This window comes from Arachis stenosperma, chromosome 2 (assembly GCF_014773155.1).
Source record: "Arachis stenosperma cultivar V10309 chromosome 2, arast.V10309.gnm1.PFL2, whole genome shotgun sequence".
Taxonomy (NCBI): Eukaryota; Viridiplantae; Streptophyta; class Magnoliopsida; order Fabales; family Fabaceae; genus Arachis; species Arachis stenosperma.
This window is the reverse complement of record NC_080378.1, coordinates 3,954,279-4,077,149: the sequence shown is the minus strand read 5'-3', so window position 1 is coordinate 4,077,149 and position 122,871 is coordinate 3,954,279. Positions and strand designations below refer to the sequence as shown.

Sequence of the window (122,871 nt, the reverse complement as noted above, 5' to 3'; positions counted from 1 at the left end):
TGTTTAGAACTTCATGGTCATTTGGTGTTCAAAGAGAATTGAAACAACATGAAGATATATATACACTACCTGCTGAAGCATTTGTATTCCATGCCAGCTTCCAGCAACCACCAACATCATTGCTTCTCTAAGTCATTTGGCTGTCATCTCTTCTAAATGAACACAACAATAAACTAATAATGCACTTCCGATGTACTCATAAACTTGCATTACACCTTAGGATGGATGGTACATTGGATATGTTTGAAATTGAATTACAAGCAAGATATCTTTCCGCTAACTAACTAACTAACTGACACGCATACATACATGCTAAACTTATGAGAATGGGATTAATATTATATCACAGATTCATGGCAGAAGCAGCCTGTCTTACTCTTGAACCGGCAGCAAAGAATTCAGTGATGTCTTTATTAGTGAAGAGAATGAAAATGGTAGTTAGCAATAGGTTAGTTGCTGTTATGCTATTATATTTGATAACTAGCCGTTAGGCTGTTAGGAGACCTTTGCTATATATAGTGTCTCTCATTCTCTGCATTGTAGCGAAGCGCAGCCAGATTCAAGCCTTCCGAATGTAGCAGATGTCAGCAAGGAAGTTCAACCAAAAGAGGAAACCATTCAGGTGACTGACAATAAGACTGATGGAGACAAGGGTGCAGATGAGAATTGTTCAGTTGGAGATACTGAAGAAAAGAAGGCAACAAAATGGAGCAGAGAAGATGATGGAAGAGGCTAAGCTGAATGAAGCAAAGGACTCGAGCAAACCAACTGACGAAGGCGGATAGGAGAGAAAGGCTTTATCAGATGTTGATGCTGCCATTTTAATTCAAGCTGTGTATCACAGCTACCAAGTGAGGAGATCAGAGCCATTGGAGAAATTGAAGCAGATAGCCGAAGTCAGTAAGGAGTTGACTAATGTCAAAACTTCTATTCAAGCGTTTGAGCACTCTTCTGATCTACAAAATGATGAGAAGCAGAGGATCGCACTTGGAGAGAATATAATGAGGCTCTTGCTGAAGTTGGAAACTGTTCAGATATGTGTTACGGATGCTGTTTACTTAATATCAAATCAGCAATTTCTTTTCAATATACCTTGATTTGGTAATAAAATGTTGCATGAAGTATGTATTTGTTTCGTTATTTTTTTGTTTCAGTCACCACTTGGTCCGGCATTGAACGTGGCAGCAGAACCTAATGTGACACCAAACGAAGCACCACCATGAAGAGGATATTGCAGCATCTGAATTCATCATGGATGGTGGAACAGAAATTTTAAAGCGTGAACCACGGGTCATTTGGACCAAAAAAGAAGTACCACTATAATTAAGTAAGGATACAAGAAAATCTCAAATAAGTAAACAAATCAAATGCTTACATTAAGTCAAAACAATCAAGCACCACAGCATATAAATGTAACCAAAAACATGAAAAATTTACAAAACCAGAGTTACTTTGCGCACACAAGCCATATCTCACCCTCCAAATCTTATCTTAATCCTCCAACCATTTGGAACAAAAAAGTACATCCAGAACTTACTGTCATAATCTCAGCCCAAACCACCATTGAAACACTCCCCAACTGTAGATTTATAGAGACTGCATAGTCAACCCAAAAAGAAGAAAAAGAATTATCATTCTAGTAACAATATGGTAATGAAAATTGAGGTCCATTACATCAAATTAATCCATACCGAAGTGCATATTATTCGAGTATGATCACAAAATTGTAAAACTTACATTATCAATTTAGTAAAAGTATGATCATCTTCATAAAATGTTTGAACAAAAAAAATCAATTATTAGACTAGACGTGTAGTTAAAGAATTCACAATTTTCAAAAGAGGAGGTACTAAGCTTGACACTCCCAGCAGAATCCACAAGCCATCAAACACTCAAATCCCCGACCTAATATTTTCTTCAACGAGGAGAAAGTATATCAAGATTGTCTTTGATAACAGATTTTATTAACGAATAATGACATTACAGATGTCTTTATAAATTCATGTAATAAACTTGAATGCATTAGAAATGCTACATCTTTTTGTTTAAATTTACAAGCTCCACCACTGATTTGCGGTTTTGGCATTGTAACCACTTTGGCAGCAGTTAAAGAACTAAAAGTAAGTTGATATTTAGTACATTTAGTTTATCATATACATTAAAAATAAGAAAGGTAGAAATACCACTTTTCCCTGAACTACATGTAATTCCTTCTCAAACCAAGCTATTATCATCTTTTTTCCTTACTCCAACAAAAATAGGAAAAGTAAATTGTACAGAGGAAAGGAGTAACTATACCAACCTGAAGTTAAAATTACAGAGCACCTCTTCTGATGAACTTTGAATTGAATGATGATGAGTTAGATAGGGTTACCAAACCTCAATATGTACTTCCTGAAACACAAATTAAAAAATATTTCAAGACTTAAAGTCTTTGTCATCACAAAAACCAGACACACAATTATGTGAAAATCTCATGAACACAATATTGGATCACTAGTTTGATTTTAGAGTCAGCAGTGAAAGGAAATGAGACCCATTGGGTACAAACTGCACACACCATTGAGTGAAGTTGATAGGAACGAAATTGTTGCTGATGGCATCACTACAACTTCTTCGACTACTTCAGGTACATGATTATCATCTTCAAATATGGAAAGCATATTCTTTGCATCTTGACTGCATTAGCTACATACCTTCGTCGCGTTGGGAAATCTGTTTGATAACGTGTCCAAATCCAAAAAGGAAGAAATAGTTATTATTACAGAACCTTTTCTTAGTATTAGAAATAGCTTATTATGTAAGATTCACTCTATGAGCAAAAAACTTATACACCTTATGCATGCTGATTCCTTTCACTATCCTACATGAATCTTGCAACAACAGCTAACTCAATGATCATAAAGAATTGAGAAAGATAGAAACACAATTTTGTAACTATTTTCTTTCCACAAATCAAGTTATGATTTATTTTTTCTCTGTGCAAAAAGCAAAAAAGAAAGAAAATTATAGAGGGGAATAGAAAAATATACCAACAACAACGAAAGCTTTTCAATAATGAGTGCCACCAACTTTCTCCATCATGTCTTTGCTTTTCAATAACTTGAAGCCAAAATCATAAAACACACAGTTTCTATTTCCCAATATATGAATCCAGCTTAATTACCACCTCAAATGAACTTAGAATTAGATGAAATAGGCAATGTATAGGATTACATTTCGATATGTGCACTACCTGCAGAAGATTGTAAAAATATTAAATTTGATACATCCATTTGTTTAAAAATAAACACCCAAAATATGAGAGTTAACAAGTATTACAGATAACAATGACGGTTTCCCAGAGTAAGAAAGGATATTTGTTTAACTACAACTGCAAACTGAGAGCTTTCCGATAAATGAAAGAAAACGATGCAAATTTTCCAGTTGGCATATGAGTTCAAGTGGTTAATGTTGTTTAAGGAAAGAGAAAAAAATTGACTTGGAAGGAAAAGGAAGTTTATGCATGTGTGAATTTCATTGTGATACCATGACAAACATGAAGGTTAGAGAATTACCTGTTCAGAAAGATCTACTCAGAGAATTTGTATGCCATTGACTTGGATGGTGGGGATGTGGGAAATTTTGGACCAAATTTGTTGATGCTTGTTCTTGCAGTGTTTGCCCAGCAAACCACAGAAATCAAGTTGAAGTAGTAAGAGAGAGGGAGGCAGCTTTTCTCCTGCAATATTCTCCAGCTTCTCACACCATGAAATGTGTAATTGTTGGAGGGAGGAAGGCAGCTTTTCTCCTTCCATATTCTTCAGCTTTGGACAGTATGAAATGTGTAGTTGTTGGAGGGAGGTGAGGCGAAGAAGCTGGTTGCACTCCAATGTCTCCAGATTATGAAAGTCTTGAATATGTAGAGTGGTAACGGAGGGAAGGCGAGGCAGCCAACCCACCTCTGGGTATGACTCTATTATGTTGTCACTGCCATGACCTGAGATGGTGAGATGAGTGAGGTTGTCCAAGTTGCCCATCCATGATAGACCTTTCAGTTGTTCCTTGCATTCTCCTATCCTAAGCTCTTTCAGTTTAGCCGGCAAACCACCCTCTGGCCACCTGCAAATGTTTGGGCAACCTGCTATGTCGAGAGACTCTAAATTTGGGAGAAGAGTATTCATGCCACGTGGCAATGCCTCCAACTTCCAGCACCTGCTAACATTGAGATGAGTCAAGTTGGGTGTAGCCAGTCCTTCTTCCGGAAATGACACAAACTGGGGGCAGTTAGAGATGGTGAGATGTTGAAGAGCAGCCTGTGGTGGCTCTGACATTGAAACTGATTCCAGATTTGAACACCATTCTATCTCCAGATTCTCGAGATTGGGGAAGGCATCCAACGACAATGAAGTCAGTGAAGCACAGCTTTGATATATTTGTAGATGTACCAAATCATACTTGTGTTGTTGCTGGAGTAATTCAATTTGGCGGAATTGAAGTGTTTGAATGTATTGTATTATAAAAAATACAGGGAATCAGCCTCTTTATAGAGGAATTACAGAAATAGAAATAACTAGAAAATAGGAAAGAAAGGAAAAATACTAGCCTAAAATAAAGAAAAGATTTCTAATCATAAAATCCCTAAAATTAAGCTAAACCTAAAAAAGGAAAAGATTTATAATTAATTCTATTTACATAAAAGATTCAAGAAAGAAATTAGGAATCTGATTTTGATTTGATCTAGTCAACACTCCCCCTCAAGCTGGCTTGAAGATATCATTCATTGACAGCTTGCTTATTATGCTATCAAAAGTCTTCTTGGGTAATCCTTTAGTTAGAACATCTGCTAATTGTTCCGTAGTTGGAACATAGGAGATGCAAATCTGTCCTCTCTCAATCTTTTCCCTGATAAAATGCTTGTCAACTTCAACATGTTTAGTTCTATCATGCAACACTGGATTATGAGAAATGGAAATTGCAGATTTGTTGTCACAATACAACCTCATTGGTGGAGAAATGGAAACTTTTAGTTCTTGTAGGATTTTCTCTACCCATAGTGCTTCACATATTCCATGAGCCACTGCTCTAAACTCAGCTTCTGCACTACTTCGTGCCACAACACTCTGTTTTTTACTCCTCCAACTAACCAGGTTTCCGCCAACAAAAGTACAATACCCAGATGTTGACCTTCTATCCATGACATTCCCAGCCCAATCTGCATCTGTATAAGCTTCTACTTGAAGATGTCCATGCTTTTTATAGAGTAACCCTTTCCCAGGCGACCCTTTCAAGTACCTTAGGATTCTAAAGACAGCATCCATGTGTTCTTGACCAGGTGAATGCATAAACTGGCTTACCATGCTCACAGCAAAGGCTATATCCGGGCGTGTATGGGATAAATAGATTAGCCTTCCTACCAACCGCTGATATCTCCCTTTGTCCATTACATTTTCTGGTTCAGCTGGCTTCAATTTTAAGTTGGGCTCTATAGGTGTTTCAGCAGCTTTACAACCAAGTAATCCCGTCTCTTTTAAAAGATCTAGGATGTACTTTCGTTGGTTCATAAAAATGCCTTCCTTAGACCTTGCAAATTCAATTCCAAGGAAGTATTTTAATGAGCCAAGTTCTTTGATTTCAAATGCTTTGGCAAGCTTCTCCTTCAAGTCTTTTAGCTCCCAAAAATCATCACCTGTCAGAATAATGTCATCCACATATACAATTAAGATGGCAGTTTTATTAGCTGCTGAATGCTTATAGAAAAATGTATGGTCAGCTTGGCTTTGAGTATAACCAAGTCCCTTCACCACCATTCCAAGTCGTTCAAACCAAGCTCTTGGGGATTGTTTCAATCCATAGAGAGATTTCTTTAGTTTGCACACTTTGTTCCTCCCTAGTTCAGCTTCAAATCCAGGTGGAAGTTTCATGAACACCTCTTCCTCTAGTTCCCCATTCAGGAAAGCATTCTTTATATCCAATTGATGTAAAGGCCAATTGTAATTCGCAGCAAGAGATAAGAGAATCCGCACAGAACTGAGTTTGGCAACTGGAGCAAAAGTCTCTCGATAGTCTACTCCATAGGTTTGTGTATATCCCCTAGCTACTAACCTAGCCTTATACCTCTCTATGCTTCCATCAGCATTGCACTTGATGGTAAAAACCCACCTGCAGCCAACCAATTTTGTATTCTGTGGCAGATCTACAATCTCCCAAGTTTCATTTTTCTTGAGTGCATGCCACTCTTCCATCACTGCTAATTTCCAGTTGGGATCATCTAGTGCTTCCTCTATATTCCTAGGCTCAAACAGATTTGTAATTTTAGAAGTAAAAGCTCGATGTTTTTGAGAGAGATTTTGGTAAGAGACATAATTGGAAATAGGATGGTTGGTGCTGTTTTTGAGTACTTTTTTGGTGCAGGTTCTAGTTTCTTTCCTAAGGGCTATTGGCAAATTATTATTAGAAGTGACAATTTCAGATTTACCTGGAAGTTCCTGAAGTACTATAGTTGGGCCGTCTTCCGGGTTTTCAGATTGGGTTGGTACAGAGATGATGGGCTGTTCTCTAGTCTTCTTGGGATATTTCCGAACATAACACCGAAGCTCCTTTTCTTGTGGTATTTCTTTTCCTGTTTGGATTCCAACTAATTCTGGCACAATTTCAGAATTGGTTTTCACATCTTGTTTTGCAATTGTTTCAGAATTTACTTGATTAGTGGAAGTTGTATCCTCAATATGTAAAATAGGAGTGGGTAAAGGTTCATGCAAAAAATTTTCTTCCCTTAGACTCTCCCCCTGAAGAGAATTCTTTTGAAAAAATGTTTCATGTTCCAAAAAAGTAACATCCATACTTACATGAAATTTCTTGGTGTGTGGATTGAAACATTTATATAGGATACAACTTTCACATTTAAGTAAGGAAGAATCAATATTTTTAAACAAACTTGGAAACAAATGTTTGAGATATGGAAAACTAGGGTGTCCTAATCTATTGTGCCAGAGAATTATTTGGTCCTTTATAGGCATAGAACTTATACCACTAAATCCTTGAGCTATTTTATCCTCCAAAATATCCTCAAAGTGATAAAGCCCATCCATCATCTTAGCACTGCCAATCATCTTCCCCGAAGTCCGGTCCTGAAAAATACCATGAGTGTCAAAGAATGTCACAGCACAATTGGAATCCTTGCAGATCTTACTAATAGAGAGAAGATTACAAGAAAGCTTTGGTACATGTAGGACATTTCTTAGGTCAATGTTTTTGGACAGTTTAATTGTACCTTTTCCAGCAATAGATGAAAAACTTCCATCAGCAACTCTAATTTTTTCATTTTCAAAGCAAGGAGAATAAGTTTTAAATAAAGGAGAGAGGCTGGTCATATGGTCAGATGCACCTGAATCGACAATCCATGGTGCATTCAAGTTTGAGGTGCAGTTAAGGGACATAGGAATACTAAAATTACCTGTTTGAGCCAAAGAACCACTAGGAGTACTAGACACAGAACTGGAATTTAACAGCCTTATGAGCTGCTCAACCTGTTCCTTACTCAATGATGATTTTTCAGCCTCATGAGCAGTTGGGGTAGAGCGTATTTGGGACCAGGTTTGCTGCCTTTAAGATGTGCTGGTTTTCCATGAATCTTCCAGCAGGTTTCTCGGGTGTGACGAGGTTTATTGCAGTGGTCACACCAAAGATTGGAGGGGTGCTTCTGATTTGATGAACTTTTAAGTGCAGCAGGTGCCACTAAAAGTGCATTAGACTCCAAAGAGGTCTGTTCAGTCTTGCATTTTCCCATCATCACAGCTCTACGAGTTTCCTCTCTTCTAACTTCAGCAAATACTTCTCCAATTGAGGGTAGGATTGCTCTTCCAATAATTCTGCCACGAACTTCATCTAGCTCCACGTTGAGGCCTGCAAGAAACTGGAATATCCTCCCTTCTTCCACTGTTTGTTGGTGGTGTTTGGCATCAGCGGCTGAATTCCACTTGTAGTTATTGAAGTGGTCAAGATCCTGCCACACCCGCTTCAATGTGTGGAAATATTTGGTGACATTGTCACTCCTTTGTTGAATTTCTCTAGCTTTTAGAGTAAATTCATAAATCTGGGATTTATTCCCAAGATCAGAGTACATCTCCTTGACACTATCCCACAATTCTTTGGCTGTGGTATAGTACATGTAGTTACTGCTGATATCCTCCTCCATTGAGTTCACCAGCCATGTCATCACTATGGAATTTTCGGTATCCCACACATGATATTGTGGGTCAGTGATGTTAGGCTGGCTTCGCTCACCAGTGAGATATCCAATCTTCTCTCTTCCACGGATATACATCTGAACTGATTGAGACCACCTAAGGTAATTTGACCCATTGAGTCGAAATGTGGTGATCTGAACTGAATGGGAGTCACCACTAACTAGTACCCGTTGCTCAGATTTTAAATCTGATGGAGTAGGAGTGGTGTTCTCCTTCTGTTCAGGATTAATGACTGAGGAACTGTCAGCCATAGCTATAAATCAGAGGCACAGTGCAGAGATCCTGCTCTGATACCAAATTGAAGTGTTTGAATGTATTGTATTATAAAAAATACAGGGAATCAGCCTCTTTATAGAGGAATTACAGAAATAGAAATAACTAGAAAATAGGAAAGAAAGGAAAAATACTAGCCTAAAATAAAGAAAAGATTTCTAATCATAAAATCCCTAAAATTAAGCTAAACCTAAAAAAGGAAAAGATTTATAATTAATTCTATTTACATAAAAGATTCAAGAAAGAAATTAGGAATCTGATTTTGATTTGATCTAGTCAACAGGCGGCAATTAAAGATTTTGAGCTTTTGCAAAGATTTGGGTAAACAATTGCCCCCCAAGGATACAACAGATGAACAGTATGAGATTTGTATTTCTTGGAGGGAAGTTAGATGGTGGATGATCCTTGCCTTAAATGCACACTCCACCACACATTCAAATCCACTAATTGATAACCTATCCCCATCAAGTCTCATCTTTTTATCCCATCTTTCAGCATCTTCTTTTATTTTCAGTTCGTGCACTCTGGAAACATCCAATGAGGAAGAAACGATTCTCACTAATACCTGACTAAGCATATCTCCCTTTAACATTGGGCAATCTCTTATTTGAAGACTCTTAAGCTGAGGAAAGGCTTCTGAGTCAGGTAATTGCCACTCCTCCCAACATGACATGTCATCAAATTCCAATGTCTCCAATGAGGGAAACGGTGCAATAGGCGAAGAATGTTGATGGCCTTCATTCTTGTAAAACTCCTTGCCAATGCTCTTCAGCTCATCAAAACTTCTGATGCTCAGGGACTTGAGAGATGGCAGCTGTCCAAGTGAAGGCAGCACGCAGCAATTCCAGCAACATTCTAGAGATACACTTGTCATGTTTTGGTACAAGGAATGCCCAATCCAGTCTGGAAATATTTCACCTTTGAATCCTTCAACAGTTAACTCTTTCAAGCCAGTGTGTGGTTGCAAGCCTCCAAGTATATCTTGTTCATCAGTATGAGTGTTTGAAACCATATCATCACCTGAAGACAGAGACCATTTCAACAATAACTCGTCAATGTGCTTCTTATCTATTATCCTTGCACTCCTTGCTTCATTGGCATCAACCACATTCTCCAATCTCTCAATCTCAAGTGATCCATGAAGATTTAAAAGCCCTCCTAGCTCTTGGATTCCATTGTCTTCTTTCTTTCCCACTACAAACTTGCTTAAAATGTGCAATTGTTTTAATTTGCTCATTCCTTTGGGCATTTCTTTCAGGGGAGTACCCCTGATATCAAGATGCCGCAAATTCACAAGCTTACACATGCCATTAGGCAGCATAGTTAGGGAAAAACAATTATTTAGCTTTAACGTTTGTAAATTACACAACTTGCACAATGACTCGGGCAATACCTCAATATCACTCCAAGAAAGATCCAAATAGCGCAGTTGGATCAATTTATCTATTGAATCAGGAAATATATCAATTCTACCAAAGGATAAAACTCTCAAGTATTTATTCTTTGACAATATGTCACATGGTAATGTTGCGGGTGCTTTCCCGATATGAGATCCATCATTGATATAGAATAATGTCCTCAAATATTTTATTTTACTAGAGGAGCATGTTACCTCAGGGATTGAATGATTGTATGACAAATGCCGAGTTAGAATACTCATCTCTTCTTTTTCACCAAATCTACAACAAAGATCTCCAGCAAGAAAAGTTGCCAAGTCATGCTTGAGATCATGCATCACAAAATACTTCTCGTCATCATTCTCGACCTGCTTGAAGAATAGTCTTGAAACCAAGCCATCAAAACACTCGCAACCAACTTCTTCTAGAGTCTGTCCCCTCCTTGGTGGTTGTAAAAGATCTTCAGCCATCCACAGTAAGATTAATTCATCTTTATCAAGTTTATAATCTTTGGGATACAACGAACAATAAACAAAGCAATGTTTTAAATGAGCAGGCAGATGATAGTAACTTATTAACAACGCAGGAACGATCTTACTGTCTGTCATAGGAAATTCCCAAATGTCACTCAACAGTATTTTATTCCATTCTTCAACACGACGCTCTGAGCGCAACAAGCGTCCAAGTGCTTCTGCAGCAAACGGCAAGCCATCACACCTTTCAACAATCTTTCTACCTATTCCTTCCAGTTCTGAGCTCCCATTTGATTCAGGAAAGGATGCATTGTCCGCAAAAATAGACCAACAATCATCATCTGACAGTTGATTGAGGGTGTAAGAGTTATAGTGTTGGACTATTCGACCAACATTTACCATGCGGGTAGTTAGGAGAATAGTGCTTCCTTTTCTCCCATGTTGAAAAGGGGCGATAAAACTATGCCACTTGTCAGCATCTTCACTCCAAACATCGTCCAAAACAATGAAGAACTTCTTTTTTGACAGTTTGTCCTTCAAATGTTGTTGAAGTAAATCAAAGCTGTCAAGACTACAAACACCAGAAGAGATCCCCTTTATAACATTCTTTGTAGTCTCAACAACATCAAAATTTTCAGAAACACAAATCCATGCTTTCAGATCAACCCCGTCCATCAAATCCTTGTTGTTGTAGAGGCATTGTGCTAAAGTAGTTTTACCAACACCGCCCATACCAACAATAGAGATGACGGACAAGTTGTGATCATTGTTGTCATTGAGCATCTTGATTAGTGCCTGTTGGTCAGCATCCCTGCCGAACACATTCCCCTTCACAAGAGAAGTGGATGGAGGTCTCCATGAGGAGCTTCCCGTTGGAATCTCTTTGAGACCAAGGGTATCTTTGCGTTTCTCAAGATCTTCTATTCTTTTTACCACATCCTCTATCTTAGTCTCCATCTTCCAATCATACAAATTACGGAAGAAGCGAGGAAGGCGAATGCGTGCCTTGTTGCGAATTTCCGCTCTGATTAAGACACGTTCCAGCAAGTCATCAGCAGTGTAGAGAGCATCCCTGAGACTATCAAGCCATTTCCTCACAAGTTCGTTTCCGAACTGTTTCTGCTCCGCGTCGGCGACCAGAGCTTCAGCAGCCAAGAGAGCAGTCTTCAGCTTCTCAACCAACTGTCGGTGCAGGTTCTTACCCACCACCAGGTTGACAAACTCACGTTTAATGAGCCTATCAAAAACAACGTTGATGAAGCCAGAGAGAAAAGCTCCACCAACAAGTGCTCCAGCCATGATGTGATGATCACAACAGCAGCAAATTAATCAATGTGTAATTGGAATTTCAGAATGTAAGGAAGAGAGAGGAATATTGTAATAATGCTTGCAAGGTATTCAGCAATAATGGGCATATAGCGAGATATCACAAACATAAAGGTTCCTCAGCAAAAAGACTTTGGCATCGCGTGGAGTGCAATACTGGGTTTTCTCTTTACTTCTTTTTCATATTCTTCTTTGAAGGATGAAACAAAGTATCAAAAAGCAAAAGTGAGACCAAAGCAAACTCGGAAACTAGTCTTTATGGAAATTAATTAACCATATAATCTAAAGTAGGATCATCGTATAATATCATATTCTTCTTTATTAGTGACTCCACAGGGAAGAGGAAAACAAAAAAAAGTTAACACAGCAAGAGGAACAAGCTGAGAATGAAGAGAAGCTTGCTGCACAAGTAACCGGTGTTAACAATGAAGACACTGCACTGTCAAAAGAGGTAGATCCATTAGGCGACAAATTAATAACAAAATAAAAATGAGTGAAATTCTTATCTAATTTTCATGAAGAAATCCCTGATCTTTATAAATTATATCTTATGATTTCACCAATTTTATAATGGAAGTGTTTAGAACAAACAAAATCAAACAGGAAAAAAAAAGAAAGAAATGAAACAATAATGCATCACAGCGAATCTAATGTTTAATTGCAGAGGAATATAGAAGTTCCGTAAAGATATTCACTCTAAGGACTAAAAGATTTAGAGATGATATTATTAGTGGTTTAAAAAAAAAAAGAAAAAAACTTAGATGATATGTTAGAAAAATATAATGCTTGAGATTCAAGAATGCTAAAATTCAAGTTGATATATTTTCTAGGATTAATCTCTACATACAAGTGTTTTGCATTTACAAGCTTTACAAGTCTGAACGAAATTTAAATCAATTAACGCACAAATATATAACTTCCATTTTTCAAAAGATTTCGTTTCTTTTTTCGAGTTTCTTGCCAAATTTGTTGGATCTCCTTCATGCGTTGTCTTTGTGCTTCGTTTTTTCGATTTTCATGGTTTCAGAAATCAAGCTTTGAAATCATTTTGAAGATAATGGAACTTTAGAAATACACCCAAACGATTACATAAATACACCCAAACGGTTATAGAAATACATCTAAACAGTTACAAAAAAATATTACAGAAATACACCCAAAGGATTACAGAAATACACCCAAAGGATTTAAGAGATACACCCAAAACAGGGGGAGACAGTATATTTCTTCTTGAAATCTTTTAATGTTTTGCTGATTAAGGATGAGGCACATGGTAGAGACAATCTAGAAGAAAAACCTAGAAGAACAGTAAAACAGTACCTTGAATAATGTTTCTTCCTTTTTTCTAGTGATTTTTGATGGAAATTTGTATCTTTTCTTCTTGATTTCTTCTACTCTTCGCGAGGAGTTGGAACGTTCCTGCAGCATTGTAGTAGTTTGTTTTGAATGTCCCTTGAATCTTGATGGTTTGCGTTTTGATTGAGCAAGAAGAGGAAGAGTGAACGTGTTGTGGAAGGGGCGCTTTTTTTTTTTTCTTGATGGTTTGCATTTTGATTGAAGAAGAAGACGAAGAGTGAACGTATTGTTGAAGGAGCGTGTGTTTTTTTCTTGGACTTTGAGCAACTTGTATAACTTGTAAGCCAAAAAGGCTTGTATGTGTAGCAGGCCTCATATTTCTAACCTAAAGCATGGTATCTTTGCTATTTCCTATTTTCCAAATCATTTTTCAAGTCATGTGTTAAAAATTGATAAAATAGTAAAATACAATTTATAATATATTTTGGCAAATATATTTCATTTTTACTTCAGAAATTTCTTATTCTCTCAACTATAGTTCCATGTGTTTGTTTCTAGCCTCTGGATTAATCTTTTCTACAAGATACTTTTTAAGAAATATGTTGACTTAAATCAAATCAAAATCAGAGTTCTAATTTCTTTCATGAATCTTTTCTGTAAATAGAATTAATTATAATATTCTTTCCATTTTTACTTTAGCTTAATTTTAGAAATTTTATGATTAAAAATCTTTTCTTATTTTAGGCTAGTATTTTTTCCATTTTCTAGTTATTTTTATTTCTGTAATTCCTCTATAAAGAGGATGATTTCCTATACATTTGAATATACATAATATTCAAATACTTCAAGTTGGTATCAGAGCAGGATCTCTGCACTGTGCCTTTGATTTATAGCTATGGTTGACAGTTCCTCAGTCATTAATCATGAACAAAAGGAGAACAGCACTCCTACTCCATCAGATTTAAAATTTGAACAACGGGTACTAGTTAGTGGTGACTTTCATTCAGTTCAAATCACCACATTTCGACTCAATGGGTCAAACTACCTTAGGTGGTCTCAATTAGTTCAGATGTACATTCGTGGAAGAGGGAAGATTGGATATCTCACCGGTAAGCAAAGACAGCCTAACGCCACTTACCCACAATATAATGTGTAGGATACCAAAAATTCTATGGTGATGACATGGCTGGTGAACTCAATAGTAACTATATGTACTATATCACTGCCAAAGAGTTGTGGGATAGTGTCAAGAAAATGTATTCTGATCATGGGAATAAATTTCAAATTTATAAACTTACTCTAAAAGCTAGAGAAATTCAACAAGGGAGTGACAATGTCACCAAATATTTTCACACATTGAAGCAGGTGTGGCAGGACCTTGACCACTTCAATAACTACAAGTGGAATTCAACCGTTGATGCCAAACACCACCAACAAATAGTAGAGGAAGGGAGTATATTTCAATTTCTTGCAGGCCTCAATGTGGGGCTAGATGAAGTTCGTGGCAAAATTATTGGGAGAACAATCCTACCCTCAATTGGAGAAGTATTTGCTGAGGTTAGAAGAGAGAAAACTCGTAGAGCTGTGATGATGGGGAAAGGCAAGACTGAACAGACTTCTTTGGAGTCTAACGCACTCTTAGTGGCACTTACTGCACTTAAAAGTTCATCAAATCAGAAGCATCCCTCCAATCTTTGGTGTGACCACTGCAATAAACCTCGTCACATCCGAGAAACCTGCTCGAAGATTCATGGAAAACCAGCACATCTTAAAGGCAGCAAATCTTGTCCCAAAATACGTTCTACCCCAACTGCTCATGAGGCTGAAAAATCATCCTCGAGTAAGGAACAAGTTGAGCAGCTCATAAGGCTGTTAAATTCTAGTTCTATATCTAGTACTCCTAGTGGTTCTTTGGCTCAAATAGGTAATTTTAATATTCCTATGTGACTATGTCCCTTAACTGCAACTCAAACTTGAATGCACCATGGATTGTCGATTCAGGTGCTTCTGACCATATGACCAGCTTCTCCCCTTTACTTAAAACTTATTCTCCTTGTTTTGAAAATGAGAAAATTAGAGTTCCTGATGGTAGTTTTTTATTTATTACTGGAAAATGGTTACTCTATAAAAATTATGGACATCTTCAAGTAGAAACCTATACAGATGCAGATTGGACTGGGAATGTCATGAATAGAATGTCAACATCTGGGTATTGTACCTTTGTTGGAGGAAACCTGGTTAGTTATGGAGGAGTAAAAAACAGAGTGTTGTGGCATGAAATAGTGCATAAACTGAGTTTAGAGTAGTGGCTCATGGGATATGTGAAGCACTATGGGTAGAGAAAATCTTACAAGAACTAAAGATTCCCATTTTTTCACTAATAAGGTTGTATTGTGACAACAAATCTGCAATTTATATTGCCCATAATCCAGTTCTGCATGATAGAACTAAACATGTTGAAGTTGACAAGCATTTTATAAAGGAAAAGATTGAGAAAGGCCAGATTTGTATCCCATATGTTCCGATAATGAAGGATATCTTCAAGCCAACTTGAGGGGGAGTGTTGACTTAGATCAAATCAAAATCAGATTTCTAATTTCTTTCATGAATCTTTTCTGTAAATAGAATTAACTATAATATCCTTTCCGTTTTTGATTTAGCTTAATTTTAGGGATTTTATGATTAGAAATCTTTTCTTATTTTAGGTTAGTATTTTTTCCATTTTCTAGTTATTTCTATTTCTATAATTTCTCTATAAAGATGATGATTTCCTGTACATTTGAATATACATAATATTCAAACACTTCAAATAAATACTTCCTAGCAAATAGAAATCCTCTGAAGAAATAATTACTATATTTATTCATATGAAATCTCATGAATAACATAGATAGTGTCTCATATAAAATTCTATAAATACTTTCTTTCCTTCTTTCTTTCTTTTTTCTTTTTAGGAAAAGAATTACTTTTTCTATTACAAAAGCACACAAATTCCAAATATTACAAGTTAGAAAGCAAACTTTCCAATTTTAAAAATAGAAAACATCGATTTGCCAAATACCTCATGAATAGGAGTAGCTACTTGAGAGAATAATTGGCATAACAATACATGAAACAGTGACAACGATTGAATAACAAAGACAAGAAAAATAAAACAGGGACAAGATACCAAATATTTAACGTGAAAAATTCTCTCAATGTCAGAAGTAAAAACTGGAGGTTATTCAGACCAAAAAAGAAGTACCACTATAATCAATTAAGGATACAAGAGAATCCCAAATAAGTGCACAAATTATGCTTACATAAAGTTAAAACAACCAAGCACCAATGCATATAAATATGAACCAAAATGATGAAAATTTTACAAAATCAGAGCTACTTTGTGCGCACAAGCCATATCTCACTCTCCAAATCTCATATTAATCCTCCAACCATTCAGAATGAAGAAGTACATCGAGAACTTGCTATCGAAATTTTTGACCAATTCAATACCACTCCCCAACTGCAGATTTAAGGTGACTGCATAATCAAACCCAAAAAGAGAAAAAAAATATCATTCTGGTAACAATATGGTAATGAAAATTGAGGTCCATAGGTCAAAATTAATCCATACCAAATAGCATATTATTTGAGTATGATTACAAAATTGTAAAATGTAAATTATCAATTTAGTAAAAGTATGATCTTCATGAAGCAGTTAATTATTAGACTAGATGTGCAGTTTAGGAACTCACATAATTTTCAGAAGCGGAGCTAGTAAGCTCCACCTTCCCAGCAGAATCGACAAGCCATCAAACACTCAAAGCCCAGACCTAATTTTTTTTTTCAACAACGAGAAAGTTTATCAAGATTGTCTTTGATAACAGATTTTATATGAATAATGACATTACAGATGCACCTATAAATTCATGTAATAAACTTGAATGCACTAGAAATGTTACATCTTTTTGTTTAAATTTACAAGTTCCACCACTTAATTGCAGTTTTGGCATTGTAACAGCTTTGGCAGCAGTTAAAGAACCAAAATCAAGTTGATATTTATAGTACATTTAGTTTAGCATATACAATATAACTAATTCCTACTCAAATCAAGCTATCATCATCTCTTTTTCTTTCTCCCAACAAAAATAGGAAAAGTAAATTGTAAGGAGGAATAGAGTAACTATAGGGAATGGATCCTCTTAATTGTTAAAAAAAATTGAGAGTGTAAAGTATGATCTCTAACCTTTTCATTGCTCTCTCTCTCATATTTATTCTTGGTCTCACTTATAAAATTAATGGTGGGAGATCACACTTTACTCCCTCAATTGTCAAAAAAAATTGAGAGGATCCATTCCCGTAACCTATACCAACCCGAAGCTAAAGTTACAGGCACCTCTTCTGATGAACTTTGGATTGAATGAAGACAATTTAGATATGGTTAGCTAACCTAAAATGTACTTTCTGAAACACAAATTAAAATACATTTCAAGACTTAAAGAGTCTGTCATCACAAAAAACACACACAATTATGTGAAAACCTCATTAACACAATGTTGGATCATTGGTTTGATTTTAGAGTTAACAGTGAAACGAAATGACACCCATTGGTTTGATATATGTATAAACTGCACACACCATTGAGTGAACTTGATAGGATTAATTTTTGTTTGATGGCATCATTACAACTTCTGATGACTATTTCAGGTACATGATTGTTATCTTCAAATATAGAAAGCACATTCTTTGAATCTTGACCTTATTAGCTGCATACATTCACCACCTTGGGAAATCTGTTTGAAATAGCTCATTGTTGGCATCTAATGCTATTAATTTTAAGAAAAGATTCAATCTATGGTTTAAACAGATTACACAGCAATAACTTGATCCTTCTATTTTTGAAGGTTATACACCTCATGCATGCTGATTCCTTTTACTATCCTACATGAATCTTGCACAACAGCTAACTCTATGATCATAAAGAATTGGTAAAGACAAACAACATTTTATAACTTTTTCGGTCCATATCATTTATTTTTTCACTGCACCAAACAGCAAAAATGAAACTATAGAGAGGAATAGAGAAAAATCCAACAACAACAAAAGCTTTTCAATAATAAGTGTCACTCCCTCTTTCTCCATCATGTCTTTACTTTTCAATAATATGAAGCCAATCAGAAAACACACTTTTTCGGTTCCCAAAACCTCAATCCAGCTTAATTACCCCCTCAATGAACTTAGAATTAAACTCATGATGGAGCTGAACTCTAAGGTGTTCCTCAATGAACTTAGAATTAAACTCATGATGTAGCTGAAATCTAAGGTGTTTCCAACAACCAAAAGCATAAGCGAGATGATCAACACAGGAATCGTGGTGAGTAGCATTTGCCTGCACATCAAGAAATCTGTTTGTGACAAGTAGAGAACAAATAAAAGCAAATAGAACATGCTTAACAAGTGTACCTTTTTCCAAATAAAAAAAAGAATCCTAAAACATAACTAAACCTTCCATTTCATGCTGCAAGTATTTAGCCAGTCTAGTGGCCAATTTGAAGGGTTAAAATTTGTCAACTCCAGTGCTTCGTTGTAATGATAACAGAAATACACAAATTCTGTTAACTGCTTTGTCTATGTCCAATCACATATTGGACACATGGGAAGGTTACCATTTGCTTCAATAAATACAAAATGTTAAAGTGTTACTTTGTTTTCATGGGAAAGATTAATATAAGCAAACCAAAAAAGAAAAAAAGGAAGAGAAAGCGTACCTTCTTCCAAAGATATCTATGAGCTAGAGCTATACTAAGAAGCATCAACAAGGTTTTGACATCACTGATAAGGAATGATGTAAATTTGGAGCTAATGCCAATATCTTTAAGAAGAATTTCAACACCTGCCTCTTCAAGAATTTGAGCAGTGTAATATAGAACACCATTTATCCCTGCAAACTGCAGAGATGTTAAATGTTTAGAATTTGATGGCCATTTGGTGCCGAAAGAGAATTGAAAAACATGAAAAAATATATATATATAGTACCTGCTGAAGAATTTGTATCCTAATCCCAACAATCAACACATGCTTAACCCCAGGTTCAGTGAGATCTTTCCAAATTGGACCCTTTGAAGCAGCCTGAGATGGATGAACCATCACAGGTCCAATGGTTTGCTTGGAATAAAGAGCAGGTTAGCTAACCAAGCCGGCAGCGTGAAGAGGAGGAAGTGGAAGCCGTTTTGGACATACCAGTGGGGTTGCTTGATGAGTACACCACAGCATCTGAATCTAAGGAGAACAATTTCCAAGGGTTAACAACAACATGAAGATTCGAAACTTATTATGGAGCTTCCAATGGGATTGCTTGATGAACAAGTAACAACAGAGTCTGAATCTGTGAAGTGTGATAAAGATATGGTCAAAATAATACCAAGGTATAAAGAAAAGTTTTTCAATACACATAATACACTGAATTTACATGACAATAACCTTATATCTTTGTAACTGTCCTCTTTATTTCAGTCTCAAAAGATGAAAGATTCTATCAAAATATTTTTTTCTTGAATAATTAGAATGCAGCTTAATATTTGTACAGAACCTTTTAGAAATAGCTCATTATAGGCATCTAATACTATTAATTTTATCCAATGATTCAATCTTCGGTAAAAAAAAGAAACATTACACAACAATAACTTAGATCCTTCTATCTTGAAAGCTTATACACCTCGTGTTTGCTGATTCCATTTACTATCCTACATGAATCTTGCAACATAACAATTGACTCTGTGATCATAAAGAATTGGGTTGGCAAAGACAGGAACACCATTTTATAACTCCTTCTTTCCACAAATCAAGCTATTTTTTTTCTGTGCAAAACAGCAAAAATAAAATTACATAGAGAGGCATAAAGAAATATATCAACAACAACAAAAGCTTTTCAATAATAAGTATCACTCCAATTTTCTCCATCATGTCTTTGCTTTTCAATAACATGAAGCCAAAATCAGAAAATGCAATTCTTGGTTCCAAACACATCAATCCAGCTTAATTACCACGTCAAATGAATTTAGAATTAAATGAAGAGATATAGCCAAGTTATAGGATTACATCTCAATATTTACATAAGCTAAATATAGTAAAAACAGTAAATTTGATTCATCCTTTTGTTAATCATCTAAAAAAAATAAATGTTGGATACACAAAAAGATATTCCGTGTCTTTCAATTTTCGTTTCATGGCAATTCTGATCTTCCTCTTTAAATGCGTTTGTTTTTGAAAAATATGAGACTTAACAAGTATTACACATAGCAATGACTGTTTCTCAGAGTAACAAAGGATATTTCTTTAACTACAACTGCAAACTGGGAGAAGAAAATAATGCAAATTTTCTTGTTTGCAATCAGTTTAACTATTTAATGTCACCAAAAGAAAAAGAAATTTTTTATAGTTCAAGGAAAAGGAAACTTATGATTGTGTGAATTTAATTGTGGTAGCATGAGAAACATGAAGGTTAGAGAATTACCTGCTCAGAAATCTCTACTCAGAAAATTTGGTAGAAATCGACTGTAATGGTGGGGATATGGGAAATTTTGGACCAAATTTGTTGATGCTTGTTCTTGCAGTGCTCGCCCAGCAAACCACAGTCGAAAATTTTCAGTAGCAAGAGAGAGGGAGGCAGCTTTTCTCCTTCCATATTCTTCAGCTTCTTACAGAATGAAATGTCTAGTTGTTGGAGGGAGGTGAGGCGGAGAAGCTGGTTGCACTCCAATGTCTCCATATTATCAAAGTCTTGGATATGTAGAGTGGTAAGGGAGGGAAGGCGAGGCAGCCAACCCACCTCTGGGTATGACTTTATTATAATCTCACAGTTAGAACCATCAATGAAAAGATGAGTGAGGTTGTCCAAGTTGCCCAACCATGATAGACCCCTCAGTTGTTGCTCGCATTCTCCTACAACAAGCTCTTTCAGGTTAGGCGGCAAACCACCATCTGGCAACCTACAAATGTTTGGGCAACCTCGTATGTCAAGATACTGTAAATTTGGGAGAAGACTATTCATGTCACGTGGCAATGCCTCCAACTTCGAGCACCGGTTAACATCGAGATCAGTCAGGTTGGGTGTAGCCAGTCCTTCTTGGGGAAATGACACAAATTTGTCGCAATTGATGGAGAGACGTTGAAGAGCAGCGTGTGATGGCTCTGTCATTGAAACTGATTCTAGATTTGAACACCTGTATATCTTGAGATTCTGGAGATTGGGAAAGGCATCCAACGACAATGAGGTCAGTGAATCACAACTGAATTCTATTTGTAGATGTACCAAATCATACTTGTGTTGTTGCTGGAGTAATTCAATTTCGCTGCAACTACAGATTTCGAGCTTTTGCAAAGATTTGGGTAAACAATTGCCCCCCAAGGATACAACAGACTCACACCGTGAGATATGTATTTCTTGGAGGGAAGTTAGATGGTGGATGATCCTTGCCTTAAATGCACACTCCACCACACATTCAAATCCCTTAATTGATAACCTATCCCCATCAAGTTTCATCTCTTTAACCCAGCTGTTACCATCATGTATTTTCAGTTGGCACACTTTGGAAACATCTGACGAGAACAAAATGATTCTCATTAATACCTGATTAACCATATCTCCCTTTAACATTTGACAATTTGCTATTTGAAGCCTCTTAAGATGAGGAAAGGCTTCTGAGTCAAGTAAGTGCCACTCCTCCCAACATCGCATCTTATGAAACTCCAAATTCTCCAGTGAGGGAAACGGTGCAATAGGCGAAGAATGTTGATGGCCTTCATTTTTGTAAAACTCCATACCAACACTCTTCAGCTGACTAAAACTATGAATGCGGATGGACTGAAGAGAAGGCAGCTGTCCAAGTGAAGGCAGCATGCAGCAATTCTTGCAAGACCCCAGAGTTACACTTGTCATGTTTTGGTAGGAAATATGCCCCAACCAATCTGGAAATATTGTACCCTTGTATCCCCATATTCTCAACTCTTTCAAGCCGTTGTGAGGTTGCAAGCTGTGGAGTATATCTCTTTCAGTTTGTGCATCTGAAGCCAAAGCATAACCTGAAGGCAGAGACCATTCCAATGATAACTCGTCAATGTGCTTCTTATCTATTATCCTTGCACTCCTTGCCTGACTGGCATCAATCACATTCTCCAAATTCTCAATCTCAAGTGATCCATAAAGATTTAAAAGCCCTCCTAACTCTTTGATTCCATTGTCTTCTTGCTTTCCCACCACAAACTTGCTTAAAGTGTGCAACTGTTTTAGTCTGCCCATTCCTTTTGGCATTTCTTTCAGACAAGTACCCCTTATATCAAGATGCCGCAAATTCACAAGCTTATACATGTCATTGGGCAGCATAGTCAGCCTTGAACAATCTTCTAGCTTTAATGTTTGTAAATTACACAACTTGCACAATGACTCGGGCAATGTCTCAACAGCAGTTCTAGAAAGATCCAAATAGCGCACGTTGATCAAGTCACCTAGGCTACTAGGCAACATAGTTAGGAAACAACAACGTTCCAATTTTAAAGTTTGTAGATTGCACAAATTGCATAATAACTGCGGCAATACCTCAATATTACTCCTAGAAAGATCCAAATAGCGCAATTGGATCAATTTATCTATTGGATCAGGAAATATATCGAGTTTACCAAAGGACAAAACTCTCAAATATTTATTCTTCGACAACATATCACATGGTAACATTGTATCTGCTTTCAAGAAACCAGCTCGATGATTGATATACAACAATGTCCTCAAAGATTCTATTTTACTAGAGGAGCATGTTTCCTCAGGGATTGAATGATTGTATGACAAATGACGAGTCAAAATACTCATGTCATCCTTTTCACCAAGTTCTGAGATTCTACAATAAAGATCTCCAGCAAGAAAAGTTGCCAAGTCGTGCATGAGATCATGCATCACAAAATACTTTTCACTATATTGGACCCGCTTGAAAAATAGTCTTGAAGCCAACTGATCAAAACACTCGTAACCAACTTCTTCTAAAGTCTCTCCCTTCTTTGGTGGTCGTAAAAGACCTTCAGCCATCCACAGCAAGATTAATTCATCTTTATCAAGTTTATGATCTTTGGGATACAATGAACAATAAACAAAGCAATGTTTTAAATGAGCAGGCAGATGATAGTAACTTATTAACAATGCAGGAACAATCTTACAATTTGCCGCAGGAAATTCCCAAATGTCATTGAATAGTATCTTATTCCATTCTTCAACACGATGCTCTGAGCGCAACAAGCGTCCAAGTGTTTCTGCAGCTAACGGCAAGCCATCACACCTCTTGACAATCTTTCTACCTATTCCTTCCAGTTCTGAGCTCCCATTTGATTCAGGAAAGGATGCATTGTCCGCAAAAATAGACCAACAATAATCATCTGACAGTTGCTTGAGAGTGTAAGAGTTATAGTGTTGGACTATTGGACCAACATTTATCTTGCAGGTAGTTAGAAGAACAGTGCTTCCCTTTCTCCCATGTTGAAAAGGGGTAATAAAACTATTCCACTTGTCAGCATCTTCACTCCAAACATCGTCTAAAACAATGAAGAACTTCTTTTCTGACAGTTTTTTCTTCAAATCTTGTTGAAGTAAATCAAAGCTGTCAAGACTACAAACACCTGAAGAGATCCCCTTTATAACATTCTTAGTAGTCTCAACAACATCAAAATTTTCAGAAACACAAATCCATGCTTTCAGATCAACCCCGTCCATCAAATCCTTATTGTTGTACAGCCATTGTGCTAAAGTAGTTTTGCCAACCCCGCCCATACCAACAATAGAGATGACGGACAACATATGATGATTGTTGTCATTGAGCATCTTGATTAGTGCCTGTTTCTCACCATCCCTGCCAATCATATTCCCCTTGACAAGAGAAGTGGATGGAGGTCTCCATGAGGAGCTTCCCGTTGGAATCTCTTTGAGACCAAGGCTATCTTTGCGTTTCTCAAGATCTTCTATTCTTTTTACCACGTCTTCTATCTTAGTCGCCATCTTCCTACTATACAAATTAAGGAAGCGAGGAAGATGAATGCGTACCTTCTTGCGAATTTCAGCTCTGATTAAGACACGGTCCAACAAGTCATCAGCAGTGTAGACAGCATCCTTGAGACTATCAAGCCATTTCCTCACAAGTTCATTTCCAAACTGCTTCTGCTCGGCATCTGCGACCAGAGCTTTGGCAGCCAAGAGAGCAGTCTGCAGCCTCTCAACCAACTGTCGGTTCAGCTTCTTCCCCACCACCAAGTTGACAAACTCAGACGAAATGAGCCTGTCAAAAACAACGTTGATTATGCCAGAGAGAAAAGCTCCAGCAACAAGTGCTTCAGCCATTGATATGATACAGATCAGAAGAACAGGAAATGAATGAGTGAGTGATTGGATTTTGAGAATGTAAGGAAGAGAGAGCAATATTGCAATAATGCTGCAAGGTAAAGCTGACTTTGCAGTTGACTTCATTTTTATCTTCTTCTTTGAAGGATGAAAATAGGTGGGGTATTCTAAAATCTAAAGTGTGACCAACGGAAACTAATCTTTGTGGAAATTAGTAGTGTTTAGACATCGACTTCACGCGGTACCTGTCTTTAAGGACTTTTCTTAATGTCTTATGCTTAGTTTGTTTTTAACTGATCATTTTTGTGTTTTTATTTCCGACAAATGCAACAAATTAAAATTACAACTTGAGGCCTTGAGCAAGGTTTCAAACTTTTGCACAACCAAGGTAATACCCAGTACGGTTTTCTATAATTTTTTTATTAGATAACAATAAGTAGCTACTCATCTAAATTTATTTTCATGAAGATAGATAGGTAAGAATAGTTATATGGTAATTTAATTAAACTAGATTAACTGATTAAGGCTTGGTTTGGTAAAGCTTTTTGGAGAGGTGCTCAAGCGGAAATGGATCCTCTCAATTTTTTTTAACAATTGAGGGAGTAAAGTGGGATCTCTCACCATTAATTTTTTGAGTGGGACCAATAATAAATATGAGAGAGAGAACAATGAAAGGTTAGAGATCACACTTTACACTCTCAATTTTTTTTAACAATTGAGAGGATCCATTCCCGTGCTCAAGCACCTCATTTTGCGTTTGGTAAATTAAAAAGACCAAGTGCTTGTGCTTGCAGCTTTTAAAAGTTAGAGGTGCTTTTGAAAGCACCTAACAAGGAGCTTTTTAAAGTTGGCTTGTGCTTTTTAAAATTTAAAAGTCTAATATAACCTCATATGTTAACTAATTTTCAAATTTAATGTTTGCATTTATGTCTATTATAGTATTTTTAAATTTTAAAAGCTATTTTACCAAACGCAATTGTTGTTGCTTGTGTTTATTGAAAGCTATTTTTAATTTGATTTACCAAACATAAATGCTACAACTTTTATAAAGCCATCTTTTAAAAGTTAGCTTTTATAAGCTATTTTTGAAAAGTAAAAGATTTACCAAACTAAGCCCAAGAGAGTTGGTGCGTTGGGGAGGGAGGGGATTAGGGTCCAGAGAGAGGGGGGGTTGGTGTTTTGATTTTTCAGGGTGGGATTGGGTTAATTAATTAAAAATTTCACCTAGATATTATACATTAACAAGGCTGCCATCTCAGCATCATTCTCTTTGGAGATGTGCTCCGGCAAATTATTCAAGGATTATTTTGTCAATCACAAAAGTCAGGTGCTATTTTGTGAGTGTCAGAATTTTTCGAATACCGATTTAGTATTTATCTCTTCCAAAAAATAGACAAGTAGAATCATTCATTGCATAGTTGATACAATGCTTAATTGCAGGTAACTAACTATCATTTAGTTTGGTAACATTTTTTTTAAATATATTTTATGAAGTCTAATTTTTAAGTAAATCAAACTAAAAATAATTTTCAGTAAATACAAACAACTATTTTTGATAAAAAAAAATCTAAATTTTAAATTACTATAATAAACATAAATGTAAGAACTATATTTAGGAATTAATTTATGTATGAAATTATATTAGACTTTTTAATTTTGATAAACACAAAGTCATAAACTATATAACTTTGAAAAGTTCCACCTTAAGTGCTTTCAAAAGCATCTTTATCTTTCAAAAATTGCAAACAGACTATTTATGATTACCAAACACAAAACAAAGAGTTTGTGCTTTTAAAAAATACAATTACCTCTTTAAAAAGTTTTACCAAACTAAGCCTACATCATCTTAAGCTTTATTTTACTTCTTCAATTTTAAGAAACTAATTACACTATTTTCTCCAAAAATACGAGTGCAGATAAACTTTATCTATTTAAGAAACTTGGTAAATGCAGCCATGCAATCTAGTGAAGCTTCAAATCTGAAACAACTTTAGCAGCTTCTGTTGTTTTAGTTCTGAACTTCTGATCTCTTCTTCTTCAAATATCATTGCTTCTCTAAATGCATTTGGCTGTCATCTCTACTAAATGAACACAGCAATTAACTAATAATGCACCATAATAATATCATGCAGGTTTAGGATATGCCCTTATAATAATATCATAAGCAGTTTGGGCTTGTAATAACCGAGAGTGTGAGAAAAAAAAAAAAAAGAAAGAAAAGAGAGAGAGGTTGAGAACACGTGGGGGCACATGCCCCCACTTAAAAATTTTCTTTCTCTCTTCTCATCTTCTTCGACACTTCCCCTCCCCCTCTGTTCTCCTTCCCTTTCATTTTCTTTCAAAAAAATCAAAATGTAAAATCCTCATTCTTCTTCTCTTACCAACTAGATTTCTTCATCTCTTCTCCTTGCAACCAACCACTCAATATCATCAAATTTACCTTCATCATCTTGCTTCCTTTTCTTCTCTATTCTATCTCAATTTATTCAAATCTCATTTTCTCAAAATCTCTAAATCAGAAAATTTCAACTTAATGAGTGAAGGAAGCATTCAACTGAGTCCCGGTTATTATTGAGACTTCAAGGTAACTCTTTGACTCAATAATTAGCCATATCTCCAATTTTTGTCATCTCTATATTTATGGGTATATATAAATCCGAATTAGGGTTATTAGGGGTTAGAAAATTTGGGGCTTTTGTCAAGGTGAGTAAGATTATGTTAATTGACAATAGTAGTAGCTCACAAATATCATTATTGTCATATTTCTAGAGTTGTAGAATTATTGGACATCATTTGGTAGCTCGTTGACGCGCTCAGAGTTGCTTCCGGTTCTTTGGAATCAAGTTGTGAGTGGATATTATATCTATAATTGTTTTTAAATATATTATTATCAATATCTATGTTGAATCATTAATTTTGGAGTTTGAAAATATTTTATTATTGTGATTTCTGAATTTTTGAAAATAAATATTGATTTGTGAAACTTACAATTTTATAAAAATACACACGAGATGATATTTATATATTTTGTAAAGTATAAATGTTTTCTTATTTGACCTTATGTAAATTTTAATTAAATTTTAGTATGCAATCCTATATATATTGATTTGCTATGGAATTTAGTAGTATGTTATAAGCACTAGAGATTTTTATAAGTGATTTGGTTTGGATTGGTTTGGGAGACTCTGACTAGAAAACCGTAGTTAACGGCGGTTATGACGTTAACCTAGATGCATCTGGCTCAGACCTTAGCTAGCAGGGGCGTTGCTAGCCTAACGTGTAGGCCACACGTTGGATCTGTTATACCGTACGGGCACACTAGAGGAAAGGGCTACCCTTAGAGGTGGAGCCGCCCTAGATGTGTAATATTTGATTTGATTTGACTTCAAGAATGAGAACTCCCATTTTAGTTCATCCGCTTAACTATTTATCTAATGTTTGTATAATTAATTAATATGAATTTCTCATCTCTGAAAAGAAATATAATTTTCAAGGTAAACTCTGTATTGTCTCGTGTGGGTTATAGATGTAATGTTTGCTCACTGAGTTGCAAAACTCACCCTATTATATTCCCATGTTTTTCAGATACAGGAGTTATTCCAGGTTCCATTCCACCTGCCCCTCAGTAGATCTTAGTCGTTTTGGTGAGCCCTTCTTCTTTCCAAGGGCTAAGTAATTATGTAATGGAACCTTTGCTCAAAATCTAGATTATGTCAATGCCCCATATGTCACAGGCAAGATCCTCGTGTGGGTTATGTTATTTTGAATCTTGAACTGTTTAGGTAGTGATTATGATTTGGTTATGTAAGACTTATGGTTTTAACTATATACTCTAGTTATCAACTTGATATATATATGATGCGTATTTTGGATATATTTGGTTGTGGATATAATTTGGAGTATGTTGTTGTTGTTGTCTTGGAAATGGAGGTTTATTATTAATACAGGGAGTTAATATTTATGTTGGTAAGGTCCTAGAAATAGAGGAGATTCTGTCCGTTTTTCTAAAAATTTAGTCGTTTGGCATGCTGAGGGACTTGTCCCTTGAGCGCCAGTCATGGCTTGGTTCGGGTCATGACAAAGTGGTATCAGAGCTTTAGGTTTTCCTGTGTAATATGGAGCAATTTTCCTTTAGTAAGATCACAATTGTGCAAATGGAAGCCGGCCCATTTTCACAAAGTGTGATGTTACTAGAGGCCTATAGGAAGTTGTCCTTAATCTTTTGGTCTCATAATTCTTTCTGTCTGTCCTATTGTCTTCGAACTCCATATACATATGTCGTTGGTGATTCAATCGCTCTACTTACTCGATAGGTGGAAGATGCCACCTAAGAAAAGACGTGGTGGAACTGTTGGTGCTCCTGATACTACTGAATCCAATAGGGCAGTTTCTCTGCCTCTTGGAGCGCTTCAACAAAGGCCAAGGAGCCAAAGGATAGCTGATAGGCGCGAAGGAGAGATACCCCGCGAGAGAGTTCAAGAGAACCCTGCAATAAGAGAGGCTCAACCGGGCTTAGTAGCTGAATTGAGGGGAATGAATCAAACTCTTAATGCGGTGTTACAGGTTCTAACAAATCAAAATAGGGGTGAAGCGAGACTTCCTAATGCGCCAAATCCTCAGCCTCATAGGGTTCATCAATTGTTTGAGGATCAAGAGCTGCCAATTGAAAAGTATTTGAAGTTGAATTCGTCCACTTTCAATGGAGATTCATTGGATGAAGATCCACAACAATATCTAGAGGATGCAAAGAAAGCTATTCGAGCTCTCAAGTGCACCAAAGAATGGGCTGTTGAGTTAGTATCCTACAACTTGCGTGGTTCAGCAAGATATTGGTATGAGTCTCTTCTTGAGAGCAAAGAAGCAGCTGGACTTCCTCCTCCTTCTTGGGAAGAGTTTACTGAAGAGTTTTTTGCTCGATTTTATCCAGCTAACAAGCAAGCAGAAGATGCAATTGCCTTTGAAAGATTAAGGCAAGAGAATATGACAGTGACTGAGTATGCTAAGGAGTTTACTAGACTTTCTAAGAGTGCTCCGTACTTGGTGAATTCAGAAGAGATGAAAGTTCGTCGTTTCGTTCATGGATTGGCAGAACCTATGTTCACTACTCTTATGCCTGAAGACGGACGCATGTCTTTTAAGGATGTCCTAAACTCTGCCTATGGAATTGAAGCTGGAATAGCGGAGAGAAATGCTTTTAAGGATGTTGGTAAGAAGCCCAAGATGAAGGGACAATTTTCTGGTAGATTTAGTTTAGGAGGATTTCAGTCTCATCATGGTCAAACTAATCAGCAAGGTTATTCGGGGTATCGAGCTCGTCCTCAAGCATCTTTTGGTGGGGTTGCTTCTTCTGGATCTGCTCCCATGAGTGTTTCGAATCCCAGACATTTTGTTAAGAGTACCTCTCAATCTAGTGCACAGGGTTCAAATCAGACAGGGCCAGCTCAGCCCTATTGTCTTCAGTGTGGGAGTTACCATTCCGGTATATGTTTCAAGGCTACTGGTGCATGTTTTGGTTATGGTCAATCTGGTCATCTTAGGAGGGATTGTCCAAATTCTAGAGGAGGCTTTGCTCTAGGTATTGCACGTCCTACAACACCAATGCCATCATCTTCAGCTATGTCTATTGGGAATTCTTCTGGTCCTAGTGGCAGAGGAGCAGGTGGCAGGGGTCAGACTTATAATAGAGGAGGGAGCCAAAGAGGAAGAGGTCAGGCACGTGTGTATGCCTTAACACGTCAAGATGCTCAAGCTTCTCATGCTGTGGTGGCAGGTACTTTACAAGTTTGTTCTTTAGATGCTCGAGTGTTATTTGATACGAGTTCTCATTATTCATATGTATCTCCACATCTTGCATCTCGTTTCGATAAACAACCTGAACTGTTATCCTACCCATTTCATGTTGGCACTCCGCTTGGAGTCTCCACGATGGTTCGAGTCGTATTTCGGTCTTGTGTTGTTAGAATTAATACCGTTGAAACCTTAGCTGATTTGATCCTTTTAGAACTAATGGAAGATATTGATGTCATCTTAGGCATGGATTGGTTAGCAGCTTGTCATGCTGATGTGGGCTGTTACTCCAAAATTGTGAAGTTTGACATACCGGGTATCTCACCTTTTGTTTTTAAGGGTGATGACTGTCCCACTTTAGCTAGCATTATCTCATCTATGAGTGCTATGCAATTGATGGATAAGAAAAACCAAGGATTTCTGGCAGTTGTTAGAGATGTTGATGCCGAAGTGCCTAGTCTTGATCAGGTTCTTATCGTTAGAGAATTCCCTGACGTGTTCCCTGATGAGCTACCGGGGATGCCGCCTGACCGTGAAGTTGAGTTTTCCATAGAATTGGCTCCAGGAGTCCAACCTGTGTCCATTCCTCCCTATCGTATGGCTCCAACTGAGTTACGAGAATTAAAAGTTCAATTGGAAGATATGCTAGAGAAAGGATTCATTCGTCCTAGCACTTCTCCGTGGGGAGCTCTTGTTCTATTCGTAAAGAAGAAGGATGGAACGATGCGACTATGTGTGGATTATCGTCAGCTCAATAAGATAACTGTTCGCAACAAGTATCCATTGCCCAGGATTGATGATTTGTTTGATCAACTTCAAGGAGCTACCTGTTTCTCAAAAATCGACCTGCGTTCAGGGTACCATCAATTGAAGATAAAAGAGGAAGACATTCCAAAAACTGCTTTTCGTACTCGCTATGGGCACTATGAGTTCTTAGTAATGTCCTTTGGTCTGACGAATGCGCCTGCAGCTTTCATGGACTTAATGAATCGAGTCTTCAAACCTTTCTTAGATCGCTTTGTTATCGTCTTCATCGATGATATCTTGGTGTATTCGAAAAGTGCTACGGAGCATGAGTATCATTTGAGGATTGTGTTACAAACCTTAAGGGATCACAAGCTCTATGCTAAGTTTTCTAAATGTGAGTTTTGGCTTGATCAAGTGACATTCTTGGGGCATGTGGTATCAAAAGATGGAATCATGGTGGATCCAAAGAAGGTTGAAGCCGTTCAGAAGTGGCCAAGGCCTACTACAGTGACAGAAATTCGTAGCTTTTTAGGGTTGGCCGGCTACTATTGGCAATTCATCAAGGACTTCTCGAGAATTTCAGCACCATTAACCAAGTTAACTCAGAAGAATGTGAAGTTTCAATGGTCAGAAGCTTGTGAGGGAAGTTTTCAGACACTTAAGTCTTGTCTAACCTCAGCACCAGTTCTTGTTTTACCTTCTGGGTCTGGGGAATTCTCAGTCTTTTGCGATGCATCTCGGATAGGACTTGGTTGTGTATTAATGCAGCATGGCTGCGTCATTACCTATGCCTCGCGACAACTCAAGAAGCATGAGCAGAATTATCCAACTCATGACCTGGAAATGGCAGCGGTCGTCTTTGCTTTAAAGATTTGGAGACACTACCTTTATGGTGAGACCTGTGAAATCTATATGGATCACAAGAGTTTGAAGTATATATTTCAACAGAAGGATTTAAATTTGAGGCAATGGAGATGGATGGAGTTGCTAAAAGATTACGATTGTACCATTTTGTATCATCCTGGAAAGGGCAAATGTTGTAGCAGATGCCCTCAGTAGAAAATCTATGGGTAGCTTGGCCCATATCACTCTTGGAAGGAGACCAATTGTTGAAGAAGTCCATCAATTGGAGGCCGGTGGAATTCAATTTGACCTTGGAGAATCAGGAGTTTTTTTAGCACATGTTCGAGCTCAATCTTCCCTAATAGAACAGATCAAGGTTGCACAAGGTGATGATCCGAAACTAAGAAAGCTTATGGAAGATGTTCGCAATGGGAGGAACTCAGACTTTTCTCTTGATCAAGATGTTTTGCGTTGTGGTCAACGCTTATGTGTGCCAGATAACCCCGACTTGAAGAAAGCTATTTTGGAGGAGGCTCACAATTCTAAGTATACCGTTCATCCAGGCTCCAATAAGATGTATCAAGATTTGAAACAATTGTTTTGGTGGGAAGGCATGAAGAAAGACATAGGAGTTTTTGTTTCTCATTGCTTAACTTGCCAACAAGTTAAAGCTGAACATCAAAGACCTGCTGGGTTATTACAACAGATTGAGATACCTGAATGGAAGTGGGAAAGGATTACAATGGATTTTGTAACAGGTTTACCTCGTAGTTTTAAAGGTTTTGATTCAATTTGGGTAATTGTGGATAGAATGACGAAGTCAGCTCACTTTCTTCCGGTGAAAACAACTTTCAGTGCAGCTCGGTATGCTCAACTTTATGTTGATGAGATAATTAAGCTACATGGAATTCCAGTGTCCATTATTTTAGATCGCGGGCCCCAGTTCACCTCTCATTTTTGGAAATCTTTTCAAAAAGCGTTAGGAACTCGTCTAGATCTTAGCACAGCTTTTCACCCTCAAACCGATGGGCAATCAGAGAGGACGATCCAGATATTGGAAGACATGTTAAGGTGTTGTGTTCTAGATTTTGGTGGGAATTGGGACAGCTATCTACCTTTGATCGAGTTCTCTTATAATAATAGTTATCAAGCCAGCATTCAAATGGCACCATTTGAGGCTCTTTATGGGAGAAGATGCAGGTCACCTATTGGGTGGTTTGAGGTTGGTGAGGTTAAGCTTTTGGGGCCAAATTTGGTACAAGATGCGGTTGAGAAGGTTCGCATAATAAGAGAACGTTTATTAGCAGCTCAGAGTAGGCAGAAGGCTTATGTTGATAACAGAAGGTGTAACTTAGAGTTTTCAGTGGGTGATCAGGTATTTCTGAGAGTGTCGCCTATGAAGGGAGTGATGAGGTTTGGGAAAAGAGGCAAGCTTAGTCCTCGATACATTGGTCCATTTGAGATACTATACAGAATAGGTGCAGTTGCTTACCGCTTGGCATTGCCGCCTGAGTTGTCTATGATTCACCCAGTTTTTCATGTATCAATGTTGCGCAAATACCTTCCCGACCCATCTCATGTGCTTGCACCACAAGCCATAGAGCTAAACGAAGATTTATCATTTGAAGAGGAACCGGTGGCTATAATAGATCGCCAAGTAAAGAAACTACGTTCTAAAGAGATAGCATCTGTGAAAGTTGTTTGGAAGAATCATTCGATAGAAGAAGCAACTTGGGAAGTGGAGGACGCTATGCGCGACAAATATCCATATTTGTTTGAGTCTAAAGGTAACTATCACACCTATCATAGTTTATGGGCTTGAAATTCGGGGACCGAATTTCTTAAGGGGGAGAGAATATAATAACCGAGAGTGTGAGAAAAAAAAAAGAAAGAAAAGAGAGGTTGAGAACACGTTGGGGGCACATGCCCCCACTTAAAAATTTTCTTTCTCTCTTCTCATCTTCTTCGACACTCCCCCTCCCCCTCTGTTCTCCTTCCCTTTCATTTTCTTTCAAAAAAATCAAAATGTAAAACCCTCATTCCTCTTCTCTTACCAACTAGATTTCTTCATCTCTTCTCCTTGCAACCAACCACTCAATATCATCAAATTCACCTTCATCATCTTGCTTCCTTTTCTTCTCTATTCTATCTCCATTTATTCAAATCTCATTTTCTCAAAATCTCTAAATCAGAAAATTTCAACTTAATGAGTGAAGGAAGCATTCAACTTTGAGTCCCGGTTATCATTGAGGCTTCAAGGTAACTCTTTGACTCAATAATTAGCCATATCTCTAATTTTTGTCATCTCTATATTTATGGGTATATATAAATCCGAATTAGGGTTATTAGGGGTTAGAAAATTTGGGGCTTTTGTCTAGGTGAGTAAGATTATGTTAATTGACAATAGTAGTAGCTCACAAATATCATTATTGTCATATTTCTAGAGTTGTAGAATTATTGGACATCATTTGGTAGCTCGTTGACGCGTTCAGAGTTGCTTTCGGTTCTTTGGAATCAAGTTGTGAGTGGATATTATATCTATAATTATTTTTAAATATATTATTATCAATATCTATGTTGAATCATTAATTTTGGAGTTTGAAAATATTTTATTATTGTGATTTCTGAATTTTTGAAAATAAATATTGATTTGTGAAACTTACAATTTTATAAAAATACACACGAGATGATATTTATATATTTTGTAAAGTATAAATGTTTTCTTATTTGACCTTATATAAATTTTAATTAAATTTTAGTATGCAATCCTATATATATTGATTTGCTATGGAATTTAGTAGTATGTTATAAGCACTAGAGATTTTTATAAGTGATTTGATTTGGATTGGTTTGGGAGACTCTTACTAGAAAACCGTAGTTAACGGCGGTTATGACGTTAACTTAGATGCATCTGGCTCAGACCTCAGCTAGCAGGGGCGTTGCTAGCCTAACATGTAGGCCACACGTTGGATCTGTTATACCGTACGGGCACACTAGAGGAAAGGGCTACCCTTAGAGGTGGAGCCGCCCTAGATGTGTAATATTTGATTTGATTTGACTTCTGGAATGAGAACTCCCATTTTAGTTCATCCGCTTAACTATTTATCTAATGTTTGTATAATTAATTAATATGAATTTCTCATCTCTGAAAAGAAATATAATTTTCAAGGTAAACTCTGTATTGTCTCGTGTGGGTTATAGATGTAATGTTTGCTCACTGAGTTGCAAAACTCACCCTATTATATTCTCATGTTTTTCAGATACAGGAGTCATTCCAGGTTCCATTCCACCTGCCCCTCAGTAGATCTTAGTCGTTTTGGTGAGCCCTTCTTCTTTCCAAGGGCTAAGTAATTATGTAATGGAACCTTTGCTCAAAATCTAGATTATGTCAATGCTCCATATGTCACAGGCAGGATCCTCGTGTGGGTTATGTTATTTTGAATCTTGAACTGTTTAGGTAGTGATTATGATTTGGTTATGTAAGACTTATGGTTTTAACTATATACTCTAGTTATCAACTTGATATATATATATGATGCGTATTTTGGATATATTTGGTTGTGGATATAATTTGGAGTATGTTGTTGTTGTCTTGGAAATGGAGGTTTATTATTAATACAGGGAGTTAATATTTATGTTGGTAAGGTCCTAGAAACAGAAGAGATTCTGTCCGTTTTTCTGAAAATTTAGTCGTTTGGCTTGCTGAGGGACTTGTCCCTTGAGCGCCAGTCATGACTTGGTTCGGGTCATGACAAGGCTAGAATAAACAGTGCACAAAATTGCATTTGCAGTTTCATATCCAGTGTGCTACATCTGTGCATGTGTGAAACTTTGTAGTAATTTTAGCTATGAAACAAATAATAACCTCAAAATTCATTGAAGTTATAGGACTAGAATTATATACACAGACACTATAACCATGTGAAAGCCCGCTGAGCTCGGAACGGCGATGAAATTAGGCTAAAACAATTATCTTCCTGTGAATAAATGCTATTATGGATTTTCATTCTTAGCATAATGGTACCAACGTACTACTATAGAGAACTTGAATTCATGTCATTTTTGCTTCAGAAATTCCTTGTTCTCTCTGATTCTTTCTAGAATTTCTCTCAAGTATAGTTCCATGTGTTTGTTCCTAGCCTTAGGATTAATCTATTGTACAAGATGCTTCTCAAGAAATACATCCTAGCAAATAAGAATCCTCTGAGGAAATAATTATTATATTTATTCATATGAAATTTCATGAATACATAGATAACGTTTTATTAATGGTAAAACTTCCCAATTTTAGAAACAGAAAACATTGATTTGGCAAATACATCATCAATTGGAATAGCTGCTTGAGAGAATAATTGGCGTAACAATACACAAAACAGTGGCAGCCAACAAATAACAGAAAACAGAAAAATAAAAATTGGGACAAGACATGTGAGAGGTAAAAACTACGGATCATTCAGACCAAAAAACAAGTACCATTGTAATCAAGTAAGGATACAAGAGAATCTCAAATGAGTGCACAAATCATGCTTATAGTAAATCAAAACAACCAAGCACCAATGCGTATAAATGGGAACCAAAAACAAGAAAATTTTACAAAACCACAGCTACTTTGCGTGGCAGGCCATATCTCACCCTCCAAATCTTATCTTAATCGTCCAACCATTCAGAATGAACAAGTACATCCAGAACTTGCTATCAAAATTTTAGCCACAACCAAGATTGGACCACTCTCCAACTGCAGATTTATAGTGACTGCATAATCAACCGAAAAAGAAAAAAAATTATCATTCTAGTAACAATATGGTAATGAAAGTTGAGGTCCATTACATCAAAATTAGTCCATACCAGTGCATATTATCAAGTAGTTAGCAGGACTAAATGTCAAAAGAGACACGAAAACTTTAGGCAAGTATTTACATGATATGAAATTCTTCTAAAAGAATATTTCAACAATAGTATGATCACAAAATTGTAGAATTTAAATTATCAATTTAGTAAAAGTATGATCCTCTTCATGACATGTTTGAACAAAAAGCAACCAACTATTAGACTAGATGTGTAGTTTAAGAAATCACAAAATTATCAAAAGTGGATGTATTTATAAATTCATGTAATAAACTTGAATGCATTAGAAACGTTGCATTCTTTTGTTTAAATTTACAAGCCCACCACTGAATTGCAGTTTTGGAATTGTAACAGCTTTGGCAGCAGTTAAGGAACCAAAATTAATTTGACATTTATAGTACATTTAGTTTAGCATATACATTAAAAAATGGGAAGGGTAGAAACATCATCTTTCCCTGAACTACATATAACTAATTCCTTCTGAAATCAAGCTATCATCAACTCTTTTTCTTTCTCCCAACAAAAATAGGAAAAGTAAATTGTAAGGAGGAATAGAGTAACTATACCAACTTGAAGCTAAAACAAATCACATCTTCTGTTGAACTTTGGATTGAATGAAGATAATTTAGATATGGTTGGTTACTAAACCTCAAATGTACTTCCCTTTCCCAGTGGATCTTCTGAAACACATTAAAAAACATTTCAAGACTTAAAGTGTTTGTCATCACAAACCAGACACACAATTATGTGAAAACCTCATGAACACAATGTTGGATCATTGGTTTGGTTTTAGAGTCAACAGTGAAAAGAAATGACACCCATTGGGATGAAATTGAGTGAAGCTGATAGGAATGAAATTCTTGCTGATGGCATCACTATACAACTTCACCTTCTCATAATGATCATTTCAGGTACATGATTGTCATCTTCAAATGTGGAGAGCATAATGTTTGAATCTTGACTGTATTAGCTACATACCTGCATCACCTCGGAAATCTGTTTGATAACGAGTAAAAATCCAGAAAGGAAGAAATAGTTATTATTACAGAACCTTTATATTAGAAATAGCTTATTATAGGCATCTAATACTATTAACAAATGATTTATCTATGGTAAAAAAAGATTATACATCAATACCTTGATCCTTCTGATTCCTTTCACTGTCCCATATGAATCTTGCAACACAACAGCCGACTCTGTTATCATAAAGAATTGGCAAAGATAGAAACAACATTTTATATTCCACAAATCGAGCTATCATTTATTTTCTCACTGCTCCAAACAGAAAAAATAAAATTATAGAGAGGAATAGAGAAAAATACCAACAACAATAATAAGTGCCACTCCAACTTTCTCCATCATGTGCTTGCTTTTCAATAACATGAAGCCAAAATCAGAAAACACACTTTTTCGGTTCCCAAAACCTCAATCCAGCTTAATTACCCCTTCAAATGAACTTAGAATTAAATTGATGATGAGGCTGAACTCTAAGGTGTTTCCAACAACCAAAAGCATAAGCGAGACGATCAACACAAGAATCGTGGTGAGTAGTAGTTGCCTGCACATCAAGGAATCTGTTTGTGACAAGTAGAGAACAAATAAAAGCAAATAGAAGATGCTTAAAAAGTGTACTTTTTTCAAAAAAAAAAAATTCCTAAAACATAATTAAACCTTCCATTTCATGCTGCAAGTATGTAGCTTAGTATAGTGGCCAATTTGAAGGGTTAAATTTTGGCAACTCCAGCGTGTTGTTGTAATGATAACAGAAATACACAAATTCTGTTAGTTTGCCTCTGCTTTGTCTATGTCCAATCACATATTGGAAACATGGGAAGATTACCATTTGCTTCAATAAATACAACATGTTAAAGTGTTACTTTATTTTCACGGGAAAGACTACTATAACCAAACCCAAAAAAACAAGGAAGAAAAAGCATACCTTCTTCCAAAGATATCTATGAGCTAAAGTTATACTAGGAAGCATCAACAAGGTTGTGACATCATTGATTAGGAATGATGTAGATTTGGTGCTAATGCCAATATCTTTAAGAAGAATTTCAACTCCTGCCTCTTCAAGAATTTGAGGAGTGTAATACAGAACCCTTTATCCCTGCAAACTGCATAGATGTTAAATGTTTAGAATTTGATGGCCATTTGTTGCTGAAAGAAACTTGAAACAACATGAATATATATATACACTACCTGCTGAAGAATTTGTATCCCAATCTCAACAATCAACGCATGCTTAACCCCAGGTTCAGTGAGATCTTTCCAAATTGGACCCTTTGAAGCAGCCTGAGATGGATGAACCATTGCGGATCCAACTGTTTGCTTGGAATAAAGAGCAGTTTGGCTAAAATGGCCAGCAAATAAAACTCTTTTAAATCATCCTCCTTTTTCCGACCATTTCCATGCTATCTGCCGGGCACCACCAATCCCTCCCTCGCCATCACCGGACCTTCACACAGAGAATGTTGAACATACTACTGCCACAAGTGGACATTAAAGGACTACGCAAATCAACATCTGGATACCCATCAACAGTATCTGAAGGGTAGTACTCCTCACCTTCTCTGTCAAGATTCTCTTCATCCCATTGTTCATTCTTAACATGATGATGAGGCTCAAAAGTGCTGCTTAACAGACTTCCAGAATTTGGAAAAAGCGCACTCCTCAATGCTTCCCTCTGCTTTTGACAACTCCAGCGTATTCGAATCCAGAATCCTCTTATTCAATGATATGGTGGGGATGTGGGAAATTTTGGGCCAAATTCGTCGATGCTTGTTCTCGATGTGTTTGCCCAGCAAACCACAGCAGTCAATTTCGAGTATTAAGAGAGAGGGAGGGAGCTTTTCTCCTTCCATATTCTCCAGCCTCCAACAGTTCTCAATGTGCAATTGTTGAAGGGAGGTGAGGCGGAGAAGCTCATTGCAGTCCAATGTCTCCAGAGTGAAAACGTCTTGGATATGTAGAGTGGTAAGGGAGGGAAGGCGAGGCAGCCAACCCACCTCTGGGTATGACTTTATTATAATCTCACAGTTAGAACCATCAATGAAAAGATGAGTGAGGTTGTCCAAGTTGCCCAACCATGATAGACCCCTCTCTTGTTCCTCGCAATCTCCTACAACAAGCTCTTTCAGGTTAGGCGGCAAACCACCATCTGGCAACCTACAAATGTTTGGGCAACCTCGTATGTCAAGATACTGTAAATTTGGGAGAAGACTATTCATGTCACGTGGCAATGCCTCCAACTTCGAGCACCGGTTAACATCGAGATCAGTCAGGTTGGGTGTAGCCAGTCCTTCTTGGGGAAATGACACAAATTGGGGGCAGTTAGAGATGGTGAGACGTTGAAGAGCAGCGTGTGGTGGCTCTGACATTGAAACTGATTCCAGATTTGAACACTCTATTATCTCCAGATTCTCGAGATTGGGAAAAGCATCCAACGACAATGAGGTCAGTGAATCACAGCTTTCATATATTTGTAGATCTACCAAATCATACTTCTGTTGTTGCTGGGGTAATTCAATTTGTCTGCCCCGGATTTTGAGCGTTTGCAAAGATTTGGGTAAACAATTTCCCCCTAAGGATACCACAGATTTAAATATACTAATTGATAAACTATCCCGATCAAGTGTCATCTTTTGATGCAGTCCTTCTCGTATTTCGAGTTCTTCTCGTATTTCCAGTTGGCGCACTTTGGAAACATTCGACGAGGAAGAAACAATTCTCATTAATACCTGATTAACCATATCTCCCTTTAACATTGGACACTCTCTTATTTGTAGGCTATTAAGCTGTGGAAAGGCTTCTGACTCAGGTAAGTGCCACTCCTCCCAACATGGCATGTTGTGAAACTGCAAACGCTTCAGTGAGGGAAACGGTGCAATAGGCGAAGAATGTTGATCGCCTTCATTCTTGTAAAACTCCTTGCCAATGCTCTTCAGCTCATTAAAACTTTCGATGCACAGGGACTTAAGAGAAGGCAGCTGTCCAAGTGAAGGCAGCATGCAGCAATTCTTGCAAGACTTGAGAGATACACTTGTCATGTTTTGGTACAAGGAATGCCCCATCCAATCTGGAAATATTTTACCTTTGTATCCATCAATTTCTAACACTTTCAAGACACGGTGCGGTTGCAAGCCCTGGAGTATGTCTTGTTCATCACTATGTGTGTTTGAAACCATATCATCACCTGAAGACCATTTCAACAATAACTCGTCAATGTGCTTCTTATCTATTATCCTTGCATTCCTTGCCTCATTGGCATCAACCACATTCTCCAATTTCCGAATCTCAAGTGATGCATGAAGATTTAAAAGCCCTCCTAACTCTTGGATTCCGTTGTCTTTAGACTTGCCTACGAAGTAGTAACTTAAAATGTGCAACTGTTTTAATTTGCCCATTCCTTTTGGCATTTCTTTCAGACGAGTACCTCTTATATCAAGATGCCGCAAATTCACAAGCTTATACATGCCATTGGGCAGCATAGTCAACATTGCACAATCTTCTAACTTTAAAGTTTGTAGATTGCACAAGTTGCATAATGACTGCGGCAATACCTTAATACAACTCTTAGAAAGATCCAAATAGCGCAATTGGATCAATTTATCTATTGAATCAGGAAATATATCGAGTCTACCAAAGGACAAAACTCTTAAGTATATATTCTTTGACAATATATCACATGGTAACACTGCCTGTACTTTCCAACCATTGATATACAATAATGTCCTCAAAGATTCTATTTTACGAGAGGAGCATATTTTCTCCGGGATTGAATGATCGTATGACAAATGACGAGTTAGAATTCTCATCTCTTCATTTTCACCGAGTTCTGAGTATCTACAATAAAGATCTCCAGCAAGAAATGTTGCCAAGTCATGCATGAGATCATGCATCACAAAATATTTCCCATTAATCGTGTCCTGCTTGAAAAATAGTCTTGAAGCCAAGTCCTCAAAACACTCGCAACCAACTTCTTCTAAAGTCTCTCCCTTCCTTGGTGGTCGTAAAAGATCTTCAGCCATCCACAACAAGATTAATTCATCTTTATCAAATTTATGATCTTTGGGATACAATGAACAATAAACAAAGCAGTGTTTTAAATGAGCAGGCAGATGATAGTAACTTATTAACAATGCAGGAACAATCTTACAATTTGCCACAGGAAATTCCCAAATGTCATTGAATAGTATCTTATTCCATTCTTCAACACGATGCTCTGAGCGCAACAAGTGTCCAAGTGTTTCTGCAGCTAATGGCAAGCCATCACACCTCTCGACAATCTTTCTACCAATTCCTTCAAGTTCTGAACTCCCATTTGATTCAGGAAAGGATGCATTGTACGCAAAAATAGACCAACAATAATCATCTGACAGTCCCTTGAGAGAGTAAGAGTTATAATTTTGGGCTGTTGGACCAACATTTTCCTTGCGGGTAGTTAGAAGAATAGTGCTTCCCTTACTCCCATGTTGAAAAGGGGTGATAAAACTATTCCACTTATCAGCATCTTCGCTCCATACATCGTCCAAGACAACGAAGAACTTCTTTTGTGACAGTTTATCCTTCAAATCTTGTTGAAGTAAATCAAAGCTGTCAAGACTACAAACACCCGAAGAGATCCCCTTTATAACATTTTTTGTAGTCTCAACAACATCAAAATTTTCAGAAACACAAATCCATGCTTTCAGATCAACCCCGTCCATCAAATCCTGATTGTTGTAGAGCCATTGTGCTAAAGTAGTTTTACCAACCCCGCCCATACCAAGAATAGAGATGACGGACAAGCTATGATGATTGTTGTCATTGAGCATCTTGATTAGTGCCTGTTGGTCACCATCCCTGCCTATCACATTCCCCTTCACAAGAGAAGTGGATGGAGGTCTCCATGAGGAGCTATCCGTTGGAATGTCTTTGAGACCAAGGGTATCTTTGCGTTTCTCAAGATCTTCTATTCTTTCAACCACCTCTTCTATCTTAGTCACCATCTCCCTACTAGACAGATCAAGGAAGTACCTTGCTGCGAATTTGAGCTTTGGTGCAGACACGGTCCAGCAAGTCATCAGCAGTGTAGAGAGCATCCCTGAGACTATCAAGCCATTCCCTGACGAGTTCGTTTCCAAACTGCTTCTGCTCAGCGTCAGCAGCCAGAGCTTTAGCAGCCAAGATAGCAATCTTCAGCCTGTCAACCAACTTCCCATCCAGCTTCTTGCCCACCACCAAGTTGACAAACTCAGAAGAAATGAGCCGGTCAAGAACGACGTTGGCGAAGCCAGAAACTAAAGCTCCAACCACAAGTGCTTCAGCCATGATATGATACAGATAACAACAACAGCAAATTAATCAGTGAGTGATTGGAGTTTCAGAATGTAACGAAGAGAGAGAAATAGTATTGCAATAATGCTTGCAAAGCATTAATCAATAATAGGCATATAGTGAGATACCACGAAAGTTCCTCTTCCTCAGCAAAAAGAAGTTGGTATGACCCTCAGTGTCAGTGCAATCATTTTAAGTGCTTGATTGGTGTTATCATCTTGATAAAAAATATTTTAATTTTTTTTTATATTTTAATGTATTTAATAAATTTTTAGAAATAAAAATAAAAGTATTACAAAATAAAAAAATAATAATTTTTTTAAGAAATTATCATTTATATCTTTTTAAAAAAATATTTTTTAGATAATAAATAAACAAAAAAATATTTTTATATTTTTATACTCAAATATAATTAATAAATAAAATTTTTTTATATAAAATATTTAAATATAAATTATTTTTATTTTTTTATAAAATTAAAAAAAATAATTTAAAAAAATATATCTTTTTACAAACTCAACCAAACAAATTGCTAAGGGGGAGAGGAGGGGGAGTGTATAGTTGGCTTTGCACTTCATTTTTATTTGAAGAATGGAACGAAGTATTTAAAAAGCAAAAGTGGGACCAACGAAAACTAATCGTTGTGGAACTTAATTAACTATATAATAGACTATAGTAGGACATAATCATATCTTGATATCAATGCATATCATTATTAAGAACAATAATGCTGGTGTGGGGTTGAAGTGTGGTGGCAATTAATAGTATTCACTGTTTGGACTTTAGACATTGACTTAACTTACTAGCTGTCCTCAAGGTTAGTTTTCTTGATATCTTATAGGCTTATTTTGTTTGGAACTGATACTAACTAAAGTGACAAGATGGTAAATCGATGAAAGTATATAATATATTTTAGAGTATAGTATATTTTTTGTCTTTAAAATTTGATAAAAATTTCAAAAATACCTTTAAGTTTTATTTTGTTTTAATTTTGTTCAAAAGTTTTTTATTTGCATCAAATATACTTCTAACGACTAATTTTTTAAAAATTTTAAGACTAATTCAACAACAATTTCATAAGAACAACTCTCAACACAAGTAAATCAAGTATGATTTTCATACATTATTATTAGATTGGTCTTAAATTTTTTTAAAAATTTAGTCGTTGAGTGCATATTTAATGCAAATAAAAAACTTTTGGGACAAAATTGAAACAAAATAAAATTTAGAAGTATTTTTAAAATTTTTATCAAACTTCAAGGACAAAAAATATATTTTATCCTATATTTTAATAAATATTATATTATTTAAAAATTTGTTGAAATATATATAAATTAATATTAAATTTGATGTGTTTCTTATTTAAAATATTTTGTAATATAAAAACTTTTGATATTACAGTTGTATAAAATTATATCTTTATTTATTTTTATTTTTATATTTATTTTAGTTGACAAATTTAGTCTTTTTATATAATATTTGTAACAAATATTTGAATTTATTTATCATATTTTTTCTCATAATTAAATAAAAAAGTATTCCTACGATATTAGTAAATCATAATTAAAAATTAAAAATTAAAAATTAATAAACAACATTATTAACATTTAATTCTTTTAGTTATTACAAAAGCAACAACCAATAGCATATTGAAATAAGTAGTTATTGGTGAATTCCCATACGACAGTGAAATATGCAACCAATAATAAATGCAATTCTTTGAGAATCAGATTAGAACTTACTTGTTAATATATGCCTGATAATTGCAGGTCCGTTGCAGATCATTTAGGTAGTGTTTGTTTTGAGGTATTGGGATAGAGACTCGAACTAAGTATTATATTTGTTAGCTCAGAGATTGGTACTAAAGTTTCAGTCTTTATTCCTAAAATTTCAGTATTTCAGTACCTCCAAAAAGTGAGGATACAAGGGACTAAAATTTTTTAGAACAGAGACTAAAATTTTAATAACACTTTATACCTAAAATACCTCTATTTCAATTAATTAATTCCAACTTTATTCTTTGTGCAAATTAAATTAGACCTTCATTTTTTTTAATCTCTGTCTCCCACTTTACACCAAATACAATACTAAAACTTATTTCGATCTTTATCTCTCAGTCTCAGTCTCCCTTCCAAACGCTACCTAATGGGATTGATTTTGCTATAGTTGTAGGCTCAAACTTGTACTGGAATGATGAGCTTGTGGCAATGTAGAAGCAGATTGTGATAAACAAAGGTCACATTCTCAATCTCTATTCTCTATAGCAACACTACTTTACTAGCCACTTAAAAACATTTAAAATACAAGTCCAGTCCAATCATAATTGATGCTCCAAATCTCTATTCTCTATTCAGTGTTTAATTGATGCTCTAAAACTCTAATACATGAAAGAAATCTTAGGTTTATAAAACATAATCCATTATGCTTTTCATATCAATATTCTCACCACAGATTTGCTCAAATCTACATTACATCACATTACATGGCAAATTCAGTATATTATTGAGTACACTGTATTTCTCTTTTGGATGATAAGATAAAAGGACATCTAACTTTGATAACCACATCTGTTATCTTTCAATCTTATTTTTCCTTTGGAAAAACAAAAGTAAGGGTGAAAAATGACTCTGCATTTCTGTTGCTTGTTTTGACTGAAACTGGCATTCAAGATCCATTCCAAAACTGCAACGTTCTCAGGACAATTGCTGCTTAATCTTCAATGTATCTCCTGAAACACAAATTAAAAATCATTTCGAGACTTAATGTTTGTCATCACAGGAACTGCACACACTTATTTAAACCTCACAACACAATGTTAGATCATTGGTTTGATTTATTTCAAAACCGCACACACTCCCTATTTGTCCCTAATTATGCTTTTCTTTTCTTTTTTATTTCAAAACTTTTTCGGGTACTATGAAAACAACATTCTTTGTTAAAAATATGGAACTGCTAAACAAAACTTGGTAGTGTATGTTATATAACAGAAAGAATAAAACAAAAAAGGAATGCATCACGTTTTCATGAGGGATTGAGGGAGTACCATTACTGAATTTGAGTCATGTTTTCATGGTGCATGAGGCCCTTGCCTTGTGCCTGCTGCAGCAAACAAATGTGCCGCCCTGTTTGATGAAGAAAACAAAGTAAGAATTACCTTGTGCCCCTCTGCACATAATATAATATCAACTATGCTACGTGTACACCAAAATCAGCTACCAGTATAAAATACATATTGGTGACTATAATTTTAGTATGCAAATAACATTTTTGATATATAATATAGAACCAAAAACCAAACAACATGAGAATTACCTTATGAACTGTGCACGAGCACGAATTTCCCTAAGTGATATAGAATTATAAACGGTGGGGTTGTTATAAATCTTGGTCCAAGGTCGCTGGTCCTTCTGGAGGAGTTGTTCCAGCAAAGGGCATCGATAAATATAAAGTAGTCGCAGAGAGGGAGGCAGCTTTTCTCCTTCCATATTCTCTAGATTTGGACAGTATTCAATGTTTAGTTCTTGGAGGGAGGTGAACCGGAGAAGCTCACTGCACTCCAACGTCTTCATATGATGAAACTCAGTGAGGCACAGATTGGTAAGGGAGGGAAGGTGAGGCAGTGAACCCACTTCAGGGAATGACCTTATGTTGTCAGAGCCATGACCTTGAATGGTAAGATGAGTGAGGGCGTCCAAGTTACTCATCCAAGATAGATCCCTCCATTGTCTCCCGATACTAAGCTCTTTCAGGTTAGGCGGCAAACCTCCCTCTGGCAACCTACAAATTTCCTCGCAACCTCTTATGTCGAGAGACTGTAAATTCGGGAGAAGACTATTCAGGTCTCGAGGCAATGCTTCCAACTTGTCGCAATATATCATGCTGAGATGAGTCAAGTTGGGTGCAGCCTGTCCTTCTCCTGGAAATGACATTAACTTGTCGCACCCAAAGATTGTGAGACGTTGAAGAGCAGTGTGTGGTGGCTCTGACATTGAAACTGATTCCAGATTCAAACACCATGATATCTTGAGATTCTTGAGGATCGGAAAGGCATCCAACCACAATGAGGTCAGTGAATCACAGCTGCCTTCTATTAGTAGCTCTACCAAATCATACTTCTGCTGCTGTTGCTGGGGGAATAATTCCAGTTTGCTGCAACTATAGATTTTGAGTTTTTGCAAAGATTTGGGTAAACAATTGCATGGAAAGGATACAGCAGACGAACACCCTGAGATTTCTATTTCTTGGAGGGAAGTTAGATGGTTGATGCTGATAATTGCCTTAATTGCATACTCCACCACAGATTCACATCCCTTGATTGATAAAGTATCCTCATCAAGTGACATATCTATACGCCATCCTTCATGATCTTCTACTATTTTCACTTTGTGCACTTTCGAAACATCCAACAAGGAAGAAACGATTCTCATTAATACATGATTAAGCATATCTCCCTTTAACATTGGACAATCTCTTATTTGAAGCCTCTTAAGCCCAGGAAAAGCTTCTGAGTCAGGTAATTGCCACTCCTCCCAACATGCCATGTTATCAACCTCCAAACTCTCCAATGAAGGAAATGGTGCAATAGGCAAAGAATGATGATCTCCTTCAGTCTTGTAAAACTCATCACCAATGCGCTTGAGCTTATCAAAACCTCGAATGCACAGGGATTTAAGAGATGGTAGCTGTCCAAGTGAAGGCAGCATGCAGCAATTCTTGCAATCCAACAGAGATACATGAATCATGTTTTGGTAGCCGGAATGCCCAATCCAAGATGGAAACATTTTACCTTTGTATCCATCAACTGTCAACTTTTTCAAGCCACTGTGCGGTTGCAAGCTGTGGAGTATATCTCTTTCAGTTTGTGTGTCTGAAGCCGTATCATCACTTGAGGACCATTCCAACAACAGAAATTCAATGTGCTTTTTATCTATTATCTTTGCACTCCTTGCCTGATTGACATCAATAACATTCTCCAATTTCTGAATCGCAAATGATCCATGAAGATTTAAAAGCCCTCCTAACTCTTGGATTCCATTATCTTCATGCTTTCCCACCACAAAGTTGCTTAAAATGTGCAACTGTATCAATTTGCCTATTCCTTTCGGCAATTCTTTAAGAGGAGTACTCCTTATATCAAGATGTCGCAAATTCACAAGATTACACATTCCATCAGGCAGCATAGTCAGTTCTGAACAATCTTCTAGCTTTAATGTCTGTAAATTACATAACCTGCACAGTGACTCTGGCAATGTTTTGACAGCACTTCGAGAGAGATCCAAATAGCGCAAATGGATCAATTTACCTATTGAATCAGGAAATATACTTAGCTTGTCAAAGGATAAAACTCTCAGGTGTTTATTCTTTGACAATATGTCATATGGTAACGTTGTGCTTTCTTTCCTGATTGAAAAAGGACTATGATTGATATACAAAAATGTCCTCAGAGATTCTATTTTATAAGAAGAATAAGTTTTTTTAGAGATTGAATGATCGTATGACAGATGACGAGTTAGAATCCTCATCTCTTCCTTTTCACCGAGTTCTTCGGATAATCTACAATAAAATTCTCCAGCAAGAAAAGTTGCCAAGTCATGCATGAGATCATGCATCACAAAATACTTCTGATCATTACCCTCAACCTGCTTGAAAAAAAGTCTGGAAGCCAAGTCATCAAAACACTCGCAACCAACTTCTTCTAAAGTTTCTCTCCTCTTTGGTGGTCGTAAAAGATCTTCGGCCATCCATAACAAAATTAATTCATCTTTATCAAATTGATGATCTTTGGGATACAATGAACAATAGACAAAGCAGCGCTTCAAATGTGCAGGCAGATGATAATAACTTATTAACAATGCAGGAACAACCTTACTGTCCGTCATCGGAAATTCCCAAATGTCACTCAGTAATATTTTATTCCATTCCTTAACATCATGCTTTGAGCGCAACAAGCGTCCAAGCGTTTCTGCAGCTAACGGCAAGCCATCACACTTCTTGACAATCTTTCTACCTATTCCTTCCAATTCTGAACTCCCATTAGATTCTAGAAAGGATGCATTGTCCGCAAATATAGACCAACAATAATCATCTGACAGTCCCTCAAGAAAGTAATCATTATAATTTTGGGCTATTGGACCAACATTTTCCTTGCGGGTAGTTAGAAGAATAATGCTTCCTTTTTTCCCATATTGAAAAGGGGTAATAAAACTACTCCACTTTTCACCATCGTTACTCCAAACATCGTCCAAAACTATAAAGAACTTGTTTTCTGACAGTTTTTCCTTCAAATCTTGTTGAAGTAAATCAAAGCTGTCAAGACTACAAACACCTGCATTGATCCCCTTTATGACATTCTTTGTAGTCTCAACAACATCAAAATTTTCAGAAACACAAATCCAAGCTTTCAGGTCAAACCCCTTCATCAAATCCTCATTGTTGTACAGCCATTGTGCTAAAGTAGTTTTACCAACCCCGCCCATACCAACAATAGAGATGACAGACAATTTATGATCATTGTTGTCATGTAGCATCTTGATTAATGCCTGTTGGTCACCATCCCTGCCGTACACATTCCCCTTGACAAGAGAAGTGGATGGAGACCTCCATGATGAGGAGCTACCCGCTGGAATCTCCTTGAGACCAAGGGTATCTTTGCGTTTCTCAAGATCTTCTATTCTTTCAACCACCTCTTCTATCTTAGTCACCATCTTCCTACCAGATAGATCAAGGAAGTGAGGAAGCCGAGTGCGTACCTTGCTGCGAATTTGAGCTTTGATGAAGACACGGTCCAGCAAGTCATCAGCAGTGTAGAGAGCATCCTTGAGATTATCAAGCCATTCCCTGACGAGTTCGTGTCCAAACTGCTTCTGCTCAGCGTCAGCAGCCAGAGCTTTGGCAGCCAAGATAGCAGTCTTGAGCCTCTCAACCAACTTCCGGTCCAGCTTCTTGCCCACCACCAAGTTGACAAACTCAGATGAAATGAGCCTGTCAAGAACAACGTTGGCGAAGCCAGAAACTAGAGCTCCAACAACAAGTGCTTCAGCCATGATATGATGATCACAACAACAGCAAATTAATCAGTAAGCGATTGGATTTTCAGATTGTAATGAAGGGAGAGGAATATTGGCATATTGCAATAGTGCTTATTGTATATAGCGAGATATCACGAAGGTTCCTCTCTAGACTTTTTTCACATACGTTGGCATCACGAATAGTGGAATAAAAAAGTTCTAAGTAGTGGAGTGCATAGCTGGCTTTGCACGTTACTTCATTTTTTATATTCTTCTTTCAAGGACGAGGTGAAAGTGAAACAATATTCAAAAGAAAAGAAGTGTCACCAACGGTGTAATGTCCCAAGGTTTTTTTTACTACCGTATTCTCTAATTTTATCAAAATTCCTAAATTACCTTTATTCTTTCTTCCCAACCTAAGCCTAATTTTATCCATACTAACCCTCTTCTAACACACACACCCTGAGAATGAAAGAAAGAAACAAGGAGAGAGAAGAGAACCAAGACGCGAGAGAGAGAGAAAGAGAAGGAGGTGCCTTCCTGCGTTGCTGTGCCTTGTCGCTGTCGCCGAAGCATCCATCGTCGCTGCGGTTGCCTGGGTCGTCACTGAAAGGAGCAGTTGTTAAGCTTGAGAGAGCGAATGAGGGAGAGAGAGAAGGGAGTTCGCGGAGGAGGAAGAACCGCGACGAGGGAAGAAAGGGGGTCGCCTCCGTCGCGGACAAACCATTGCCGTTGAAGCAGCCGCCGTCATTGCTGAATGAAAAGGGAGAGTTTGAGCTTGCCAGAGAAGCGGGGAAGAGAGAGTCGCGATGGGGGAGCGGTTCACCATCAACGGAGCTCGTCGTCAGGGGAGCATCACCGACGTCACTGCTAGTGAACTGTCTTAGTCCTTGTTTTGGTCTTACTCAGCCCCACACCCCTCTTCATTCTTGTCTCTGAATAAGTACCATTTTTCCCCGTTCTGACTTCATTTGCGAAACTGTAATGCTTTTGCCTTTGCTGCATTTTATTCTTTTCTTACATGCTCGTTTTAATTGCGATAATATGTCTCTGTTTTAGTACTATCGCTCTGCTTTTTTTTGTGTTTCTGCTGGAGATTATCTTGAATGCTAGTATTGGTGCTATCATGAAACGGTTGGAGCCGTTGATGTTATGATTACATCAACGATCTAGCCCTGAAGGTTGTTGCCATCGTTTTTCGGTCCAAATTTTATGCTCTTTTGTTTCATTCTATTTCAATCTCTCGTCTTTTAATTTAACATTTTGGATTTGATTTCTTCGGTCCTTTGGAATTAAGTTGTGAGTAGATTTTATATTTATAATTAATTAATTTTGTATCTATAATTATTTTATTTTGATATATGTTGCATTGCACTTATAATTACACTTATATATTATTATCAAAAGATTTTAAATTAGATTGAATAATTGATTTATTAGAACTAAATATTTATCCTTGTTAAATTATTTTAATATGCACATGAAACTATATATTTTTATGAGGCTATATGTATGTTTGTTGAAACTTTATATTATTTTAAAATATTTGATTTTATTTGAATATAATTTTTTTTGAAACATTGAAATATTTGTTGTTATTCATTTATTTTAAAATTGTGAAATATATTTGAAATACCTTAAGATAAAGAAAATATGATTGAAGAGGATTTAGATGAAAAAGTATTATTTGATTTAATACATTATATGTTTTAAAACTGAAGAATTTGTTATATTTGAAAGGGTAAATATCCTTTTCGTACCCTGAACATTTTAAAGTGGGACATATCGCACCTTTATCATCCAGAAACCTCAACCGGGTCCTCAACCAACGACATAAGTGGACGAATCGACCCCTGTGACCGGTTGCTAACAGGTTGCCTAGATGACGTGTCAGGTGGAGGCTGAGCTGTCAACTGCAAGTGCCACGTGTAAGTAGAAGTTGTTGTAGGGACTCAAAACTCCCTCCCTGCAACTGAAACGGCGTCGTTGCATTGGGTTAATATTCTCCCATTCTTGAATGATTGAAAAGGTTTAGGGTTTGCATCTTCTGCCTAGGTGAGAAGACCTGCAACGGTGGGCATGGAAACTGCAAATTCTTGTGCTTCATTCAGTCGCGAGAAAAGATGCGGTGGGGGTGAGGAGAGTTGGAGCAGTGGAATGAGTGCCGATAGAAGCATTCTGGAAGGAGCGTCGAGAAGGATGAAGAAGAAATTTGTTCCTCCAGTGTGCAATTGCGGATCATACGCCATTTTGTTCGAATCTGGAACTTCAAAAAACCCTAGGAGGCTTTTCTTTGGTTGTTCTTATTTTAAGGTAAATTTTTTGGAATCGTTTTTGTTTGGGTTGCTGCGTTATTTTGGTAACTTGTTGGAGTTGAACAGTAGGCATGTTTGATATAGAACAACACAGGACATTGCAAATACTTTGCCCGGCTAGATGAGTATGTTGCCTCTTTTGGTATTGATGAAGTAGTACAAGATGGAGTATTGGACCCAACGAAAAAGATGGAAGAAAGAATTGCAGAGATAGAGAAAAAGATGGATGAGGTTAAAAGCGATGAGAAGAATAGTGGTGCTCTTAGCAGATGGAAAGTGTTTGGGTTGATTTTGCTGGGGATTGTAATAGAAAAGGGATGTAGTATAGTAATAGCTGCATAATGTTAATATCCCTTTATACTTGTAAATTCAGTGTTGGGGGAATATTAACCCAATGCAACGACGTCGTTTCAGTTGCAGGGAGGGGGTTTTGAGTCCCTGCAACAACTTCTACTTACACGTGGCACTTGCAGTTGACAGCTCAACCTCCACCTGACACGTCATCCAGGCAACCTGTTAGCAACCGGTCACAGGGATCGATTCGTCCACTTATGTCGTTGGTTGAGGAACCGGTTGAGGTTTCTGGATGATAAAGGTGCGATATGTCCCACTTTAAAATGTTCAGGGGCCGGAAATGGTATTTACCCTATTTGAAATTATATGTTTTGAATTGGTTTGGGAGGCTCGTAATAGAAAACCATAGTTAACGACGGTTATGACGTTAACTTAGATGCATCTAACTCAGACTCCAGCTAGCAGGGGTGTTGCTAGCCTAACGTGTAGGCCACACGTTAGATCTGTTATTCTTTAGGACACACGAGAGGAAAGGGCTACCCATTGAAGTGGAGCTGTCCAAGTGTGGACTTTTGATTTGATTTCTGTATGAGAACTTCTTTATTGATTCACTTATTATTATTAACTATTATTTTCTAATTAAAAAATTACTTTAATAATGATGTTTATATGGTCTTATGTCGATTATAAATGTATTGTCTAGTCATTGAGTTGCAAAATTTACCCCGTTTTTCTAAAAATATTTTTTCAGAAATAAATATTTGGTCATGTGAGTCTTTCTGTTTAAGAGTAATGATTTGCAATGAATACCTATTTTTTGTTAAGTTCTTAGACGTCATCTGCTCCATATATCACAAACGGGATCCAACTATTTTTAATTATTTTAATTTTTATTAAAAATATATAACTATTTATTTTAAAACTTGTAAAATATTTAAAATTTTCTTATTCAGTTTATATATGAGTTTGTTAGGCTTGTTAGGGAATTATTTTTCCTTAACGCCAGTCATAATTCATTTTGGTCCATGACAAACGGAAACTAGTCTTTGTGGAAATTAATTAACTATGTACTTAAAAGTAGGATTATCATCATATGATATAAATGCATATCATTATTAATAACAATAATGGTGGCGTGCCAATGAGTTATAGTTCAAATGGTATAGTTTCCACATACTTATCTAAAAAGTTGTGGGTTCGAGTTTGTTATTTTTGGTAAAAAATAATAATAATAATAATGGTGGCGTGCATGGTAGCTGTCTCCAAGGCTACTTTTCTTAGACTTATTTCGATAAAAGTTTAGAAGATAATATCACTTTTATTTTTATTTTTTATAATGACATTCTTTACCTGTTTTTAATTTTTTTTTATTTTTGTGTTTTGTACGAATTTATAGAACAAAAAAAAAAGTGATATTAGCAAAATAAAGTGACATTATTATCTTCTTAAAATTTTTTGTTTTTTGAAAATACTTGTCAAAGTTAGTTTTTGAAAGATAATTTTTTAAATAATATAATATCTATGTTCAATAAATCAAACTAAAAGTAATTTTCAATAAAAATAAGGAGCAATGAATGTGTTTTGTTAAATAATTTTAAATTTAAAAAATATTATAATGACATAAATATAAGAACAAATTTAGTTATTTAGATTAGTATATAGAAAAAATAACCACCAAATCAACTACTCGTATGAAGAGTTGCTCAAATTTACATCACATCACACATAGTTTGTAATGAAGACATTCTCCTTCCAATAATCCAGCCTCACTGTATACTGTTTTTTCCCTTTTCTTTTCTTTTCTTTTTGTGTTTATTTGAGTTATTTAGCTTCTATGAGCTAGATTGCAAATTCAGTACATTATTGAGTTTACTGTAATTCTCTTTCTGGATGATAAGATAAAACGCTATATAACTTTCTAGTTATACTGTTTAATTCAGTCCCAAACTATCGAATATTCTATCACAATATTTTTTCTTGAATAATTTGAATCCCACATGTGAGAGTAGTATATTTGTTCTGATCCTATACAGCTGACTCTGTGATAAAGAATTGGCAAGACAGAAACACTATTTTGTAACTTTTCTTTCCACAAATCAACCTTTCATTTATTTTTTCTCTGTGCAAAAAGCAAAAGAAAAATTATAGAGAGAAATAGAGAAATATTCCAGCAACAACAAAAGCTATTCAATAATAAGTGCAACTACAAATTTCTCCAAAGTGTCTTTGCTTTTCAATAACATGAAGCCAAGATCAGAGAACACAGTGGCTAGAATAAACAGTGTGCAAAATTGCATTTGCAGTTTCATATCCGATGTGCTACATCTGTACATGTGTGAAACTTTCGTAGTAATTTTAGCTGTGAAGCACATAACAACTTCAAAATTCATTGAAGTTACAGAACTAGAATTATACACACAGACATTATAACTCATGTGAAAGCCCACTGAGCTCGGAATGGAGATGCAATTAGGCTAATCCTAACAATTATCTTCCTGTGAATCAATGCTATTATGGATTTTCATTCTTAGCATAATGGTATCAACACACTAATATAGAGAGCTTGAATTATTTCATTTTTACTTCTGAAATTCCTTGCTCTCTCTGATTCTTTCTAGAATTTCTGTCAACTATAGTTCCATGTGTTTGTTCCTAGCCTCAGGATTAATCTTTTGTACAAGATACTTCTTATATTTATTCATATAAAATCTCATGAATACAAAGATAGCGTCTCATATAAAATTATGTAAATTTCTTTCTTTCTTCTTTTTGGGAAAATAAGTACTTTTTCTGTTGCAAAAGCACATAAATTCCAAATATTAAAGGTAAAACTTCCTAATTTTAGAAACAGAAAACATCAATTTGGAAAATACCTCATCAATTGGAATAGCTGATTGTTAGAATAATTGACATACCAATACACCAAACAGTGGCAGCAATCAAATAACAGAAACATGAAAAAAAAATAGGAACAAGACACTCAAATTTTAACGTGGAAAACCCTCTCAATATAAGAGGTAAAAACCACGGGTCATTCAGACCAAAAAAGAAGTACAACTATAATCAAGTAAGGATACAAGAGAGTCTCAAATAAGTGCACAAATCATGTTTACAGTAAGTTAAAACATCCAAGCATTACTGCATATAAATATGAATCAAAAAGATGAAAAATTTACAAAATCAGAGCTACTTTGCGCGCACAAGCCATATCTCACCCTCCAAATCTTATCTTAATCGTCCAACCATTCAGAATGAAAAAGTACATTCAGAACTTGCTATCGAAATTTTACCCCAATCCAAGATTGAACCACATCCCAACTGCTTATTTATAGTGACTGCATAATCAATCCAAAAAGGAAAAAAGAATTATCATTCCAGTAACAATTTTAGGCAAGTATTTACATGTTCCAAACCTGCAATTGCCAAAGAGGTTGCACAATGCACCTTGTACTGGCAAGTATTTACATGATATGAAATTCTTCTAAAAGAATACTCCAATAATTGTATGATGACAAAATTGTAAAATTTAAATTATCAATTTAGTAAAAGTATGATCCTCTTCATGAAATGTTTGAACAAAAAGCAATCAATTATTAGACTAGATGAGTAGTTTAAGAACTCACATAATTTTCAAAAATGGAGCTAGTAAGCTTGACTTTCCCAGCAAAATCCACAAACCATCAAACACTCAAAGCTCAGACCTAACATTTTTTTGAACAAGGAGAAAGTTTATCAAGATTGTCTTTGATAACAGATTTTATTAATGAATAACAACATTACAGATGTATTTATAAATTCATGTAATAAACTTGAATGCATTAGAAATGTTACATCTTTTTGTTTAAATTTACAAACTCCACCATTGAATTGCAGTTTTGGCATTGTAACAGCTTTGGCAGTATTTAAAGAACCAAAATTAAGTTTATATTTATAGTACATTTAGTTTAGCATATACATTAAAAAATGGGAAAGGAAGAAACATAATATTTCCCTGAACTACATGTCACTAATTTCTTCACAAATCAAGCTATCATCATGTCTTTTTGTTTCTCTCATAAAAAATGGGAAAAGTAAATTGTAAGCAGGAATAGAGTAACTATACCAACCTGAAGCTAAAATTACAGAGCACCTCTTCTGATGAACTTTGGATTGAATGAAGATAATTTAGATATGGTTGGTTACTAAACCTCAAATGTACTTCCTGTTCCCAATGTATCTCCTGAAAGACAAATTAAGAAAACAATTCAAGACTTAAAAGTGTCTGTCATCACAAAAAACACACCACCATTATGTGAAAACATCATGAACACAAAGATGGATCATCGGTTTGATAATGTGTCCAAATCCAGAAAGGAAGAAATAGTTATTATTACAGAACCTTTTCACTTAGTATTAGAAATAGCTTATTATAGGCATCTACTACTATTTTGAAAGCTTATAAACCTTGGGCATGCTGATTCCTTTTGCTATCCTACATGAATCTTGCAACACAACAATTGACTCTTGTGATCATAAAGAATTGACAAAGACAGAAACACCATTTTATAACTCTTTTCTTTCCACAAATCAAGCTGCCATTTTATTTTGTCTTTGTGCAAAAAGCAAAAATAAAATCATAGAGAGGGATAGAGAAATATACCAGCAACAACAAAAGCTTTTCAATAATGAATATCACTCCAACTTCCTCCATCATGTCTTTGCTTTTCAATAACATGAAGCCAAAAATCAGAAAACATAGTTTCTGGTTCCCAACGCATCAATCCAACTTAATTACCACTTCAAATGAACTTAGAATTAAATGAAGATATACAGCCAGTGTATAGGATTACATCTTGATATGTACACAAGCTACCTGCAGAAGATAGTAAAAACAGTAAATTTGATTAATCCATTTATTATACACTAAAAAAGATATTCCCTATCTTTCAATTTTGTGTTTCATGGCAATTCGTATCTTTCTCTTTAAATGATTTTTTTGAAAAATATGATAGTTAACAAATATTACAAATAGCCATGACTCTTTTCTAACTTGAAGAAAAAGGAAATTTATGCATGTGTGAATTTAATTGTAGTACCATGACAAACATGAAGGTCAGAAAATCACCTGCTCAGAAATCTTTCTTCCAAAAATTCTTAGTCAATGACTTTAATGTCAGGGATGTGGGAAATTTTGGGCCAAATTTGTTGATGCTTGTTCTTGCAGTGTTTTCCCAGCAATGTACATGTCTCAATTTTGAGTAGTAAGAGGGAGGAAGGAAGCTTTTCTCCTGCCATATTCTCCAGCTTTGGACAATACTTAATGTGTAATTGTTGGAGGGAGGTTAGGCAGAGAAGCTGTTTGCAATCCAATGTCTCCAGTTTACAAAGTGAACTGATCTTTAGAGTGGTAAGGGAGGGAAGGCGAGGCAGCGAACCCGCCTCTGGATAGGACTTTATTTTGCTCTCACACCAAGTATCATCAACAGTGAGATGAGTGAGGGTGTCCAAGTTGCCCATCCATGATAGATTACTCAACTGTTGCTCGCAAGCTCCCACACTAAGCTCTTTCAAGTTAGATGGCAAACCACCCTCTGGCAAACTAGTAATGTTTGGACAACCTCGAATGTCGAGAGACTGTAAACATGGAAGAAGACTATTCATGCCACGAGGCAATGCTTCCAACTTGTGGCAATCTCTGACGCAGAGAAGAGTCAAGTTGGGTGCAGCCAGTCCTCCTTCTGGAAATGACACCAATTTGGTGCAATAAAAGATGGAGAGACTTTGAAGAGCAGCATGTGATGGCTCTGACATTGAAACTGATTTCAGATTCTTACACTCTCGAATCTCAAGAATCTTGAGTTTGGGAAAGGCATCCAATGAGAATGAGGTTAGTGAATCACAGCTGTATTGTATTTGTAGCTCTACCAAATCATACTTCTCTTGTTGCTGGAGTAATTCCAGTTCACTGTAACAACTGATTGTGAGTTTTTGCAAAGATTTGGGTAAACAATTGCCTGGCAAGGATACAGCAGACCAACACACACAGATTTCTATTTCTTGGGGGGAAGTTAGATGGTTGATGCTGATCATTGCTTTAATTGCACACTCCACAGAAGATTGGCATCCCCTAATTGATAAAGTATCCCCAAGAAGTGACATACCTATATCCAATCCTGGGTAATCTTCTCGTATTTCCACTTTGTGCACTTTCGAAACATCCGATGAGGAATAAGCGATCCTCATTAATATGGGATTAACCATATCTCCCTTTAACTTTGGACAATTTGTTATTTGAAGCCACTTAAGCTGAGGAAAAGCTTTAGATTCAGGTAAAAGCCACTCCTCCCAACATGACATATCATCAAATTCCAATCTCTCCAGTGAGGAAAATGGAGCAATATGCAAAGAATGATTGTCTTCATTCTGATAAAACTCATCACCAACACACTTGAGTTGCTCAAAACCTTGAATGCTTAGGGACTTAAGAGATGGCAGCTGTCCAAGTGAAGGCAGCATGCAGCAATTCTTGCAAGACTTGAGAGACACACTTGTCATGTTTTGGTAGAAGGAATGCCCAATCCAATCTGGAAATATTTTACCTTTGTATCCCTTGATTGTAAACATTTTCAAGCCATTGTGCGGTTGCAAGTTGTGGAGTATATCTCTTTCAGTTTCTGTGTCTGAAACCACATCATCATCTGAAGACCATTCCAACAATAAGTCGTCAATGTGCTTCTTATCTATTATCCTTGCACTCCTTGCCTCATTTACATCAACAACATTCTCCAATTTCTGAATCTCAAATGATCCATGAAGATTTACAAGTCCTCCTAACTCTTGAATTCCATTGACTTCATCCTTGCCTACCATATAGCAGCTTAAAATGTGCAATTGTTTCATTTTGCCCATTCCTTTTGGCATTTCTTTAAGAGGAGTTTTCCTTATATCAAGATGCCGCAAACTCACAAGATTACACATGCCATTGGGCAGCATAGTCAGCTTTGAACAATCTTCTAGCTTTAGTGTTTGTAAATTACACAACTTGCACAATGATTCAGGCAATGTCTTAACAGCACTTCCAGAGAGTTCCAAATATCGTAGGTGGATCAGTTCACCTATGCTACTAGGCAGCATAGTTAGGGACCAACACTCCCGTAACTTTAGACTTTGTAGATTGCACAAGTTGCATAATGACTGTGGCAATACCTCAATTTTACTCCTAGAGAGATCCAAGTAGCGCAGTTGGATCAATTTTGCTATTGAATCAGGAAATATATTGAGTATATCAAAGGATAAAACTCTCAAGTATTTATTCTTTGACAATATGTCACACTGTAACGTTGCGCATTCTTTCTGGAGCCGACGTCCATTATTGATATGCAATGATGTCCTCAAAGATTCTATTTTATTAGAGGAACGAATTGTTTTAGAGATTGAACGATCGTGTGACAAATGACGAGTTAGAATACTCATCTCTTCCTTTTCACCAAGTTCTTCTGACAATCTACAATAAAATTTTCCAGCTAGAAAAGTTGCCAAGTCATGCATGAGATCATGCATCAAAAAAAACTTCTCATCATCATTCTTGACCTGCTTGAAAAATAATCTTGAAGCTAAGTTGTCAAAACACTCGCAACCAACTTCTTCTAAAGTCTCTCCCCTCTTTGGAGGTCGCAAAAGATCTTCAGCCATCCATAGCAAGATTAATTCATCCTTATCAAATTGATAATCTTTGGGATACAATGAACAATAAACAAAGCAGCGTTTTAAATGCGCAGGAAGATGATAGTAACTTATTAACAATGCAGGAACAATTTTACTATTTGACATAGGAAATTCCCAAATGTCATTCGATAGTATTCTATTCCATTCTTCAACACGACGCTCTGAGCGCAACAAGCGTCCAAGTGTTTCCGCAGCTAATGGCAAACCATCACACCTTTTGACAATCTTTCTACCTATTTCTTCCAGTTCCGAGCTCCCATTTGATTCAGGAAAGGATGCATTGTCTGCAAAAATAGACCAACAATAATCGTCTGACAGTTCCTTGAGAGTGTAAGAGTTATAGTGTTGGACTATTCGACCAACATTTTCCTTGCGGGTAGTTAGAAGAATAGTGCTTCCTTTTCTCCCATGTTGAAAAGGGGTGACAAAACTACTCCACTTGTCAACATCTTCACTCCAAACATCGTCCAAAACAATGAAGAACTTCTTTTCTGACAGCTTTTCCTTCAAATCTTGTTGAAGTAAATCAAAGCTGTCAAGACTACAAACACCTGAAGAGATCCCCTTTATAACATTCTTAGTAGTCTCAACAACATCAAAATTTTCAGAAACACAAATCCATGCTTTCAGATCAACCCCGTCCATCAAATCCTTATTGTTGTAGAGCCATTGTGCTAAAGTAGTTTTACCAACCCCGCCCATACCAACAATAGAGCTGACGGACAAGTTATGATGATTGTTGTCATTGAGCATCTTGATTAGTGCCTGTTGATCACCATCCCTGCCGAACACATTCCCCTTCACAAGAGAAGTGGATGGAGGTCTCCATGAAGAGCTTCCAGTTGGAATCTCTCTCAGACCAAGGGTATCTTTGAGTTTCTCAAGATCTTCTATTGTTTTAACCACCTCTTCTATCTTAGTCACCATCTTCCTATCAGACAAATTAAGGAAGCTAGGAAGATGAGTGCGTACCTTGCTGCGAATTTCAGCTTTGATGAAGACACGGTCCAGCAAGTCATCAGCAGTGTAGAGAGCATCTCTGAGACTATCAAGCCATTTCCTCACACGATCGTTTCCAAACTGCTTCTGTTCGGCGTCAGCAACCAGAGCTTCAGCAGCCAAGAGAGCAGTCCTCAGCCTCTCAACCAACTTCCGGTCCAGCTTCTTGCCCACCACCAAGTTGACAAACTCAGGTGAAATGAGCCTGTCAAGAACAACATTGGCGAAGCCAGAAACTAAAGCTCCAACAACAAGTGCTTCAGCCATGATATGATACAGATCACAACAACAGCAAATGAATCAGTGAGTGATTGGATTCTCAGAATGTGACCAAGAGAGAGCAATATTGCAATAATGCTTGCAAGGTATTCAGCAATAATAAAAGGTATATGGCGAGATATCACGAAGGTTCCTCACCAAAAACACGTTCCTAATTTTTATATTCTTTGAAAGTTGAAACACAATATTCAAATAGCAAAAGGGTGATCAACCGAAACTAGTCGAAATTAATTAACTATATAATTTAATGTAGGATCATCGTGGAGTTAATACTCAAATTGGCCCTTGAAATTTGACCCCACTCAATTTAGCGGAAATGGATCCTCTCCATTTTTTTTTGTCACCGGAGAGAATAAAGTGTAATCTCCCATCTTTAATTCTACAAGTGGAACCAGAAATAAATAAGAGAGAGAATGCTATGAAGGGTGAAGATCTTCCACTGGATACCATCCAGTTTTTTTTTTTCCACGGAAGAGGATCCACTCCCCTCAATTTAGTTCTCAAGGTTTCAATTGACTCTACTTGACTAATTGTACTCTAAAATTTTGACTCGTACCTCAATTTGACCCTTTTGTCGTTTTCCGTCACTGAAAAGCTGACCTGGCAATTTTAAATGACACAAGTGTTTCTTATCAGACACAAATTAAATATTGAGCCATTCTAAGATTTTCATTTAGTGTTTATACTCATGCATTGATTTAGAGATCCAACATGAATAATTTCCTTGTTTATATTTTCTTTATTTTTCTTTATTTCTTCCGGTTCTTTTTACTTCAAGTACAAGAATGAAACCTCTGCCTCAATGTGGAATCTGTTATAAACAGAACTTTTTAATATCTGTCCAGTATTTTTCGGTTGAAATTACATATATTTATTTATTGAAGCAACCATTGTATTACTCCTTCATCAATTTAAAAGGACAATCTTATTCTGTCATGTTTCTCTAACAGTATAACTGTACAACTACATATATTTAGACAATTGTATTACTATAACAACTCTTTAGTTTAGTGCTTATGACTTATGAGTTTTTTAATACTTGGTAATAACAAAACAAGAAAGCCTATTATTGCTATAAGGTTACTTTTTTAGGCTATTCGATATACATTGTTAAATTTTTTGATAAATTTTCTGATGCATTTAGTGGTCATGAAAATATTATTGGTAAGGTGAAAAATGGAGAACAATTTTCTGAAGTTGGGGACTATTACTCATACTTTAATTTTTGAATTATACTTGATTTGTTGAGTCCAAATTATAGCAATGTATCTGACTATTGATATATGGATCTGTTCTCGCCAATTGATGAGTTGGAACTTGTATAAGATAAATTTGTATCAATGTTCAATTCTGCATTTTAAGTTCCATTGGCAACAAGTTGTAAATTGTGTTGGTAGAATTAATTTGTGTTGGAATGATTAAGGATTGCATGAGACAGATTGAACTTAAGTCATGGTTAGATGTATTAGATGTATTTTCGTTGAGAGACTACTACAAGGTCCTAGGTTATGATAATATGGTTGAGTATTGGTGGCTTGTTCCTGGTAGACCTATGAAGAGTGGACTGCGAGTACTAAGTTATGACAAAGAGATGGTAGAGATGTGCTTCTATGCAAAGAACAATGGGAGAACAGTGCACACATACTATGAGCATGGAGTTTTCCAACCCATGGTAGAGGAAGAAGCACCTAAATTGATAGAGCTAACACCCAATGCCACTGGTGTAGAAAAGGATGTCAAAGAGACCACACCTAGCCCAAAGAATGATACACCAACCATTCCTTCCCATATCAAATCACCCATCAACAGCACAACTGAAGGTCCTTCCACACATCCTGATCTTGTCTTCATATACAGACTCATAACCGCTTGACCAATTTAATCAAACTATGCTCTTTTGATACTTACTAGAATAAGACCCGCGCAATGCGCGTGGCAGTAAATTAATGATAGTATATAATAAATATTAAAAATTGTTATGTTTTGTAGAAATAAATTAAATAGTACAAAAGATTTGGATGTTAGAGTTGTACAATGTGATATTTTTATTTGGTGGTTTGATTTTTACATTTGTTTTAGTTGATGGACTTAGTCTTCTTATGTGGTGCTCGTCCTCCTTTTTTTTATTAGTTGTTGTTAGAGTTGTTGCTTTATTCTTTCTGTCGTAGGTTCTTATGAAGACATGTTCTTTATGAATTGTTGAGTTTGATGCCCTTTCTATTGTGTTGTTTGTTCCATCTTTGTATGTATGTTCTTCTTCCGAAGATATGTCTTGAATTTGTATGGTTTTCTTTCTCCTTAATCTCTTGATATAGTGGTGCTTCAATGTCATTATTTTTCTGAAATGTTATTAGATTTGAAGCAGTTGTGCCCAGTAAATTTTTTACTTCGCCATCAAATAGTATAAAAGTTGTTGTAACACTTTGATCTAAAACCTTTAATTGAATTCTGAACCTAAAATAAGTATTGGGTTAGTAACTAATAATTTGATAGATGAGATTATGAAAAGTATATAGAGTTACTTTATTGTTGGATATTGTGGTGTTTGATTATATGTGCCATAAATGTAGTTGTTTCTTTTTTTATATGCTTATTTCTGACACTTTTTACATTCAACATAGTTCTATCCAAATTTATCATCAATTTCGTTTATAGTTGCTAACATTATGAAGATATTTTTTTATTCTAATATTCAATTTATGTTATCATTAGGTATATGGTATTTGAGTAAGTATGAATGTATAATACATGTTGTGAGTTTTTTTTTGTCAAACCTGATCATTAGATTCTCATTGCATGGCCATTAGATCTTTGATAGTTATTCGATTTCTAATCATTCTGCTCTGAAAGAATGATGCTCTATTGAGTAAGTTTGAGATGTGTAGTTCGAAAATAAATTTTTTATGCTAAATTTGATGTTATTTGAAGGAATAGTGATAAGAGATTTATATAAGTAGTTTAAATAGTATGAAATTTGAATACTTATAACGTAAAATTTATTATAATTAATAATATTATTATGACATTTGTAATATGGATATTTATTAACTTTAGTGAGTTATTTATAAAAATTAATAAATTAATTGTTGGGGTTATAAATTTATTGTATTGTTTATAACGGTAAGATATAATAAATATAGGAATATGAATTCAATGTATTTATAGGTTACAAATTTATTGTATTATATTTTTTAGTTTTTTATTTGTATATTTTATTTTTTTGCTGATTTGGAAATAATAATTGATCTGACAAGAATTGAGTGGTTGATTCTAAAAGTTTGCCAAGTAAGCGATATTGTTGACATGACATTAGTAGGAGGAAATAAATGTCTTAAAAATAATGTGGATAAACTTATGTATCTACTTTTATATATTAAGAATAAATAGATTTGATCATAAGTTATACCTCCTCTTTTATATAATCTCAGTTTTAAAGAATTTTTATAGGATATATCATTACCTAGAGAACATAAAATTTCATTTTTATTTTTTCATCAAATATATAACAATGCTTCATTCACATAACTGATATCACAATTACATATATTTCATCCCACCTAATCCATAAGCTACAATCACAAATCCAAAAATTATAACAAACACAGACAACATAATATTTCACATTTTTAATATTCTAATTTCACCTTCAACTGCACTAATTTTTTATCCCAGAGATATTTTTCAATGGTCTTCACTAACTGAACTTTCATTTCTACCAACTATGACTTCTTCTTCAACATCTGCCTATTTAAAAAAGTCGCACCATTTCTTACCAGTAGTCTACAACACCAAAAATCCAAAAAAAATTGAGAGGAAGAACAACTACAAAACCAACAGGAATTTGAGAAATAAGACACACAATCAACTTGCAACAATTCAACCAGCTCACATTATAGTTAGGGCATCCATAAAATGGTCTTTATGGATTGGAATCCGTCCCAGACCACCGAAAAATAGGATGCAACCCATAACCGCACTAATGCGAAACCTTTCCACCTCTGTCACAGTGTGCGTTCTTCATCTAGCTACCATGCAAATGAGCTCTACTAGAGCTACATGAGCCTTGACTGCTGCTCCCCAACATTTTTCTCAACTCTTGGTGACACTCTTGTGATTTAGGAAAATTGGGGCTACTAGGTTTTATTTAAAATTTTTAAGGATTAAATTGATTCCTTCAAACATTTTGCCAGATCATCTCACTGCTATGGTGCTAGTTGTCAACCAAAATTGCTAGGTCAACTTTTCGGTGACGGAAAACGACGTAAGGATCAAATTGAGGCATAGATCAAAATTTCAGAGTATAATTAAAGTCAATTGAAATTTTGAGGACTAAATTGAGTCGGATTCAAATTTTCGGGACCAATTTGAATATTAACTCAACATCATATGATATCAATGCATATTATTATTAATAACAATAATGGATAGTGTGAGGTTAAAATATGTTGACATTGACTTCAGGTGGTAGCTGCCTTGAAGGTTACTCTTCTGTGTTTTTAATTCCGAGAGATGCAACAAATTAAAATTGCAACTTGAGGAAGGTTTACGACTTTTTGCACAACCCAGCTAATAGCTAGTACGGGTCTCTAATATTTTAATTCTAGAATGAATAGTTGAAACATTTAAATAGGCAAATAATTGAAATGATTATTAAATTTGAATCTGATGGAAGAGTGTGAAATACCTATTCAGTATTCACATGTATAAATATTTTTTCTTTTTTACTAGAGAAATGATATTCCTAGTCAACAACTAATATGCTATGTTGGCCACTCCGTTAGCAAATAAGCACTTGAATCATTTTGTCAAATAGAACATATTTTTTTGACAATTAAATTGGCTATTTACTCTATTTTAAATTTTATGAAACAATTTAATTTTTCAAGCAAGTAGGGACGGATTTAGAGGGGATGAGTAGTGGCCTCGACTCCCCAAAATTTTAAAAAAGTATATTTATACATGAGATATGTATTTAAAAAATAAAAAATATTATGTAATTTAATAATTTTATATGTATTTTTTCTATTATGCGATAGATTTATGTCTTAATTATTTAATTAACTAATATTTTTTACTTAACTAATTTAATATCATATCACTCAAGTCTTTGTACTTTTTAAATTAATTTTTATATAATAATCTTTATATTTATTTTTAAAAAAATCATTTATTTTTTTATATTAACATATTTAACATTTATATTATTATATTAATAATAACTTATGTAGTTATATTTTAATAATCACATTATGTACTTTAAATATTCTTTTCTTATAAAAAAATTCTCATTTTTCTTCTAAATTTACGTTGTTAAAATTTTTTTTTGTAAAGATATCTTATATCTTGTATTCTATAAGGGTACTGTGTCTTTCAAACAATTAATAATTTATAATTTATTTTCAAATTTTTTAAAAAATTAATTTTAATTAATAAGATATGTGATCATTTTTAACTAATTAAACACGCTATAACTTATTGGTATTTTATAATGTACTATTGATATTGTTATATTTCTTTTATGTAATATTAAAAATAAAATTATGAAAAAAATTTATAATTATATATATATATATTGATAAATATTTTAAAAAATTAACTCTAATAACTATATGTTAATTATTTTTATGGAATGAAAAAAATAATCTAAAATTCGGCCCTTTATATTAAAATTTCTGGAAATGATTGCATAGTTGATGCAATTCTTTGAGCAGTCAGATTAGAACTGGTTAAGGTCATGATGCTTGATAATTGCAGGTCCTTTGCAGATTACTTGTGTAAATGATTTTGCTAGTGGTAGGCTTAAACTTGTACTAGAATGAGCTTGTGGCAATGTTGATGCAGATGGTGATGAACAAAGGCCACATTTTCAATCCCTATTCTCTGTAGCAACACTACATTACTAGCCAATAAAATGTTTAAAATACAAGTGCAGTTCAATTATACAGAAATTCAGTGTTTAATTGATACTCTAATACATGAATAAGGTTAACATAATCCATTATGCTTACTTTTCAATAATATATCCCTGGTAGAGATCATTTCAGGGGAAAAAAAAAATCATATCAATATTCTCACCACATATTTGCCAGTTGAACAACATGCATGGCAAAGGCAGTCTAAAGATTTGCTCAAATCTACATCACATCACATAGCAGTTCTTTAATTTGCGATGAAAGATTTGCTCCTTCCAATCATTCAGCATTACTCTATGTGTATTTATTTGAGTTATTTAGCTTCTATTTAGCTCACAGTCATTGCTTGTCACTGAAAGATATATCAAATCAAAGGCATCTCTTTAAAACATTGCAAAAGTATAGTATTGAGTTCATGTAGTTCTCTTTCTGGATGATGAGATAAAAGGATGTGTAATATTCATAATAACATCAGTAATCTTCTATCTTATTTTTTCTTTGAAAAAACAAAAGTAAATGTGGAAAATGACTGCATTTCTGTTGCTTGTTTTGACTGAAACTGCCATCCAAGATCCAACCCAGAATGAGGACTAAGAGGTTCAAATCAGCATCATCATTGTCCAAGATTAGTTCTAAGAACAATCCATTGCAACATAGAGCTATTGATGTTGCAATGTAAAACTATTTTGGTTTAAAAGGGTGTCATGTGTTGTAAGCTTGTAATTCTGAGGTTTTGGTATGGTATGAGAGATTGGATCCTTTGTACATTGTAATGTGGTAATTTCACTTGGTATTAACTATAATAAACATTAGTTGCTAAACTTTTCACTTCTCATTGGTATTATATATAGATTATGCTTCCTGCATTAAACTACTGTACTATGCTGTCCATGGTCGCCCTTCAAGTGACATCCATCCACGCCAATAATAGGTTTACACCCCGCCAAGAAGCCTTTCTTGACTGCATCAAGGCACATGTACATTCTCATAAATCGGGGCTGGTGCGTAATAGAAGGCCTATCAACCAATATGCTCATACTAGATCCTGAATTTGCCCTAAGTATCTCTGCACAGTAATCCCTTAGTTTAGCATACTGTTGGATTGCCCTCCCATGTACCTCTTCTCTTGCCTTCCTCCTTGCCCAGTAAGCCTTACCAACACTGATATTGGCCATGTATTTGTCTTGGATAATCTGAATAACTGTCGCAAGCTTCATCTCCTCCCCTCTACTGATGTTGTTTGCAATCTTCTTTGAGATCCAACTACTTGATGCAAGCCTTCCGCTATAGTTCCTTCCACATGTATGCTTTCTATACAAAGTCTTGATCCAGAAACAGTTAGAACCCCCGACCTTACTCGCAAAACAAACCCACTTGCACTTTCCCTTTCTTCCTTTGCAAACAACTCTACACCTCACCTTATCATTTTTTCGAAACCTAATGTCCCTACCATTCAATAGGGCATGCTCTTTAACAGCCTCTTTGAATTGACTAAGTGATTTAAATTCCAGCCCCACCTGAAATTCATACTCTCTGTTCATCTCTGCCTCATTGTATTTAGGGAACCTCTTCTTTTTTATCATATCATCAGAGTCTCCCTCATAACTGTCTATGTCATCAGTCTCATATCCATCAGATATGCCCCCAACTTGCTCATCACCCTCCCTTAAACCTTCATCATCTTCAGCTGTTCCAGCTGCTGTAGTTTCCTCATTATTTAGTGGGCCAGTAAATCCCCCAAATGCATTTGATGGTGGATCATTATCCTCCACCTCAAACCCAAAGTTATCCTCATGGTCACCATCATCAGCACTATCATCAAATACATCTTCTTCAGTAGAAGGCTCTGACTCAACATCCACTTCAACCTCTAGCAACCCATTATCATCAGCTCTGTCTTCACCTTCCTCTGGCACATAATCAGCATTAGTTGAAGTGATTTCAATCCCGTTACTTTCTCTGGCTCCATCGGCAACATATACCTCGCAATGTTTGCAGGAATTTGACACCAGTGACCTAGCCATTCTCATCGCATCCCCATCGGACTTCAACTCTCTAAGACCTGACTTCAATTCCTTCCCAGGTTCCTTGTACCAGACCCAAGCGAAACCCTTATACCCTAGTTGCTTTAGCTGACTGACAATCTCTTGCAATGACCATTCATCAACCTCAAAATGTAAACCCTCTACAACCATTCCTCCTAAATACTCTAATCGTTGTCCACTGTCAACAAATTGGCCACCATGGTGGATTTCGATACTGAAATCCGAATCACCCATAACTGCATACTAAAAAAAATAATGCCATAAATCCCCCTTGAAACAATTTCGGAAACAAAAAGGAACCTCTAATAAACAATATGACAAATTTTCCCAGGTGAAAAAATTTTAAAACCCTTCAACGACTGAAAGGTTGAGCATTGTCTTACCTAGAGGTAGAAGCAATGCCTACGACGATGGTAGTGATGCTAGAGACGTGTTACCCTCCAGCAATATTCCGGTAGGGTTGATCTCGGCAGCAGAGCTAGTTGGCAAGCAATGAATGTGAACGAGTTTCTTCTTTAAGTTTGGCAGAAGAGAAGAGAAGGAACAGTTTGTAAGTGTGGGAGGGTAAAATGGGGTTTCAGAAAAATATGAGTGAAAGAGAATTGGGAATTTCACATAAAGTTACAGAATCTTTAACTTAGGAACGGAATATTCCGTTAAATCTAATTGTTTGGTCATGGTAGGGACCTAATTGAAAAAAAATAGGTGCAGGGACCCAATTAAAAGGAAAAAAAGTATAGGAACCTAATTGAAAATTTCGCGAAACTATAGGGACCAACAGAGTAATCAAACCTTTTTCATTTTACTTCCTTCTCCTTCTCTTCTCTATTTTATTCATTCAAATTTTATTTAACACAACCCTAAATCATGGAGTTTCAACTTTTGAGTTCCCGTTATTATTAAGATTTCAAGGTAACTCTTTGACTCAATAATTAGGTATATCTCAAATTTTTAGCATTCCTATACTTGTGGGTATAGCAAAATCCGAAATTAGGGTTATTAGGTTAGAAAATTTGGGGCTTTTGTAAAAGTGAGTAAGGTTATGTTAATTGACAATATTAGTAGCTCACAAATATCGTTATTGTCATATTTTTAGAGTTGTAGAGTTATTGGACATCATTTGGTAGCTCGTTGACGCACGGAGAGTTGCTTTCGGTTCTTTGGAATCAAGTTGTGAGTGAATATTATGTCTATAATTGTTTTTAAATATATTATTATCAATATTTATGTTGAATCATTATTTTTGTAGTTTGAAAATATTTGATTAGTGTGATTTTTGAAATAAATATTGATTTGTGAAACTTATAATTTTATAAAAATACACACGAGATGATATTTATATATTTTGTAAAGCATACATGTTTTCTTATTTGACTTTATTGAATTTTAATTAAATTTTAGTATGCAATCTTATATATATTTGATTTGATATGGAATTTAGTAGCATGTTATAAGCATTAGAGACTTTTATAAGTGATTTGGTTTAGATTGGTTTGGGAGACTGACTAGAAAACTGTAGTTAACGGCGGTTATGACGTTAACCTAGATGCATCTATCTCAGACCTCAGCTAGCAGGGGTGTTGCTAGCCTAACGTGTAGGCCACACGTTGGATCTGTTATACCGTACGGGCACGTTAGAGGAAAGGGCTACCCTTAGAGGTGGAGCCGTGTGTAATATTCGATTTGATTTGACATGACTTCTGGAATGAGAATTCCCATTTCAGTTCATTCGGCTTACTTATTTATCTATTTATTTGCATAATTAATTAATATGAATTCCTCATCTTTGGAAAGAAATATAATTTTTATGGTAAAACTTGTATTAATCTCGTGTGGGTTATAGATATAATGTTTGACATCAAAGTCACAGAACATGACAAGCTTAATAGTTGATAACAAATTTTGAATCATCACTGACATGTTATCCTTACTATTTCCTACTTTCCATATCATTTTTCAAGTCCTGTGTTAAAAATCCGATAAAACTCAATTCATAATATATGGGTTTTGCTGACTTGTGCCCTAAGGGAATAGGTTAAGCATACCATAAAAGGAAAAGCTTTATAAAAGTTATTACAAAAATTAACTTTTTTTATGATTTCTAAAACATTAAAAGTTTCTATTATTGTATTTTTAAAATGTGCCCTTAGGGCAAAAGTTAGTTAAATCCTTATTATATTTATTCATATGAAATCTCATGAATATATAAATAGTGTCTCATATAAAATTGTGTAAGTACTTTCTTTCTTCTTTTTTGAAAAAGAAGTACTTTTTCTGTTGCAAAAGGACACAAATGCCAAATATTACAATTTAGAAAGCAAAAATTTTAAATTTTAGAAACAGAAAAAGCATTGATTTGGCAAATACCTCGTCAATTGGAATACCTGTTTGAGAGAATAATTGGCATATCAATACACAAAACAGTGGCGGCGATAGAACAACAAAAACCAGAAAAATAAAAATAGGGACAGAACACCAAATTTTTAACGTGGAAAACTCTCTTAATGTGAGAGATAAAAACCACGGGTCATTCAGACAAAAAATGAAGTACCACTATAATCAAGTAAGGATACAAGAGAATCCTAAATAAGTGCACAAATCATGTTTAGATTAAGTCAAAACAACCAAACACTAAAACAAAAAAGATGAAAAATTCACAAAACCAGAGCTACTTTGCGCATGCAAGCCATATCTCACCCTCCAAATCTTATCTTAATCGTCCAACCATTCAGAATGAAAAAGTACATCTAGAACTTGCTGTCAAAATTTTAGCCCAATCCAAGATTGAACCACTCCCCAACTGCAGATTTATAGTGACTGCATAATCAACCCAAAAAGAAAAAAAAAAGATATCATTCCAGTAACAATATGGTAACGAAAATTGAGGTCCATTTTGTCAAAATTAATCCATACCAAAGTGCATATTATTCGAGTATCATAACAAATCGTAAAATTTAAAATTGTCAATTTTGTAAAAGTATGATCCTGCTCATGAAATGTTTGAACAAAAAGCAGTCAATTATTAGACTAGATGTAAAATTTAAGAACTCACATAATTTTCAAAAGCAGAGCTAGTAAGCTCGACATTCTCAGCAGAATCGACTAGCCATCAAACACTCAAAGCCCAGACTTAATAATTTTTTTTCAACAAGGAGAAAGTTTATCAAGATTGTCTTTGATAACAGATTTTATTAATGAATAATGACATTACAGATGTCTTTATAAATTCATGTAATAAACTTGAATAAATTAGATATGATACATCTTTTTGTTTAAATTTACAAGCTCCACCACTCATTTGCGGTTTTGGCATTGTAACAGCTTTGGGAGCAGTTGAAGAACCAAAATTAAATTGATATTTATAGTGCATTTAGTTTAGTATATACATTAAACATGGAAAAGGTAGAAATACCATCTTTCCCTGAACTACATATAACTAATTCCTTCTCAAACCAAGCTATCATCATCATCTTTTTTTCTTACTCCAACAAAAATAGGAAAAGTAAATTGTACAGAGGAAAGAAGTAACTATACCAACCTGAAGCTAAAATTACAGAGGACCTCTTTTGATGAACTTTGGATTGAATGAAGATAATTTAGATATGGTTACCAAACCTGAATATGTACTTCCTGAAACACAAATTAAAAAATATTTCAAGACTTGAAGTGTTTGTCATCACAAAAAGCCACACAGACAATCATGTCAAAACCTCATGAACACAATGTTGGATAATTGGTTTGATTTTAGAGTCAATGGTGAAAAGAAATGACACTCATTGGTTTGATATATGTACAAACTGCACTCACCATTGAGTGAAGTTGACAGGAATGAAATTGTTGTCTGATGGCATCACTATAACTTCTCCTTCTAATGACTATTTCAGGTACAGGATTGTCATCTTTAAATGTGGAAAGCATATTCTTTGAGTCTTGATCGCCTTAGCTACATACCTTCATCACCTTGGGAAATCTGTTTGATAACGTGCCCAAATCCAAAAAGAAAGAAATAGTTATTATTACAAGACCTTTTCATGGTATTAGAAATAGCTTATTATAGGCATATCTACTACTATTTATTTTATGTAAGATTCAATCTATGGGCAAAAAAATTATACACTTTATGCATGCTGATTCCTTTCACTATCCCACATGAATCTTGCAACAACAGCAACTCCATGATCATAAAGAATTGACAAAGACAGAAACACAATTTTATAACTCTCTTCTTTCCACAAATCAAGTTATGATTTATTTTTTCTCTGTGCAAAAAGCAAAAAAGAAAGAAAATTATAGAGGGGAATAGAGAAATATACCAACAACAATCAAAGCTTTTCAATAATGAGTGCCACAATAACTTGAAGCCAAAATCAGAAAACAAAGTTTCTGTTTCCCAATACATGAATCCAGCTTAATTACCACCTCAAATGAACTTAGAATTAAATGATGTATAGCCAATGTATAGGATTACATCTCGATATGTGCACAAGCTACCTGCAGAAGATTGTAAAAATATTAAATTTGATACATCTATTTGTTTAAAAATAAACTTCCAACTGTTGGATACACAAAAAATACGATTTTTTTTAAATGCGATTTTTTGAATAAAATATGAGAGTTAACAAGTATTACAGATAACAATGACTGTTTCCTAGAGTAATAAAGGATATTTCTTTAACTAGAACTGCAAACTGAGAGCTTTCCCGATAAACGAAAGAAAAGAATGCAAATTTTCCAGTTGGCATATGAGTTCAAGTGGTTAATGTTGTTTATAGAAAGAGAAAAAAATTGACTTGATGGAAAAAGAAAATTTATGCATGTGTGAATTTAATTGTGGTAGCATGACAAATATGAAGGTTAGAGAATTACCTGCTCAGAAACCTCTACTCAGAAAATTTGCTTGCCATCGACTTGAATGGTGGGAATGTGGGAAATTTTGGACCAAATTTGTTGATGCTTGTTCTTGCAGTGTACGCCCAGCAAATCACAGTCGTCAATTAGCAGTATTAAGAGAGAGGGAGGCAGCTTTTCTCCTTCCATATTCTTCAGCTTTGGACAGTAAGAAATATGTAGTTGTTGGAGGGAGGTGAGGCGGAGAAGCTCGCTGCACTTCAATGTCTCCAGATTATCAAACCAGCTTATCTGAAGAATGGTAAGGGAGGGAAGGCGAGGCAGCCAACCCACCTCTGGGTATGATTTTATTATGCTCTCACAGTTAGAACCATCAATGAAAAGATGAGTGAGGTTGTCCAAGTTGCCCAACCATGATACACCCCTCACTTGTTCCTCGCATTCTCCTACCCTAAGCTCTTTCAGGTTAGCCGGAAAACTTCCCTCTGGCAACCTACAAATGTTTGGGCAACCTTGTATGTCAAGATACTGTAAATTTGGAATGCCATGTGGCAATGCCTCCAACTTGTCGCAATTTTTGACCCTGAGATATTGAAGAGCAGCATGTGGTGACTCTGACATTGAAACTGATTCCAGATTCTTACACTCACTTATCTCGAGATTCTTGAGTTTGGGAAAGGCATCCAACGACAATGAGGTCAGTGAATCACAGCTTTTATATATTTGTAGATGTACCAAATCATACTTGTGTTGTTGCTGGAGTAATTCAATTTGGCGGAAATAAAAGATTGTGAGCTTTTGCAAAGATTTGGGTAAACAATTGCCCCCCAAGGATACAACAGATGAACACGATGAGAGGTGTATTTCTTGGAGGGAAGTTAGATGGTGGATGATCCTTGCCTTAAATGCACACTCCACCACACATTCAAATCCCCTAATTGATAACATATCCCCATCAAGTCTCATCTTTTTATACCATCTTTCACCATCTTCTTGTATTTCCAGTTGGCGCACTTTGGAAACATCCGATGAGGAAGAAACGATTCTCATCAATACCTGATTAAGCATGTCACCCTTTAACATTGGACAATCTCTTATTTGAAGGCTCTTAAGCTGAGGAAAGGCTTCTGAGTCAGGTAACTGCCACTCCTCCCAACATGCCATGTTATGAAACTCCAAACGCTCCAGTGAGGGAAACGGTGCAATAGGCGAAGAATGTTGATGGCCTTCATTCTTGTAAAACTCCTTGCCCATGCTCCTCAGTTGAACAAAACTTCTGATGCTCAGGGACTTGAGAGATGGCAGCTGTCCAAGTGAAGGCAGCACGCAGCAATTCCAGCAATATTCTAGAGATACACTTGTCATGTTTTGGTACAAGGAATGCCCAATCCAGTCTGGAAACATTTTCCCTTTGTAGCCCTTGATTTTCAACTCCTTCAAGCCAGTGTCCGGTTGCAAGTTGTGGAGTATATCTTGTTCATTAGTATGTGTGTTTGAAACCATATCATCACTTGAAGACCATTCCAACAATAACTCATCAATGTGCTTCTTATCTATTATCCTTGCACTCCTTGCCTCATTGCCATCAACCACATTCTCCAATTTCTCAATCTCAAGTGATCCATGAAGATTTAAAAGCCCTCCTAACTCTTCCATTCTATTGTCTTCTTGCTTTCCCACCACGAAGTTGCTTAAAATGTGCAACTGTTCTAATTGGCCCATTCCTTTTGGCATTTCTTTCAGAGGAGTACCCCTTATATCAAGATGCCGCAAATTCACAAGCTTATACATGCCATTGGGCAGCATAGTCAGCTTTCGACAATGTTTTAGCTTTAATGTTTGCAGATTAAACAAATTGCATAATGACTGCGGCAATACCTCAATATCGCTCCCAGAAAGATACAAATAGCGCAATTGGATCAATTTTTTAGTTATTGAATCAGGAAATATATTGGGTGTACCAAATGACAAAACTCTCAAGTATTTATTCTTTGACAATAAGTCACATGGTAACGTTGCGGGTGCTTTCTCGTAATAAGACCAATCATTGATATACAATAATGTCCTCAAAGATTCTATTTTACTAGAGGAGCATGTTTTCTCAGGGATTGAATGATTGTATGACAAATGACGAGTTAGAATACTCATCGCTTCTTTTTCACCAAATTTACAATAAAGATCTCCAGCAAGAAAAGTTGCCAAGTCATGCATGAGATCATGCATCAGAAAATACTTCTCGTCATCGTTCTCGACCTGCTTGAAGAATAGTCTTGAAACCAAGCCCTCAAAACACTCACAACCAACTTCCTCTAGAGTCTGTCCCCTCCTTGGCGGTTGTAAAAGATCTTCAGCCATCCACAGCAAGATTAATTCATCTTTATCAAGTTGATAATCTTTGGGATACAATGAACAATAAACAAAGCAACGTTTTAAATGAGCAGGCAGATGATAGTAACTTATTAACAATGCTGGAACGATCTTACTGTCTGTCATAGGAAATTCCCAAATGTCACTCGATAGTATTTTATTCCATTCATCAACACGACGCTCTAAGTGCAACAAGCGTCCAAGTGTTTCTGCAGCTAACGGCAAGCCATCACACCTCTCCACAATCTTTCTACCTATTCCTTCCAGTTCTGAGCTCCCATTTGATTCAGGAAAGGATGCATTGCCCGCAAAAATAGACCAACAATAATCATTTGACAGTCCCTCGAGAGAGTACGAGCTATAATTTTGGACGGTCGGACCAACATTTACCATGCGGGTAGTTAGAAGAATAGTGCTTCCTTTTCTCCCATGTTGAAAAGGGATGATAAAACTATTCCACTTGTCAGCATCTTCACTCCAAACATCGTCCAAAACAATAAAGAACTTCTTTTCTGACAATTTGTCCTTCAAATGTTGTTGAAGTAAATCAAAGCTGATGTCAAGACTACAAACACCCGAAGAGATCCCCTTTATAACATTCTTTGTAGTCTCAACAACATCAAAATTTTCAGAAACACAAATCCATGCTTTCAGATCAACCTCATCCATCAAATCCTTGTTGTTGTACAGGCATTGTGCTAAAGTAGTTTTACCAACCCCGCCCATACCAACAATAGAGATGACGGACAAGTTATGATCATTGTTGTCATTGATCATCTTGATTAGTGCCTGTTGGTCACCATCCCTGCCGAACACATTCCCCTTCACAAGAGAAGTGGATGGAGGTTTCCATGAGGAGCTACCCGTTGGAATCTCTTTGAGACTAAGGCTATCTTTAAGTTTCTGAAGATCTTCTATTCTTTTAACCACCTCGTTTATCTTAGTCACCATCTTCCTAACAGATAAATTAAGGCGTAGAGAAGGGCGAACGCTTACCTTTTTGCGAATTTGAGCTTTGATGAAGACACGGTCCAGCAAGTCCTCAGCAGTGTAGAGAGCATCCCTGAGACTATCAAGCCATTTCCTCACACGATCGTTTCCAAACTGCTTCTGCTCGGCGTCAGCGGCCAGAGCTTCTGCAGCCAAGAGAGCAGTCTTGAGCCTCTCAACCAACTTTCGGTCCAGCTTCTTGCTCACCAACGAGTTGACAAACTCAGGTGAAATGAGCCTGTTAAGAACAAGGCTGATGGAGCCAGAAACTAAAGCTCCAACAACAAGTGCTTCAGCCATGATATGATACAGATCACAACAACAGCAAATGAATCAGTGCGTGATTGGATTCTCAGAATGTAAGGAAGAGAGAGCAATATTGCAATACTGCTTGCTAGGTATTCAACAATAATAAAAGGCATATAAGCGAGAATATACTTCATTTCTATATTCTTCTTTGAAAGTTGAAACACAATATTCAAATAACAAAAAGGGTGACCAACCGAAACTAGTCTTTGTGGAAATTAATTAACTATATAATTTAATATAGGATCATCATCATATGATATCAATGCATATCATTGTTAATAACAATAATGGATAGTATGAGATTAAAATATGTTGGCATTTGGCAATATAGCATAGACATTGACTTCAAGTGGTAGATGCCTTCAAGGTTACTCTTCTGTGTTTTTAATTCCAAGAGATGCAACAAATTAAAATTGCAACTTGAGGACGGTTTCAGACTGTTTTCACAACCCAGCTAATATTTTAATAAATAGCTGAATAGTTGAAACATTTAAATAAGCAAATAATTGAAATGATTATTAAATTTAAATGTGATAGAAGAATGTGAAATACCTATTCAGTATTCACATGTATAAATAATATTTTTTTTCCTTTTTACACTAGAGAAATGATATTCCTAGTCAACAACTAATATGCTATGTTGGCGACTCCTTTAGCAAATTAGCACTTGAATCATGTTGTCAAATAGAATATATTTTTTAGTCATTTTGTCATTACTATCTATTGAGACTATTTTTTGTCAAAATCAGAAATTGTTGACAATCAAAATGGCTATTTACTCTATTTTAAATTACATGAGACAATTTAATTTTCCAAGCAAGTAACAACGAAGCTAAATGATTGCATAGTTGATACAATTCTTTGAGCAGTCAAATTAGAACTGGTTAAGGTCCTGATGCTTGATAATTGCAGGTCCTTTGCAGATTACTTGTGGAAATGATTTTGCTATAGTGGTAGGCTTAGACTTGTACTAGAATGAGCTTGTGGCAATGTTGATGCTGATGAACAAAGGTCACATTTTCAATCCCTATGCTTGCTTTTCAATAATATATCCCTAGTAGAGATCATTTCAGGCGGAAAAAATTCATATCAATATTCTCACCACAGATAGTTGAACAACACACATGGCAAAGGCAGTCTAAAGATTTGCTCAAATCTACATCACATCACACAGCAGTTCTTTAATTTGCGATGAAAGATATGCTCCTTCCAATCATTCAGCAGTATTCTGTGTATTTATTTGAGTTATTTAGCTTCTATTTAGCTCACACTCATTGCTTGTCATTGCAAAAGTATGGTATTGAGGTCATGTAGTTCTCTTTTTGGATGATGAGATAAAAGGATATGTAATATTCATAATAACATCGGTAATTGTCACGATCCAAAATGAGTCATGACCGGCGCTCAAGAAAATAATCCTACAGCAAGCTTAACATACTCAAATATAAGCTAAATAAGCAAGTTACAAATATTTTACAAGTTCTAAAATAAATAATTATATATTTTTAACAAAAAAATTTAAATAACTAAGAATGGTTGGATCCTGCCTGTGACATATGGAGCATATACTTCTAGGAATTCGACAAAGAATAGGTACTCATTGCAGTTACTCTTGAATAGAAAGTCTTACATAGTCAAATATTCAGTGACTAGACAATACATCTATAATCGGCATGAGACCATATAAATATTATTATCAAAGTAATATTAATTAGAAAGTAATAGTTGATAATAATAGGTGAATCAATAAGGAAGTTCTCATAGAGAAATCAAATCAAAAGTCCACATATGAGCGGCTCCACCTCTATGGGTAGCCCTTTCCTCTTGTGTGTCCTAACAGAATAACAGATCTAACATGTGGCCTACACGTTAGGCTAGCAACACTTCAAAACATATAGTTCAAATACAATAAATCTTTAATCTCTCAAATATATAAGGTATCGAATCAAATCAGTCAGATAATACTTTCTTATCAGAAATCTTTTCAAATAATATTTTCTCAATCATAAAAACATATTTCATAATTTTAAAATGAATGCCAACAAATACTTTAATATTTCAAAAATATATATTCGAATAAAATTAATATTCTAAAATAATATAAAACTTTATCAAACATATATATAGTCTTGTGTAAAATTTCTAAAGTATGAATTTCATAAAAATAATTATTTAGCTATAATAAATCAATTATTCTAATCAGATCAAAGTTTTTTGATAATAGTTTTATAAATATAATTAAAAACTCATAATAGCATAAACCAAAAGCTTAACGATTATAAATATAAAGCCTACTCACATAGTCCTACCGGACCCAAGAGACCAAACCCATACCGTCGAATTAAAGGGTACGAAACTACGCAGTATTTGGATTGAGATAGTGGCAATAACTTCAATTCTCACTACAGTAACATCATCAACAGCCCTAGTAGCAAGGGGCAACAGCGAATCCAACAGCCTACGGTGGTTTAAAGTGAATAATAGAGTTTTACGGCAAGACAAGGCAAAACAATATTAGTCTTACCAAAAGAAACAAGAGGATGGAGCATCAGCAGCTCCGGTGATCCTCACCGGCAAGGACAAACCGGCAGAAATAAAGCGGAGCTAGGGCAAACTTGCAGAGTTTCCGGCGGTGGCTTCCGATGACGTCAGCGCGGTTCCCGGCGACCAGAGGCGCGGTGGCGCAGCCTGCAGCAACAGCGGAAGCATACCAGCTCCCGCCTCCTCGCAAGACTTTCCTCTCTCTGGCCATTGCGTTTCTCTCTCCTCTGCGAGCTCCTCTCTCCTTCTTCAAAGCCCCATACCCGTAGCCGCGACGGCGACGACGGAGCTCCCCTTTTAGCGGCGGCGACAAGGCGTGGCGGCAACGAGATGTCGTCCCCTTCCTCTTTTCTGTGTCACGTCTTTCTCTTCCACATGCGGTGGCTTCTCGTGGCGGCGATGGAGTCCTCGACGACGGCAGTGGAAGCTCCGGCTGCGGCAGGGACGGTCTCCAGGGGCGACGGCGAGGACGGCGGGACAGCACCTCCTCTCTCGCACTTCTTCCTTTCTCCTTCCCTCATTCCCTATTTCGATCTCCTTCTCCTTCTCTCTTCCTGATCCGTGACTCTCTCTTCTTCTTCCCAATCCTCACTCTTCTCTGATTTGGGGGAGTGGGTGTGTGTTGGTAATTTAGGAAGTTAGGGTTAAAGTTTGGTTTGAGAAAAAGATGAGTAAGGGTATTATAGGGATTTTACAGTAATCTTCTATCTTATTTTTCTTTGAAAAAACAAAAGTAAATGTGGAAAATGACTGCATTTCTGTTGCTTGTTTTGACTGAAACTGCCATTCAAGATCCAACCCAGAACTGCAATTCTCTCATGGCAATTGCCGCTTAATCCTCAATGTATCTCCTGAAACACAAATTAAAAACATTTCAAGACTCAAAGTGTTTGTCATCACAAAAGCCACACACACACTTATTGTTCTACATTCTCTCTTTTCTTGTTTATTTTTGTACTCTTTTTAGTAATGCAATTATGTGAAAACCTCATGAACACAACTTTGGATCATTGGTTTGATTTTTGAATCAGCAGTGAAAAGAAATGACATCTCAAAAACAGGAACTCAAAGCAGAACTAGAGCAGTTATAAAAAAAACTCAATAAACATAATACACTGACTTTACATGACAATAACCCTATATATTTGTAGCTATCCTCTTTAATTAAGTCCCAACAGATCAAATATTCTATGTCAATACTTCTTATTGAATAATTTGAATCCCATATGTGAGAATAATATTATTTATTCCGATCTTATGCAGCTTAATATAGGTACAAACTACACATACCAGATAAAGATCAATGAGTGAAGTTGATAGGAATGAAATTGTTGTCTGATGGCATCTCTACAACTTCACCTTCTAATGACTATTTCAGGTACAGGATTGTCATCTTTAAATGTGGGAATCATATTCTTTGACGGCATTAGTTGTCACCTTGGGAAATCTGTTTGACAAAGTCTCCAAATCTAGAAAGGAAAAAATAGTTATTATTACAGAACCTTTCTCTTAGTATTAGAGATATCTTATTATAGGCATCTATACTATTCATTTAATCAAATGATTCAATCTATGGAAAAAATAGATTACACAGCAATAACTTGATCCTTCTATTTTTAAAGCTTATACACCTTGTGCATGCTGATTCCTTTTACCATCTTACATGAATCTTGCAACACAAGACTCTCGGATCATAAAGAATTGGCAAAGACAGAAACACCATTTTATCACTCTTTTCTTGCACAAATCAAGCTATCATTTAGTTTTTTTCTCTCTGAAAAAAGCAAAAATAAAAGTATAGAGAGGAATAGAGAAATATACCGATAACAAGAAAAGCTTTTCAATAATAAGTGTCACTCCAAATTTCTCCATCATGTCTTTGCTTTTCAATAACATGAAGGCAAGATCAGAGAACACAGTTTCTGGTTCCCAACACATCAATCCAGCTTAATTACCACCTCAAATGAACTTAGAATTAAAATGAAGATATATAGCCAAAGGTATAGGATTACATCTAGCTATGTACACAAGCTACCTGCAGAAGATAGTAAAAACAGTAAACTTGATTCGTCCAGTTGTTTAAAAAAAATCTCAAATGTTGGATACCCAAAAAAAGGTATTCCCTGTCTTTCAATTTTATTTTTCATGGGAGTTCTTATCTTCTTCTTCAAATGCTGTTTTTTGAAAAATATGAGACCAGTTAACAAATATTACAGATAGCAATGACTGTTTCTCAGAGTAACAAAGGATATTTCTTTAGCTACAATTGCAAATAGAGAGCTTTCCCGATAAGTGAAAGAAAAGAATGCAAATTTTGTTGTTGTCATATGAGTTAAACTAGTTAATGCTGTATAAAGAAAGAGAAAACTTCTTTACTTGAAGGAAAGGAAATTTATGCATGTATGAATTTAATTGTGGTACCATGACAAACATGAAGGTAAGAGAATTACCTGCTCAGAAATCTCTATTCAGAAAATTTGGTTGCCATTGACCTGAATGGTGGGGATGTGGGAAATTTTTGGCCAAATTTGTTGATGCTTCTTCTTACAGTGTTCTCCTAGCAAACGACACTCTTTAATTTGAAGTAGTAACAGAGAACATGGCAGCTTTTCTCCTGCCATATTCTCCAACTTGTCACAGAATGAAATATGTAATTGTTGGAGGGAAGTGAGGCAGAGAAGCTCGTTGCACTCCAATGTTTCCAGATTTGGAAAGTGAAAGAGACAGAGTGTGTTAAGTTGAGACAGCGAACCCACCTCTTGGAATGACTTGATGCTTTCACAGTTAGAACCATCAATGGTAAGATGAGTGAGGGTGTCCAAGTTTCTCATCCATGATAGACTCCTCAACTGTTGCTCGCAACCTCCCACAGTAAGTGATCTTAACTTAGGCAGCAAGCCACCCTCTGGCAACCTACAAATGTTTGGGCACGCTCGAATGTCAAGAGACTGTAAACTTGGAAGAAGACTATTCATGTCAAGTGGCAATGCCTCTAACTTTGAGCACCGGCTAACATCGAGATGAGTCAAGTTGGGTGCAGCCAGTCCTTCTCCCGGAGATGCCACTAATTTGAGGCATTTAGAGATGGTGAGATGTTGAAGAGCAGCGTGTGGTGGCCCTGACATTGAAACTGATTCCAGATTTGAACACCCTCTTATCTCCAGATTCTTGAGATTGGGAAAGGCAACCAACAACAATGAGGTCAGTGAATCACAGCTGTGTTCTATTCGTAGCTCTACCAAATCATACTTCTGCTGCTGTTGCTGGGGGAATTCCAGTTTGCTGCAATTCAAGATTGTGAGCTTTTGCAATGATTTAGGTAAACAATTTCCTGGAAAGGATATAGCAGACAAACCTGAGATGTGTATTTCTTGGAGGGAAGTTAGATGGTTGATGACCATTGCATACTCCAACACAGATTCACATTCACTAAATGATAAACTATCTCCATCAAGTGTCATCTCTTTACCCCATCCTTGATGACCTTCTTGTATTTCTAGTTTGCGCACTTTCAAAACATCCAACGAGGAAGAAACGATTCGCATTAGCACACTATTAAGCATATCTCCCTTTAACATTGGACAATCGTTTATTTGAAGGCTCTTAAGCTGAGGAAAAGCTTCTGAGTCAGGTAAGCACCACTCCTCCCAACATGGCATGTTATCAAACTCCAAAAGCTGCAATGAGGGAAATAGTGCAATAGGCGAAGAATGTTGATAGCCTTCATTCTTGTAAAACTCCATGCCAACACTCTTGAGCTGTCCGAAATCATCAATGCGAAGGGACTGAAGAGATGACAGCTGTCCAAGTGAAGGCAGCAAGTAGCAATTGTTGCAAGACTCTAGAGATACACTAGTCATATTTTGGTATGAACAATGCCCCACCCAATTTGGAAATGTTGTACCCCTGTATCCCCATATTGTCAACTCTTTCAAGCCATTGTGCGGTTGCAAGTTATCCAGTATATCTCTTTCAGTTTGTGTGTCAGAAACCATATCATCACTTGAAGACCATTCCAACCATAATTTGTCAATGTGCTTCTTATCTCTTATCTTTGCACTCCTTGCCTGATTGACATAAATAACATTCTCCAATTTCTGAATCCCAAATGATCCATGAAGATTTGGAAGCCCTCCTAACTCTTGGATTCCACTATCTTCATTCTTGCCTACAATATAGTTGCTTAAAATGTGCAACTGGTTCAATTTGCTCATTCCCTTTGGCATTTCTTTTAGATGAGTACCCCATATATCAAGATGCCGCAAATTCACAAGATTGTACATGCCATTGGGTAGCATCCTCAACTTTGAACAATATCTTAGCTTTAATGTTTGTAGATTACACAACTTGCACAGTGACTCCGGCAATGTCTTAATCTCAGTCTGAGAGAGATTCAAATAGCGCAAGTGGATCAGTTTGCCCATTGAATCAGGAAATACACAAAGTTCATCAAAGGATAAAACTCTCAAGTATTTATTCTTTGACAATATGTCACATGTTAACCTTGTGCTTTCTTTCCTAACATGAAATTGAGCATTATTGATAAACAAGAATGTCCTCAAAGATTCTATACTTTTAGAGGAACAGAGTTTTTCAAAGATTGGATAATCGCATGACAAATGACTAGTCAGAATCCTCATCTCTTCCTTTTCACCAAGCTCTTCTGATAATCTACAATAAAATTCTCCAGCAAGAAAAGTTGCCAGGTCATGCATGAGATCATGCATCACAAAATACTTCTCACTGCTTTCGACCTGCTTGAAAAATAGTCTTCAAGCCAAGTCATCAAAACATTCACGACCAACTTCTTCCAAAGTTTCTCTCCTCTTTGGTGCTCGTAAAAGATCTTCAGCCATCCATAGCAAGATTAATTCATCTTTATCAAATTTATGGTCTTTGGGATACAATGAACAATAAACAAAGCATCGTTTTAAATAGGCAGGCAGATGATAGTAACTTATTAACAATGCTGGAAGAATCTTACTATCTGTCACAGGAAATTCCCAAATGTCACTTGATAGTACTTTATTCCATTCTTCTACATCATGCTTTGAGCGCAACAAGCGTCCAAGTGTTTCTGCAGCTAAGGGCAAGCCATCACACTTCTTGACAATCATTTTACCTATTTCTTCAAGTTCTGAACTCCCATTTGATTCAGGAAAGGATGAATTGTCCGCAAAAATAGACCAGCAATAATCATCTGAGAGACCATTGAGAAAGTAAGAGTTATAATTTTGGACTATTGACCAACATTTTCCTTGCGAGTAGTTAGAAGAACAGTACTTCCCTTCCTCCCATGTTGAAAAGGAGTAATAAAACTTTTCCACTTGTCACCATCATTACTCCAAACATCATCCAAAACAATGAAGAACTTCTTTTCTGACAATTTTTCCTTCAAATCTTGTTGAAGTAAATTAAAGCCGTCAAGACAACAAACACCGGAAGCGATCTCCTTTATAAGATTCTTGGTAGTCTCAACAACATCAAAATTTTCAGAAACACAAATCCATGCTTTCAGATCAAACCCCTTCATCAAATCCACATTGTTGTAGAGGCATTGTGCTAAAGTAGTTTTACCAACCCCGCCCATACCAACAATAGAGATGGCGGACAAGTTATGATGATTGTTGTCATTTAGCATCTTGATTAATGCCTGTTTGTCATCATCCCTGCCGTACACAATCCCCCTTTCAAGAGAAGTGGATGGAGGTCTCCATGAGGAGATACCCGTTGGAATCTCTTTAAGACCAAGAGTATCTTTGAGTTTCTGAAGATCTTCTATTCTTTTAACCACCTCTTCTATCTTGGCCGCCATCTTCCTATCAGACAAATTAATTAAGCTAGGAAGCCGGGTGCGTACCTTGCTGCGAATTTCGGCTTTGATGAGGACACGGTCCAGCAAGTCATCAGCAGTGTAGAGAGCATCCCTGAGACTATGAAGCCACTCCCTGACGAGTTCGTTTCCAAACTGCTTCTGCTCAGCGTCAGCAGCCAGAGCTTTGGCAGCCAAGAGAGCAGTCTTCAGCCTGTCAACCAGCTTCCGATCCAGCTTCTTGCCCACCACCAAGTTAACAAACTCAGATGAAATGAGCCGGTCAAGAACAACGTTGGCAAAGCCAGAAAGTAAAGCTCCAACAACAAGTGTTTCAGCCATGATATGATACAGATCACAACAACAGCAAATGAATCAGTGAGTGAATGGATTTCCAGAATGTAACCAAAGGAGAGCAATGTTACTGCAATAATGCATGCAACTTGCAAGGTATTATTACTATTCAACAATAATGGGCATATAACGACATATTATGAAGGTCCCTCAGCAAAAAGAAGTTGGCATCATGCGGAAACTTGTAAGAGCAATGCTAGGGGGCCAGCAATTTTTGTGATTGTTAGTCATCAACTAGCCATCAATGATGATTTGATGGTGTGAGATTGGTGTGAAATTTCATCCAATGGCTCACCTTTCTCTGCCAAAATTAAATAAAACTGCTGGCCCCCTGAACTTTTCCAACTTGTAATAATAGTTGAAAGTTGAAATATTTAAATAGACGTATAATTAAAATTACAAAAATACTTTTTGTACACTAAAATTGGCCAGCAAAATCAGTTATTATATATTTATGTATAAATATATGTATTAATTAACACATTTTTAATATATATTTTATATTTTAACATATATTTTTTATTAGTAACCGATTTTAATAGCTAATTTGAGTATACACATAACATGATTGTTAAAATTATTACTAAATTTTTCAAGCAAGTAACAATCAGGCATCAGCTAAATCATTGCATAGTTGATGCAATTCTTTGAGCAGTCAGATCTGAACTTGTTAAGATCATGATGCTTGATAATTGCAAGTCAGTTGCAGATTACTTATGGAATGACTTCACTATAGTGGTAGGCTCAAACTTGTACTGGAATGAGCTGTGGCAAATTTAGATGCAGATGGTGATGAACAAAGGTCACATTTTCAACCTCTATTCTCTACAGTATGTTACTAACCACTTGAAGACATTTAAAATACAAGCCCAGTCCAATCATACAGAAATTCAGTCTTTAATTAATGCTCAAAATCTCTAATACATAAAATAAGATTACATTAGTAAAACAATCCATTATGCTTACTTTTCAATAATATATCCCTAGCAGAGATTATCTAGGGGGTAAAAAAAATCATATCAATTTCTCATCACAGATTTGCCAGGTGATATTTACAGGGCCAAAGTTCTCCAGGTCAGAATCAGAATTCATGTAATTGTAATCATGCCACGGGAAGAAACTAGTACCAGTTTCTGTCAACTATAGTTCCATGTGTTTGTTCCTAGCCTCAGGATTAATCTTTTGTACAAGATACTTCTTAAGAAATATATCCTAGCAAATAGGAATCCTCTGAGTAATAATTATTATATTTATTCGTATAAAATCTCACGGATACAAAGATAGGTCCCGTATAAAATTGTGTAAATTTCTTTCTTTTTTTTTTGGAAAATAAATACTTTTTATGTTGCAAAAGCACACAAATTCCAAATATTAAAGTTAAAGGTAAAACTTCCCAATTTTAGAAATAGAAAACATTGATTTGGCAAATACCTCATCAATTGGAATAGCTGATTGTTAGAATAATTGGTGTACTAATACACAAAATAGTGGCAGCAATAACAGAAACATGAAAAAAATAAGGACAAGACACTAAAACTTTAACGCGGAAACCCTTTCAATATAAGAGGTAAAAACTATGGGTCATTCATACCAAAAAAGAAGTACCACTATAATCAAACTAGAATGAGACCCGCTCAATATGCGGGCGGTAAATTAATAATAGTATATAATAAATATTAAAAATGGTTATGTTTTGTAAAATTAAATTAAATATATGTAAACTAAAGTTAAATTTGAAAGGTACTTTGTTTAAAATAATTTGTAGTACAAAAGATTTTGATGTTGGAGTTGTACAAAGTGATATTTTTATTTGGTGATTTGATTTTTGCATTTGTTTTAGTTGAAACCAATTGTCTTTTTGTTTGATGATATTGTCCAAAGAATGATGCTCCATTGAGTAAGTTTGAGATGTTGTGTAGTTTGGAAATAAATTTTTTGTGCTAAATTTGATGTCATTTGAAGGAATAGTGATTAGAAACTTATATAAGTAGTCGAAATAATATGGAATTTAAATACTTGTAATGTAAAATTTATTATAATTATTAATATTATTATTATATTTGTAATATGAATGTTTATTATATTGAATGAGTTATTTATAAAAATTAACAAATTAATGATTGGAGTTATAAATTTATTGTGTTGTTTATAACGGTGAGATATAATAAATATATGGATATGGATTGAATGTCTTTGTAGGTTACAAATTTTAGTACAAATTTTTGTATTTTTTTTCTGCTGATTTGGAAATAATAGTTGATTTGGCAAAAATTAAGTGGTTGATTCTAATATTTTACCAAGTAAGCGATGTTGCTGACATGGCATTAGTAAAAAGAAAAAGATGTTTTGAAAGTAATAGAAATATATGCAAATTAGGCTGCATATTACCAATAACAATAATTAAAAATTAATAGTATCTAACCAAATTTGTAACCTACAAGAATCTATATCCCTATATTTATTATATTTTACCGTTATAAATAATATAATAAATTTATAACCCCAATAATTAATTTATTAATTTTTATAAATAACTCATTAAATATAATAAACATCTATATTACAAATGTCATAATAATCTATTAATCATAATAAATTTTACGTTATAAATATTTAAATTTCATACTATTTGACCTACTTATATAAATCTCTTATCACAAGAAATTTATTTTTGCACTACACAACATCTCAAACTTACTCAATAGAATATTATTCTTTGGACAGTATCATATCACCAAATAAAGAGACAATTGGTTTATCAAAGTTCGTGTGGTTCGTTTATGCAAAACATTAACACCCATAAATGAAGAAAAGTTTCTTTACTTAGAAATGATTATATTAGATGAAAAGATACAAAATAAACATATTTATTATATTTTTAAATTGTATTTTTAAATTGAACATTTTCCAACTCTATTTTAAATTTGTATCACTTGAGACATTGTCACAGAGTGGGTCAAAGAAAAATATTAACAGGTAATTTCATTTTATACTATTTCAATTATTCTTATTAAAAATAACTTATTTAAAAAAAGTTTACACATTTTTATTCTTTTTATTGTAGATGTCATTAGAAAACTGCATGCACATCAAGAGAGTAAGGAAAAAGAAAACCATACAAATTCAATATACATTTTTGAAAGAAGAAAATACATATAAAGATAGAACAAATAACACAATATAAAGTACATACAACTCAATAATTCATAAAAACATGCCTTCACAAGAATCTACGACACAAAGAAAAAAGCAACAACTCTAACAATAACACCTTTTAAATTTAACTTTAGTTTATACATATTTAATTTAATTCTATAAAACATAATATTTTTAATATTTATTTTATTATATCATTAATTTACTGTGAGGGTCTCATTCTAGTAAATGTTTAACTCAGAGAGCACGTCATGTAAAGTCATCTTTATATTGTTTGACCAAGTGTGTGTTTGGATTGTAGTTAGTCAAACTGGAGTTTGAATAAAAGTGATTTTATAGAATTGATTTTGGATAGAAGTAAGTTTGTGTCAACATGATTTATGTTTGGCAACTCTTTACCAAAATTGATTTTGATAAAATAAATTTTGTTTGGATAATATTAGTTAAAATCACTTTTAGATAGACAATTACTTAAAAGGACATGACATTAAATTATAATATTATTTTTTTATACATGTTTAATTTTTTTATATTTTTTTCTTATATATTTTTTGTATAGTATATTTTTAATACTCTTAATACTCTTTTTTAGTACATTATAATTTTTAATTATTATTATTATTATCTAATAGGATCAATAAATTCTATTATAAAAAGATAATAATAAATATAATACACAAAAATTATAACTATAAAAATATATAATGTCAAATAAAAAATTAATAAAAAATGATAAAAAAGAATTCATATAGAGAGGAATAATAAGAATTCTATAAATAATGTAATAATATGTGATGAGTTTGGAAAACTCTTGTTAAATTTTGATGATGAATAAACATTATTAAAATATTAAATTACAAAATTATTAATTTGATCTTAACTTATATTTGCTTAATTAATAATTTTGTTGTACAGATTTTGTTGGGCCGAAACAAAAGAAAATTAACAAAGCCCAACTGTTGCATTATTGGTTCAGCTGTGTGTTTATAATTGAAGCTAGTTATAATTGGGCCAGAATAAATATTATTGTTGCAAGCCCAAACAAATGCTTTCTTGTTTGCTTCCTATGCTTGATCCGCTACACAACTCATCAGAAAAGCAAATGTTAACCAATTGGGCCAGCTTTAATCTCAATACTACAAGCCCAAGTCTTACAAGTGATGAATGTTTCCAAGCTTGGTCCGAAACAAAGGAAAAATGAAAGCCAAGTGCTTCCAACGGAACCAAGTATTAACCATGTGATGGATTTCAAAATCTATTACATTGTTAATTAATGCATGGGGAACATGAGAGAGAAAAATTTCAGCTGAAGTGATTGATGGTTATTATGACTTACACGCCACTCTATGCTAGGGAAGTAAAAGCAAGCTATTCTCATTCAATTTTGATCAACCACTTTGTATTGCTTTTCCTTCAGATCTCTTTTATTCTCTCTCATCTCTCTCTTCTTCTCTATTCGGTCCTTGTCCAGGAAACAATGGAAGAAATGTTCTTCAACACCGAAAGGAAGATGTTGCATGCGCCTAAGACCATCAAGCTAATGATGGCAAGAAAACATACCAAAAAAAGATGAGCTGTGGCTGAGATTACTACCAAATGTGGTTAGATTTGGTGAGGTAATCTTGAGCCTTTCATGCTCAAAAAGGGAAGTTGAAGATTCGGCCAAGAGGAGAGATTCTTGAAGCATGGCTTGTCTTCGATTCTGATCAACCACCACAGGGAGTAGCTAGAGTGGCGAAGTGATGGTTGAAGGCAGAGATTGAAGCAGATGAAGTCATTTTCATCATGAGACATCAAGGGCCAGAAATCCATCTTGGAGAGCAAGCCAAGGATGGAGAGCCCGGATTGATGAAGGGTGATGATCAAGAAAGGGCTAGAGGTAATTGCATGATGGTTAATGTATGGTTATCTCTTCTCTCTCTGTGTGGCCGAACCGGTTCTGTGTTTGTTGAAGGAGGAAGAAAGTTGGTTCGGTTTTAGCTTCAAGTGTGGAGGCTTTCCTCTTCTTTAAAAAGGGGGAACAACCACTGTTTGAAGCAAGGAGAAAAATTTGAGAGTGCAAGGCACAGAGTTCTCAGAGCTACCTGAGCTAACAGTTTTCTCTTCTCCTTCAATGTATTCTGTTTAGTATTTTTCTGTTTAATTTTGTCATGTCTTGAGTCTCATGGAAAAAGGCAAACAAGTGAGGTTTGTATGAAAAAGCCATAGAGCGGAAAAAGGCAGAGAGTGCAAAATTAAAAGAAAAAGCCATAGATGTCTTAGAGGTCCTTTGTTCATCTATGTTGTGTATCATGATTCTGTGGGAATCCCCTTGTAAGTTGAGTTAGCACTTTACAAGTTGTAATCAGATTGATTATAGTGAAATTCCATCATGTTTGTGATGGAGACTGGATGTAGGCTGCACTGCACTTAGCAGCCGAACCAGGATATATCTTGGTGCAATCTTCTTCTCTTTCTACTCCATTTCTGTTTTCTACTACACAGGAGCAAAAGCCAGAATTATCTCGTGCCAAGTGACGAGACAAAACAAAAAGTCTCGTGGCAAGGGACGAGACAAAACAGAGTTGCTCGTGTCCAGTGACGAGCAAAAACAGAAAAGTCTCTTCTGAAAGTCAGCAAGTGTTAAGCTTTAAAAAAGGGGCTAAGATTTAACCCCCCCTTCTCTTAGCCACTGAAACCATCAATTGGTATCAGAGCTTGGTCTCAAAGAGATCAAGCTTTGCAGCTTGGAGTAAAGATCCTCATGGCAGAAAACAGTGGCACGAATGTGTTATCATACAATCTGGCTGAAGGTCAATCAAGCAACAGACCTCCCCTCTTCAATGGGAAAAATTATACCTATTGGAAGGAGAGGATGAAGATATTTGTACAAGTCGTGGATTACAGACTTTGGAAGATCATCTTGGAAGGTCCTAAATTTCCAACTACAACAAATGCTCAAGGAGTAGTCTCTCTTAAACCAGAAGCAAGCTGGACCGAGGAAGATAGGAAGACGGTGGAGTTGAATGCCAAGGCAACCAATCTGCTCAACTGTGTTATTAGCTTTGAGGAGTACCGACGAGTATCACGATGCACAACGGCAAAGGAAATCTGGGACAAGTTGCAAATCACTCATGAAGGAACTACCATTGTAAAGAAAACTCGGACAGACATGTTAAACAGGGAATATGAAATGTTTACAATGAAGGAAGGAGAGTCCATCGATGAACTGTTCGAACGGTTCAATGCCATCACTGTTGGCTTAGATGCTCTTGGAATCACACATTCAGAATCTGTGCTAGTGAGAAGAGTGTTGAGGTGTCTCACAAAAGAGTGGGAAACAAAAGCCTTAATTATTTCTGATAGTAGTAACTTAGATTCCATGACACTTGATGATTTGAGAGGAAACTTACTTGCTTTTGAAAACTCCTATTTGAAAAAAGATTCAAAAAAGAAAGGAATTGCATTTTCTTCTGTGACTAACCCTTTGGATGATGAATCCAGTGATAACTCTTCTGAAAATGAGTTTGTGTTGTTTGCAAAAAAATTCAGGAAAATGGCAAAGCTCAAAAGCAAAGGCAGCAGCTCCCGGAGGACAAAGAAAGATCTTAGCAAGGTAACCTGTTTCAATTGCAAGGAAATGGGGCATTTCAAATCTGACTGTCCCAAGTTGAAGAAGGAAGAAAGGCCGAGAAAAGGAAAGAAGAAAGGACTAATGGCTTCATGGGAAGATTTGGAAAATGACTCAGATGATGATGATGAAAAATCAGAAACCAAGTCCCAACAGTGCCTTATGGCAGATCATGTAGATCAGGTAGTCTTTCATAACCCTGACACTGAAGATCTTCATCTTATGATAGACCACCTTTCTGAAAAAATAAGATGCTTTCTACTGGAAAATCAAGAACTTGAACAACAAGTCACCATTCTTCAAGCTGAAAACATTTTTCTAAAAGAAAAAGTGAGAGAGGCCGAAACTGCTTGTGATCTTGTTGAAGAAAATAAGCAGTTAAGAGCCCAAATTAAAAGTTGTGAAAGTGACCATTCAGTCCTTGCATATGTGAATTGTTTTAAGCAGAATGAAGAGTTGCTTAAAGAGGTTAACAGACTTAAAGAAGACTTAGCCAAGTTTACCCAAAGTTCTGAAAATTTGAATCAAATCTTGGCTAGTCAAAAACCTCTTTATGATAAAGCTGGGTTGGGCTTTTATAAATCTGAAAAATCACATTTTGAAAACATTGCTTCATCTTCAAATGATGCAAAGTATCAAGACCCAACTTGCTTTAACAAAACAGTTACTCCAAGATTTTGTAGACTATGCAATCGAAATGGACACTTTCCTATCCAATGTTTCTTTGGTGAAAGAATGATTGGTGACAAAGTTTGTAAAGTTGTTTTTGATTACAATGGCTTAGGACATAGAAGATGGTTTAACGTTAAAGGATCCAAAAAGATTTGGATACCTAAGGTCTCTTAAGCATTGTTTTGTAGGTGTGCCTAGCATCCAAAAGAAAAGAGAACACGTGGTACATGGATAGCGGATGCTCTAGGCATATGACCGGAAAGATAACCTTCTTTGTAAAGCTTGATGAATATGATGGAGGATTTGTCACATTCGGTGATGATGCAAAAGGAAAAATAGTAGCTGTTGGGAAAGTGGGTAAAAATCTCTCATCTTGTATAAATGATGTCCTTCTTGTACATGGATTGAAACATAACTTGCTTAGTGTTAGTCAATTGTGTGATTTGGGTTTTGAAGTTATTTTCAAGAAACTTGTTTGCTTAGTGGTTTGTGAGAAAACTGGGGATGTTCTATTTGAAGCTAAAAGATGTAATAATGTGTATGGATTAACTCTTGAGGATTTAAAGGAACAAAATGTAACATGCTTTACCTCTCTTGAATCTGAAAAATGGCTTTGGCATAGAAAGTTGGGTCATGCTAGCATGTACCAAATTTCTAAGCTAGTCAAAAAGAATTTGGTTAGAGGAATTCCGAACATCAAGTTTGATAAGGATCTTACTTGTGATGCTTGCCAATTGGGCAAACAAGTAAAATCCTCTTTTAAATCAAAAGATGGAATCTCAACCAAAAGGCCATTGGAAATGTTACATATTGATCTTTTTGGTCCTACTAGAACTCAAAGTTTGGGAGGTAAACACTATGGTCTTGTAGTGGTTGATGATTACTCTAGATTTGGTTGGGTACTTTTCCTTGCTCATAAGAATGATGCATTTTATGCCTTCTCCACCCTTTGTAAGAAAATTCAAAATGAAAAAGATTTGAAAATTGCCCATTTGAGAAGTGATCATGGAAGAGAATTTGAAAATCAAGATTTTGAAAAATTCTGTGATGACTTAGGGATTTCTCACAATTTTTCATGCCCTAGAACCCCCCAACAAAATGGGGTGGTTGAAAGAAGGAATCGTAGCCTTCAAGAAATGACTAGGGCCATGCTATGTGATAATGAAATTCCCAAATTTTTATGGGCTGAAGCTGTGAACACAGCATGTTATATTTTGAATAGAACAATCATTAGAAAAGGGTTAAAGAAAACTCCTTATGAGCTATGGAAAGGAACCCCTCCAAATCTTAAGTATTTTCATGTTTTTGGATGTAAATGCTTTGTACTTAACAATAAAGAAAACCTTGGAAAATTTGATCCAAAATCCTATGAAGGAATGTTTGTTGGATATTCCACCACAAGCAAGGCCTATAGAGTTTATCTCAAAGAGCATAGGACAATAGAGGAATCCATACATGTTACCTTTTGTGATTCTAACTTAATTCCCAGTATTGTGAAGGAAAATGATTCAGATTGTGAAGAGGATGGAACAAGTAAAGAAAATTCCAAAACTGTTGAAAATGAAGAATATGTCAGTCCTGTTTTATCTCCTCAGATTGAAGGAGAAACTCCCATTTTGTCTCCTGAGCAGACACGAGAAACTGAAACAGTGAGACAATCAGAAGTTCATCAAAGCTCAACACCTGTCCGAAAGCCTAGAGAATGGAAGTCCATGAAGGGTTATCCTCATGATTTCATCATTGGTGATCCCTCTCAAGGAGTAACAACAAGATCATCCACCAAAAGGCCAACCGAACCTAGCAATCTTGCTCTCTTGTCACAAATAGAGCCCAACAATATCAAACAAGCTCTTGAGGATCCATCATGGGTCAAAGCAATGCAAGAGGAGCTTGCTCAATTTGACAAGAATAAGGTTTGGACACTAGTACCTCATCCGGATGGTAAGAAGGTAACGGGTACTAAGTGGGTATTTAAAAATAAACTTGGTGAAGATGGACAAGTTGTTCGTAACAAGGCTAGATTAGTGGCCCAAGGTTATGATCAAGAAGAGGGTATTGATTTTGATGAGTCTTTTGCTCCGGTAGCTAGAATGGAAGCAATTAGGTTGCTTCTTGCCTATGCTGCCCATAAGGGTTTCAAAATGTTTCAAATGGATGTTAAGTGCGCTTTCCTTAATGGCTTTATTGATAGGGAAGTGTATGTGGCTCAACCCCCCGGTTTTGAACATAAAGAATTTCCAAATCATGTTTTTAAATTAACTAAGGCTCTTTATGGTCTTAGACAAGCTCCAAGAGCTTGGTATGAGAGGCTTAGTACCTTTTTGTTGGAAAATCATTTTCAAAGGGGAACCACCGACACTACCTTATTCATTAAAACATCTAATGATGATATCCTTCTTGTTCAAGTTTATGTTGATGACATTGTATTTGGTTCGGCCAGTGTTTCCTTGTGCGAAGAGTTTGGAAAACTCATGACTAGTGAGTTTGAGATGAGTTTAATGGGAGAGCTTACTTTCTTTCTTGGCCTCCAAATTAAGCAAACTCCTAGTGGTATTTTTATTCATCAAGGAAAGTATGCAAAAGAACTTATCAAAAAGTTTGGCCTAGAAAATTCCAAATCAATGGGCACTCCTATGCATCCCAATACTAAACTTGAAAAGGATGATGATGGCCAAGATGTGGATGAAACAAGGTATAGAGGAATGATAGGTTCACTCATGTACCTTACCTCTTCTAGACCGGATATAGTCCAAAGTGTGGGTGTATGTTCAAGGTTTCAATCACATCCAAAAGAATCCCACCTTACGGCTGTTAAACGCATCATTAGATACATTAAGGGAACTTGTAATTATGGATTATGGTATCCTAAATCTGATGACTTTTGTGCAGTAGGGTTTTGTGATGCAGATTATGCGGGAGATCGGGTGGATAGGAGGAGCACCTCCGGCATGTGTTGCTTCCTTGGAAGCTCACTCAACATGTGGTCAAGCAAGAAACAAGTCACAGTGGCTCTATCCACTGCTGAAGCCGAATATGTTTCCGCATCTGCTTGTTGCTCACAATTAATTTGGTTAAAAACACAATTGGAAGATTACAAATTAAAAATCAATAGTATACCCTTATTTTGTGATAATATGAGTGCTATAAACATTTCAAAAAATCCTGTTCTGCACTCAAGAACTAAGCACATTGAGATAAAATATCATTTCATTAGGGAACATGTGCAAAAGGGTACTATTGATATTCAATTTGTAAAATCTGAAGACCAAATTGCAGATATTTTTACAAAACCTCTCTGTGAAGACAGATTCTGTACCTTGAGAAAAAGTTTGGGAATGCTTGATTTAAGTTTCATTGAAAATCTGTGAATTTGTGATTCTGTTCAGTTTTGCTCGTAGGTTTGGACGAGATGAAAATAATGGCACAATTGAAGAGCTGTGGTCAAGGGGGAGGCAACGCAGAATTCAAAATTTTATGGGCCCCACAAAATTTTCATGACCCCACAATAACAGTTTTGTTAATTATCTCTCCATACAAATAAGAATCTTCTTCCTTGTGTCACCATATCTTCTTGGAAGTGGTTATTGTCAAATCAAATCCTTCTCTACATCTAATCCCTTGATTTAAGGCAACCACTTTTCAGTTTTAGATTTCAAAAGTTAAAAAGGAAATCATCTTTTTGGGTAATAACCACCCCATAATGGTCATTAACCGCCCACTAATGATCATTATTTCCATCATTCTCTCTCTTCAAGCCACATTTAATGCGTCACCCACCTTGCTTCTCTCCCACTCAACTCGGCTATCAACCCTTTCATATTTCATTCCTCCATTACCATGAAAAAGAAAACCGCGCCAAGAAAGAGTGAAAGAATTCTTCTGTCTCAAAAACCATCAACGCCTCAAACCCACACTCACATTCACATTCATTCAACCTCATCATCTTCTCTCTCACCACCGTCCAAACAAACAACCACCATGAGAAAAAAGGTGATTGCCCACAAAAGTTCAGGCCGAGGCAAGAACAAGAAGCCCGTAGTTGAAGAAGAAGAGCAAGAGTCTCACACTTCTCCCACTCCTTCACCTCCACCCTCATCACCAAAGAAGTCTACCCCCGGAAAAGGCTCACAAAAGAATCAAGGGTTTGCACTCAATGACACCACTGAACCTCCAAACTTGGAATCCATGGAATTCCGAGACAAGTATGGCAAGTCTCACTCTCATTTTGATCCAAGCAGATTTAACTCATGCACCTCTTTCGAGTTTCACAAAGAGGTTATGGAGAAACGTCATTTGTGCACTACCTATCTTGTTAGTCTCGAAAATCTCAAGAGCACCAACATTCCCTCTCTGTTTGATCTTCTCAACTGGAAGCCTCTGCTCCTTATCAAAAAGCCAGTGTACCCAGGTCTTGTTCGAGAATTCTATGCTAATATGCGACTCATTGATGGCACCCTTCATTCCTATGTCAAAAGGGTTCAAATAGCCCTTGATGCTGAGACAATTGGAGCGGCCCTGGGCTTCAAGGATGAAGGACCGCGAGCATACATGGTGGAGAAATGGGACACACAAGTCGGCGTTTCTCACAAAACTGTTCTTCAGCACATTTGCACAAACCTTTCCGGATTGCATGGAACCACTCCAACTCACAAAGCTCTTGGACCAGTCAATTCCTTGCTTCACCGCATCATCACTCATATTCTGACTCCCCAAAGCGGCTCACACAACCGAGTAACATTTTCTGACTGTCTCATACTGTTTGCTTTGGTTACCTCTACCCCTATTTCCTTTGGTTACATCATGATTAGGCACATGTGGAATTCTGTTAGAAGCACCAGAAAGGCTAACCTGCCTTATGGTATGTTTTTAACTAGAATATTTGAGTACTTTAAAGTTGATTTGTTAAATGAGAAGGTAGAAAACGAGGTGTCTACAATCCGAGGAGGAGGAGCAACCAAGGAAACCAAAGGGCGAAAATCGGACAGTGAGCATGAAGGAAGGCCAGAATCTTCCAAAACAATCAGATCCATTCAACAGATTTTAGGAGAGTTTTCAAACATGGCAGACCTGATGTTCCGATCTCATAAAGAAGCCCGGAAGCAAGCTTATGAAAATGAGAAAGCTTGGAAAAACTGCAAGGAACGGGTCAATTTGATGCTGGAACACCTGAACAAGGATTTGGGAGATGATAGTGAAGGAGGCGCTGAGGAAGAAGACTTTCATTTATCTGATGATTAGCACTTGTGTTTATTCTGTTTGATATTGGTTCCATTAGGCTCAATCTCCTTTTTGTATAAGCATGACTTGATACTCACTGCTTTAGGATAATCTCTAGGATGCTTTGATACACTTTTGCTATTTTATCTTGACTTTTTTGTTATGTTTATCATGGTTTGTGCAGGTGCCCCTTTGATGACAAAAGGGGGAGGAAATTTAGGTTCCAAAATTGAAATTGGAACGAAACAGGGGCTGGAAAAACAGGGGAACAGGGGTTGAAATTTTCAGTTTTGAAAATTCATGATTACCCTTGTTCAAAGAATGCATGTTGTTATTGCATTTGTTTTAACATGGTCATTGCTGTTTGAACTGCATTTGTTTATCATGATTAGTTTATTTGGCATTTGGTTTATAATGATGTTTGATTGATTTTGATGCCTGGCTGTTGATTCATCAATTGGTAAACTTGTTGGATTGAAAATTTATTTTTGGCAGTTCCTTTAAATTGTGTAAAATATAAAAACTGCCTTGTTTCGTTCTTCAAATATTTTTCATCATGTTGTTTTGCTCTGATATCCCAAATAAGAAAATGTTTGAAAAATATTTGGATACTTTTGTTGTATGAAAAATGTTTGAGCAGTAAATCAGTTTATGATATCAAATGAGTTTTGATTATCAATTAAAACTGCTCATAAATCAAGCATTTAGCATCATAAAATATGCTAAATAACATTGTTACTTGAAGCTTGATTTAAATGTTACAGGCTAGTACTTCCCTTGGTAAAATAGCATATATTAAGGGGGAGCCATGTGACATTTTGAAAGGGGGAGAAATTCAAAATCAAAGGGAGTATTCCTTACTCAATATTTAAATTTCTTTCCATTTCAATTTTAATAATGTTTGTCATCAAGGGGGAGATTGATGAGTTTGGAAAACTCTTGTTAAATTTTGATGATGAATAAACATTATTAAAATATTAAATTACAAAATTATTAATTTGATCTTAACTTATATTTGCTTAATTAATAATTTTGTTGTACAGATTTTGTTGGGCCGAAACAAAAGAAAATTAACAAAGCCCAACTGTTGCATTATTGGTTCAGCTGTGTGTTTATAATTGAAGCTAGTTATAATTGGGCCAGAATAAATATTATTGTTGCAAGCCCAAACAAATGCTTTCTTGTTTGCTTCCTATGCTTGATCCGCTACACAACTCATCAGAAAAGCAAATGTTAACCAATTGGGCCAGCTTTAATCTCAATACTACAAGCCCAAGTCTTACAAGTGATGAATGTTTCCAAGCTTGGTCCGAAACAAAGGAAAAATGAAAGCCAAGTGCTTCCAACGGAACCAAGTATTAACCATGTGATGGATTTCAAAATCTATTACATTGTTAATTAATGCATGGGGAACATGAGAGAGAAAAATTTCAGCTGAAGTGATTGATGGTTATTATGACTTACACGCCACTCTATGCTAGGGAAGTAAAAGCAAGCTATTCTCATTCAATTTTGATCAACCACTTTGTATTGCTTTTCCTTCAGATCTCTTTTATTCTCTCTCATCTCTCTCTTCTTCTCTATTCGGTCCTTGTCCAGGAAACAATGGAAGAAATGTTCTTCAACACCGAAAGGAAGATGTTGCATGCGCCTAAGACCATCAAGCTAATGATGGCAAGAAAACATACCAAAAGAAAGATGAGCTGTGGCTGAGATTACTACCAAATGTGGTTAGATTTGGTGAGGTAATCTTGAGCCTTTCATGCTCAAAAAGGGAAGTTGAAGATTCGGCCAAGAGGAGAGATTCTTGAAGCATGGCTTGTCTTCGATTCTGATCAACCACCACAGGGAGTAGCTAGAGTGGCGAAGTGATGGTTGAAGGCAGAGATTGAAGCAGATGAAGTCATTTTCATCATGAGACATCAAGGGCCAGAAATCCATCTTGGAGAGCAAGCCAAGGATGGAGAGCCCGGATTGATGAAGGGTGATGATCAAGAAAGGGCTAGAGGTAATTGCATGATGGTTAATGTATGGTTATCTCTTCTCTCTCTGTGTGGCCGAACCGGTTCTGTGTTTGTTGAAGGAGGAAGAAAGTTGGTTCGGTTTTAGCTTCAAGTGTGGAGGCTTTCCTCTTCTTTAAAAAGGGGGAACAACCACTGTTTGAAGCAAGGAGAAAAATTTGAGAGTGCAAGGCACAGAGTTCTCAGAGCTACCTGAGCTAACAGTTTTCTTTTCTCCTTCAATGTATTCTGTTTAGTATTTTTCTGTTTAATTTTGTCATGTCTTGAGTCTCATGGAAAAAGGCAAACAAGTGAGGTTTGTATGAAAAAGCCATAGAGTGGAAAAAGGCAGAGAGTGCAAAATTAAAAGAAAAAGCCATAGATGTCTTAGAGGTCCTTTGTTCATCTATGTTGTGTATCATGATTCTGTGGGAATCCCCTTGTAAGTTGGGTTAGCACTTTACAAGTTGTAATCAGATTGATTATAGTGAAATTCCATCATGTTTGTGATGGAGACTGGATGTAGGCTGCACTGCACTTAGCAGCCGAACCAGGATATATCTTGGTGCAATCTTCTTCTCTTTCTACTCCATTTCTGTTTTCTACTACACAGGAGCAAAAGCCAGAATTATCTCGTTCCAAGTGACGAGACAAAACAAAAAGTCTCGTGGCAAGGGACGAGACAAAACAGAGTTGCTCGTGTCCAGTGACGAGCAAAAACAGAAAAGTCTCTTCTGAAAGTCAGCAAGTGTTAAGCTTTAAAAAAGGGGGCTAAGATTCAACCCCCCTTCTCTTAGCCACTGAAACCATCAATATGTATAAAGGATAAAGTTGGTAAAAGAAAAATAAATATCGAAGGTATTAGCTAAAAGCACGTTAGTGCAACGGAGAAGCTAGAAATTATTACTTCTTGTAAACGTGGGTTTAGGAACAAAAGCACTTCTGCGTTTGTAGAGAAGAAAATTAGCCAAACAAAAAAGTGAAACTTTCAAGAAGTTCTAACGTGCTTTTTTCATTCAAACGTGGTTACCAAACACACCCCAAGCATTTAGACAATTTGCATTCTCATTATAAACAAACATAAATCATCACTTTCTCATGGCTCTGAATTCTCCTTTCTCATACGATGTGTTCATTACTTTCCGAGGCAATAGCTAAGCATGAAAAGAGATACAAAGATGACATGAACAACAAGGTGGACAAATGGAAAGAGGCTCTGCATCAAGTGGCTAATTTGTGAGGCTATCATTTCAAATACAAGTACCTCACCTTCTTAAATTTGTTTCATTTGTCTAATATTTCAAATTGAAATGTGGGTCAGAACTTATACATATTTGTATCTATGCAACATTGCAACCACATGTATATGAGCTAGTCTTGATTGGGCAGGGATGGATATGAACACAAGTTTATTGGAAACATTGTGGAAAATATCTCAAAAAGGATTAGATGACATGCGGCTTTGCCTGTTGCTGATCATCCAGTTGGATTGGAGTCCCCGGTGTTAGAGGTCGCTTCACTTCTAGATGTTGAATCTAATGCTGGGGTTCACATGGTTGGTATTCATGGAATTGGTGGAATAGAAAAAACACACTTGTTCTTGCCATCTATAACTTGATTGCTGACAATTTTGAAGGCGTGTGCTTTCTTAAAACCGTGAGAGAAAATTTAAATAAGTATGGTTTAATACATCTTCAAAATAATCTTCTTTATAAGATATTAGAGAAGGAGGGAGTACACATAGTAGGTGTTGATAAAATTGTGAAAAAATAGGAAAAGAAAAGATGAAGAAATTTTATTGATTGTTGATTGATTGAATTGAATTGAAATGTAGTTTAATACGCCCCCGCAAGCTGGTGGATGGAAGATGTCAATAATCCACAACTTGGATAAGTTCTGATGAAATTGTTGAGAAAAGCGCGTCTGACGTGGGGATGCGGAGGAAGATGTGTGCGGAGGAGCTTGAGCCGCCGGCGGCAAAAATGTAAAAGGAGATACTTTACTTGAGCTGCGATCTTCAAAAAAATGCGTACGTATGACGCAATAACTTCAAATGGCGCATAGAGCGCGATAAAAAAAGAGGGCGCGTGGAACGCAATAAGAGTGTAGATGAAACTGTTAAAACATATGCAGATTAAACTGTTGAAACAAAATGCAGACATGACTGCTGAAACAGAATACAGACGAAACTGTCGGAAAAAAGGAGGCGCAGACGAAATTGCTGGTAAAGAACTGGGGTAACCAAAACTGGGGTAGGATTTTCACTTGGATGCCTTTAACAAAGATTGGTTGGATCTTGAACTGAATTGGAAGATTGATTATTCATTGTGAGAGGAGATTGAAAAAGAAGCATAATGATTTCTCGTTGGAAAGATGATAGCTTATGTATCCTCTTCAAGGAGGATACCAAGACTGATACCATGATAAAATTGTGAAAGAATAGAAAAAGAAAAGATGAAAAAATTTTATTGATTGTTGATTGATTGAATTGAATTGAAATATAGTTTAATAGGTGTTAAAAAAAGAATTTCACAAATACAACATAGACTCTGCCAAAAGAAAATTCTTTTAGTTCTAGATGATATTGATGATCCTGAGCAGTTGACAGCAATTGCTGGAAAACCTGATTGGTTTGGTCGTGGCAGTAGAATCCTTATTACAACACGGGACAAACATTTGCTAACACTTCATAGCATTGAAATGACATATGAGATACAAGCTTTGAATGAGGAAGAGTCCTTAGATTTGCTTAATTGGAAAGCTTTTAAAATAGATATTGTTAACCCAAGGTACGCAAATGTTTTAACACGTACAGTAACTTATGCTTTTGTACTTTCATTGACTTTGGAAGTAATAGATTCTAACTTGTTTGGAAAATATTTAGAACAGTGGGAATCTGCATTGGATCACTATGAAAATTTCTTGATAATAAAATATGCAAGATACTTCTTATGAGCTTTGATGCTTTGGAAAAAGAAGAGCAGAATGTTTTTCTAGATATTGCTTGTTGTTTTAAAGGATATACATTAATGAAAGTTACAGATATATTTCAAGCTCATTATGGAATGTGTATGAAATATCATATTGGAGTGTTAGTTAAAAATTCTCTCAAAGATTAATTGGTGTGATGCATGATTTAACAGAAGACATAGGCAAAAAAATTGTTCTAAAAAAATCACCAGAAATAGCTGGAAAGCGTGATAGATTATGGTTTTGTGAAGACATAGTAAAAGTTTTAGAAAATATTTAAGTAAGTAATAAATTGAATTTCTCTACATAAGTGTTTATTAAAGACTTTGTTTTCACACGTGTTTTAATTAATTCATATTTTTATTCTATCTTAAAGGGGACTAGTGCCATTAAAATCATGTATCTAGAATTTCCCTTATTTGATAGGAAAATAAAATGGGATGAAAAAGTTTTTAAAGAGATACAAAATCTAAAAACACTTAATATAACAAATGGTTGGTTTTATTGCGCTCCCAAAAATCTTTCAAATAGTTTAAGAATATTAAAGTATTTTCCATATGCTTTTCAACTAAAAGATCTCTCCATACTCAAGTTACCTTAGTACCACCATGTGTCTCTTAAGTTGGATAGCTTATCCAAGGCAAGTGTACTAAATTCATTTTTACGATATTGCATGTTATTAACTTTATAAGGTTTATTTGCTTGATTCTTCTTTTTTTTTTTTCAAAAGTTTGAGAGTATAAAACTAAAAGTATTGAATTTCGATTACAGTAATTTTTTGAAAGAGATATTTGATGTGTCTAATCTTCAAACTTTACAAGAATTCTCTTTTAAAGATTGTGAGAATTTAGTCACAGTTCAAAGTTCAGTTGATTTATTAAATAAACTTAAAATATTGAATGCTGAAGATTGCGATAAGCTACAAATTTTTCACTTGCTATCAAATTGCTCTTACTGGAAAAACTCTTTCTATGTGGTTATTCAAGCCTTGAGAATTTTTCAAAAATTTTAGAAGTAATGGAAAATCTTAAATGGCTTCATTTGGAAGGTACTAGCATAAAAGATTTGCTTTGTTCATTTCGAAATTTTTTTGGATTGTTGCTTTTGGAAATGAGGAAAAATGAAATGTATAAAGGACTGTACATGATTTGGTTAATCCAAAAATCAAATTTGCTTTTTGATTAACCAAAAATTTAATTTTAGTTAATTACCCAAATTGATTTTATATGATAAAATTGGTTATTAACATGTTAATAACCACATTATTCTTGTACCACATTACATTTTGAAAAAGGATGGAATCATGGGGAGGTTTCTTATAATACAAGACAACGTCACAAGTCCTACTACAAAAAGGTTCCAAGTGAATCAATTGCAAAAAGAGTAGTATCATGCATGATATTCATTCACTGATCCTTACAGAATGACAGGACTAATTATAATGATGATCATGCTCTCAATGATATTGCCCAACCATAAGAAGCATCCCTTGCTCCTTGAATCATGCATGGGTTTGTGGACATTGCTGTTTCTAGCACTTGTGACTAAGTAAGAATGCATTGCTGTTTGTTTCATTCAAGGTGTGAAATGAAAGTATTAGGTCAAGGAATAGAGATGACTATTCATTCAATATGGTGCTGAATTTGTACAGAATAGTTGAGCAATTCTGTGTGCTGAACCTCCTAAGCTTCTTTGTAAATAGTTGAAGTTGTGGACAGCCAGAAACATCAAGTAACTGAAGATTTGGCAACATATCAATGTTTATAGGAAGTTCCTTTAGATTTGTGCAACATTTCAGCACTAAAACCTCAAGGCTACTGAAATTGATGATACAAGAAGGCAATTCTTGTATTGCAGTCTCTTCCACCTCAATAATTCTCAAGTTTTCCATTTCTCCCAACAATTCTGGAAACTTCTCAAGTTGAGAACAACCATTAAGAGCAATGCATCCTAAAGATGGCAACTTTAGGACACTTGGTAAGTTCTTCAGCTCAGTGCACCTTTCAACACCTAAATAAACAAGTTAATCAAGTGATCCAATAGATTCATGAATATCAACCAAACTTTCCTATTAGGACTTCTCTTGTATTTATCCAACGCAGATTGATAGGGGCGGCAAACGGGTTTAAACTCGCCGGGCTGACCTGCATAACCCGCTAAAAAAGGCGGGCCGAGTTAGAAAATTGGAACCGCCAAATAATAAAATCCCGCCTAACCCGTACCGCTTAAACTGCGGGCTTTGGGGAGCTTTTCCGTCGGACTTAGTATTTTTTTGGAAATGGGTATTTTTATAATTTTTTTACCAAAACCCAACTTTCTTCAACCCAACTTACAAGAGAATGCAGATGAAAATTGAGTGTTTTGGATTATGTTTATTTTGTTGTAGAGATAATATTTATAATTATGTTTTTAATTATGTTTATTTTGCTTTGGGAACAATATTTATAATTATGTTTTGGATGAAAACTTGATTTATAACTATGTTAATTAGATATTTATAATTACAAAAACTTTAATATTTGTGAATATAAAAATTATAATTTGTTTATACCTTTAAAAATTATAATAGTTAAAAGTGAAAAACAGAAGAATTTTTTTTATGCCTTTATATATATTATTTAATAGTTAAAAGTAAAAAAAAATTTGGCGAGCTTAGTCCGCTGGCCCGCCAGCCCGCCATTAGGCGGAGCGGGTAGGATTCTGGAACCGCTTCACTAGACGGGGCGAGGCAGGCTTCTCGCGGGGCGGGACGGACTTCCCCGCTTGCCACCCCTTAGCAGATTCCCATTGGCAAATGCTTCGACCACACGTAACAGAGCCTAATACTAGCTTGTATTTTCTCTGACATTCGCAAGAAAACTCGCATATCGAAATTGATTACATAGTGTGTTAGAAACAGCTTTTACAATAGTTGTTTTACCAATTCCGCCAATACCATAAATGCCAACCATTCTAACATCATCAGATCCAGGTTCTAACAGTGAGTATACTTCTGAATTCTGATACACGAGCTTGGAGTCCAACAGGGTGTCCAGCTACATTTAGCGGAATGCGATTCAACTTTTGGGATACTTCATCCACTACATTTAGCTATATATGTGTATGATTTGATCAATGTATCAATAGATATTATATTGGTGCATATGAACATAATTTAACAATTATCAATAGTTAATATAGAATTCAATAGTTTCTCCAGAAATTTTGTAATTTCATTGAAATTGAGTATGATACATCTGAATAGTACATTGTTCCACCAAGATTGGTATAGATTATATGAATACTTGGCCTATGCAGGTTATGCCTCCTTAAAAAACCTCTATAGACCAAACCCCTGGAGCTTGGGAAAAAATCCAATAGAGGAAAAAGAGTACATCAACCATGCATAATTTAAGGAATAATAAAAAAGAGCTCAACAACTTTTATAACCTCATATAACTAAACTCTAGAATAAAGAACACTCTTGGAGTCGGCAAGAAGAAGAACAGTGAGTTCTGGGGGAGGGTTGATCATAAGAGAAAACGTATAATTTGAAGAAGAACCCATCTTTGCCAAAAAATCAGCACACGAATTTCCTTCCCTCATGATATGATAGATAGTGACGTCCCACTCAAGAAGCATCAACTGATGAATTTCTTCGACAATGTGTGCGAATTCTGGAAAGTCTTCGGCATTGCCATGAATAATCTTCAGAGCCACCATGCAATCACTTTCACATTCCACCTTTCTGTACCCAGATTGCCATGCCAACCACAAACCATGCCGAATAGCCATTAGTTCGGCTTCGACACTGTCGGCAAAGCCAATATAGCTGACAAATCCGGCAATACAGTTGCCATCTTGATCTCTGAGCAAACCGCCACATCCTGCTCTTCCTGGATTTCCTCTTGAACTTCCATCCACATTGAGTTTGATGGCCCCTTCGGAAGGTGGAACCCAGCGAACTAGCATCCTTTGCCTACAAACACAGTAAAACGTCAAACTAAACATAACCAAAAGAAAATTTAGAAATAATTCACTGAATATTTTATAAAAGAACATAGTTCTCCAACATACTCAATGCTCAAATTTAAAATCACAGATTAAAAGAACCAGAAATATCGAATATTCAGAGTGCTATCGAATATTCCCTTTCTGATTGCTCGGGACAACAGACTTCACTCAAGTTGTAAAGTATTGAAATAAATCTTGAAATTATTTTAAATATGTTTAATGTCTTTGTGCCTGGGATTGTTATAGATTTTTTTCGTTTACTCCGTTCAGGTGCTATATGAAGCCTTTTGGAATCCCGTAAATTAGATTGTTGAAGCTACCCTTTGATCTTCACCGACTCTGAAATACAATCATCAATCATCAAACGAATCCCGTAAATTAGATTTAGTACGTTTCATTTTTAAATATTTTTTATTTCAATTTTTGATATTTTTAGATGCGTGTATTTTAAGCTAATTAATTGACTGAATTAATATTAATTTTCTTGAGTTTTTCTTTCAAAAAGTGCAGTTGACTAAATTCTACTTCATTAAAGTGTTAAAATATCGTTCACGTATATTTTTTTAAAACAAAGTTACAAAACAAATGGATTTTTTTAAAATAAATAAATGTTTTATTTAGGCTAGTAAACTAAATTAATTATATTATATAATATAAATTAAAAAATGTTATATTTTTAAGAATTAGTTAGATAATGTATAAATTAATATTTATTTAAAAGTATAAGACATTTATATATAATTCAATATAATTATTTAAAAAACATATACGGCAACAAATTTTTTCTGAAATTAACATCTTTCTCAGATATTAACTTAAAGAATGAAAACATAAAAAAATAATATATAAAATTATAAATAAAATTTATTAATCACGATATATTAAAATTTATACCTACTAATTGGACGTTGTGTTGGAATGAATAACTAGTGATTGGATGTCGTGCCAATGTTGAACCGTGTTTAGAAATACTTTGGGCATTTTGTTTGACAGATTATGAGATAGAGTAATATTAAAAAGAGTATATACTTTGAATATTTGTAATTTTATTTTTATTATCAAAGTTTTAATGTATATGTTAATGGCATTTAACTATTATTTTTTAATTCAATTGACATGCATTAAATTTAATTGATTAAAATGATTAAAATTTTGTTAGGTAGCGTTTGTTTTGAGGTAGTGAGACAGAGACTGAGAGACTGAGATTCAGTATCGTGTTTGTTAGTTCAGAGACTGGTACTAAAATTTCTGTCTCTGTCTCTAAAATTTCAATATTTCAGTACCTCCAAAAAGTAGGGACACAGGAGACTGAAATTTTTAGAGATGGAGACTGAAACTTTAATAACATTTTATACTTAAAATATTTTCATTTCAATTAATTAATTTCAATTTTATACTTTATGCAAATTAAATTAGAGTTTTATTCTTGTTTCAATTCATGTCTCCCATTTTACACCAAACAGAATACTGACATTTATTTCAATCCCTGTCTCTTAGTCTCTGTCTCTCAGTATCAGTCTTTCTATCTCTGTCTCTCCATCAAATGCTACCTTAGTGACATATCAAAATTGAGTTAAATTTTATAACTCTGGATGATAAATGACATATTATTCCTATGTAAAATTCTAATTATTTTTTCTATTGCAAAATTGTGAAATTACCATCTATACAAAATTAATGACATAACACAATTACAAGAAGTAACATGGAATAAGCTGTGGCAATTTAGATGCAGATAGTGATGAACAAAGGTCACATTTTCAACCTCTATAGCATCAGTAAGTTACTAACCACTTGAAAACATTTAAAACACAAGCCCAGTCCAATCATACAGAAATTCAGTCTTTAATTGATGCTCTAAATCTCTAATACATAAAGTAAGATTACATTAGTAAAACAATCCATTATGCTTACTTTTCAATAAAATATCCCTAGCAGAGATTATCTAGGGGGTAAAAAAAATCATATCAATTTCTCATCACAGATTTGCCAGGTGATATTCACAGGGCCAAAGTCCTCCAGATCAGAATCAGAACCCATGTAATTGTAATCATGCCACGGGGAGAAACCAGTACCAGTTTCTGTCAACTATAGTTCCATGTGTTTGTTCCTAGCCTCAGGATTAATCTTTTGTACAAGATACTTCTTAAGAAATACATCCTAGCAAATAGGAATCCTCTGAGTAATAATTATTATATTTATTCATATAAAATCTCATGAATACAAAGATAGTGTCCCATATAAAATTGTGTAAATTTCTTTCTTTTTTTTTTGGGAAAAGAAGTACTTTTTCTGTTGCAAAAGCACACAAATTCCAAATATTAAAGGTAAAACTTCCCAATTTTAGAAACAGAAAACATTGATTTGGCAAATACCTCATCAATTGGAATAGCTGATTGTTAGAATAATTGGTGTACCAATACACAAAATAGTGGCAGCAATCGAATAACAGAAATATGAAAGAAAATAGGGACAAGACACTAAAATTTTAACGCGGAAAACCCTCTCAATATAAGCGGTAAAAACCACGGGTCATTCAGACAAAAAAAAGTACCACTATAATCAAATAAGGATACAAGAGAATCTCAAATAAGTGCATAAATCATGCTTACAGTAAGTTTAAACAACCAAGCACCAATGCATATAAATTTGAACCAAAAAGATGAAAATTTACCTGAGAGTGTTATAGCCAAGGATGGCGCTGACCGTGGTTCCAAGAATGAAGAACAAAATGAGAAAGCAAAACAAGATTCATCGTGCATCTATGCACTAAAAGAGATTTTAGTGGAAGTGCAGGATGAAGATACAACTGAATTTGTGAAGGATGATGGGAAAAAAAGCTTGAAGATTTCAGTGGGATTGCTTGATGAAGAAGTAACATTAGAGTCCGAATCTATGAAGCATGATGAAGATATGGTCATAATACTACTAAGTTATAAAGAAAAAGATTTCAATATACATAATACACTCACTTTACATGGCAATAACCTCTTTAATTAAGTCCAAAAGATCAAATATTCTATCACAAAATACTTCTTGAATAATTTGAATTCCACCGCAGCTTAATATATGTACAGAATATTTACTCTTGGTATTAGAATAGCATATTATAGGCATCTAATAATATTAACTTTATCCAATGATTCAATCTATGGTTAAAAATGATTACACAGCAATAACTTGATCCTTCTATTTTGAAAGCTTATACACCTCATGCATGCTGTCCTACAAGAATCTTGCAACACAACAACTCTGTGAACTCTTTCCACAAATTAAGCTATCACTTACTTTTTCTCTGTGGAAAATAGCAAAAATAAAATTAGAGGAATAGAAAAATATACCTACAACAACAAAAGCTTTTCAATCATAAGTGCCACTACTCTAACTTTCTCCATCATGTCCTTGCTTTTCAATAACATTAAGCCAAAATCAGAAAACACAGTATCTGGTTCCCAACACCTTAATCCAGCCTAATTACCACCTCAAATGATCTTAGAATTAAATGAAGATATATATCCAATGTATAGGATTACATCTTGATATGTACACAAGCCACCTGCAGAAGATAGTAAAAACATTAAAAAAGTACATTTAATTCATCCATTTGTTTAATACATCTAAAAACAAATCTCAAATGTTGGATACATGGAAAAAGGATATTCCCTGTGTTTCAATTTTTGTTTGATGGTAATTGTTATCATCCTCTTTAAATATGATTTTCTTTTGAAACATATGAGTTAGCAAGTATTACATATAGCAAAGACTGTTTCTGAGAGTAAGAAAGGATATTTCTTTAACTACAACTGCAAAGTGAGAGCTTTCCCCATAAGTGGAAGAAAAGAATGCAAATTTTGCAGTTGGCATATGAGTTCAAGTGGTTAATGTTGTTTAAAGAAAGAGAAAAAAAATGACTTGAAGGAAAAGGAAATTTATGCATGTGTGAATTTAATTGTGGTAGCATGAGAAACATGAAGGTTAGGGAATTACCTGCTCAGAAATCTACGAATTTAATGGTGGGGATGTGGGAAATTTTGGGCCAGATTAGTTGATGCTTGTTCTTGCAGTGTTCTTCTAGCAAAGAACAACATCGAATTCGAAGTAGCAAGAGAGAGGGAGGCAGCTTTTCTCCTGCCATATTCTCCAGCTTCCAAAAGCTTGAAATGTGCAATTGCTGAAGGGAGGTGAGGCGGAGAAGCTCGTTGCACTCCAATGTCTCCAGATTCTTGAACCAGCATATCTCAAGAGTGGTAAGGGAAGGAAGGTGAGGCAGCGAACCCACCTCTGGGTATGACTTTATTATGCTCCCACTGCCACGACCTGAGATGGTGAGATGAGTGAGGTTGTCCAAGTTGCCCAACCATGATAGACCCCTCACTTGTTCCTCGCATTCTCTCACACTTAGCTCTTTCAGGTTAGCCGGCAAACCACCCTCTGGCCACCTACAAATGTTTGGGCAACCTTGTATGTCCAGAGACTCTAAGTTTGGGAGAAGAGTATTCATGCCAGGTGGCAATGCCTCCAACTTCGAGCACTTGCTAACATCGAGATGAGTCAAGTTGGGTGTAGCCAGTCCTTCTTGGGGAAAAGACACTAATTGGGAGCAGTTAAAGATGGTGAGACGTTGAAGAGAAGCGTGTGGTGGCTCTGACGTTGACACTGATTCCAGATTTGAACTCTCTTTTATCTGGAGATTCTTGAGAGTAGGAAAGGCATCCAACGACAATGAGGTCAGTGAATCACAGCTTTCATATATTTGTAGATCTACCAAATCATACTTCTGTTGTTGCTGGAGTAATTCAATGCGGTGGCAACGAAAGATTGTGAGTTTTTGCAAAGATTTGGGTAAACAATTGCCCCCCAAGGATACAACAGACTCAGACCATGAGATATATATTTCTTGGAGGGAATTTAGATGGTGGATGATCCTTGCCTTAAATGCACACTCCACCACAGATTCAAATCCACTAATTGATAACCTATCCCCATCAAGTCTCATCTTTTTACTCCATCTTTCACCATCTTGTATATTCAGTTGGCGCACTTTGGAAACATCCGATGAGGAAGAAACGATCCTCATTAATACCTGATTAACCATATCTCCCTGTAACATTCGACACGCTGTTATTTGAAGACTCTTAAGCTGAGGAAAGGCTTCTGAGTCAGGTAAGCTCCACTCCTCCCAACATGACATGTCATCAAATACCAATCTCTCCAGTGAGGGAAACGGTGCAATTGGCGAAGAATGTTGACGGCCTTCATTCTTGTAAAACTCCTTGCCAATGCTCGTCAGTTGATCAAATCTTTTGATGCTCAGGGACTTGAGAGATGGCAGCTGTCCAAGTGAAGGCAGCACGCAGCAATTCCAGCAATATTGTAGAGATACACTTGTCATGTTTTGGTACAAGGAATGCCCAATCCAGTCTGGAAATATTTTACCTTTGTATATATCAACAGTAAACTTTTTCAAGCCTGTGTGTGGTTGCAAGCCGTGGAGTATATCTTGTTCATCAGTATGTGTGTTTGAAACCATATCATCACCTGAAGACACAGACCATTTCAACAATAACTCATCAATGTGCTTCTTATCTATTATCCTTGCACTCCTTGCCTGATTGGCATCAACCACATTCTCCAATTTCTCAATCTCAAGTGATCAATGAAGATTTAAAAGCCCTCCTAACTCTTCCATTCCATTGTCTTCTTGCTTTCCCACCACAAACTTGCTTAAAATGTGCAACTGTTTTAATTTGCCCATTCCTTTTGGCATTTCTTTCAGAGGAGTACCCCTTATATCAAGATGCCGCAAATTCACAAGCTTATACATGCCATTGGCCAGCATAGTCAGCTTAAAACAATATTCTAGCTTTAATGTTTGTAAATTACACAACTTGCACAATGACTCGGGCAATACCACAATATCACTCCAAGAGAGATCCAAATAGCGCAATTGGATCAATTTATCTATTGAATCAGGAAATATATTGAGTCTACCAAAGGACAAAACTCTCAAATATTTATTCTTTGACAATATGTCACCTGGTAACGTTGCAAGTCCTTTCCTGGCATAAGCTCCATGTTCAAGATACAACAATGTCCTCAAAGATTCTATTTTATTAGAGGAGCATATTTTCTCAGGGATTGAATCACCGTATGACAAATGACGAGTTAGAATACTCATCTCTTCCTTTTCACTAAGTTCTTCTGAGAACTTACAATAAAGATTTCCAGCAAGAGAAGTTCCCAAGTCATGCATGAGATCATGCATCACAAAATACTTCCTAAAATAGTCCTCGCCCTGCTTGAAAAATAGTCTTGAAACCAAATCATCAAAACACTCTTGAGCAACTCCCTCTAAAGTCTCTCCCCTCTTTGGAGGTCGTAAAAGATTTTCAGCCATCCATAGCAAGATTAATTCATCTTTATCAAATTGATAATCTTTGGGATACAACGAACAATAAACAAAGCAGCGTTTTGAATGTTCAGGAAGATGATAGTAACTTATTAACAATGCAGGAACAATTTTACTATTTGGCATAGGAAATTCCCAAATGTCATTTGATAGTATTTTATTCCATTCTTCAACACGACGCTCTGAGCGCAGCAAGCATCCAAGTGTTTCTGCAGCTAATGGCAAACCATCACACCTCTTGACAATCTTTCTACCTATTTCTTCCAGTTCCGAGCTCCCATTTGATTCAGGAAAGGATGCATTGTCCGCAAAAATAGACCAACAATAATCGTCTGACAGTTCCTTGAGAGTGTAAGAGTTATAGTGTTGGACTATTCGACCAACATTTTCCTTGCAGGTAGTTAGAAGAATAGTGCTTCCTTTTCTCCCATGTTGAAAAGGGGTGACAAAACTATTCCACTTGTCAACATCTTCACTCCAAACATCGTCCAAAACAATGAAGAACTTCTTTTCTGACAGTTTTTCCTTCAAATGTTGTTGAAGTAAATCAAAGCTGTCAAGACTACAAACACCTGAAGAGATCCCCTTTATAACATTCTTAGTAGTCTCAACAACATCAAAATTTTCAGAAACACAAATCCATGCTTTCAGATCAACCCCGTCCATCAAATCCTTATTGTTGAACAGCCATTGTGCTAAAGTAGTTTTACCAACCCCACCCATACCAACAATAGAGCTGACGGACAAGTTATGATCATTGTTGTCATTGAGCATCTTGATTAGTGCCTGTTGATCACCATCCCTGCCGTACACATTCCCCTTTACAAGAGAAGTGGATGGAGGTCTCCATGAGGAGCTACTCGTTGGAATCTTTTCAAGACCAAGGGTATCTTTGAGTTTCTCAAGATCTTCTATTGTTTTAACCACCTCTTCTATCTTAGTCACCATCTTCCTATCAGACAAGTTAAGGAAGCTAGGAAGATGAGTGCGTACCTTGTTGCGAATTTCAGTTTTGATGAAGACACGGTCCAGCAAGTCATCGGCAGTGTAGAGAGCATCCCTGAGACTATCAAGCCATTTCCTTACACGATCGTTTCCAAACTGCTTGGCGTCAGCAACCAGAGCTTCAGCAGCCAAGAGAGCAGTCTTGAGCCTCTCAACCAACTTCCGGTCCAGCTTCCTGCCCACCACCAAGTTGACAAACTCAGGTGAAATGAGCATGTCAAGAACAACATTGGCGAATCCAGAAACTAAAGCTCCAACAACAAGTGCCTCAGCCATGATATGATACAGATCACAACAACAGCAAATGAATCAGTGAGTGATTGGGTTCTCAGAATGTAAGGAAGAGAGAGCAATATTGCAATAATGCTTGCGAGGTATTCAACAATAATAAAAGGCATATAAGCCAGATATTTACTTCATTTCTATATTCTTCTTTGAAGGTTGAAACACAATATTCAAATAGCAAAAGGGTGATCAACCGAAACTAGTCTTTATGGAAATTAATTAACTATATAATTTAAAGTAGGATCATCATCATATGATATCAATGCATATCATTCTTAATAACAACAATGGATAGTGTGAGGTTAAAATATGTTGGCAATATAGCATAGACATTGACTTCAAGTGGTAGCTGCCTTGAAGGTTACTCTTCTGTGTTTTTAATTCCGAGAGATGCAACAAATTAAAATTGCAACTTGATGAAGATTTAAGACTTTTTGCACAACCCAGCTAATAGCTAGTACGGGTCTCTAATATTTTAATGCTATAATAAATAGTTGAAACATTAAATAAGCAAATAATTGAAATGATTATTAAACTTAAATGTGATAGAATGGGAGAAAGAGTGTGAAATATCTATTTACATGTACAAATAATAGTTTTTCTTTTTTCACTAGAGAAATGGTATTCCGTGTCAATAGCTAATATGCCACGTACACAACTCCATTAACGAATTAGCACTTGATACATGAGACAATTTATAGAGATTAATGGCGTTCATTTGATCCATGTAACCAATTCCACCTAATGGGTACGGCTTTATTGTTGTTGTATCTTTTAAGACAATTTTGTCAAAATCTAAATCTTTTGACATCTGTAATCTTCCAAGCAAGTAACAACCAGCTAAATCATTGCATAGTTGATGCAATTCTTTGAGCAGTCAGATTAGAACTTGTTAAGATCATGATGCTTGATAATTGCCAGTCAGTTGCAGATTACTTATGGAATGATTTCGCTATAGTGGTAGGCTCAAACTTGTACCGGAATGAGCTGTGGCAATTTAGATGCAGATGGTGATGAACAAAGGTCACATTTTCAACCTCTATTCTCTACAGTACGTTACTAACCACTTGAAGACATTTAAATACAAGCCCAGTCCAATCATACAGAAATTCAGTCTTTAATTCATGTTCTAAATCTCTAATACATAAAGTAAGGTTACATTTGTAAAACAATTCATTATGCTTACTTTTCAATAATATATCCCTAGCAGAGATTATCTAGGGGGTAAAAAAAATTCATATCAATTTCTCACCACAGATTTGCCAGGTGACATTCAGCAAATAAAATACCAGTTGAACAACACGTATGGCAGAGGCAATCTGAAGAATACAATGTACCATAAATTCTTTAGTTCATGGAAACTGTATGGAGAAACCAGTACCAGTTTTTGTGATATTCACAGGGCCAAAGTCCTCCAGGTCAGAATCAGAACCCATGTAATTGTAATCATGCCACGGGGAGTTTTCGTCTTCTCCCTTTCTGTTCAAAGGAACATGCAACTCTGAAACCGGAACAGGAAGAGGTTCTTCATTAAAGTACTTGTCATGGAGCAGCTCCGTTGCTGTAGCTCTCTTGGCCGGATCATAACAAACCAGCTTTTTTACTAGAGACACTTCATCGAGGGAGCGATTGGGCAGGCAAGCTTCAAGCCCAGGAGGGTTTTCCACTTTACTAAATGAGATTATTCCATAATCGGGAAGTTTGGAACAACCTGGCCATGCTTTCTCGTCGAGGTTGCCCAAAACATTAATAATCCTACTAAGCTGATCAATATCGGCTGTTCCAGGAAATAAGGGCTCCAGTGTTAAGAGCTCTGCAAATATACATCCCAAAGACCATAGATCAATTTCTAAACCATAGTTTGTGGATCCATAAAGGAGCTCAGGAGCCCTAAACCAACGAGTTCCAACACATGACGTGAGACAACCCGATTCTTCTCCTTCGTCCTCCCTTGCTTCATAACTAAAGCTGGATTTCAAAGGGTCATCATCTATATCACTTGTTGTGCACGTTGCAAGACAGGAGGTATTTCCATCAGGAATGTTTGTATCCTTATCAATGTCATCTGCAGATCTCTTTGTTTTCAGTTCATCCAAGACTCTAAAATATTCTTCGCGAAGGACAGTTCCCTGCTCTTGATTTCCAGACCCTGCTTGGAGTGAAGAACCATCATGTTCATAAGTTTGTGGGTTCTCCTCAGAAGTATCAAATCCTGGCTCCCCAAGTATCCTTGCCTGAAAACACAGTGAATCCAAATTTCATGAAACCTTCACTATCCTGAAAAAATAAGTAGTAATAAAGACAAGTAACTTAATTGAGACTAGACTACAAATTTCTTATCATTTATCATCTTTTATTGCACTCGAAATCCCTAAACATGCAAATTGTGTGACATAAATTCACCCTCATCATTCCTTTACAGAGAAAATTTGTCCCACATAAATTTCGTATCATTTCTTAGAGGCTTAATCGAATCTAGTAGTACTCAAAAAAATTGTAATCAGGTATCATAATCAGTAACTAAGCTGATAAACAAAAAGTAAACGGAATTAACTACCTGTCCAAAATCTGCCAACTTGAGAATTCCATCATCTCCGATCAACAGATTACCGGGCTTCAAATCCCGATGCACGATCATGTTCCGGTGACACGAATCAACACCGCATAGGATCTGCATCATCCACCGCTTAATCTCCCCGACGGGGAGTCCATTCTTCTTCTTCTTCGCGTCATCAATAACGGTTGCGAGATCCGTCCTTAGGTACTCGAGCACGAGCACAGCGTCCTCATCTTCACGCCAAAAGTACTCGTGCAAAACGACGACGTTTGGAGAACCCTGGAGAATCTGAAGCGCATCAATTTCGCGAAACGCGGACTGGTAATCGTGGATTTCTTTGAGTGCGACGATTAGATCGTCGGAGAGGCGTCGGCCGCGGTACACGTCGGCGTAAGCTCCGGCGCCGACGCGCTCCAGGATCTGGTACTTGGCGATGATTTCGGATCTAGTGTGGATGCTCCAGCTCTTAGATGGAGGATCCATGGTGACGTTACTCCAGTGTGCACGTTAGTCCCTCACCACCACGCTCATGCCACTGCCACGTGGATGATGATCTAGAGAGAAACGATGTAAGTGATCATATTGGCGCCGGAAAAGGTTGATGCCGCCGGCGAAGGAGCGGTGGAAGGCGCTGGCCGTGATGAAGATGGATGGATAGGGACAATGAAGTAACTGCGATAAAATTCATAACAGATGAGATTAGGTTTGAGTTTGAGAGAAGTGATAGGGGTAAAATAGGAATATCAATGATATGTTCAAAATATTAAATTAAAAGGATAATATACAATGTTTAATACTTTAATATTACCAAAGAGACATGGAAGATAATATTCGAATTGATACCAAATGTATGTGAGTTTTAATTTAGTCTTTAAAATTTTAATGATGTTTATTTAATTTTTAAATTTTGTAAAGAAATTCATGATATTAGAATAATTTTTTACGCATAGAGATTAATAGAATATTAGTGTGGATAATCAGATATTATGTTGGATTCTATATTTTGTTTTGATAATTTTAAATATTAAAAATAATATTATAAGTAGTATTTATTAAAAAAAAATTTCATAAAATAAATTATACAACATCATTATTTTTAGACGATTTGAGTACTAAAATCAAAATCAAGTCATTTACAAGTTTTAAGATGGCATCAGATTGTTAATGTCAATTGCTCATTAATATTTGTGTGCCCAAAGGTATTCGAAAGGACTAATATAAGTTATGTTATAAAGTTTGGAGACTAAGCAGAGATCATTAAAATTTCAGAAACTAAAATAAAATTAATATGTAAATTCAGAAACCAAATTAAGTATTAACTCTATAAAAATGAGATGCCACTAATTTTTACTATTTTACCTTGTATGATTTAGTTTTGAGAGAAAACTCTTAAACAACTCTTGATAATTACTTCAAAAGACAACAAGACCGTCAACAATAAAATATACCATTTTCAGCTCCAAATTTTTATTTCTATGAGACTGATTAACCCTTCTATTAATATTTTCTCTCTGTATTAATGGAATAAGCCTACATAGCATGTTAAACAATTAATTTATTCATTAAGAGCTAACTAAAATTAACAAATTCTTTTTTGTTGAAAATCTCGTTATCTTTTAAAGATAGAGTAATGTTACATGTACAAGTTATTTTGGCAATTATGTCCAACCAAGTTAGCCCAACTACAATAAAAAACTATTCTCAAAATAAAATTCGTGACACGCGCTCCAGTGCTTTACCAGCACATAATTCAAAGAGTTTGCACTACATGTACAAGTCTTTTTACACTTTCTGCGGCACACAAATTTTTGTTTGAGAGCACACAAATTTGCATATAACACAAACTTATCGATATAGCACACAAATTTTTATTTGAGAGCACACAAATTTCAAAGCATAGCACACAAATTTGCATATAACACAAACTTATCGATATAGCACACAAATTTTTGCATATAATACACAAATTTTTTAATCATAGCACACAAATTTTTGAAGCACAGCACACAAATTTTTGCTTCACTAAAATTTAAATGTGTCTATTCTTCTATTGAGTTCTTTTACACATTTATTTTTTCTCTTTTTTTTCTTCAAAGTGTATAAACCAATCACCATTCATTGTAAGCCAATGTTACATTTCAGGTTCTATTTTTCAAAAGACACATACTTACATTTCAGGTTCTATTTTTCAAAAGACACATACGCACAAAAAGATGTTCTTGACAAATTTATTGACATAACACACAAATTTTTATACGTAATATACATATTTTCGAAGCATAGCACACAAATTTTTGTTACACCAAAATTTATATGTATATTCTTTTGGAGTTCTATTACACATTTATTTTTTTTTTCTTTTTTTTCGTGGTATGTAAACCGATTACCATTCATTGCAAACAAATATTACATTACAGGTTTCATTTCCAAAAAAAAATACACATACATCTTTGAGTGCGCTCAACGCATCTTCTTTGTGTTCATGCAATGTGGTCCTTAGATACAAAAGGTGCAAATCAACTTTAAAGGGTATGTTTAAAACGAGCTCAACAATTATGTGTTTATTGAATAAGTCACACTTATATAGACCATTAGATTTTATTAGATAAAAATCAAAGGCTACTATAAAAGAAGAGTATTGATGGACTCTAATAAATATAAAATATTCTAGTACATAAATAAATGCTTTAAATGGCAATACTTTAAACGGTAACAGAATCTTTTATTTTTAAATAATTAAATATAAAATATATAAACATAAAATATATGAGTATTTTTTTATTTATTAAAATTAATTATTATGCAAAAAAAATTTATAATATTAGAAAATTATATTAAAATAATACTTTAGACTTTAACATAAAAATATAAAATAATTAAAATTTTATTTTATATTACTTGATAAATAATTTGATTATTATATTCAAAATTTATTAATTAATTATTTTTATTAAAGATATTATTATATAATATAATTTTTCATAAAAAAATTTTAAAAATATAATTTATTTAAATTATTATATATAATACATGAAAATATTAATTTTTTATTTTTTTATTTTTTTTAAAAAAACAAAATAAATAATATCATTTTAAATCCATATCTAAATAAAAAAGTTAATATTTTCATGTATTATCTATAACGTTTTAAATAAATTTTATTTTTACAAATATTTTGATAAAAAATTATTTTATATAATAATATATTTAACAAAGTAATTAGTTAATAAATTTTAAATATAATAATTTAATTATTTGTCAAGTAATATAAAATAAATTTTAATTATTTTATATCTTTATGTTGTAGTTTACAAAATTATTTTAATATTATAAAAAAATTTTGTATAATAATTAATCTTAATGAATAAAAAGCCTTATATTTCTTGTATTTATTTATTTTATATTTTTTAAAACAAAAAATTTTTACCTTTATATATTAAAACATGTGATAATATTCTTATTAACATATATTTTTTTTGGTGACTTATTAACATATATATATATATATATATATATATATATATATATATATATATATATATATATATATATATATATATATATATATATATATATATATATATATATATTAGGGGTGGTAAAATGGGTCAAATTCGTCGGATCGACCTGCTGAACCCACTAAAAAAGGTGGATCGGGCTAGGATTTGAAACCTGTCAAATTAAAAAAGTTCACCAAATTATGTATATATGTTCCAATTATGTGACTTTATTTATTTTATTTTACAATTTCTTATATATGTTCAAATTATGTGACTTATTTTTTAAAATAAAGATGGTTCTATTGACAAATATTATTTTAAACAATTTTATTGAAGTTAAAAATTTTAAAAAAGATAATAAAAAATTATATTATAATTTATCTATTTTTTATTTGTATTTAATTTTTTAATTATTATTTTTTAGTTAATTTTAATTAATTTTATTTTTCAAAAAAAAAGTCAAACGGACTAGCATTTTATACCCACTTTAGTTGGCAGGCTGGGCCGACCCGTTCCGTTTATGGTGCGGACCTAGGAGGGACGGGACGGGTTGGGGCGGACCGGCCCGCATTGCCACCCCTAATATATATACTATCTAGTAATTTTGTATATATTAAATAATTATAATCATATAATAATATTGAAATAAAAAAACATATTAAATCTGTTACAGTATAATAATTCAAAATATCATTTTAATATGATTTTTTAATATTATAAAAAAAATTTGCATAAAAAATTTGCGAGTTTGGCGAATTTTTTTAATTTGACAGGTTTCAAATATTAGTCCGACCCACCTTTTTTAGCGGGTTCGACGGGTCGATCCGACGGACTC

At 35.4% G+C, this 122,871-nt stretch overlaps 10 protein-coding genes, 2 long non-coding RNA genes and 2 pseudogenes across 20 annotated transcripts; 2 read left to right on the top strand and 12 right to left on the bottom strand.

Annotated features, from left to right (window-relative positions):
* Positions 1–8,724: 8,724 nt before the first annotated feature.
* Positions 8,725–11,670, bottom strand: LOC130962395 (putative disease resistance RPP13-like protein 1). The gene has a single exon (XM_057888613.1). The coding sequence runs from the start codon at positions 11,668–11,670 to the stop codon at positions 8,725–8,727; it is 2,946 nt and encodes a 981-aa protein (XP_057744596.1).
* Positions 11,671–16,228: 4,558 nt separating this feature from the next.
* On the bottom strand, positions 16,229–24,472 carry LOC130962394 (putative disease resistance protein At3g14460). The gene is made up of 6 exons (XM_057888612.1): positions 20,486–24,472; positions 19,009–19,357; positions 18,741–18,920; positions 17,611–18,644; positions 16,728–16,805; positions 16,229–16,512 (listed from the first exon to the last, which is right to left on the bottom strand). The coding sequence occupies exon 1, from the start codon at positions 24,470–24,472 to the stop codon at positions 20,504–20,506; it is 3,969 nt and encodes a 1,322-aa protein (XP_057744595.1). The 3' UTR covers positions 16,229–16,512; positions 16,728–16,805; positions 17,611–18,644; positions 18,741–18,920; positions 19,009–19,357; positions 20,486–20,503.
* A 2,206-nt stretch (positions 24,473–26,678) lies between these two features.
* On the top strand, positions 26,679–28,029 carry LOC130961017 (uncharacterized). The gene is made up of 3 exons (XR_009079336.1): positions 26,679–26,930; positions 27,116–27,192; positions 27,932–28,029. It is a non-coding gene; the product is annotated as an uncharacterized LOC130961017 (long non-coding RNA).
* Positions 28,030–36,075: 8,046 nt separating this feature from the next.
* On the bottom strand, positions 36,076–42,994 carry LOC130961016 (putative disease resistance protein At3g14460). Of its 5 annotated transcripts, XM_057886624.1 has the most exons (9): positions 41,727–42,994; positions 38,771–41,588; positions 38,508–38,685; positions 38,240–38,414; positions 37,891–38,126; positions 37,706–37,764; positions 37,458–37,564; positions 37,135–37,248; positions 36,076–36,475 (listed from the first exon to the last, which is right to left on the bottom strand). In XM_057886624.1, exons 1-2 carry the CDS (start codon positions 42,649–42,651, stop codon positions 39,193–39,195), a joined length of 3,321 nt encoding a protein of 1,106 aa, XP_057742607.1. In that variant the 5' UTR covers positions 42,652–42,994; the 3' UTR covers positions 36,076–36,475; positions 37,135–37,248; positions 37,458–37,564; positions 37,706–37,764; positions 37,891–38,126; positions 38,240–38,414; positions 38,508–38,685; positions 38,771–39,192. The 5 variants fall into 5 exon arrangements, with proteins under 5 accessions (XP_057742607.1, XP_057742602.1, XP_057742606.1 ...); XM_057886619.1 differs by having other exon boundaries at positions 38,771–42,994; XM_057886623.1 differs by having other exon boundaries at positions 37,139–37,248; positions 38,771–42,994.
* Positions 42,995–45,310: 2,316 nt separating this feature from the next.
* Positions 45,311–50,213, bottom strand: LOC130962124 (putative disease resistance RPP13-like protein 1). Its single transcript, XM_057888220.1, has 3 exons — positions 46,199–50,213; positions 45,930–46,008; positions 45,311–45,614 (listed from the first exon to the last, which is right to left on the bottom strand). The coding sequence occupies exons 1-2, from the start codon at positions 49,927–49,929 to the stop codon at positions 45,954–45,956; spliced, it is 3,786 nt and encodes a 1,261-aa protein (XP_057744203.1). The 5' UTR covers positions 49,930–50,213; the 3' UTR covers positions 45,311–45,614; positions 45,930–45,953.
* Positions 50,214–55,565: 5,352 nt separating this feature from the next.
* On the bottom strand, positions 55,566–61,603 carry LOC130957568 (putative disease resistance protein At3g14460). Of its 2 annotated transcripts, XM_057884414.1 has the most exons (5): positions 57,607–61,603; positions 57,142–57,354; positions 56,609–56,721; positions 56,126–56,203; positions 55,566–55,837 (listed from the first exon to the last, which is right to left on the bottom strand). In XM_057884414.1, exon 1 carries the CDS (start codon positions 61,470–61,472, stop codon positions 57,636–57,638), a length of 3,837 nt encoding a protein of 1,278 aa, XP_057740397.1. In that variant the 5' UTR covers positions 61,473–61,603; the 3' UTR covers positions 55,566–55,837; positions 56,126–56,203; positions 56,609–56,721; positions 57,142–57,354; positions 57,607–57,635. The 2 variants fall into 2 exon arrangements, with proteins under 2 accessions (XP_057740397.1, XP_057740404.1); XM_057884421.1 differs by lacking the exon at positions 56,126–56,203.
* Positions 61,604–68,262: 6,659 nt separating this feature from the next.
* On the bottom strand, positions 68,263–69,675 carry LOC130962393 (uncharacterized). The gene has a single exon (XM_057888611.1). It carries the CDS (start codon positions 69,673–69,675, stop codon positions 68,263–68,265), a length of 1,413 nt encoding a protein of 470 aa, XP_057744594.1.
* Positions 69,676–71,892: 2,217 nt separating this feature from the next.
* LOC130962275 (putative disease resistance protein At3g14460) lies at positions 71,893–78,047 on the bottom strand. Of its 3 annotated transcripts, none has more exons than XM_057888452.1 (6): positions 77,653–78,047; positions 74,308–77,478; positions 73,755–73,932; positions 73,249–73,411; positions 72,980–73,071; positions 71,893–72,258 (listed from the first exon to the last, which is right to left on the bottom strand). In XM_057888452.1, the coding sequence occupies exons 1-2, from the start codon at positions 77,944–77,946 to the stop codon at positions 74,326–74,328; spliced, it is 3,447 nt and encodes a 1,148-aa protein (XP_057744435.1). In that variant the 5' UTR covers positions 77,947–78,047; the 3' UTR covers positions 71,893–72,258; positions 72,980–73,071; positions 73,249–73,411; positions 73,755–73,932; positions 74,308–74,325. The 3 variants fall into 3 exon arrangements, with proteins under 3 accessions (XP_057744435.1, XP_057744434.1, XP_057744433.1); XM_057888451.1 differs by having other exon boundaries at positions 71,894–72,258; positions 74,308–76,682; positions 76,773–78,047; XM_057888450.1 differs by having other exon boundaries at positions 71,895–72,258; positions 74,308–78,047.
* Positions 78,048–78,683: 636 nt separating this feature from the next.
* Positions 78,684–82,667, bottom strand: LOC130960282 (uncharacterized). Of its 2 annotated transcripts, XR_009079054.1 has the most exons (4): positions 82,318–82,655; positions 81,787–81,965; positions 80,480–81,347; positions 78,684–79,009 (listed from the first exon to the last, which is right to left on the bottom strand). It is a non-coding gene; the product is annotated as an uncharacterized LOC130960282 (long non-coding RNA). The 2 variants fall into 2 exon arrangements; XR_009079053.1 differs by lacking the exon at positions 78,684–79,009 and having other exon boundaries at positions 80,529–81,347; positions 82,318–82,667.
* A 1,967-nt stretch (positions 82,668–84,634) lies between these two features.
* On the bottom strand, positions 84,635–86,654 carry LOC130962781 (putative disease resistance RPP13-like protein 1; annotated as a pseudogene).
* A 16,823-nt stretch (positions 86,655–103,477) lies between these two features.
* LOC130962392 (TMV resistance protein N-like) lies at positions 103,478–105,472 on the top strand (annotated as a pseudogene).
* Positions 105,473–112,271: 6,799 nt separating this feature from the next.
* Positions 112,272–113,810, bottom strand: LOC130962391 (putative disease resistance protein At3g14460). Its single transcript, XM_057888610.1, has one exon. The coding sequence runs from the start codon at positions 113,808–113,810 to the stop codon at positions 112,272–112,274; it is 1,539 nt and encodes a 512-aa protein (XP_057744593.1).
* A 123-nt stretch (positions 113,811–113,933) lies between these two features.
* On the bottom strand, positions 113,934–115,970 carry LOC130962390 (putative disease resistance RPP13-like protein 1). The gene has a single exon (XM_057888609.1). The coding sequence runs from the start codon at positions 115,968–115,970 to the stop codon at positions 113,934–113,936; it is 2,037 nt and encodes a 678-aa protein (XP_057744592.1).
* A 1,065-nt stretch (positions 115,971–117,035) lies between these two features.
* On the bottom strand, positions 117,036–119,268 carry LOC130961439 (cyclin-dependent kinase F-1-like). Its single transcript, XM_057887330.1, has 2 exons — positions 118,537–119,268; positions 117,036–118,213 (listed from the first exon to the last, which is right to left on the bottom strand). Exons 1-2 carry the CDS (start codon positions 119,017–119,019, stop codon positions 117,332–117,334), a joined length of 1,365 nt encoding a protein of 454 aa, XP_057743313.1. The 5' UTR covers positions 119,020–119,268; the 3' UTR covers positions 117,036–117,331.
* Between the last annotated feature and the right edge of the window lie 3,603 nt (positions 119,269–122,871).

Bases quoted from the DNA above. Each gene is read 5' to 3' on its own strand.
- LOC130962395 (XM_057888613.1), bottom strand. From the start codon at position 11,670: ATGGCTGGAGCACTTGTTGGTGGAGCTTTTCTCTCTGGCTTCATCAAC.
- LOC130962394 (XM_057888612.1), bottom strand. From the start codon at position 24,472: ATGAAGTCAACTGCAAAGTCAGCTTTACCTTGCAGCATTATTGCAATA.
- LOC130962124 (XM_057888220.1), bottom strand. From the start codon at position 49,929: ATGGCTGAAGCACTTGTTGTTGGAGCTCTAGTTTCTGGCTTCGCCAAC. The intron at 46,009-46,198 runs GTAATTCTCATG...TTCATCAAACAG, and splicing joins GCTCGTGCACAGTTCATAAG to GGCGGCACATTTGTTTGCTG.
- LOC130961439 (XM_057887330.1), bottom strand. From the start codon at position 119,019: ATGGATCCTCCATCTAAGAGCTGGAGCATCCACACTAGATCCGAAATC. The intron at 118,214-118,536 runs GTAGTTAATTCC...CTGTGTTTTCAG, and splicing joins AGTTGGCAGATTTTGGACAG to GCAAGGATACTTGGGGAGCC.
- LOC130962393 (XM_057888611.1), bottom strand. From the start codon at position 69,675: ATGGGTGATTCGGATTTCAGTATCGAAATCCACCATGGTGGCCAATTT.
- LOC130962390 (XM_057888609.1), bottom strand. From the start codon at position 115,970: ATGGCTGAGGCACTTGTTGTTGGAGCTTTAGTTTCTGGATTCGCCAAT.
- LOC130962275 (XM_057888450.1), bottom strand. From the start codon at position 77,946: ATGGCTGAAGCACTTGTTGTTGGAGCTTTAGTTTCTGGCTCCATCAGC.
- LOC130961016 (XM_057886619.1), bottom strand. From the start codon at position 42,651: ATGCTCTCTACACTGCTGATGACTTGCTGGACCGTGTCTGCACCAAAG.
- LOC130962391 (XM_057888610.1), bottom strand. From the start codon at position 113,810: ATGGTTTCAAACACACATACTGATGAACAAGATATACTCCACGGCTTG.
- LOC130957568 (XM_057884414.1), bottom strand. From the start codon at position 61,472: ATGGCTGAAGCACTTGTTGTTGGAGCTTTAGTTTCTGGCTTCGCCAAT.